Genomic DNA, 144179 nt, shown 5'->3' on the forward strand with positions numbered 1-144179 from the left:
TAATTCAGTAATAAGGGTAGTCTAGATCTCTACAATTGCAGGCGGATTGCCTAGGACATCTTTCTCAGTACTCGGGGCTTCTTTTTCCTTTATCTTGGGGATAGGGTTGTCTTCTTCATCAAACTCTATGAGGTCCCCATCAGGATCCCATTCCACTTCTCTTAGAGTAGCAAGGGGTTATCCCGAACAGTCTTGGCTCACCTTCAGACCTAAGTTGAAAGCATTAGCCATTCTTCTACTAGTTTCCCCTTTCAAATGCTAGAACAAATTATAGGACTTTAAGTAGTCATAGACAGCTTTATCAGTCGCCCTCTGTAATGAAACCTCTACCTCTAAAGAGCGCTGAAGCAAATGGCCTTCTCAGCATAAAGTCTTTAACATTCTTGTTGGGATTTCTCTATAAGAGTCTAATAATTTTGATGACCTTTATTAAGTAGTCCCTGTGTCCTCTGCATTTCTTCCTCCATCCACACTTGCTTACTCATCATTTCCCCCCACCCAGCCTCTAGCTCGATAATGTATTTTCGATGACTTTCGGCCGTCTCCTCTAAGACCTGGATATGTGTCTATAGACTTTCAGCCCTATGAATTGCCTCCTCCATTCTTCTCTTTCCTTCAACTAGGGTAGGAAGGTACCTAGTGTTCTTTTCCATTTCCTTCTTATTCACGGCCCTAAGTAGATCGCCATCTATCCTCTATGCTTCCTAGGTAATCTTGTCCCGAGCACTCATCATAGCTAACAAAGCCTATGCACTATCCTTATGAAAAGAAGAAGAAGAAGAAGAAGAAGACGAAGAAGAAGAAGAATAGAGAAGAAAAGGAATGAAAAGAGAAGGTGACAACCAATGCAAGGGCCAAAAAGGGAGGAATAATAGCATCCTTTTATGGAGGTGAATAAATTCCAGCGAATCACCTTGGAGAAGCCTCATCTGTTCCAATCGATTTATAAACTCTAAAATGGTGGCTTCCACCTCTCAATTAGTGATGTCAATTTTGCAACTAAAACTTCCTTAATCAAGGAATCCAGCATGGAAGGAGGAAGGAGGGCGAGCAGTATTTGGATCGAGAGCACCCACCATTAGCTTTTTTTTGGTCTGTGGTTTGCTTTACACCAAAAGTTTCTTGCTCCACTCCTCTAAGAACTCTCGCTTTCTTCAGAGGGGTTCACGACTTAGCACTCAAAGGGGACATTTATTTCCCTTTGTGGCCACCACCATCTAGCATTCCCACTGAAGCCCTTGGCCCCAGTTGTGCAGTTGGATGACCTAGTGTTATAAGTTATGCAGCCATGATATCCTTAACCAGTGACTTAGAGATAACATCGATAGCTTCCACCTCTAGATTCTAAGTTGCCTGAGGATAATCCTCACCTAGAAGAAGTTACGATACCTCCTTTAATTACTTCGCTGTATCAAAGGCAGAAGACAAAAATGCCTTGGAAGGTTTCCGCTTGAAGACCACACCCATTATCCCTTTTCAACTAAATATGGTGGTAAAATAATTCCTAATCCTTCACTGAGCAATATAGCAATTCTTTGTAAGAAGTGATGCACATATGATAACCTAAATTACCAAAATGCCATTAAAAATGTATTACAACACTTAATTACAACCACGCGTCGATTCGTAATTGACACTTGTACTTGATTAAGGAATTTATTACATTACATCAAATGTTTACTTCCAAAAATGAGCAACCTAATTATAGCAAAAGCCTAAAGGCCATGTGAAGTTCAAAGGTTTCCAAACAGTTATTATCCCAAATTACAGCCATAAATAGCTTTTATCCGGGGTAAGTGGCCAAATAATGATTATTACTATTAAAATAAAAGCACATAAAGTAAAACCTAAAAGCTAAAATTCTGATAGTAGTTATGTAGTAAAGGAAGTCAAAAAATAGTTCTCCTAAGCAGTCATATAGATGAAATAATGGCAAGACAGCTTAATAAAAGGGAAAATAAGAAGCATTATGCTTTAAAAACATACACAAAATATTATAAAATAAAATATAATCTTTACAAAATAATTAAGAAAACAAGAATAAAGAAACAATTCAAGAGCCAGAAGCATTGTTCAAGTGGTCTAGAGTTGCGAGTGGTGGCTGGGGAGTGTCATTCAAAGGCTGGGTAACCATCGCCTTCGAGATGGGAAGATCATCATCACCATAGATGGTCCTTACCATCTGAATCTTCCTTATAGACCCTCAACTTAGGCAGAGGACTGCTCAATCTCTAACGAGACGCAAAAAGCCTGGTATTAAATCCGCAAGCACCAAATCGTATAGCTTTTGAGTGCAAGATCTCCTTAAACTCCTCAGACTGTTGGTAGCTTGCCAACTTCTGTTTCGTTTGTAGCAACTCACCCTTCAGTTTTTGGATAAAACACTCGAACTCTCTTGAGTCCGCAACAATTCCTCTTTTGTCTAATGGTGGTCTACATTGAGTTTCCCAAAGGCATTTTCCCATTGAGCAATGGTTGTATAGCCTATGAGTGACACTCCTCCACCTCTTTTAATTTTTGCTCATACTCTAGCCTCTCATCGTTGAGCTCCCTCCATAGCTGCATATTTTAGGACCCCAAAAGAACATTTTGTAACTCCAATGACTTGTTTTGGGAGTCCAGGTTCCTTAGCTTCTCGAAGTCGACCACATAGTTCTGGTACATCTCGTCCCAGAGCGTCTCCTTAGCTTCCTCACAGGCTTTGGCAATAGCCATTCAATGGTTAAGAGCAAACTCTTCATTGTAGTGCCTTATTTGCAGAACGCCTGTTTTATATATATATATATATATATAACAAAATAAGAGAAGAAAAGAGAAGAGGAAAATGAATAATGGACAAATGGATAGTACGATAGTAAAGGATAAACAACACACACAAAGATTTGTAAGACAAAATTATAAGTACTTAAGAAGCTGCCTTTTCACGTCCCCAAATAGAGAAGGTAGGGAGGAATAACAAAGAAGCCCTGAGCTAGAGTCATGAACTTCAAGAAATGGCTTATTAAAGATACAAACTTGGGATCCTTCAACTCCACATATTCGCCAAAAACTTGGTTCATTATCGACTTGGCGATCAGGGATGGAGGAGTGTCTACAGTAAAGGTCAACTACAACAAATTGATTGACTGGTCCACCTTCGAATTTAGGGCTTTTTACACAAAAAGACCCTTCAATGTGGCCCTTTTACGTTTGGTAGGTGCTTGTTTAAGGAGAATAACCTGAGGGACCTTCTCCTTTTGGGAAAGGAGAGCTCAGATAGGAGGCTAGTCTTCCTCTATGTCAGGTTTGAACTGCCTCATCTTAAGTCGAGTCACATTTGGCTCCTCAGAAACTCCCTCCCTTGCCTTAACAGACTTCGAGGCTAGAGGCTTGATGTTGGGAGCCCTATAGGCCCAGTGACCTATAGAGATAATGTCTTCGACACCCTTGACATCTTTATTTTCACATCCCCTTTCATCATAGTCTTTTTCTAAGGGGGATTATCAATAGTAGCTAGAGGAGTAGGATAAGGAACAATGGATGGAGGGAGAACTGCTAAAGGATGGTATGAATTCGAACCTTCATGTAACGCCTCTATTTGTATAGCCTGGTATATTTTACTATTCCAGTGACTGGTGTCGGTCCGGACAATTAAGGCGATTAGAACTATACTTAAGACAACTAGCTAAGCCCTAAACATAAATAATTAGTAATTGTCAATTAGTTAAGTATAAATAAGAAAAACAGAACATAAGAAGTTAAACGAGCCGAGAGTCACAGCGATGGGTGACCTTCTCGAGAAGGACTGCGAAGTCGATTTAAACTCAAATTTTGAACTGTAAAATGTGACGCTGCGGTCCTTAGGATCATTAAGAACACAGTGGAAAAGAGAAAATCACAAAAAAAAAAATTGTTAAGTCAGTCAAATAATTAGGTCAGGGAGCCAGAAGAAATATTGAATTATTTACAAACCGGGTTGAACTAGCGAGGGGCAATTTAGTCAATTGATCCCGAGAGCTGACTCCTGACCTAACTGTCAAATAAAATCAAAGAAAAGAAAATTTCAGAATCGGGAATTAAATTAAAGAACTAACAGAAAAATAAATGAAAAAGAAAAAGAAAAAGGAAAAGTTTATTACATCACCCTTATGACATCATCATGATGTCAAAATTCATTTTAATTTAATTACTTCAATTGACTAAGTCAAATAATGGATAAATATACACAAATGAAAAAAAAAAAAAGAAAGAAAATCATTTTGGGTCTTCATCTTTATCATTGCCGTCTCTCATCCCTCCCTTGTCTCTCTCTCAAAATTTTCTCCATGAAAGCTTATTCTTAAGCTTTCTAAACACTAAATTTCACCATAAATCCTTTAATTTTCTTGAAGAAAAAGTTGAGGGAATTAAAGATTGAAAAGCTTCATTCAAGGTTGATAGCTAAACTTGAAATTTATAGTTTAATTATTGTAATTATAGCTTAACTAACTTAGAATTATGCTTAAAATGAAATGAAAATAATTGTTGGAGGACTAGAAGTAATTTTTGCCAACTAGGGTTTGATATGAATACACATGTATTTTGATGGAATTAAAATTGTATCTAAGCTTGATTGAGTTGAGGAAGTATGTTATAGGTGTTGAATTGGTTTGATGCAACAAATGGCATGAACTAGGGTTTTGGCATCTAGGGTTTTGGAGACAAAAAAGTGAGAATGTGTTAAATGGTGTGTTGGACTTGGTTTGAGGTGAGAAATGGTCATTTGTGACCAATTGGAGTATGTTAGAAGTGTTGGAACCAAATGCAAATTCGGGTTGCCTAGGGTCATGCTGCAGGTAGCAGGACCAAGGTCCCTTTAAGGGACCAAAACTGAAAATTTATAAGTCTAATTAGTGTGAAGCCAATTGGAAATGAAAATAGACACAAAATGGAACGTTTTTTATTCAGGAATCATGCCCAAAAAGTGACCATAGCCTAGTGAACAAATTGAACAAATTCGGATTATTGCAGTCTGACCTGTACAAAAATGACCAAATGAACAGTACTTGTTCATTTGGCCATAACTTAGGCTAGGCAGGTCTAAATGACTTGAAATTTTATCAGTAGACAGCTGAGATATAGACCAACAACTTTCATGAAGAACACAAACCCAAATTATGCTCTTAACCAAGTCATTTGGCCACCCAAAATTGGTGACCTAAAACTGCCAGAACCAGTTTGGTGCCCAGAAATCTGAGTTAAGTCTAATCCGGAAGCCATGATTCAAATGGCTATAACTTGAGCTACAAAACTCTAATTGGAGTGATTCAAAAAGGAGAATAAATTTAAGACAATAGGGAACATTTTCTATGAAGAAAATTTTGCCAAATTTTAACAGCAAAATGATCAATGGAACAGTGCAACCTAAGACACCAAAACTAAAAATTTGCAATTTTGCCTAAAAGACCTAAGTTTTGAGAAAATGACCAAAACCAACAAATTTAGTGACCAAAATGTGGTATGTGGGTGAAGTTGGAATTCCCATACCTATTAAGCCTTAGAAAGTCAACAAATTGACTTGAATAGTATAGTGAATAGTAGTCCCGAAACACAAATTTTAAAGAACGTCAAGTTTCGCATATATAAGCTAAATAAAAGTGAATTTGAATTTATTTTTAGATTTATGCTAAGTTATAGTACTGAAACACTGTCAAACTGTGTATTTCAGCTGAAAAAGGCTCGAAAAGTCTAAGAGACTGAGTCAAGGCCTAGAGGTGACTCACGTCAGGTTTGTGCACAATAAACCCTATTTAAGCATTTTATCCTTAAAAAATTGATTTAGTACGCATTATGAGTTTAAGAACTTTTGTGTTGCCACTTTGTGATGAAATTGTAACTTTGGAAATTGATTTGATTTTTGTATGCAATATTTGAATAAAATGTTTGAAATGGATTTCTGATTCACACTTAGCATGACATTATTTCTTCTCCATTTATGGGGTTAAGATCGATTATTTTCCTCTCTCTCTGGTTTACCAGTTGAGGTTGTAGATCAGATGAGTACTCATTAGCTAGCTAGCCACCTCCCTCATTGATTTCGATTAGTGGGGTTGTAGATTGCTTTGTCGTGGTGTACAACGCAGCATTGATCGAAAATTTTGTGTCATGGCTTAAGTTGTATATGAATTGGCAACACTGTGTTTATTAAATTATTTGATCAAAAAATTTTGCTATAATGAGCTTTGATAATTTGTGAAATTTAATTGTGCAACATTTAAATTGTGTTTTGTCAATGAATGATTTATGTATTGTATTTTAAATTTTTATTGTGCATCACTGAGTATTTTTATACTCAGCGATAGCTTATTTTGCTATCGCAGATAAAAGCAAGGAGAAAGCAGCAGAGTGAGCTGCTATTGATATTGAGGACTACACTAATCTTTTTGTATAGGTATTGTTTTATACCCTTGTAGTTATTTTGATGTAAATATTATAATGTCATATGTGTTAATGTAAAGTTGAGCAGTTGTATAATAAATTGTAATGATATTAGTTTGGATTTTTTTTTTGTAAATTAAGACCTGTATATGTAAATTAAATGTTGAATACAATGTGAATGAAATATTTTGAGATGATAAACTTTGATTGGATTGTGGAATTGTATTGTATTGACTTGAGATTATTTGGAGGTTGGGAGTTGTGGAAAATTTATTGGAAGTGTTTTTCACGAGTTTTTGAAGAACTATTTTCTCAAAATAAATACGGCACTCTGCCGAAATTTTTATAAAATTTGCGAAAAATTAAAATGAACAAAAGTTTTAACTAGTTTTGAAACTTCAATTAAATGATTTTAATTCCTACCAAAAAGCTCACCACTTCCAAAATGTAAGAAAATGGTTTCAAAATCCCTTGTAGTGTATTTAATGAATTATCGGCTAGTGAAGTTTGGTAGTTCATTAGGTATTCTATGGGATCATGTTGTCCCTTACAGAGGGGTAAGGTGTGACACTTCAAATCATGACAGTTTAGTAGGCCTCATTAACGATAAAAGGCTCCTAAAAATTTTGACCACGTCCAAGCCTATTTGGGCGACTGTCCGCCCCTTGGCCAAGGACTTTAAGATGAAAGCCCTCTTTTCATCCATTAGGACAAAATGGTTAGGCCAGGTGGCCCACTTCATGTTGTTAGCCACTAAAAACAAATGCAAAGTGCCATGAGTAAAATAAAGGGGGGAAGGAAGAGAAATGATAGGGAAAATAAAACGAAAACAAAATTTCCAGAAAGACACTTATGCATAACCTTGATGACAGTACCAAGCGAAAGCCACTTGCACTTATTCACATCATTCCTCAATTGCACTAAGGTCAAGCATACAAAAAATAACTCTTCCAGAGGCGAGATGTAGGGTGTTTCATTCAAGCCAGAAGAAACCTTCAACCACCTCATCTTGAAATTGAAACTCGTCCAGTTGGGCCTCTTCTTTAAGTTAACAACCATAAACTGTTTGTTCTTTCCATGAATGGAATCCATGTAACCGATAAAAAGAGACATGTTTTGGTGGCTGCTGAACCCGTAGAAGCTGTTCGCTAGCCTTACGAATCGAAAGAATGTTCAAAAGAGAGGGATGGTATGACAAAAGCCCCATAAATTGCTGACATTCTCGAAACAGCTCAAGAACTTAATCGAGTTTGGCACCAGCATCCTGAGACAGAACCCAAAGTAATTAAAAATATCCACAAAGAATTATGTCCAGGGGAGAGACAAGCCGTATTATAACTATTTCAAGAACACCACCATCACCCCTTCTTCTGACTGAGCATCCTTCAATGATGGGGGAACCCTAAATAAGGCTATCCCCTCATTCTCATGAGGGATCTGAATGTGGTACAAATCAAGTTCTACGATAAACCACCGATCTAGCTCCTCTAAGGATATTTTGGTGAAGGAGGGCCTAATATCCTCTAAATTGGGGAATGAAAAGGGAGCCATGGCAACGAAGACAGAGCGCAAACACTGAAAGCACAGAGCATTTGGATTTAAATGTTTAATCAAAAGAATAACTCAATATTGAAACCTGTAAAGACACTTAACTACGTAATCCAAGATTTTGACATTTTGAATTAATGAACCCTAACAGTTAAAGCGACGAATGTTAACATGGCAATAAGTGTCTTATTTCCTTGAGATAATGGCCATAAATAACCATCGTCCGGGATAAGGAGCATCTGATACACTATAAAAGGAATGGGCCTCTAGATGAAGGACACGTGTACTGAATATGGGAGGTCATGAGTAATAAGACTTTACCCCTTGCCAAGAGGGTGCCTACTCTAAATACCAATAGGGAGGTCGTACTACAATCATAGGAAAGGGAAGAAGTCGGATATCTCTTTGCCTTAAGGCCCGACCTGTTGTACCACTGCCCAAATCGAGCATCATCCTCATCCTCAAGTTATGCCTCCACTTAGAATTAATGACGGTTAGATAAAACAAGGAGTGGAGTAGATGCATGATTTGATCGTAAGGAATATAACAAAGTTTTGCACACTATAATAAGTTGTTATTGATGCAAAGTACCTGGAACAATGGATAACTTAATTGGTCCTAATGCAATAACCCATAAAAGTCTAAAAATCCTGTGAACTCGGTCCAAAGGAGTGTAATTTGGTAATAAACGCAGTATCCAAGCTAAGTTCTGCCCCTGCAGACTGGTTTAGTTACAACCTTTCTAGCCTATAGGTCAGTATACTCGATTGTCTTAAGTAAACCGATCAGGCAAACAATTCATTACGATAAATTGATCAGAAGTTGACAGCTGTTTACACGACACATCAGCTTTATCACTATTCCAGGAGCAGCTTGATTAGACTTTGAAATAGACGTTTGAGATAGAGACAACCTACTTGTAGGTGCTTTACACGTGATGAGCAAATATTGGCTATCTAGCGCTATAAATAAAATCCTCCTTCAATTAGGAGGATCAAGATTTTGTTGTGCCTTCATTATGTTCCAATAGGATTCTTCCTAAAAATAGGCTACTATAGAATCATGTAGAAGTAAAGTGGTCATGTCAACCCAGAGAATACTCGTCCATTTCTATTGCTTCTAATTTCCTAGCAGAGTGTCAACACCTTATATAACCATCAATCTTTGAATCATCAACACCAATCCGCTTCATCTAGCAGTAAGCTCATCTATGACTATGAGATGATACTAACAGAAAACGATAAATTTCCTTTCTGTCCAATAAAGATTGCAAAACAAATCACCATCAATGCGAAATTCGTCTACTTCGTAGCTCTTAATCCCTTGATTTGACCACTTGGGTTGGCATTTCTTGCAAGTATCTCCACCAAATTTTGAGATTAACCCAAGCTTTGTCCACTTGCAAGCAATCTAACTGTTCAGATGGTGAAATCAAGAAAAACAACAGCTCTATTTTGAATGTAAAGTGTGTGCTTGTAATTGCTAACAAACTTTTCTCCGTTATTTGCACCTATCTTACGCATTACCCAGACATCTTAGATGGAGATTCTTGCTTAGCAATTGAAAAAACAGGAAACCAGCAAAGATCCACTTCAGAATTAGTACAAAAGCCCAGAAGGCATGAAGAAGAATCTAATTTCGTCCCACAGTTTAAGTACATTTCCTAGCCCTGGAGGAGGGAACTATCAGGAGATGGGATGGAGATCAAAGCGAGTACCGCATCCATCAGAGAACAGCAGGAGGCATATCAGTGCCTTGACCCCTTTTTACAGTGACAGGACAATGCCTTCCAAATGGGAAGATGCTGAGAGGTGGATTTGCAGCCCAGTTCTTGTTACCAATGACTCCCAGTGTCAGCCTCAAAGGCTTCCCAAGTCCAAGAGTGGGCCTATTGTGCCTCCAGGGATTGCATACTACTCTCATTATTTGCCTTCAATGCAGGTTCTTGATAGTGCCTCTGTAAGAAATTTCATAGCGAATTCTCCATTTTCGACTCGAGTTTTGATGCCTACGGGAGTTGGTGTTCATTATAACGAAGGTGGGATTGGGGGGCAAGCTATTGTGGCACGTTCAGATTTGACGAGCGAGTGTTCATCACCCAGCTGTCACGGTAAAATAAAATTGTCCATTCTGCTTATTCACATCAGGATATCATTTTTACAGGTTCTTGATCAATTGACTGAGAACTAAAACTTGGAGATGCTTTTCATGGATCTCTGGGTTGCTATGTCTAACTAACATGTTAGGAGAAAACCTAGCTAACTAAGCTTGTGTTTAATGACCTCTTTGAGCTTAAAATGATTTTGGATAACAAGGGCTCTTTAATAAATAAAAAATGCCCATATTTGTCTCCATGATCTGAGCTACAATCTGATAACAAGATAACCTAATTTCAGAATTCAATGGCTTATGGGTTACAACAACAATGTTGTTTTTGTCGCCTAATTGCCCTGAAATTGAATTGTTATAGGGCCGGCTATGACTTGCCATCCTTGTAAAACAAGGAGAGAGCCGTTACAATCAGTTACATTTGCTACTCAGCTCCTCTGGATGAGATTTACAGAAAAATTTGCCTTTTCAAGTATCATATGTTTTATTTCATTTCCATGCTAACTCTGATATTAGCTGATCAATGTTAAATGAAATGTACAGATAAGAAGCTTGATAACATCAATGATGCAGAAGACGCAATTACTCGTGTCATTTCAAAGAGGGATATGGCAACACAGATGAGCCCTGAGGGTAGCACATGCTCATCTCCCAGAGGGAGGTCCTCCTCTCCTCCCTCTGTCCCTTTAGAACAAAGTGAGAGTGACCATCCTGCTAAATTGGAAATCAGGGAAGCGCAAGAAGACAAAAGAGCCACCCTGATTAGTAGGACCACAAGGCATGGTCCTTGCATAACTAGGAAAGGAAGGCCAGGTGTTCAGGAAGTTAATAAAAATGCTACAGATGCTCACATTTCATCTTGGGATGTTGCAGAGGCTTCATCAGACTTTTCCAAGTAAGTTTTGCTGTGCCTCTTCGATTTTTTTTTCTTCCAAATCTTTTCATGCAAATGCACCCGAAAAAATTAGAGCATGAAGCCAACATTCTTTCGTCTTGCCAAAGGAACTTCACCAAATATTATCAATTGTTAATGCAGGTTGCAAAGGGAGGAAGCCAAGATCACAGCATGGGAGAACTTGCAGAATGCTAAAGCAGAGGAAGCAATAAGAAAACTTGAGGTTATATACATCCTATGGCTATGTGGTTATGTCTCTTTTGGTTCTTATAGTTAGTGAAGAAAAGAACAAGAAAATTTGTTTGGAACGTTTCTAAGAATTAAATAACATATTGTATCAAACTAATGACTCGCAAAATACAAACCCTTTCTGTTGTGGACTATAAAAATAAAATTTATGAAAATAGTTATAATTTAATTAATACTAGTAAAATTAAGAGTTATAGTTATAAATTATATAAATTAAAGCCACATTTTTATTGTCCACTATAATTATAAAATCATGTACGTAATTTCTTATAATAAAAAAATTATGGCAATAGTTACATTTTAATTAATATTAGGAAAATTAAGAGTTATAGTTATAAATTATATAAATTAAAGCTACATTTTTATTGTCCGCTACAATTATAAAATCATGTACGTAATTCCTTATAATAAAAAAATTATGGCAATAGTTACATTTTAATTAATATTAGAAAAATTAAGAGTTATAGTTATAAATTATATAAACTAATATCATACATCATAAATCAAATTAGTCACCTCCTAATGCAAATAAAAAATATAACGTTCAATTAATATTTTCTCTTAAACATACCAAATTATACTTTAGTTATCAAGGCATCAGATGAAGATGAACAATTGACACAAATATTACTAAGATAATCATCATCATATAAGAATTTATCTACATGCATTTCATTGGTATGGTATTATTTATTCTTTATGTTCATTTAATTTTTATTTATTCTTTACATTTATTTTATTTATATTTTCATAGTTGTTTAAATCTTTCTTAAAATATTTTAAATAAATTAAGTGTAGATATATAGAAAATGCTATAGAATTTTATTTTTATTTAATTAAGTAATATATTAACAATGATTATACCAATATAATGCGCGGGTAAAAGCCTAGTTACAAGAACTTACAGAAGTATTGTTGCTGATTCACAGATTTAGGGAAGAAACTGTGGTTTGTCAATTTAGAGGTTTTGTTTTCCTTGCCAGTGTTTTTCAATTTTCTTTTCCTATTTTTCCACTTTCATACAAGTTTTTCTCAATCCTGAAATGCTATCATAGGATATCCCTTTACAGCTGCTTATGCAGAAGTAAATTTCCAATGCTATGGCCTTAACTAACCACGACTACTTGTTTCACAGATGAAACTGGAAAAGAAGAGATCATCATCAATGGACAAGATCTTAAATAAGCTGAGAATGGCTCAGATTAAAGCTCAGGAAATGAGAAGCTCAATATCAGACACACAGGGCCATCAAATTCCAAAGATACCGAGCAAGATTTCTTTCTTTCATAGGCATGCACGGTTGAATTTCTTGAGCAGTTGCTTCACCAGTCATAAGTCCTAATTTTTCCCAACATTCCCAATGGTTTATCCTTTGTGCAAGACAGCTCTTATCCATGGAGATTCTGAGTTCAAATTTTGCACTAGCCTGCTGTTTCTAGTCTACAATTTTTTTATGCAGACATTTGTAGCATCATAAGATATTTTACGGAGTGGATCCCCTTGTAAATCATGAGATTAAACAATTTGCTCTAGTATATAAAGCATTCCCGCTGTTCCTATCCTCCTAAGTGAATTGTTCTGTGAGACAAACTGCACTCTATACAGCATTATTAAGAACATGCGTGGTAACAGGGCAGCATAAGCATAAGCCCAATCTTAAATAATTACTTATTTGCCTGAATACTGATGTATTGATGTTAATTTTACCTCAAAGCTTGATACCTTTCTAAGAACTGAATTTTCTTATATGCCTTTCCTTTGTTTAATACCATGAACTGATTCGAAGAGCAATTGCTGAACCAAACTCAAACAGGAAGATCCGAGCCGGAAGTCAATGCTTGGACCTTTTCATTTTGCTATGTATAATTGCAACCTAAATAATTAATTTAGACATTATAAAAGTCACCTATGGGTTAATCCGGACCTTATGTTTTAGCCGAACAGACACTTGCTCTGACAGCATGAAAATTGACGACTCTTTTTTTTAAATTTAGCTAAATCACCGATTTCAAACACTGCTTTTTTTTTTCTTTTTTTTTTTTTTGGGAAATGCATTTAACAATGCAAAAGAGCCCACTGGGGCAAAATACAGAGATTGATCACTGGCCTGATTTACATAAAGACCCAAACTCAAATATAGGCCTAGCAAAACAGCCCATGTCTCTTCCCCCACCAAACCCTAGCTCCCAAATCTGGACGAAGAAATCTCAACGTTACTGAATCTGAATCTACCAAACCAGGGTAACCCAAAGGAGAATACAAAAGGAGCTGCTACCATAACTATGCAAGGCTTGAAATCCAACCATGGCCAAGAAGAAAACCCCAACAAAAAACAAAAAACAAATCTCCAGAAGGAAACTTTGGACTTCTAATGCTGTCGATTTAAGGAGAGGAAAACAGAGGCAATGGTCTTCAAAATCATGGAGCACCAACTAGCAAACTTTAGAAATGCCGGCTCTTAATTCTCAAATCGTCTTCCTTGATTCTACCACAAAAACGAGAAACCTACATTTTGCCTTCCAAGAAACCAAAGCCATATCGATCATAGAAGAACAACCCTCCCTTTAAGCACAAGATCTGTACCACAAACCAAAACCAAAAGATATCTACACCCGACTAAACGGTGAGGAGGGAGACAAGCCCACTCTCCAGCCAGAGAAGGGTTCCCTCTACCCAAAAGGCAGGGGAATCCACCGGAGATCTAGCTTCGACTTTTTCAAAGACAAGAAAATAACGATGTTGAGAGAAAACTTCCACTCCTAAAAAAAACCTTTGTTACTTACTACAATAATGATACTAATTTCAAACACAGCTTGTGATTTAAAAAGAAAAATCGAGTAATAAATATTTAACTTACAACATAGCGAAAGTCTCATTCTTCGTCAAAACTTAGTCCAGCCCAAAGCCACAGGTTAAATCATAATCCCTGGCTGTATTCCTACACGGCTAATTTCCACCAGCACTAACATTCTGAACAGCTAGACATTGAAAATGAAAGTACAAGATCATGTATTCAGCATCCACCATGACTAAAAGAAAAAATATATTTATATTGACAAAGTCCAATGATTATTCTGCTTATTTAAGAAACTTCAGTTCACAAAGCCTTCGCATCTTGTTGACAGCACTGAAAGACTCAAGGGACAACCCCAGTTCTCCATGGCCACAATCCTTGACTTAGTATGGCCTATACCTCCAATCTGCCCTTGAAGGTCTTGCACTACCCAGTCCATAACCCCACTGCAAAGCAAAGAATGAATCATTTAACAGCTGAGACCATAAAAATGTTGTTAACTAGTCATTTTTTTCAAGTAGACAACATAAAATGAAGTACATAACTATTTCCCAGTTTTCAGCTTTAGTGAAACTGTATATACTCACATCATCAAAATCCAGGCTTCCATACATCCTACCAAAGTTGCGCAAAGGACCACCATAACCCCCAAAAGGTGGAGCAGTATTCATCATGAAATTTCCACTTGGGCCAGCATCATCAATAGGTGTTGCTGAATCTATTGCAACCTGCACAGCAAGACAAATTCATAATTAAAGCTACTGCTTCTCCAGGCAGGAAAAAGCACCATGGTTGGTTAAGCCATACACTATGTTCACACATAGGCAAGCATACCACATAAAATAAGCACTGCTACTACGTGTACTTGCTTAATATCCCTATCACACAACACAAATATAAAATTCACGTAATTCAAAGAACATAGAATGCTGTTTTTGTTTTTTTTTTTTTTTTTCGTGGGGGTGGTGGGGAGGGGAAGGGGAAGGGAAGGGGGCGGACAGTGGACATAGACAGAGACAGAGGGCTACAAAGAAACATTATAAATCTGAATGATATATTAAAATAAAAAAAAAACCTTTGGAATAAGGAGTGCATTCTGCATGCATCTTTCTTATGGTACACAGCGAACAAGAACCTCCAAAGAACAATTAACTATCAATATCTGAGATAGATAAAGTTCTATGTAATACCTGATGTCCACAAATCTCATGAGACCTTCGAGAAACACGATCTGCCACACCGTCTTCAGCAAAGGTTACAAATCCAAAACCTCTGTGGCCAGATCTCTTTGGATCCTACTCACATTAACAAGTTTATCAAGTCATCTTTTGGATTGTCTATCATATGGACAATAGTAATACTACCATCTTACCTTGGGAACGTAAACATCTAATATATGACCAAATCTACCAAAATACTGGCGCAGATCTTCAGCAGTCGCTTCCTCAGGAAGCCTGCCAACAAAAATCTTTTTGCCCATTCCTCTAGCAGGTTCCCCTGTTAATGCAACAAAACTCAATAATCATTTGTTTCTTAATTAATTGCACATATACCTACCTAAAGCGGTACTTACTTCCATACATTGGACCTGGATGATCGTATAAGGTAGGAGCACCAAGTGCAGCATATCTAGTAGCCGCAGAAATATAGGCATTGTATGCACCATATCCACCATGTGCCATTCTTCCAACTGGCCTGAAATCATCTTCCTGGCAATAAAATATTACACAGTGAAATCATCTTCATGGCAATAAGATATTAGACAGTTGATATTAACTCACAAGTATTAATTAACTTCAAATCTAAACTTTAATAGATAAATTAAAATATGTTTCAAATTAGATGTGCCCCATAACATAGTGCATAACTTAAAAAAGAGGCTTTCATCAAGAAGAAAAAAATAAGAGCAGTTGACAGAAGAAAAAAAAAAAAAAAGTAGCTCTTCCACAACTTGCCTTAGGTGTTGCTCGATCTACAACTACATTAGAACCTCCCAATTCATGAGTATCAGCCATCAAACTGTCCACAGAATCTGTAGCAAGGAAGTTTCAATCATTTTTACTCTACTTTGACACTTAGTTTAGATTAATAATATTTATCATTTGTTGAAGAAAATGCTAGCAAATTGCTATGACTTGCAAACAATAGATGAATCTTAACAAAGCACTTGTCAATATCAGCTTACAAAGAGAAGTCATTTAATGACCACAAACTGACAGTCAAGAGGACTATAAAACAAAGCATTTAATAAATAAGCAGGACAACAAATGAAAAAATTCCATACATTTTTAAATAAATGAAGTGTGTAGATAAAAATCCAATGGCCCAAAGAAGAAAAGATGCAAGGAACATAAATAAGCTGAACTCCCGCATACATTCATAAATGCATCCATAAAACATAGCAACAGCATATAGACATTGAAGCACAGATAACCAGAAAGGACTTGGCCACCTAGGTGGTCTCACCTGCACTAGAAAATGTGATAAATCCAATTCCACGATGTGCTTTTGAGCTATGATCCTGCATAACATAGTTGTAAAGATTTCAATAGTCCCAAATAGTGAACAACCAGAGTCATTAATTTATTAGTGTCACAAATGAAAGGATGGCCATTTATACATTCCTTTAATAATTTCAGAGATATATTGCTGACACACAAAACAACTGAACACATACAAGATGAGCTCACCTTTGGCATGTACAGATCTATTATATCGCCATATTTCTCAAAATGACTGCAAAACCAAGTTCAAAGTGAATGTGTTATTTCTCAGAAGTCCATGAATATTGTCTAGAGAGTGCAAAAGGAAAATGACTAAAGAGATTTTTTGCGGGCCATCATCATATTCAATTACCTTCGAAAGGTTGTTTCAGTCACAGATGGTGGAATCCTTGCCACAAATATCCTTGTCACTTTCTTTGCAGGTGCTCTCATCTCCTCCTGCTAAAAGAAAATAGAAAATAAAGCATACATGCGTACAAACCTAACTTCTTGGATGCACCTATAATTCAAAGTCATATGCACTATGGAGAACAGAGCGCAGCCTTGAAATCATAGATTGATAAGTAGAACCAAATATATATTGAGATTTTTAAGGCACAACCTTTGGCGTGGCCACTTTAACTTCCAGCATTCTATTGCCAAGAAAATGTTCACTTGATAATGCATTCTGCAGCCAACAGAAAGTCAAGCATGATAGGTAATGCTAAAGAATAGAGAATTACAGATTTCAAAAGAGTCCCAATTTCTGCAAAATAACACACTTTGGAAAGTGAAGACAAGCATAAATAGAGTTCAATGCCAATGATCTCAGTGGTTGCTGTTACCTTTGCATTTTCAGCTGATGCAAACGTTACATACCCAAAACCCCGAGAGCGACCTGATGACCGCTCCTAAAACATGGAAAATGTAAAGCAACAGAAAAATCAAGAACATGTCAATAGACAGAGGACAAAGTGAAAAGTTAAACATTGAGGATTCCACACTAATGACGGAAATGCAACCACAAAGCTGTGCAAATCTCACACTTTAATCCCAAGTAAGTTTATATAAGAAAACAATATTGCATAATGTAGCAGAAAATTAAAAAGTGCTGCCCAAATTAACACAGTTCAAGCAGACAATAATATCTCAAATTAAACTCTCTCTCACACAAGCTATTTCTAACCAGGTTTTTAAATATTGAGCGTTATGTAACATATTATATTTACATAATGGGTCTTTATGGGGTCAATCAGGATTTTAGATAATGGAATAGGAATGAATTGGACAGATATAACAGCCAGTATTGTGAATTGTTTCACAAATTTAGCAAAATGACTCAAATTAACATTTAATGAAGAATCTTACTAAATTCCACCATAAACTAGCATATTTAATAATTTCTAATGAAATAAAAGAGTCAGAAATAATGTTATAAAAATTTATTTAAGAAAATTATATATTTTATATGAACAACTCCACCTAAGTAGTTTGCGCTTGGCCGGTCCCAAGCCCGGATAAAGGAGAAGGGTTGCGGTAGGTAACAACCAGCGTAAAAATTTCGTCACACCTTATGATATGAATTCAAATGATATAAACGTTGGGGCGTCCTCTACTAACGACGCGCTACGTCGGAGCCCAGGTATAGTGAGAAACAGTGTTATCAAAGGCGAGGGAAGCGCCCAAGCGAGGCACCAGGCGAGGCGAGGAGCCCCTCTATCGCCTCTATTGGAACGCCTGGCTCGACTTGGAGGAGGCGACGCCTCCGGCCGGAGAGGCAAGAGGCGACGCAAGTGACGCCTCTTCACAGCAACTGTAAGTGTTTTTTTTTTTTTTTAAATTAAAAAATCAATAAACCTACTATCTACTTACCTGATGCAGCCATTCCACCAGCAGAGACGCTTTTCTCCTCAACCTCGACTTCATGACGACAACAGGTAAGCTCTCTCTCTCTCTCTCTCTCTCTCTCTCTCTCTCTCTCTTATCTTCTTCTTCTTCTTCTTCTTCTCTTCCCGCTTCGATCTCTCTCTCTTACGTCCCTTTCTTTTTTTTTTTCTCCCTCTCCACCTCTGTTCGATCTCTCTCTCACGTCCTTTTTTTTTCTTTCCTGCTGCTTGCCGCTGCTCTATTCGATCTCTCACGTCCCTTTTTTTTTTTTCTCTCCCTCTCCACTTTTCTTCTACTGCTGCTCTGCTCACATCCCTTTCCTGCTACTCTTTTTTTTATTTTTTTTTTTTTTTTTTTTTTCAGCAGTCCCTTTTTATTTTTTCTTTTTTTTTTCCTTCTCCTTTTAATTAATTAGTTATTATTAATTATTTATTTATTTGTTAATTTAATTATTTTATTTTTATTAATTAATTATTTAAATTTTATGGATATTGGTAAATTGATTATTTTACTTTGTATTCTTGTTTAATTAGTTGATTAATTAATATGGGTATTGTTGATTTGTTGGTATTTAGTTTAATTTTTATTTGTTATTCTTGTTAATTTGATTAGTTTTACTTTTTACCTTGTTAATTAGACATTATTTGTTAATTAACTATTTATTTTATATAGGTATTATTAATTTATTGTTAATTTAATTTTTTATCTTCTTATTATTGTTAATTAATTGTTTAATTTATATGGGTATTGTTAATTTATTATTAATTAGTTTACCTTTTACTTGTTATTATTGTTAATTAGTTTTAATTTGATTAATTTTACTTTTTTCTTGTTAATTAGATATTAGCATAGTTATCAAAGGCTCAAGGCGCACCAAGGCGCTAAGGTGTCTTGGAGCCTAGGCGCAAGGCGCAAGGCGCAGGCGCGTGCCCGAGAGAGCTAAGGCGCAAAAATAAAAAATATATATTAAAAATAAAAAAAAAATTATAATTATGCTATCACACCTCAAATAACATAAAACTATATAATAATAACTAACAAATATGTAAGTAATAATTAGTTTATAATCCAAAAGAGATAAAAATAAACTACTAAAAGTTAAAAATACTAATAAACTACTAAAAATTAAAGTTTAATAAACTAGTAAACTACTAAATGTTCAATCCACATCAATAGAAATATCAAAATCCTCTTCATTTTCTTCATCTTCTTCATCATCTTCATTATCCTCCTCAAACTCATCTTCCAAATCAACATCTTCATCATAATCATTTTCTTCCTCGTCTTCAAGAAGTGAAGAAGTGAAGAAAGAGAGAGCATGAAAAGAAAAAAATGAAAAATTGCAGCATGTGATCAGAAACTGTAACAGAGAGTATGGCATTGGCAGCAAAAAAAAAAGATGCAGAAGAAAAAAGTGTAGTGCAGGCAGCCAAAAAAATGCAGAAAAAGAAAGTGCAGTGCGAAACAGTGCAGGAACACTGCAGGAGAGAAAGAGAGAGAGAGAGAGAGAGAGAAAGAGAGCATGGCAGTCAAAAAAAAAAAAGAGAAGCAGAAAAAGAATACCCAGCACAGGAGAGAGAGAGAGAGGGAGAGAGAGAGAGAGAGAGCATGGCATTGGCAGCAAAAAAAAAAAAAAAAAAAAAGGAAACACTGAAACAGAAAGAAAAAAATGCAGCACAGGGGAAGAGAACAGAGGAGAGCGAGAAGAAGAAGAAGAAGAAGAAGAAGAATAATAAGAAAATAATAAGAAAAAATACATGCCAGGTTTGTTCCTTCACTCCTCCTCCTCTTCTTCTTCTTCTTCTCTTCTTTTTTTTCCTTTTTGCTAGCTGTTGGTTGCTGGACAAACTTAAAAAAAAAAAAAATCCTAGCAGCCTAGCGCCTTGCCTCATTGAGGCGCGCCTCACTGCGCCTCGCGCCTCGGTGCGCCTCGGTGCGCCTCAGTGAGGTGGTGCGCCTTGGCTGTCCCGAAGCGCCTTGGCCTGCGCCTGAGGCGCGCCCTGCGCCTGAGGCGCGCCTTTGATAACAGTGGATATTAGATGTTTATTTTATATGGGTACTCAACTCAACTCAACTAAGCCTTTATCCCAAAAATTTGGGGTCGGCTATATGGATTCGCTTTTTCCACTCTGAACGATTTTGGGTTAAATCTTCAGAAATGTGTAATGCTTCTAAGTCATGCTGTACTACTCTCCTCCAAGTCAATTTAGGTCTACCCCTTTTTTTCTTTCTATCCTCTAGCCTAATGTGCTCTACTTGTCTAACTGGAGCCTCCGCATGTCTACGCTTCACATGACCAAACCACCTCAATCTCCCTTCTCTCAACTTATCTTCAATTGGCACCACTCCTACCTTTTCTCTAATACTTTCATTACGGACTTTATCTAGTCTAGTATGACCACTCATCCACCTTAACATTCTCATCTCTGCAACTCTTATCTTAGATGCATACGACTCTTTCAGTGCCCAACACTCACTACCATATAGCATAGCCGATCGTATGGCTGTACGGTAAAATTTTCCTTTTAATTTTTTGGGAATCTTACGATCACATAAAACTCCCGTGGCACGTCTCCACTTCAACCATCCGGCTTTAATCCTATGACTAACATCCTCCTCACATCCCCCATCTACATGACGGACTGTGCCTAGATCTTTCAAGTGATTACTTTGGGACAGTGCCACTCCATTCAAACTAACTCCTTCCCTATCACCGCTTTGGCCTTCACCGAACTTGCAATGCATGTATTCTGCTTTTCGTTCTACTTAACTTAAAACCCTTTGACTCTAGAGTACTTCTCCAAAGTTCTAGCTTCCTATTGACTCATTCTCGTGTCTCATCTATCAGAACAATATAATCCTCAAACATCAAGCACAAAGGAATACTCTATTGTATATGTTTCAGTCAGTTCATCTAAAACTAATGTAAAAGGTAAGGGCTTATGGTCGATCCTTGGTGTAATCCAATTGAGATCGGAAAATCTCTTGTGTCCCCTCCCACTGTGCGCACAGTAGTAGTTGCTCCTTCATACATATCTTTCAATACTTGTATATACCTAATAGATACCCTCTTTTGTTCTAACGCATTCCATAAGACCTCTCTTGAAACACTATCATAAGCCTTCTCCAAATCAATAAAAACCATGTGTAGATCTTTCTTCCCATCTCTATATTTCTCCATCAAGCTTCTAATGAGAAAGATCGCTTCCATAGTTGAACGACCAGGCATGAAACCAAATTGATTGAGAGAGATAGAAGTATCATGACGTAGTCGATGCTCCACAACTCTCTCCCACAACTTCATAGTATGGCTCATGAGTTTAATTCCCCTATAGTTTGAGCAACTCAGATGTCTCCTTATTTTTAAAAATAGGTACTAAAATACTCTTCCTCCATTCATCAGGCATTTTCTTTGAGTTTAGAATCTTATTAAATAACTTAGTTAACCATGCCACTCCCATATCTCCCAAATACTTCCACACTTCAATTGGTATTTCATCGGGTCCACAGGCTTTACCTACTTTCATTCTCTTAAGTGCTTCCTTTACTTCTAAATATCTAATCCTTCTATTATAATTTACATTCTTTTCTATTGTTCTATAATCTATATTCACGCTATTTCCATTTTGACTATTATTAAAGAGATCATTAAAATAATTTCTCCATCTTTCTTTAATGTCCTCATCTTTCACCAACACTTTTCCTTCTTTATCCTTGATGCACCTAACTTGATTGAGATCTTGACATTTCCTTTCTCTACTCCTTGCTAATCTATAAATATCTTTCTCCCCTTCTTTAGTTCCAAGTTTCTCATATAACTTTGCAAAGGCCTGTGCTCTTGCTTGGCTAACTGCCTTTTTTGCCTCTTTCTTTGCTATCTTGTACTGTTCATATGCCTCATTATTATCACATTTAGGTAATTTCTTATACCATTCCCTTTTTCTCTTCACCGCCTTTTGTACTTCCTCATTCCACCACCATCTCTCTTTTGAGGGTGGTCCATGTCCTTTATTTTATATGGGTATTATTAATTTATTGTTAATTTGATTATTTTTCTTTTTGTTCTTAGTAAGTAATTGTGTAATTTATATGGACATTATTACTTTGTTGTTAATTAATTTACTTTTACTTCTTATTATTGTTAATTAGTTGTTAGATTAATTAGTTTTACTTTTGTCTTGTTAATTAGACATTAGTTGTTTATTTTATATGGTACTATTAATTTATTATTAATTTGATGATTTTACTTTTTGTTCTTATTAATTAATTGTTTAATTTATATAGGCATTGTTAATTTATAATTTTACTTTTTGTTCTTATTAATTGTTTAATTTATATGGGCATTGTTAATTTGTTTACTGTTTTACTTTTTACTTATTATTCTTGTTAATTACTTATTTAATTTATATTGGATATTGTTAATTTGTTGTTAATTAATTTATTTTTTATTCTTGTTAATTTTTTTGTTAGATTATAAATGGGTGATAAGAATAATACATCTGGATCTTCTTCTAGTAGTAGAAGAACGGACCCAGGATGAGCACATGTAATTCAAGTTAGTGAAAACAATACCAATGATCTTCAATGCATGTACTGTATGAAAGTTTATAAAGGAGGAATTAATAGAATCAAGCAACATCTTGCTGGAGGTTACAAAAATATAATTCGGTGTCCAAAATGTCCAGAAGATATAAGGAATCAAATGCAGGAATTCATTACTAAAAAAAGAGAGCAAAAATCAATTATGAATATGAAAAGACCACCTGAATTTGATGATGTTGAAGTACTGGGATTAGATGAAAATGAGGAAGAGGAAGAGTTGATGCAAGAAGTTGGCAGTGAAAGAAGAAGGCAAGTACTGGAGGTTACATGTACTAGTGCTTTTAAAAAACCAAAAGTTTTACCACCACAAAGTAGTAGAGGGCCTATTGACTGTTATTTTTCCCCAAGACCTGCTGTTTTGGGAAAAAATATGAAGCAAACTACCATTGACGAAAATAGTCCAGCTAAAAAAGAGTTAAGGGAGCGTGCTTGTGTTGCCATAGCACGATGGATGTATGATGTGGAAATAGCTTTTAATGCTGTGAATTATGATAGCTTTGGGGAAATGATTCGAGCAATTGGAAATTATGGGAAAGAAATGAAACCTCCAAGTTTTCATGAGGTTAGAGTTCGGTTACTTAACAAAGAAGTGCAAATCATAAATGATCTTCTCGAGTCTCATAAAGAAGAATGGGAAAATTATGGATGTACATTGATGTGTGATGGATGGACGGATAGAAAAGGGAGAACCTTGATTAATTTCTTGGCTAATAGTCCAAAGGGAAGTGTATTTATTAAATCAGTTGATGCAAGTGATGAAAAGACAGCGGCATTGTTGGCTAGTTTGATTGAGAAAGAATTGATGGAAATTATTCCTGAAAAAGTAGTTCAAGTTGTTACAGATAATGCATCAAATAATGTTGCAGCAGGTAAAATTTTTATTTAATTTTTTATATTACTAAAAAAAATATCATTTTATTTTTATTATTAATGGAATGAATTTTTCTACTTGTTTATGACAGGGAGAATATTGGAAGAAAATTTTTCTCATCTATACTGGACTCCATGTGCAGCTCATTGTATAGATTTGATGTTGGAGGATATCTTTAAGATCCGTGTTTTCAAACAAACATTCCGCAAAGCTGTTGAGCTTACTGGTTTCACATATGGCTCTTCAGGAGTTCTAAATATGTTGCGGAAGTTTACTAATAAAGTAGAATTGCTAAGGCCAGGGCAAACTAGATTTGCTACTGCTTTTATTACACTGGGAAGGATTCATCTTCAGAAAGCCAACATTAGAAAAATGTTTACTTCGGAAAGTTGGACAACTAGTAAATGGGCTAAAGAGGTGAAAGGCAAAAAGTGTGAAAGGATGATTTTGAGTCCTGCCTTCTGGAATCATGTTGTTTATGCTCTTAAGGTTTCCGGTCCTCTTGTTCGTGTGCTTCGACTTGTTGATAATGAAAAAAAATCAGCTATGGGATATATTTATGAATCCATGGATAGGGCTAAAGAAGCCATTGCCAACTCACTCAATGGCAATGAAGAGAAATACAAGAGCATTTTTTAGATTATTGATGCGAGATGGTCACTTCAATTGCATCGTCCTTTGCATGCTGCTGGATACTTTTTGAATCCTGAATTTTTTTATCCAAATAAGATGAGAATTGAATCTGATGAAGAGGTCAATACAGGATTGCTTTCGTGCATTCATAAAATGAAAAAAAAATTTAGCAAAAGTTGATATGATTCTTGATGAAATTGAGAAATACAAGGCAGCTCCAGGGACCTTTGGTTTTCCTTCAGCTATTAGAGGAAGAACAACCAAATCTCCAGGTTATTAATTTAATTCTTATTAATTTTTCATTTTGCTCATTTATTAATTTATATCATGAATTTAACAATCATTGGTTCTATATTTTAATAGTTGCTTGATGGAAAACATATGGTTCTTCAACTCCAAACCTACAAAAGTTTGCTGTAAAGGTTCTGATTCTCACATGTAGTGCAAGTGGTTGCGAAAGAAATTGGAGTGTATTTGAGCATGTAAGTAATATATATATATATATATATATATATATATATATATATATATATATATATTTCTTAATTTGTTATTTTATCTTGAGCCTTTTGAGTTTGAAGTTTAACTTATTTGTTACTGTAAAATAAATGACAGCTTCATAGTAAGAAAAGAAATCGGCTATTTCAAGAACGCTTGGACAATTTGGTATATGTGAAGTACAATAGAGCGTTGCTACGCCGACACACTTTTGGGGATATCACAACACCTATTGATTTGGCAAATATTAATGAGAGCAATGAATGATTGCTTGGTGAATTAGAAAAAGGTGATGGGGATGATGATGATGATGATTCTCTTGTTTTCATGAATGACGTATTGACCTGGGGTGATGTTGGTAGAACAGATGGAGTTTCTGAATCTCGTTATGAATAGAGATCGGCTGCAAGATCAACACCACCACTTGAAAATCCATCATTTCGAAGGCCTCGTGCAATGAGAGGTGCATCCTCTTCGCAAGTTGATGATGATGAAGAGGAGGAAGAATTTGTGATGGCCGTTGTTGAAAATGAAGATAATTTTGGAAATCTTGATGATGAGTAGTTTTAGTTATAAGTTTTTTATGTACTTATTGCATCTTGTTTATTATGACTTACAACTTATTTTTATGTATTAAAGTCTGAACTTCTATAATTTATATTTTCTATTATGTGACTTATGACTTATTTCTAATTTTTTATTTATTATGTATAATTTTATAGCGTCACTTTTATCATATACATCTGCTAAAAATTCAGGTATGAACTATTTCTTTTTTTAACACCTCTTATTATTATGTGTGTTTTTACTTATGCTATATATTTTAATTTTACAGTTTCATACTTTCACTTGTATCTTATACTTAAACTGGAAATACAGGTATGCACTATTTTCAATTTCTCTTATTTTAGATATAAACATAACGTAAATAATATTTTTTTTCTTTTTAATATGTTTTTTTACTTATCAACTATTTAAAAGTGTATATATATATATATATATATATATATATATATATATAATTTAAACAATTAAGGTTATGGCGCCTTGCTTCAAAAAGACTCTCGCCTCGCCTCTCGCCATAGAATACTCTGTCACCTTTCGCCTTGATAACACTGGTGAGAAATATGCAAGGGTGTAAGGCGTTCACCGAAAGCGACGCGCCATGCCGGCGCCCGGGTGTGGTGTTAAGTGAGCAAGGGTTCCCACATCATGGACGGATGTGGGTAAAGAAGTTAGTCCATAGGACAGATGGTAGAACAGATAGTGGAACAGAACACAAGATAGACATAGAAAACAATAGAAGATATCATAGAAAGAGACCAATTAGGAAGGAGCAGGTTATGAGGAGGATCAGGGTTGGTACTTGGAATGTTGGATCACTTACAGGAAAATTAAAGGAGCTTGTGGATACCTTGGAAAGGAGAAGGGTGAATATTGCTTGCATTCAGGAGACTAAATGGGTAGGAGAAAAAAGTAAAGAAGTGGGTAATTCAAGGTACAAACTGTGGTTTACCGGAAATGAGAGAAATAAGAACGGAGTGGGCATAATCATAGACAAGACATTGAAAGACGCAGTAATAACTGTGAAAAGAGTAGGAGATAGAATTATACTAGTAAAGCTAGTACTAGAAGGAGAAACAATAAATATAGTTAGTGCTTATGCCCCACAAATAGGACTAGACAGTGAGAGTAAACAAAGGTTTTGGGAAGATATAGATGATTTAATGCAAAACATACCGAATGAAGAGAATGTTTTCATTGGTGGAGATTTGAATAGACATGTAGGAAGTGATAGACAAGGTTATGAGAATGTTCATGGAGGTTTTGGTTTTGGAAGTCGAAATGAAGAGGGAAAAAGCTTCCGGGATTTTGCTATGGCATACGACCTAATGCTAGCAAATACCTACTTTATAAAAAGAGAGTCACATTTACTGACTTTCAAAAGTGGGCAACATAGAAGCCAAATCGACTTCCTCTTAACCAAGAAGACAAATAGAGCTCTATGCAAGGATTGCAAGGTCATTCCAGGAGAGGCTTTAACAAGTCAACATCGGTTGGTGGTCTTGGATGTCAAGTTTAGGAACAACTCAAGTAATATCAGAAGAAATAGTGTAGCTCGAACAAAGTGGTGGGAATTCAAAGGAGTCAAGCAAGTGAAGTTCAAAAATAAGCTTCTCGAGTCCGAAGTATGGAAGCTGGATATGAAGGCCAATGATATGTGGATACAGATGGCATCAAAGATTAGAGAAGTAGCTAGAAAAGTACTTGGAGAGTCTAAAGGACATGGACCACCCTCAAAAGAGAGATGGTGGTAGAATGAGGAAGTACAAAAGGCAGTGAAGAGAAAAAGGGAATGGTATAAGAAATTACCTAAATGTGATAATAATGAGGCATATGAACAGTACAAGATAGCAAAGAAAGAGGCAAAAAAGACAGTTAGTCAAGCAAGAGCACATGCCTTTGAAAAGTTATATGAGGAACTTGAAACTAAAGAAGGGGAGAAAGATATTTATAGATTAGCAAGGAGGAGAGAAAAGAAATGTCAAGATCTCAATCAAGTTAGGTGCATTAAGGATAAAGAAGGAAAAGTGTTGGTGAAAGATGAGGACATTAAAGAAAGATGGAGAAATTATTTTAATGATCTCTTTAATAATAGTCAAAATGGTAATAGCGTGAATATAGATTATAGAACAATAGAAAAGAATATGAATTATACTAGATTGATTAAATCTTTAGAAGTAAAGGAAGCACTTAAGAGAATGAAAATGGGTAAATCCTGTGGACCCGATGAAATACCAATTGAAGTGTGAAAGTGTTTGGGAGATATGGGAGTGGCATGGTTAACTAAATTATTTAATAAAATTCTAAACTCAAAGAAAATGCCTGATGAATGGAGGAGGAGTATCTTAGTACTTATTTTTAAAAATAAGGGAGACATACAGAGTTGCTCAAACTATAGGGAAATTAAACTCATGAGCCATACTATGAAGTTGTGGGAGAGAGTTGTGGAGCATCGACTACGTCATGATACTTCTATCTCTCTCAATCAATTTGGTTTCATGCCAGATCGTTCAACTATGGAAGCGATTTTTCTCATTAGAAGCTTGATGGAGAAATATAGAGATGTGAAGAAAGATCTACACATGATTTTTATTGATTTGGAGAAGGCTTATGATAGTGTTCCAAGAGATATCTTATGGAATGTGTTAGAACAAAAGAGGGTATCTATTAGGTACATACAAGTGTTGAAAGATATGTATGAAGGTGCAACTACTATTGTGCGCACGGTGGGAGGGAACATAAAAGATTTTCCAATCTCAATTGAATTACACCAAGGATCAACCATAAGCCCTTACCTTTTTACATTAGTTTTAGATGAATCAACGAAACATATACAAAAGAGTATTCCTTGGTGCATGATGTTTGCGGATGATATTGTTTTGATAGATGAGACACGAGAATGAGTCAATAGAAAGCTAGAACTTTGGAGAAGTGCTCTAGAGTTAAAGGGTTTTAAGTTAAGTAGAATGAAGACAGAATACATGCATTGCAAGTTCAATGAAGACCAAACTGGTGATAGGGAAGGAGTTAGTTTGAATGGAGTGGTACTGTCCCAAAGTAATCACTTTAAATATCTAGGCTCAGTCCTTCAAGTAGATAGGAGATGTGAAGAAGATGTTAGTCATAGGATTAAAGCCGGATGGTTGAAGTGGAGACGTGCCACGGGAGTTTTATGTGATCGTAAGATTCCCAATAAGTTGAAAGGAAAATTGTACCGTACAGCCATACGACCGACTATGTTATATGGTAGTGAGTGTTGGGCACTGAAAGAGTCGTATGCGTCTAAGATAAAAGTTGCAGAGATGAGAATGTTAAGGTGGATGAGTGGCCATACTAGACTAGATAAAGTCCGTAATGAGAGTATTAGAGAAAAGGTAGGAGTGGTGCCAATTGAAGATAAGTTAAGAGAAGGGAGATTGAGGTGGTTTGGTCATGTGAAGCGTAGAAATACGGAGGCTCCATTTAGACAAGTAGAGCACATTAGGTTAGAGGATAGAAAGAAAAAAAGGGGTAGACCTAAATTGACTTGGAGGAGAGTAGTACAACATGACCTAGAAGTATTAAGACTTAATCCAAAATCGTTTAGAGTGGAGAAAGCGAATACATATAGCCGACCCCAAATTTTTTGGATAAAGGCTTAGTTGAGTTGAGTATATATTTTATATGAACGGACAATAACATTAAATTATAATATCTTCTGCAAAAACTTTCTTTAGCTTAAGTTTAAGCTTAAGCTTAAGCTTAAGCTTTCAAAAGGATAATTTAGCCATTTCAACATAGCAAATATCTTAGCCTAAAATGCTAGCGCCAAATTCTGTCACAATGCGATTTCAGTTTATGAATCTTTAAACCCATTATGAAAATGAGTAAAAAGTAGGAAATGAGCATTTGCAATTTATTAAGAGAAGTTTCAAAACGTAACATTTAACAGCAGAGCATTCAAAACAAACCCAGGAATTCAGGCAAAAAATAATAACTTCTAACAAAATCTAAGCGGAAAAGCTCAAAAAAAGCACAACAAAACATCCAAAAGTAAACGTCAAAGCTTGAATATTAGGACAGAAGCGCCAACCTTCATGACAATACAATCCTCCAATTCTCCAAATTTGCTCATATATTCCCTCAAACCTTCTGTATCCACCTCCCATGGTATACCCAAAACCTGTAATTCAATTGCACAAAATATAGTTCATCACATATGGAAAATCAAACAAAATGATGGGGGAGGGGAGACTTTGGGCAGATATCTATCTAAAATAGGAATATGCGTGTAAAATAGAGAGAAAATAACTAACCACAAGCTTTCGTTCCATGAAAAACTTCAAGAACTTTTGCTATAAGCGAATAGGGGATGGAGATGGCGAAACCCTAACACTCAAATTGGTTCGAAATCGCTCTCTTAGCTCAAGCAGACTCACAAAACTCTCTCTATCTCTCTCACACTCCTGGTCGCCCCCTGCACACAACAAGTACACCTCTTTCTCACAAACAAACATCATCAAATTCCAAATGAAACTCACCATTTCCTCTACGAAATTAAAATTTTCTCAAATGACCCAAAAAGAAACACACAAAAATTAAAAAAGTTAGCGTCAACTATGAATTTGATAATCGTGGGGATTTTGCACGCTCACTGACCTTTCGATCTCTGGGAATGTCAAAAACCCTAATTCAGATATCCCCCTCTCTCCCACACCCTTGCACGTTGGTTCGCTCGCTCGCTCGCTTCCTTCCCTACCTATATCTACGAAGCTCTCTCTAGCTCGCAAGCGCCAAACCGTCTGGCCTCGCCGAATTCTATTTGCGGTTTTATGCAGCTCCAATGTGAGAAAAATCCGGACGGGCCTAATCTTGGGCCCAAAAGCCCAATAGTCAGTGGGTTTTTTTAGAAACTTCCCTACGTAAAAAACATTTTATTTTATAATATCATTTATAATTTTATTAATAATATATTATTTAAAATAATTTATTGATAATGTCAACTTTATAATTTTAATTATATTTTTACTAATAATTTATATAAATTATTTTTTTAGGTGAATTCAATTTAATTGAATATTAATCGCCTCTCGTTAAAAATGAAGAAAAATATAAAAACATACATAAAAGATATGACTTGTCTAAGTGTATAAGTATATTTTTTAACTTAATAATAATGCGATACAAAAATTAAATTTGTGAAATTTAAGTGCGTCAGAGTGAAAAATATTATATAATTGGACCGACAGCTTACAATAAGAGAGAATAACCAAATGATAATTTTTATCACCTGAACTAAATTTATAATTAATTAGAAATTTTATCATTAACATAATTTTATAATATAATTATAAAAATATAAAATATAAAAACATATTAATTTATATTATTAAAATTAAATAATAAATAATCTGCGTAATATGCTGGTAAAATAATTAGTTAATATTTAATTTTAGATAAATTGTAATTAATTGGTTTTATTTTAATAAAATTTTATACACATAATAATACCATATATGTTTTTAAAAGAAAAATGCTAAAATTCTCATAAGATTGAAAGATATTCATTCTCAACTTTGAGCATTGATTTTATGTCTATTTTTTGTTTTAATATATTAAAATAAGTAAATTATAAATAATATAATATATTTTAAAAATTAAATTAATATATTATTTATTTAATGCAAGTACAAAATAAAATATTTTATTAATTAGCATTTGAAGAGTTAAATTTTGGGTCGGCATGGGTGTATAGCCTAGTGACCATGGCAACCATGGCAGCCTCGTAACAATCCAAAGTCCAAATTTCGAATCTCTGTATCATAAAAATAATTAAATAAATAAATTTTGGCCTCTCAAATTTCATCCAACGTCTACCTGCTTATATGTAATACATTAATTGAAGTTTTATAGTTATATATAAGAAAAGAAAGTCGGAATGCCAATTTTCTTTGCCATGATAATTAGCCTTTTCTTTTTTAATAATTTGATAATTAGCTAAACATAGTTGCTTGAATGTATGATACACCTGTCATGGTCTCAAGGATTATAAGAGCTTCTGCTAACTCAAGAACAAGTGATGAATCTAATGACTACTGGGTCTAAATGTGGCACTAGATTAATCATAGAGTGGACTCGATCAAGTTATCAAAAGAAGGGGCTGCTAGCGCAATGTCATTACTACACGTGTGTCGTTTACTTCCTTAATCAACTTTTGTTAAACAGATGTTGCTGTTGAAGTTGGAGGTATAAGGAGTCAGATCCCAAACGAGTGAGGTTAACATAATCTTGAGGATTGTGAGCTGATATACCAGGAAGTACGAGTCCATACCATCTAATGATTTTAAGCAACCAGCCTTCTGAGTAATCTGGTCCCTTCACGTATGGCAAAATGAAGCTTCTTAGTAGCTCCCACACAGCGTTTAGAAACCTGGGTATCGGTGCAAATGATGATAAATAATTCTTGTGTGGTTCTTCTACTAATATCTGCATCGAAGGGATAAATAACATTCTTCTTAATTAATTCAAATTTAGACAAGGTTAATTTCAAGTTGGCGAAAACCAAAAAGAAATATGTAATCCTGTTGTATTATACCTGCCCTTTGTAGATGCTATTATAGTAGATGCATGTCCCAAAGTGCTTGAACAAAAATCTTGAATCATCTGTGGGCATCCTGGGAACCACATCATTGCAATACACAAACCTCAAATATTTGATATTATAAGTTTTCAATGTACTTTCCATGAACTTCTTGAAGTGCTCATCTCCAACCCTAGGTTGTCCAAACGTGTATACACCCTCCAATCTCTCTAACAATTCTGTCTCCTCGTGCATTGCCAGAACAGCTACGAAAAGAATTGCAAGCGCTCCGCCCAAACTGTGGCCAGCCAATATGTACTTTGTTCTATCATTTTGTTTCAGAATTTGTAACAGCTTCTTCCTTATTGTGTAGTAAGCTAATGGTGGATCATCTTGTTCACATTCTTGCGGCCGCGGCCAGCCTTCGTTCCTTAACAACCCTAATGCTTTCATGAAGCCGCCATGAATTTTCACCATGTACTTATCAAGCTCATACCAGGAGATATCAAAGTCAGTACACCATGCATCTGCATCAAAGGGTTCAGTACCTCTAAAGGCCACAACAATTATATCAGGATTTGCACTTTTGTCATGAAACATGATAGCCTGTGTTGTAAGTTTTTCTTGAAAATCTGCTCAGTTGTAGTATTGTTGTTATAATGTCATGAAAAAATTAGAGCCACTTTGAAGTTTGCAGAAAAAAGATAAGAGAAGATGTCATTTAATTAAGAGTTAGGATTAAATTGTTTCTTACCGTTCCAAAAATTGTATTGTCCACGTCCAATTATTTCCATCTATACCAAATTACCGATATTAATTAGATTCTTGAGAGAGAAAACAATGAAACTTGTAAACCATTATTACTGATGACTAAATATGAAGCAGATGAAGATGTATATAATTCAAATCTACCTTCCAGTGATTTCTGACAACTTTTTCGACAAAGGCCTGATTCTCGTATGATATCTTAGCAGCCATTGCAGCCAGTGCACTGTAGTATCTGCAATTATCAGGTTTTATGTTCTTGTCTAAATGCACACGCTGGTCTATATATCCAATGGTTGACAAGAACGTTTCTGATTCTTTAACAGGCATCACCACCTTACCTGTAGATATTATTATTTACTTGAGCAATGTGATTTTTAATTAATTGTTACATATTGAACGAGCCTAACTTTAAAATTCACGTGCTTAAGTTAGAAGTGCTAATTGGTTACAAAGAGATTCCAAGACCTATATGCCGAGAGATAACAGGCTAAGAAGAATTTTCATTAACCTCCCACCTCTATACAAGACTATGAAAAATGACCCAAAAGAAAGGGATTAAGCTCTCGTATCATATTAGAAATCCAAGCTCAACCTTTAAATTCAAGCAATCTAATAGGTTATAAAAAGATCTTAAAGTTTATAAATAGGCGATTTAAAATAAGAGGAAAAAAAAATGTTGCTAAAAAATTTATTGTAATATTTGAAAGTTAAATAAAAGATATGAGAGAAGTAGACCAACCAATATATAATACCTCGTAAAGCATTTGCCAAGAGCACAAAAATGTTGCGATTACATGATACAAGGTTCAGCCACATCTCAAACTTTGATCCAAGCTTTGACATTGGCATGGCCACAGATTGCAGAAGCTTCTGCGCAAAGAGGGAAAAAAAGATGCGCCATTTGGGAGGAATATTTCCCTCCCTTCCAGTGGGGTAATCCACGAATGCTCTCTTCTCCATGCCATTGTTGAATAAGATGCAAAAAATATTGAAAAAACTCACATCCTCTGGTCTCAGTATCATATAATTCTCAGAGAACTTGTGATGACTCTGATGGCACTCCATTTGGGTCTTGATTTTTCTATCTGCAGTGCCATTCTTAAGCTTTAAATACACACATATTAGACGCGTTGGAGTGTCCAATGCGTAAAGCAAGATTCCAGTTCTTGTGAAAAATGCATAGTTATGATACGTTCCTAGCCTTTCGAACTTCAATGATCAATTATAAGATTATAAAAAAAAAAAAGTAAAATTATAAGATTTTTTTTTTTTTACTCTTTAAACTTTTTCATAATTTATTTATATTAAAACTTAAATTCGAAATTTTACTGCTCTAAAATCTACTTAATATTATTGAATTAAAGCTGATGGAGTTAAGCTTTATTAACATGGGCACATGAGCCAGTATAATCATCGAATAATAAAAGGGAAAGAGAAGAGTGGGAAAAAGGAGTTTTTTTAAAAGAAAAAAAAAATCAATGAAAATGAAGAAAGGACAGTTGCCATTTGCCAATTGCTTGGGATCGTCGGTTTAGAGATTCCAATAATTCTAATTCCAATTAATCGGTTTCTCATTATGTTTTCTTGCCAAAACAATGATGGAATAGGATCCCATGAGTAACATTGAGGGAAAGCAAGCGGCTTCCCCGCTACATGCTTTTCATGATTCATGTGTTCTCCGTCCAATCAATCAACTTTACTCCGATCCTTCAGATCCCATATCAATTACGAACTGAATGTGTGAGTAATTTATATAAGAAAACGAATTATATTAAAATTATCATAATTTTAACAGTGATCCATTTTCATCTTTGAACTTTGTCTACGTAATAAAAATAATGATAAATTTTACTAATCATTTGAAAATTTTTTTATATATTTGTATTTATGATGATATCATCTGATATACAAGTACAATTATATGTGTGTGAAATTGGAGCATGATACATTTTAAAACTTATTTTGAATTTTAGAGCTTATGTTGAGTAAGTCCTAGCATTGGTCCATCCCATAAGTTAAAAATGTTTGATAAATGTATTAGATATGAAATTTGAAAAGAGTTTTGAGACTTGAATTCCTCAGAGCTTTTAAGAGCTTTGTTTATTTGTGGAAAACAGTTTCTGTTTTCTATTTTTTAAGAAAATTTTTATTTTTAATTTCTATATAAAATAAAGAAAAATATAGAAAATATGTTTACCTGCTAATAATAAAAAATTGTTTCTTAATTCAAAATAATAAAAAAATTATTCATTTATTCCATAATTAAAAAAAATATTATAAAATATATTTTAAAACCTATTTTATTTTTAAAATTTTAATGCGTGTAATTTATTTATTTTATAACAATATGATAAATTTTTTAAGTAAATTTTTTTGTCATTGTAAATAAATATTTTTTAAATATTAGTTTAATTTTAAATATAAAAAGTTATGGTGTAATTTTTATTATAAAAAGTCATTGTTTCCATTTGAAAAAAAATGAATTTTTATTAAAAAAACTGTAAAAAACAATTTAAAACTTTTTTTAAAATCTTAATTTAATTTAAAAAACAAAAAATGATTTTTCAATTTTTATTTTTTAATTTAAAAAATTAATATGTGTGAATAAAAACTCTATCTATTAATTTCTTTAAAAAAACATTTAATTTCTTTAAAAAAATTTTAATTTGAAAAATTAATATATGCCCTAAACTTTTGCCAATATGACTCATGGAATAGGCCATCTTTTGACTCAGCCTCGGCTAGTTGTTGTTATCATCAATGGAGGGCTCGTGTTGCATTACTGCCCAGCCCAAAATTTAGAATAACTTCCTACAGAATATCTGTGATAATAGGTTTTAGCCCAATCGGCCCCAATTGTCGGATATGTTTAGCCTAAGTTACTCGAAAATGAGGCCCAAAAGAATATCCTAAATCATGTTCGTTGAAAATTACGAACAATCTCATATATTCTGTTATAATAATTTTATATTTTAAAATTTTCATCACTAAATTTTATTAAGAAAAAATCTCAAAATTTCAATTATTTATTTATTTACTACTGCAGAGTTATAGGTATAATAGTGAGATTAATTAAAAGAAAAGCTTATCTAAATCTGATTTATCATTAATTTATTGTTTGAATATATGAGTTTTATTATATATAATATATTTTTAAACCTTTTTTAATAATTTTTTTTTTTTCGGATATCAAAATTTTAATTCATCTCACCTCGCATAAGGGACATGGACAAGAAGTTCAAATAAGAATTTACCTAATGCTTATATAAAGAGTTTAAATCTACACAATAAAATATGATGATCTCTCTCTAATTTTTGGGTAAATGATTGAAATTTCATTTTTAAATTTTAAATTTTTAAATTTAATCGTTGATTTAAAATATTCAATATATATAAAAGTGATTTTTAAAACCCAATAGCCATTATCAAGAATATATATATATATATTTTTTTATTTTTTTGTATTGATGGTTGATCGTTAATAATTAATAATCGGCTGCCATCACTAATTAAAGAGATCCTAATTTTGAAAACAAACTAAAAAAAAAGTGAAGAAAATTCAAACCCAAGTTATCATCCGATTTTAAAAATATATCTACCACAATGAGACAAAACTAAATTTACATGTGTGTAAATAAGTTTCTATTGAATGAATAATACATGTGATTTCAATTTTAAATATGTTTTTTTTTTGTTTAAATTATAATTTTATTTGAAAAGTTTGTGGTGTAATTTAAGTAAAATATTTTATGAGATTAATGCGATAATGGTTATAACTTATTATTTTTATTGTAGTAATCTTTTCTCTTTTATTTTATTTTGTGAATGTAGACTTTTACAGTTAAATCATGTCAAATTTATTTTATTTTTTAAATTATGTAAGCACAATTGTGTGTATACTTTATGATCTTATCGTGAATTCTTGGATTACCGCCTGAAAACTGCACACAAGAGAATGGTAAGGTCGGCGGCCTATAATAACAGCCATTTCAATACTCAAGTTATAGAGTAAAAAAAAAAATTTGATTCAAGTAATGAAATACATATATATTGATAAATGTAAAAGCATATATTGTTTGTTTGTCCTTGTGTTTTATATATAGCTGTTGGCACTATTTTAAGAAATTTGATGATAAATCTCAAGCGTTTTGTGTTCCTTGAGAATGTAGCTTTGTGATTTAAGCCGAAAATCTCTCTTTTTGAGTTTAGTCATATATTGCCGAACTCAAGCTAGCAAGTCATGTTGATCCTAAGCTTGAGGGGTGATTTCTTTGTGAGGCCTCACAGTTGCCTTGTCTTCGTTAGAGATTTGCCAATCATAACCTAAGTTGCTTGCATTCGAATTGAGTTATTATTATATCGAACCCATACTCATTTAATTTTTGGAGTGATCTATATCACTTTACATTCATATCCCTATTATAACATAATTGAATTTGTAATGAAAAGAGCAAAATAGGTGAGGATAATAGAAGATTTTGATAACAAGGGAAAAAAAAGAAAGGTAAAATTATAAGAATGTTCATAGAGGCTTTTTTTTATCCTGTCACAAAGAACATGGGAACTTATCCTAAGAAAAGAGGTAGATGGGTATATGAAAAAATGATAAAAAGAATGATAGAATGTGTCAGAAAGCAATACAATACAATGCACTTGAAGGATGGGATAGAGAAAAAAAATGTTGTAAATTCATGAAAAGGGGTCTCCCCCTCACTAATAATGAAGCCCCACTGTGCGGATGTTGGGAGGTTAGTGGGAATATGTCACACATGGGTCTATATTGCTTAGATGCGATTTGACCATTTTCATCATTTTGCTACTTGTTCTTTTTTAAAATACCCACTTTGGTTTTATTTGGACATAGGCGAGAGGAATTGGCTTTTAGCGAGGCATGATCCTTGAGACATCAACACTGCCATAATTCGACCCTGCCTTGGGAGGCAGCCTGCCTGCCCATTCTCCTTCTTCACTTGCTTATTAATTATTTTAACAATTGTAAACTAGCAACGAAAATTATAAAAATTATAATTTGATTGCAAATTTTGAAAGTACTTGATTAAGCAATGATTTTTAATGTACATTACTATTTGTAAACCGATTAAGAAAGGGAATTTCATTGCTAAGTGCAATTATTTTTTTAAAATATAAATTATTAATAAAAATTACAAATAAAAATTCACATAAATAAACTGAATAAAATTTACTAAAATAATATATTATTAATACTAAAATTAATATAAAAAATGTTATAAAAAAATTACTAATAAAAATTAAATGACCAAAACAATATCATAAATATATTATAATAAAATTACTAATAAAATTATTAGTAATAAAATATTAGCAAAAAATACATTTGTAAATTATTATTATTAATAAAAATTAATAATAAAAATAAATTACTAACAAAAATACATTTGCACAAAAAATTTTATTTTATGACTAAAAAAATATCATAAATACATTATTAATAAATAAATTACAACTTTATTAATAAATAGTAAAATAAAAGAAAATAGACAAGAAAAGAAAAAATGATGAAGAAGAAAATAGATAAAAAAAAACATAAGAAGAAAATGATAGAGAAGAGAAGAAAGAGTATAATGAGAAAAAAAAATATTTATTAATGGAAAACAAAATAGATGAAGAAAATGACGAAAAAATGAGAGAAAAAAGAAGGTAGATAGGAATGAGAGAAAAAAAAAAAATGAAAGGGAAGTGAGGAAAGAAAGTGAACAAGAGATTATAAACAATTTACAACTGAGTTTATAAACGTGAATTTACAACTGATTTTGCAACGTTGCTAATTAAAAAAAAAGGCTTTGAAAAAATTGACGGACATTTTCCCTTTACAATCTAGCAATGGAATTAATAATTTGTTGCTAATTTGGCAATGGATTAAAAGATTCATTGTTAATTTAAAAAAAAAAAGAGTTTTTGAAAAAATTAGCGGACATTTTCCCTCCACAATTTAGAAATGAAATTAGCAATACATGGCTAAATATAGCAATGGATATCAATTCCGTTGCCAAATGTGATGCTAATTAAAAGAAAGGCTATACAATTTAGCAATGGATTTTCATTTGTTGCTAAATTGTAGTGCCTTAGAACAAAGGAACTATAATTTAGTAGCCGATTTTATTGGTCCAATGCAAAATTAGCAATGGATTTCATTTTCCCATTGCTAATAGTAACAAATTTTTATATCTATTGTGAATTGTATATTCAAATATTTTTATAATATCAATTAACAATGAATTTTAGCAATGAATAAAATTTTCATTACTAATAGCAATAAAATTTTTATTCCATTACTAAAATATTGCTCCATATAATTTCATTTTGAAGTTATAACAAAATCACATATTGGTTACAAAATTCATTGCTATAAAAATCAGTTGCAAATCCTCATTTGTTTTGTAGTGTAAAAAGAAAAAAACAATTTAAATACGGTAAAAGAAAACATTGGGAAACAAGACTTGATTGGTTGTTGTAAAAATTTATTTTGGAGTAATTTGATTTGAGAGCAAGACTTTAGATAATATTTGATTTGACTTATACGTTAAAAAATTATTTAAAATAAGTTATAAGTAAAATATCTATATTTTAAAGCAAAAAATACTATTTAGTCATTACATTTTAATAAAATTAACTATTTTATTTTTGTATTTTAAAAATACACTGTTTGATCAATGTAATTTACTTTCATTAAACTATTAAGTCTATTTGTCAAAATTTTTGTTAGTAAAAGGAATAATGATAGTTATACTACCATTTAGTCCATCTATTTTAGTGAAACTAATTAATTGGTCTCTATATTTTGAAAATCACATTAATTAGTTATTGTAATTTGATTTCATTAATTTTTTTAGTCCCTCATTTTTTTAATATCCAAATTATTCTGACCCTTTCTCCATTTTTTTTTTCTCTCTTACCTTCCGTTAATTATTTATCTCCTCATATTTCTTCTCCTTTGCACCCAAGCCCTTCTCTCCCTTATTCTCTCTCTATTTTTCATATTTAGATAGAAATTGATGCAAGCTAGCTATATGCACAAAAATGGTAATCATTTCTTCTAAATATCCAAATAATCAAAACAATAATCTAAGAAAATTATTTTTAAATAGAAAAAATACAAAAATGATGCGAAGATGATTGAATGAAAATACTTAAATAATTTTAAAAAAATATAAATTCAAATTTAGTCTGTACATAATAAAATCTTCATTTTTATCTAGGAATATGTTTTCTAAAATATAATATTTTTAAAATATATGGATTAACTAATTATTTCACTAAAATATAAAATATATGGATTAACTAATTATTTCACTAAAATAGAGGGATTAAATAGTAATTTGACAAGCATTGACTAATGAAAAATTTAATATATGGATTAAATAATTTAACAGAAGTAAAATACATATATTAAATAGTGTATTTTTCAAATTATAAGGATCAAATAGTTAATTTTATTAAAATACAGAGACTAAATAATATTTTTTTTCTATTTTAAAAACAACTCTTTAACCAATTAAAAATAATATTTAAAAATATCTACGTCATCTTTCTTTTAACAACACTCAATTACATAGCCTTTTTTATCATCTTAATAAATAAAATTATTTTTAAGCACATTTTAACCAAATACTTATATTATTTAAAAGTTAGTTTTACCAAATAATTAATTACTTATTTTTAAATTAACTTATAAATTAAAAAATAATACATTTTAATTTAAAAAAAAAATTGAAGGTAAGATGTTAAACCAAACACTCTTTTAATTTTGGGACTTATAATTTCTCCCTATGCTTTTCTTCTCACTCCCACCAGTAGAGATCGGGAGAAGGAATGCTATGAATTGTGAAGATCTATTTTCTTAATACATATATGTTAATATTATATTTCACTCTTCTATTTTTTAAAATAATTAACTTTAGCTGTAAATATATTAAATAATTTTATAATTCATAATTATAAGTGTATTAATATATTATATAATATGCTTAATTCTTAATTCATATATATACCTTAGAATTAAAGATATATAATTAAAATTTATATTATATGATATTTTATGATAATAATTATACAAAATTATTTAAGAACTTGAAATCCAAATATAAACCGAATTAAATTAGACTGAAAATAAAATATTGAAACCAATTTAAATCATCATCGTACCAAAAATTCGATTTAAAACTAATTTGTAAACAAACCGAAATCACACACCTCTACAAGTTAGGTAGGCTGCAACGGATCCAGCCATTTCCTTCCATTATTTATACTTGAAAACCCTGAAAATTTTAAGGAATTAATCTGTATTGGCCTAACTATAATGAAGTTTAATTATAATATGTTCAACATTCTAAGATAATTTTGTCTAATTTAGTAAATCAACAAAAAAAATAATGTTATGTATTTATTTCACATATATATATATATGTGTGTGTGTGTGTTCATATGTTAATAAGATTATCAAAATTTATAAAACGGAAAATGACTTTTTACTTTTAAAAATGAAAGTCATTTTCCTTAAAATTAACTTAATTTTTCTTTGACCAATAAAATATTTTTCGTTGACTAATTTTTCTGAATACCCTAAATACCAAAAAATACAGAAAATATTTTTTAAAAAAATAGTTTTCGTGAAATAAACAGAGCCTTAGTTTAATATTTGAGTAATTGAGTGTCTAATTCATAAATAATTGACTAATTCTTATGTTGTGTGTAATAAATACATCATTCAAAGACAATGGTAAAGTAATAAATAATGTTAATCAGAGTTTTAATTTAGTGCTCAAAATTGTAGAATTTAATTAAATTTAAATACTAATCGAAGTTAAAAATAAATAAATAATTAAGAATATAAATTTAAATAATAAAAATAAAGTTCTTATTACTGAAATGAAAGGATAGAGGTGAATTAATAGACTAACGCAAGAGTTCATAAAGCATGAAAGTTTTCAACTAATTAGTTATTTAGCCCCTAGACCTTATAAACCTCTTAGAATTCATTACTTTTTTAGATGTGGGACTCTTGACACTTCTCATTAAGTGGCAGCCAGGAAATTTAGTTGAAATTTGAAATCCTCTTCTGAAAGAGAAATTATTAGGTGCACCCAGTATATATATGTACTATCTTTCATAATTATGTGAGACCCACTCTCTATGTTACAGGGAGGACCCACTTTTTTGTGAGAGAGAGAGCACTATTTTTTAGTGCTTCCGGTATATCTAATAATTAACCATTCTGAAATCTAAATTTCGATATGTAGCAGCAATACCATGAAGTATGAAGATTGGGCTTACTTATACTTAAACCAACTATTACTAAAAGATTAGAATTAAACAATTAGTTATTCTTGGCCCTTATAAACCCCTTGGATTCCTTCCTCTTTTAAAGTGGGACTCTTGACAACATTTCAAGATTTGGTAAATATTTTTATTTCTTATATATTTTATGAGCTTTTATCATAAAATATGTCCAATTAATAATAAATAAAATAAATAAATAATGAGTTAAGAAGAAGCAGCTCCAAGCCAGAGAACTATCTATATTTTCTTTTCCCCATTATTGATCTAGTGATATTATCGATGAGTGATGTTATGATTCAACTTGTAAATATAACTTGATATTTTATGATATGTTTGAATTTGTATATCTCCGGCGTTTTATTTTAATTTATTTAATATTCTGTAAGAGAAATCAAAGACTAAATTCCACCCTCAAAGTCTTAAAATTAAGGTTCATTTGGCCCAAAGACCACATATTTTAACAACTAATTCCGGCATTTATTTACATTGTTCACAAGAGTTACATATATATGTATAGCATCATTGACGATGTGGTCTGATAGGGCTGACTCCTTAGAGTCTAAGCCATTAATTTCTAGGGTATTTTACACTTTAATCTATGAGTTATGATAAAGTTATAGTTTAGTCTTTATGTATTTTTATGAGAAATAAGTTTTTGTTTTTGATGTATGTTTCTATTAACAAAATAGTTATTCTATTAAAATTCACAGTTAGTTAATCGTAATTAAAGCGGTTAACCTAAATTTAAGAACTAAATTATTATTTAGAGGACTAAATTGTTATAAAACATAAAATGTGATGGACTAAATTATTATAATTTTCAACTAACTAACGGTTAATTTTAATAAAAATACTATTTTGTTAGCATAAACATATATAGACTTTATGGAGTAACTTGTTTCTTATAAAGATAGAGAGATTAAACTGTAATTTTGTCATATGTTGAGGACTTAATTATAAATTATCCTAATTTCTAAGTTTCTTGGAGTTTAGAAATTAACAAATGCAGTGAATTAAGAGAACTTCTAAAGAGGAGTAAGAGTTTGAATTATGAGATAAAAAAAAAAAAAGAAAGAAAGAAAGAAAATGAGGCTAATTATTAGATACACCGGGAGCACTAAAAAATACTGCTCTCTCTCATATAGAAAACTGAATTATTTCTATAATATATAGAGTAGATTACATATGATTGTAAGTAAGAAATAGTGCATGTGTATTGGATGCATCTAATAATTTCTTGAAAAAGGAAAACTTAGAGGAAAAAAAAAGTGAAAGGAAAGAAAGATTGCAGGGATAGGATCTTGTGAAAGTTTTAATGAGAAGGAGATGAGATTCAATAAAATGTTCTTGAACATTACAATTACACAGCAAAATTAAACAAGATAACAACTCAATCTTGATTAATAAATTTACAAGATTCAAAACCACCACTAGTACACAATTAACTCATATGTACCCAATTTTTCTCTCTCATCTGAGCATTGAGCCCACCGTGTTTGGAGCTGGCTGGCAATTCTTCACCAAAGAAGAGTAACCTATGTTAGGCACTGTCAATCCTGAGAATGGGAAACCAGCTGTTGGTCTATTAGCCCCAGCTTGTTCTAAAGATTGCACTTGTTTCTTCAAGAACTTCACATAATGTATAGCCTCATCTAACATAGAAGCAGTGTCCATTTTGGTTCCTCCTGGCACTAGTCTCTGCAGAATCCTTATCCTCTCGCTTATTCTTTCCCTTCTATGCCTGGCTGCCACACTCTGTGGATCCTTGGATATCTTCACGTTCCTTCTCTTTGGAGGCTTTATCGATTCTGGGTCAATATGGATGGGCTGCATTGCAGCTATGCGAAAGATCATCTCTCTAATTGCTGAAGTAGAGTTCTTCTTCTCCATTGAAGATAAGAAAGAGTTTACATTTGTGAATGGAGGGAGAAACTTGAATTTGCTAGTGACCATATTGGGTTGGAGAGATCCTGTCAATGGTTCTTGCATTGAAGTGGTCATAAATGGCATGGAAGGAGGTGGGCTGATGATTGGCGGTGAAGTGGCATGTGGGTTATGATGAGTAGGTGGTGAGGTTACAATGCTAGTGGGATTTCCATTGGAGAATTGGGTTTCCTGCAGTGTAGAAGTAGAGGTACTGTGGAAAGGCTCACAGAAATCAGGAAGCTTTTCCATCTGCATCATCATTGTCATCATGTCCATGTGTTCCTCTCCTGATGATGATGATGATTTCATCATGTCAACATCCATGATTCTCAGTCTCCCTTATTTTGAAAAGTTCCCCCAAGATTTCAGGAAAAGAACAGAAAGTCTCTGCAAGTGAGAAATAGAAAGAGAGGGAAGGAGAGCGGAATGGGCTGAAAACTGGGGGAGTGATGAGCTGAGCAACAGAGGTATGGAGAAGCTGATGAAAGAAGACAGATAGAAATGTTATAGAGAATTAGGTGTTATGCAGAGATAAAAGGAGATGGAAAAGTGGTAGAAAAGTGTGGCGAAGAGATGGAAAGTGCAGGATTATCTCAGAAAACCCATCGCCCATTCGGCAGGGTTACAGAAGTGGGAGGCTTTATATAGCAACTTGTTTGCAATATTTAATTCATGCAAAATTGACAGAGAGGAGTCTCAGCTCATTTATGATGAATTTATGATTTTTGATAGTGACCGCCCATTATGTGGGGCTAACCCTAAAGATATCTATTAACAGCCATCCGATCTTTGCTAGTGATAAAAAATCTCAACTACAAGTAGAAAAGATCAACGGTAATTAGACCTTTCATGGATTTAGGCCCACATAGTAGAGGGCTCAGATTAAAGGGCATTGGTGCATGAACCACTTTGAGACTTTCTTTTATGACCCTTCAATAAGTGCTTTTGATCTTTGATTGCAACTGTGCAAGTGTTATTGATTTGCTTTGCCTAGTAACGTTTTTTTACAATTTTTTTTGCACTAAAAAAGAACATTCAAACCCCACACTCACATGACATTTGTCAGAAGAGCAACCCACCTAAACCCATGATTTATCAATCTCAAGGTAAACGACCCACCCACCACCGTCTGCCTTGCCTTGCATTGCCGGTGGAGGATTCCGCTGTGCCAGTAGCTGCTGGACTGCTGCAGAGATGCTAAACACTGATTTGGGTCGGGGATTATTAGGGACCTACTTCTATATATGCTACAGAAAACTGACGCTGGGGTCTCACTCTGCTTCCTTTGGCACACTTTTCAAAGCAGATTAGGGGTTGATGGTGACTCTCTCTGGCCCTTGTGCAAGTACACAACCCGATCATTTGTTGTACTGGTAAATTTCTTAGCTGGTAATTTGACTTTAGCTTCGTAAGGTGCCTTTCGGCTCTCATGGAATTTTAATTAATCAATACGTATGACATAATTTTAATTTATAAAATCAGAAGGATTTATTAATTTGCAGAGATAACAGAAGTTATAAAAATTAATAAATTATGCTCTGGCAAGAAGATGATTCAAATAAGGGAACATGTTCCCTCTTAAAAGCTTCCAACTTATGAATAAGAAAGAATAATCCAAAATCTAAAGAATGGCTATTTGTGTAACTGTGAGTGTTGGTTGTTCAATTCTTTCCTTTCCCATTGAATTATTATTATCAACTTCATCCTCCATAGGACCCCCCCTTATCTTCACAGCATAAAGATTTAAGTCATGCACGTGGTGGAAGGGCTCTCTTCAAATGGAAAATAGAACTCACTAGAGATTTATCATCAGAACCCTGAGTATACTCATAGTAAGCAACTAAGCTAGTATTCATTCTGTTTCAGAAACCCCAATATGCATAATACAGAGAATATAATAATATATTTAAAAAAATTACACAAAACTATTTATGATATTATATTTTATTGCTATTCTGAGCAGATAACTGAACCTTCTCAGAAAGTGGTCCCTTTCATTCTCTCTCCCTTCAACATGATAATCTTCACCATCCCCATAAGTTACCTCAAATGGACAAACCAGTACCCACAATGGAACTGTTTCTTTTCATGTTGTCTAGCTTTTATTCTCATTACCACCATTAAAACTAAAGAACCCATTTTTTTTAACTGCCCAAAGAACAATGAAAGCTACTGTTATCAAGTGAAGGAAGAGCTGTAGTAGGGGAGGCCTGGCCCTATCTTGATTCTAAAGCCGTGTGTTTCAATTAAATAGGTGCACACGGGCTCCATATAGTCAACTCTATATAAAGAGATAAACAGTTGCTTTCATGAATGCAGTCTTGTGTCAAACCCTGCAAATTGTAAAGCTAGCAAGACACGGACGGGCTCCCTAATCAAAAGTATAGGTCATGAAATTAATACTTACACGCACCCAGTTCTGTTCAGTCCAATTGAAAGGATAAGTTTTTCTTTTTTTTTTTTTTAAAAAAAAAGAAAAATTTCTCTGAGTCTGAGAGAGAGTTTTGATTCATCCATTTAGAATTGGACTAATATATATGACAGTTTGGTTCTCTGCCAATTTCTTTTTGGCAATAAAAACAATGATTAAAAAGCTGAGACTGCCACACTAAGTAATGATTGAGTTTATCTTATTAGTTGTCAATGCTTATGATCAAGTATATATATAAATGCACACATTGCATCAATACATGTCATAGTTTTTGTCCAATTTCCTGTAAGCATAAGAGAATCCAAGAACATAATATATTTGTACAACGTCTGAAATTTGTAAGAGCATTTAAATCACTCAAATTCATTTGCATTTGTATTTTCTAGAATTATTTAATTTGTAGTGAAAGGGATTAATATATAATGTTAAATAGTACAATATCCCATTATTACTATCCTCGTATTGGAATCAAATGTTTGTTTCTTTGTGTTAAGATGAGTTTTGCTTCGTTAGCCATTAACCACAGTTTAATAAGTTTGTTCTTCATTTTTTAAACTCTAAACCTTGTATTACATAAGAGTTAAATACAAACTACTAGTTGAATTACACATTAGAAATTATGCAAAAAAGATAAAACACTTCTCACTTTTTTTTGTTAAAAAAAAAAGTTTGATTTATCAAAAATTATTTTATGCAACTGTTGTATGTATAAGATATTAATTTTAACCGTTAATTATGATAAAATCATTTATTAATATTTATGAAAATATATAGATAAAAAAAAATTATTAATGGGACGTGATTAGAGGTGCGTGAAATCTATGCATTTATTAAGTGGATTCTACCATATATATTTATATGTTGGGTTTATTATGAACCGAGTCTTGATAAGAAAAATCTCTAATGAGATTTTCCATGATTTTGGCTGTAATTCCTTACAATTTTTAATTCTTCACATTTTCATTTTCATTTTCAATTATGGTTATATTTGGGGTGAATGGATTCAAAGATTGAAATCATTTTTAATTAAAAAAAGTTTATGGTTCAAATCAGACAGGATTAATTTGGTTGAAATACCAATTTCCTGGAAAATTTTGAGGCAATCTTATAGTCTATTTGAAAGCCTAACGCCTTCACTCAACTAACACAAAGATTTTAAAGCCAAATCTATTGATAGAGTTAGTTGAGTGAAGGTTTTAGACTTTTAGCTACAAGGACTGGGCTTGGCAGACCATAAGAGTACAAGTAGCTAGTCTATTGACTTTACATTCTGAGCGACATGGAACAGATCGAAGCAGCCCCATTTAATGTTCAAACCCCATTCCCAACCAGCCTTTTAAGGACCAACTCCGACAACGCCTCTGAATTTGCCCCATCTACCTCTTTGCTTTGGGCCAACTCTATGGAAGCCCCTCGCTACATTGGGTTTGAACTGTCAACCCATCTTCAAAAATCCAGACAGTAAGAGAAGACTGCACTTTTGGAGATTCATTTGCTTAATTACAAAGAAAATGAACGTTCCCATTTTTAAGATTGATTGAAATATTTCATTTTTCAAGGATTGGAATCAATCACGAGATTTAAAAATGAAATAATATTAACTAGACAGCGTCAGATGGGACCAAGCATGTCCGACCAGCCGCGGCTTTTTATACAATCCGCCGAATGTGCCTCTGTCTTTTTCGTCACCACTGCACAATATTACGACATCTCCACCGTTCACCTCACACAAGAGCCATTCAGATCTCCTAACTTTGCAATACAACTACGGAGAAGCCATCCCAAAGGCAGTCCTAAAACTTAATCCATTGAGACCGATAGCACGGAATCATTGCTCCCTCCCCTGCCCTAACAAAGCTCGTACTGTAAGCAGAGATGCCTAGAACACGCGTTAATTGATGCATTGATGAAGCACAGCTGTAATCCAATCACTGCTCACTTCTCTCACGCTATCTCAATGTGACATGTTGTCCCTACTCTTCCTCTTCCCCTCTCTAAACTTAAGCTTCTCTCTTGCTTCGTTTACCTCCCACTCCTGTGTTCTCCATGGCAGCTCCAGCTCCTGCTCTATATCTCTTCTTCTTCATCATCTTTCTCGCTCTCAGTTCAATTACCCATGCCCAAGTCGAAGAAACAGGCTTGAAGATAACGGTGGACGCTCTAGAATGGCCAATGGCGATGTCCATGTACAGTAATTTGGAGGAGAAAGGTGAGTTTGGTGATGGGTTTATAGATTTAGATGGTGAGGAGGATGGTGATGAGAAGATGGGTGAGCGCAGATCTTTGTTTTGGAGAAGAGTACGTTACTATATCTCATATGGAGCTCTAGCAGCTAATAGGATTCCTTGCCCTCCACGTTCTGGGAGATCATACTACACCCACAATTGTTTTAAGGCTAGAACCCCTGTTAACCCCTACACTAGAGGATGTTCCAGGATTACTCGTTGCAGGAGATGAGTCTGCACTTTTTATACTCTGTTGATTGCATGTGTCAGTCTTGGTTATTAGTGGGGTTGGTATGTGTTTGTGAGTGGATTTGTTCAAGAACATAATTGGTTCATGGGTTTTTAATGAGGATTTGTAATGCTATTTTCATGTATGGATTGATGAAGGATGAACAATGTGATTGTAGTATAATTATTGTTTGTTCTGTAATTTAAAGCTGGTTCTTGATAATTCATACGCCATTTTTAATTCATTATTATGCTTTCTTCACATCTCTAGCTCTTGGCACTTGGCGGGAGAGGGAGTGTGTGTTACGGTGAGATTCATGTGAGACCTATTAGGATTAACAATTTACTCAGAACTTTCAATATATGAGAGCGTTGGTTAAAGTTTTATAAATTCTCATGAAGTTGGCCAACCACCCTTCAGCAACTAACGCAGCTCCATAAGTGTGGTGGTTGAGTATATTAAAAAGGGGATCCAATGCCATGTATTTGCTATTTTTGTTTCAAATTTTTTCACAGAAAATTCAATTTAGATAGATCTTGTGATGAAGAGATGGAGAGAGATCATTAGAAAATTGGTAACACATGGCCCAACTCAGTTGCTGTGCTCGCAGATTGAGTAGTGTAGATAATTAGATATAGTACACAATTCCACCTTTGAAAAATTCAGAAGTTAATCCCATATAAATCTATAAACTTTGTTTTCTATAACCAAATTTGATTCCATCTAATAATGCCAAACTTAAATTAAAATTGATTCTTAAAAAAAAAATTAGATTAGATTAATGTCTTTGAGTTCCTTTTCTTCTCAAAAAGAAAATTGGTGTAGTAATAATTGGAGAGAAGAAATTATTTTGGGTGATATAGTCCAGCCCACTTACACACCCTTTACTTGGGTATTGGGTTAGGCCTGCATCTAGAATTAATTGGTCCACTATTGCTCATTGCTTGCGAGGCTAGATTACTTTTGCTCCGTGTTAATATTTCAGGACATGGGCTCCGATGATCCAAAAGGTCTTATTGCATTGGCCCCTCCCTAATGGACCCATCGGTTTGCCAGTTGCAATACCGACCATACTAAATTAATGATTTTTTGGCTGCAAAATGTAGAGAAAATAAATCAAGTTTAACTCTATCTCAAAAAAAAGAGATTTATCTAAGTTATATATATAGGTCAAATACCTCATCCAAAATCAATGTGAGACAACACACCCCTCTCACACGTCTAAGCATGAATATCTGGAGCGTGAATCTGATACTTTCTAGAGAAAATAGATCAAGCCTAACTTCACTCAAAGAATAGATTAAGAATAGAAAGTTTGCTTAAGACATATATATAGTTCAAATACTTAATCGCAAATCAATGTGGTACAATGCAAAATACCCACAGGCCAAATCACAATTTAATCCAACCCAATTTTAAGGGTTTTCTTTTTTTTTCTCAGTTATGTTTATAATCTTTTAAAATGGGTGAAGGTTAAAAATTAAGTGAAATTAGTGATAGAGCTGGATTTGAACAAACAATCTACATATCTTACCCAAATATGAATAAAATATAATATGTATATAAATTCGTAACAGGCAAGTCTCAACCAAATGAAAGGATGTAAGCCAATATGCCTTCTTTTCAGCAAAATGGATAGACATGAGGCTGAGGCAGGCTACTCGGCCAGTTGACTACAGCCTCTAAATCAAATAGGCCCCAAGTCCACAGGAGAAGCCAAGGCAGATATATGAATTTAAAATCCAAATATGTTGACGCCAAAGATAAGATGAAGGTCAAGAATGGTACAAATATTGGTTTCTATCCAAAAAATGAAAAGACAAAGCAAATAGAAGAACACAAGTGGTTGAAATGGTCACGTAAACACCCACACTTTTATCAATTGGTCCAACAAATGCTAAACAATGCCACATGCTAATAAAATATCAACTCCAAATGTTATCCAGCTACTCACCCCTGCTTCCTGGAACCTCACTAGAGACCATGTCCTTTGAATCTTCTCTAGTGTCAACCTCTTTTAAACGTAACAAATTTGTGTGCTGTTGTTGTTTCACTAGTTTGAATGGTTCTTTCTTCCTTCTTACCTTTCCAATTCAATCCTAATCCCTAATTTAGTCAAAATCAAAATGATTAAGATTAAAAAAGTAATTATAATAATAAAATCTTTAGGTAAAGATAAGTTCCATTCCATATTCCATGATTGGTGGTTCAAATCCAGCTGTGTGAATCTGAGGACCCATCCTGACAGTCTGCTCCGATGTGCAAAACCCACCAATAATTTGTAATCCAGCCACCACCCAACAGCCAAAAGGCAGAGAATGGGATTCTTATCCCGGGCTCACTCCATGTAAATTTTTATTAATATATATTATTAATTTTTATTTCACATAAATATAAAAAATTAAGCAACCCCTTAAATTAACTTTTTAAAATTGAATTGAATTTAATTTAATTTATTTTCTTTATATAATATTAGAGCTTAACTTCCATTGTGTTGATTGTGCTAATCTGGGCAAACGAAGGGAAGAAAAATCAGTAGGAGGATTGGGGGAAGGTCAAATCAAAGATGGGGGGGAGAGCAAGTCAGAGGAGGAGAATAGAAAATCAATAGAGGCCATCAGGGGGAAACCCACAAACATTGCACCAAAACAAGGCTGCAGATTTTGAAATGGACAGTTATAAAGCCAGGGACCGTGTTTGGTGCATTGAAATTTGCATGATTTTAGTGATGAGTGAGCGGCTGCTGCTGGCTGCTCTTTTTTTTTTTTTTGGACCTAATTTGACTAAAACGCGGTCGCACCGTCAGTTTCATCCGTGGTGCTATGAATCTGGAGCTCTCCTGGCCTCATCCATTAACCGACAAAACTATGTACACCTCACCTCGGCGATTCTGATTACCCTTTCAAAACCTATTAAGCCATTTTTACGAGAACAAGTGTCTTGAGCTAACATCACACACAGTTACATAATTTTATGATTAATTAAAAATTATTAAATTTTCATTTTTTATAAAATTTATTTAATTTTAATTTAATTTTATAAAAATTGTTATAAAAAAAATTAAAAATTTTTAAATTAATCTGTTAATTTATTAAGAAAAATATCTCCATGATGTTAGGAAAAAACAAACGTCATTAAATAAGAGACGCCAAGCTAGAAAATGTTGACAACGTGTGTAAATATTATTAGTCAATACTGTTGTGAACTTGTGACGAAAAAAATGTGTTCAAAGCTGTCATGTCAACTATTTAAACGCATCCTATAAATTATAAATTCCAAATAAAAGGCACGTGACCCATGAAAGCCGCTACAGTCACCCACGTAAGTACACCTGTCCATAGCCTGGTTTTGCTCTAATTAAATTAAAAAAAAGATTAAATTAAATCATTCAATTTTAGTTCCAAATTACTAATTCGAATCGGTCGATTTCAATTTTGGAAATTGGACTGTAACCACAGTACAAGTACATGTATCCAATCAGGAAACCATTACGTAATCAATTGGTTTCCTTACTTTTCTTTAAAATATGAAAAATATTTTCTCTATTTTTTGATATTTAATTAAAAAAGTTATTTTTTTTAATAAATGAGATTTCATAAATATGTAAAAAATAATTTGTTAATCACTATCCCTCGTATACACCTAATGTAATATTCTCACTCATAAATAAAGAGGTTAATTATTAAAAAATTTTAAAATTTGATAATTTTTATAATTAAATTTTAAAATTTATATAGTTATTAATTAAATCTTCACATTTAATTAATTTCTCAAATTAACTTCATAATTAAGGCCATGTTTAGATAGAAGAAAAAGGGAGAGGAAAGAAAATAAATAAGGGAAAATAAATTGAGATTGACCCTTTCCCTTATTTGGAAATGAAGGGAAAATAAAGAGAGGAGAGAAAATAACTCTTATTTTCCCCTTGTTATTTTCTCTCCAATTTAGAGAGAAAATAACAAAAGTGTAGAATTATAAATTGAAATTACAAAATTATCTTTTTCTAAAGTTTTTTTTTTTAAATACATTAGATAAAATTGTAAATTTATCATACTTTTCTTTCCTCTCTTTATTTTCCTCTCTTTATATCCAAACAAGAGAAAAGAAAATAACAAAAGAAAAATATTCTTTATTTTTCACTCTTTATTTTTTTTCTCCCCTAAAAGATTTCCCAAATAAAGTGTAAAAAATTATTAATATATTTAATTAAAATTATACGTTAATTATCATATCATTAAGTAAAAATTATATCAAAAATTTTAAATTAAAATTAATTATTAAAAAAATATAAAATTTATTAATTTTTATAATTAAATTTTAAAATTTGTGTAATCATTTATTAAACATTCACATTTAAATAATGTCTTAAATTGATCTTATCGCTAATAAATTATTAATAAAAATATAAAAATAATTTTATATATTATATAAAAAAGTTACTTTTTTTTTTAATTTTTAAGCAGCTCTATTTTTTTTTCTCATGTTATTTAAATTTTTTTTTCCTTTTATTCTTAGAGTAGCTAACGTCTTAGCCATAGTTTAGCTATGTTTTTTCATTTTTTTTTTAATTATTGGAGTGGAAATTGTCTTTCAAAATCTAATTCATCTTATTTTTTTAATACGTGTTATATTGCCAAGGGAGGCACGCGGTGAAGGATAGGAAGTATCCCAAATGAAGGACCCACTGGAAACGTGGAAATCTGAGTCAATAAATGGCTCATCATCGTCACAGGCAGTGTAATTGGAAGCATCCTCTCTCGACTCATCAATAATGTAATCTTAATAATGAAGTAAATAAATAAAAGAAATAAAAAGTAGAAAAATGGAAATTTCCATGGCGTGGTTATCCTTTTGCCACTGCGCTGTGAACAACTGTGGAGGAATCGCACGTGAGTAGAAATTTCTTTCCCAATACATAAGGTTTCTTAAAAAAAGTCTGTGCTAAGATTTTGTGAGCTGTTCTTGCCAAATCACTGTGAGCCCGCGTTGTGATTTAGTGGGAAGAAGTGGCTTCAGACCAGCGATAGCCTATAATTGAATCTATTAATTATGAACTAAATAAAATTTATTTTTTTATTTTAATAATATTATTATTTTTATATAAATATAAAATATATTATTTTACAGTATATTGAATGTATACTGTATTCTACTCTTAATAATTGGCTGAGTATGTGAATTAGGTAGAAAAGTAAAATAAATTAATTGAAAGTGTGTGTGAAATGGAAGTGGCATCGCAAAGTTGACAATTAGACACGTATGTCTTGAGGAGGGTTTGCGTCCAAAGACAGCTGCAGATTTGGGCATATGCTTTAATACAAGAGACAACGCACTTAGGGAAGTTAGGATTCTTTGAGTTTGGCAAGAAGAGTTAAATTAAATGACTTTTCCTTCAAGTTACAAATAAAAGATGCTTACCATCTTTAGAAGAGAAAGAGAGAGAGAGAGAGAGGGATGTCCACAATTGCACGTTTTGGGATTTATTAGTTAACTATTTAATTAAACAATTGCTTTTTGTTGGGGTAGAGGGATTAGTTTTGATTAAATTCATCATTTTACTTGTTTTCCACATTCTTCAATTAAACAATTAAACAAACACCTTTATTAAAGTTGTTCAATTATTTAATTAAAAAATTAATGTCCGCTCTGGACCGAAGCCCTCACGGTTTTAAAACGCGTCACTAGGGGTTACGAACCACCAACTTATAAACCCAGCATTTCTCCCGTGTTTTGTCGATGTGGGATTTGCCTAGGGTGTTACAATCCACCCCCCTTATGGGACTCAGCGTCCTCGCTGAGATTTGCCCCACCATCGTTCAAGGTTGCGCAGCGAGCGCTCTATACCACAAATGTAATGGCGCCACTAGTGATATTATGCGCTGCGGGCAAGCCTCACGGTTTTAAAACGCGTCACTAGGGGTTACGAACCACCAACTTATAAACCCAGCATCTCTCCCGTGTTTTGCCGATGTGGAATTTATCTAGGGTGTTACAATATAATACTTATATGAAATAAAGGGTTTTAATAAAATTATCATAATTTTATTAAAATGTCAAATCCTATCTTTCAGCACTGAATGTGCTAGTAAGCCGGGGAAGACGAATCGAGCAAAGTGATATTTAGCTAACTGACTAGGCTGCTGACCAATGGAATTATATGAGCAAAAGTAAAAATAAAATTCTACATAATATGTTTTAATTGAAATATATGAATAAAGTTGATGATCTTGATCTTGATCTTATCATGGATAACTATCCTAAAAAATAAAATCATATTTAAATAAATAAAATTCCCATTATTTTATGAAAAATAAATAACAAAATTCTATCCTAATTTGGAAAACAAGTAATCCAATTCAACTACTAATTAACATATTATTATTGTTAAGCGCGTGTAAATCCAATCCGCGTGCTTGTGTAGGGTAAAAAATCAGTTGAAGAATCCACCGAATCGGGAGGATCTACCACATCCCTTTTAATTAATTAATAAAAAATAAATAAATATTTTCCACGTCCGAATATCCTTGCATATCACGTGCATTAATTAGGCCGACAATTAATATTCAAAGACACTTTCCCCTCAGCAACCCAGCCTTCTCTCTGTATAAAACTCGCCTCCGCCACTCGTTCCTTGTGAACTCTGTCCTCTCTTTCTTTCCTTCGAAGAAACAAACCCAAGCCCAACAACAAGAAGAAGAACTCTCAACTCCTCTGTTTCTAAGCTGTCTTTTGATCATCTGATAGATATTCCTTTCTATTCTAATCTTTTTGGCTTGTGATTCTTGTTCCCATGGATTGGTTTCGCGGGGATTTCATTGGTTGTGGTAGCTTTTCTACTGTTAATTTGGCAATTCCCACGAAAGTTTCTGCTCCTTTAATGGCTGTGAAATCTTGTGATCTTTTTGACTCTTCTTTGCTTGAGAATGAGAAGGATGTCTTGACTCAACTAGGGAATTGCGAGAATATCATCAAGTGTTTTGGCGGCGATCAGAGTATTGAAAACGGGCAGAGGTTGTATAACTTGCTGTTGGAGTATGCCCCTCGTGGTAGTTTATATCATTGGGTAAAGAAGTCCGGTGGTTTCTTGCCGGAATCGGATGCCAGACGCTACACGAGATCGATACTAAAGGGTCTTCGTTATATTCACGCTAAAGGGTTTGCTCACTGCGACATAAAGCTTCAGAATATTTTGTTGTTTGAGAATGGGGAAGCGAAGATTGCAGACTTTGGATTGGCCAAGAAAACAGGGCAAAAGCTGAGTGGGGAGCAAGGGAGAATGGAATTTCGAGGAACTCCTCTATACCTGTCGCCGGAATCAGTCAACGAAAACGTGTACGATTCACCGTGTGATATTTGGGCTCTTGGGTGTGCGTTGGTTGAGATGGTGACTGGAAAACCGGCATGGAATTGCAAACCAGAAACCAACGTAGCAGCCTTGTTGATTCGAATTGGTGTAAGCGATGAATTGCCAGAAATCCCTCAAGAATTGTCTAAAGAAGGGAAGGATTTTCTATCCAAGTGCTTCGTTAAGGATCCTAGAACGAGATGGACTGCTGATATGCTATTGGATCATCCTTTTGTTGCTAATGAAAGCACTGTTACATTGAAGGAACAATTATCTCCACCATCATCATCACCAAGATGTCCTTTTGAGTTCCCAGAGTGGGTTTCCGTTCCATCTTCATCGCCAAAATCCGAATTATGGTCTAATAAGGAAGTGGAGTCAAGATTTGATTGGTCCTCTTTGTCATATTCACCTTCACCAGCAGAGAGACTCCGGCAGCTGGTGAGTAATCAGAGTTGCAATTGGTCCTTGTCTGAGAGTTGGGTCACTGTAAGGTGAGAAGGCAGAGCTGGAGAAAGAGCACAGAATTGAATTCAAAACCAGCAAGCAATTTAGAAGATATATATATTTTTTTAAATTCATTTTTTGGTCACAATGAGATTCCATTAATCTTTTTAGTAATGGGTGATAATTTTTGGTGATTGTAAATGAGTAGGAAACAGTCAGAGGAACTGTATATAGCAGTCTGAGTTTAGGCGATTCAATAGTCCTGATTGGTGGCTCTGAGTGGCCGAAGTGTACAGAACAATTTTATAAGCCCCATTTGATTGAAATCCAGATTCAATTACTTTTCCAAGAAAAGAATTTGTTAATTTATCAAACTTTCCGAAGCCTATCAGGCTTAGAACAGAGTGTATGGTTATGGTGGATTTCATCTCATGGGTTTATGACTAAATTAAGGTATTTATTAAACCCTGCAAAAAGTCCCTGTCCTGCTTTTTACTATAACCCGGAGGAAGCCTTTTCTTGGAACGATTGAGGGTGTACCTGAAGCAATGTTTTCTTATTCCAAGTAGGAATTTTTATCTCTTTTTTTTTGTTTTTTTTGAAATTATGTTCTTCAAGGGATCTGAAAATCAGGAAAGCATCCTGGAAAATATTCGCTGGATCCCTTCGCATTTCTCCTTCATCTACCATTCTTCAGGACTTGTGGGGTAGTAATTTGTTGATAGGTCCTTGAAAGGTTTGGCTATTGCAAGTAAATTTTTTGGCCCACCGAAACTTGGGTTAAATTGTAATTAACGATTTTTTTATTCAATATTTATTAAGTAAGATAATAATTTATTAATTATATCGTGAATCACAATAAAAATGAATAACTTTAAAATTGATAGATAAAAAAAAATATTTAAACTTAGATTCTTGTGCTTTCGAATTAAAAAAAAAAACTAATTAAATTATTTCTGATTGATTGGTTTGTAATTTTTATTTTATATAAATAAAATCATTGAAATTTGATTTTATATTAAAAAAAATCATTTTTGCTATAATTTTGTAGAATTTTAGTCAAATTTTTTGTGTGATGATATATTATAATAGTTCTATAGCATATATAAAATAAAAATAATAACAAATAAATCTAAAAATAAAAATTAATACCAAATTATTTTACTAATATAAATTGAAATTAATTATTATTGAACTAGTAGTTCAATAATTGAGTATTTATCCCGTAATATATAAAGTTTATAGTTGAAGAAAGTAGAATATTTTATTATATTCATAATAAAAAGAAGGATATCTCATATCATAATTTTACTAATTATTACTCGATTCATTATTTTTTTTTAAATATGATTCATTAATTTTTTATTAAATAAAAAAAAATATGAATCACGCCATAATTATGATTCAATAGAAAAAAGGAAGTTACGCAAAAAAGATATATTAAAATTAGGTTAAGAAAAGGGTATAAAAACGTATGGACATGAATTGTATATAAATATTAAGGAAAGAGACAAGCAATTTGTCATGTGATGCATATAAAATGTCACTGTTACTGTTACTTCAAGAAGAACGTGAGTCAATGATATTTTTTTTTATCGAATCTATTATAAATTTAATATATAAAATATATGGTAAAATTTATCTATTAAATATATAAATTACATATATTTATATCTTAAATTTATAATAAATTAAATTTAAGTAAAAATTTCTCGAATCGATGTAGGTGTTGCCAAAAAGGTTTATAACACAATACTATAAATGTAGCCTTAACGCACGTTGAAATTTTTTACACCTTTCATTTTGTTAGTTGGATTGTCTCTTTGCTTAGAGTTGGTTAGCACGCTTTTCTCATTCATATCATTTATTTGAGAAAAAAAAAATTCCATTTAATACTCAAGTAAATAAAAATGTGATTTAGTTTAGTCGTTTTCTAAATGAGTCGAGTTTAACCTGAACCTAATTATTATGTTCATTTAATAAACAAGATGAATCGGAGCTTATTGATATTTGGCTCACTAAAGTTTACAAGTAGGCTCGCTAATAGGTTGACAAATGGATTGTTTAACTAAAATTAGTTAGTTTTAAATTTGTCATTTTGAACCTAATCAATATTGAATAATTTGGAACTTTATTACTTAATCTAAATCTCATTGAGGTTGCAAATGAGTCGAACTGTTTGTATTGGCTTGTTTAGAATGAGTCAAACTTGAATTTATTGATATTTAAATCGTGCTTGACTCGAGCTTGAACAATTTTTGATAAACTAATATTGAGCTCTTTAAAGCTCGGCCTAGCTTCCCTTGATTCATTTGTACTCGTACTTGCATATTTGTTGTTTTGTGGCTCATAGTTATTAGATGATTAATAATTGTTTGGAGATCTACAAGTTTAAAAGATGCAATCATGAATAGAAGTGAGTAGAATTTGATTTAAATAAAAAAATTGATTAAATCGACAATTTTATATTTTTAGTAATTGGATTTAATTTTGTATTCTTACATATTTTATTTATTAAGTTTGATTTATTTTTTGGGAAAATAGATAAAAATAAACTAATTTGAATAAAATTTTTAATTTATTATTATTAAATCTCAAATTAGAATTAAAAATTAAGTATATGACTGAGATTTAATTTGAAATGAGTCCAACATAAATAAAAAATTAATGTAAAATAAAACCTAAATCAATTAAATTAAATTAAATTAAATTGAATCAAATTGTTTTAAATAAATTTGATATAATTAGCTTAATTTGATACGATTTGATTTATTAAAAACTTTAATTTATTTATTAATTTTTTAAATTGAATCGAATTAAAACAACCAATGCTCATTCCTAACCAGGAAATGTATATTCTTCTCCCCTAATTTAATTTAATTCATACAATAATTTCACTAAAAATACTAATTAATACAGAAAAATCTCACACTCACCATTCAAAAATTAACAATCATGATAGAATTTAATTAGATATGTTATTATCCTCAGGTTACAAAATGAGAGAACAACATGTTGGTAATTAATATCAGGTTTTCACCAAACACCTTAATAATTAAAATATTAGGAGCAAGTCGAGAGGATTAATATAATAATTCAAGTATCAGTCTTGCAAGAAAAATTTCAAGATTACACACATATATATATGTATATATAAAGCCACCGACGAATCCTCATTGTAGATAGGGTGATTTTTATGGGTCCAGGCAACAACTCCTGACCATAACCCAGTTATGGTTTCTCAGGAGGCTTCCTTCTTCCCCACAAGATCTTCTGTCTCCTGTGATTATAACTAATAATTGATTATACATATTGCCAAAAGATAAAATATTAAATAACATTATTATTAATAATGTATATATACCTAGCTCCTTTTGGTTTCCTTTCTAATTCATGCATGAAGTTTTACTCGTAATTGCACTTGTTCTTGAGCGAAATTGCCACATTCATTTCTTTTGGGTCCATGACCACCAAGCATTCCACCTTCTTGTAGAACTTGGGCTTCACTAGCTTCCCTAAAACATAAGCTCTTGATCGAACCTTAAAATTAAGTGTCAATGGCACTGGTTGAGTTGGTGCACCATTCAAGCTGCCCAAGTTAGCTCCTCCTCCATACAATGGGATATTGCTCCCCTTTAACATTACTGTTAATGATCTTTGACTCTTTCTTGATTGATAGAACTTTCTTATCTGCAAAACCCATTATCCAATAAATTAAAACTTCCACATATAATTTCTGATAAAAATAATACTAAATTAGCATGATATGTAAATATAGAATCAAAATTCACCTCACATTATTTTTTTATTCAGTGGACTCTAGCTTTAATCAAGATTTGAACTTGAAGAACTTGAGACCTCGTGATTTTGAAGATTATTAGAGTTATTTCGAGCAACGAATTACACATATCAATATATATGAATATATTAGTTTTGTATTTTTTATTATCCTTGTTTGAAAATTAAAATTTTATAAAAATTTCAGTCAATTAATTTTTTTAATCTATTTTTATATTTAAACATAATAGATAAAAAAAATGAATTCTTTTTAATTAAAAAAATCATTTAAAGAAAATAGAAAGAAATCTAAAATTTTATGAGAATTTAATTTAATTGATTTCTTTTATATTAATTTTTACGTTTAAAATGAAAGAATTCCATTCGTTTCTATTAATTTTTTTTTTCATTTTAAAAAAAATAGAAATCATGAAAATTTAATTAAATTTTTTGTCCTTATAAACGATTTTTTTAACCCAATAATCATAAAAAAAATAATGCAGATTAATGATAGAGCGAAAATTAGAGAAATGCTTACGGTTCCAGTAGCCACAGTGAGTTGAGAGTAGGTTAGATCCAAAGGTGTTGATGTTACATGAACCCCAAAGAACGTAGCAGTGTTGCGAAATGTGAGCTTCACGGAGCAGTTCATTGACACCATTTCTGTGGCTACTCCTGAGAAATCCGAACCAGCTTGTACTGCAAATTGATCAAACACTATACTCTACAACGAAACAAACAATCAACATCCCATTGCAATGGTCAACCTCTTAATTGTGCAATATTTTCATTCTTGCATGCTTGGTGTAGTTAATTACCTTCATGGTGATTGTAGGTTTCTGAGGCCGACTTGCACCCCAAAGAATCAACGAAAACACAGAGAAAAGTATAAAGAAGCCTACAATGAAAGCAACAAAATAGCAACGACGAGGCAAGCCATGTGGGGAAATATCTCCATCCAGAAGACCCTCTTCTTCAATGGCGTCAAACTCCTTCAATGGCTTCCGGCTGACTTTTTGGTTGGATCCATCAGTCTTGCGGTGGGGCTTGAGGGAACCAGAGAAGCGAGTAGAGGAGGACTCCCGGGAATGAGGCCCTAAGGAAGAGTTGGAGTGGGAGTGAGGAGGCGACCCCACGGGGCTAAGAACTGGAGTGGAGTGGAAGGAGTTTGTGGTTTTCTCGCCATCATGAGAGTCCCTTGATGGGCTCTGCACGTAGTATACAGGGAGGCCAGGCGGGGATGATCTTGTAGGAGATGACTGAGTTAGGCTGCTTACCTCTGAGTCTGTCTTCGATAGCTGAGCTGACATTGCTAATTAGTTTGATAAATTAAGAAAATGCTGTTGATTGGAACTGATGGGTATTACAGATTTTTGCAGAGGAGATGAGCAAGTGAAGAGGGAGAAGAGTAGTGTGTTTGATTTTTTTCTTTTCTTTTGTTTAGGATCTCTAGAACGTACGTCATGGAGGAGCACGTTGCTATGGATTTGTTTAATGATATCGAAGCGTTGATTTTGAAGGTAATTAATAGGAGAAGGTGGGCTTGGCAGTAATTATCTGGGATTTGCCTATTTGATGATGCTTTTTATTGTCAACTTTCATCATTCTTTTAGGTTCCAAACCATTTGCAAGCCGGAAAAGTACAAGGCAATATTTTTGGGCCATCTGTGCGGGCATTGGCCCAAGTTCACCTGCTGGCTGCTACCCTACCATGTGTTAGAGTAAGGTCTCTGGAATATTTTATGTGGACTTAGTTAACCATGTGAACTGTGATTATATACATTATAATTATTGATATAAAAATATCTAGAAAGTTTTTCTAATACACTTATCTAAATATACAACCTATTGAAGTCTTAGAAACACATTCATCAAAGAAAAGTTATAATTAATCAATAAATTTTAATTTAGTGATGCTGAAGTTAGATGAAATTTCATGTTTGAATATCAATTAATTTGTGAAATCAAAGATGATGACAGAAAAAGAAAATTCATCTCAAGATTTCCAGGATCCAACTCATTTGACACAAAAAAAAAAAAAAAAAAAAGAAGAAATAGGCAAGATCTAACTGGAGAATCAATTTGTGGGCAGTGGATGCGTCCTTGAGGACCCTTCTCGTCACATGGCAGACTACCTAAAATTGAGTTGACCCTTGGCACTCATGAATCTTAGAATCCACGAGTCTATGATACTAATGAAACTTGCAAGTAGATAAAAGTAAAACATTCTCTTGCAGTTTACTTAATTACATTCAAATGAACGATCAAGAAATTAAGTCACAATCACTTGTTTCAGTGAAGTCGGCACACTTTCAGTATCTTCTTTACTTAATTCTTTATAATTTTTCCTTGCGTTGTGATCTTCAAAGGGCCACCTTATTTCTTGCGGAAAATGGCCTTACAAGTGGACTGTAAGCACCGAAAATATTAAGATGAGATGCGGTGTCGAGAAATTATCAAATAAAGGTGAATATGCAGAAGATGTTATTCAAAACAGCATCTCGTGACCGAACGTCAATCAAAATAGTATATTAAGGCCAGACGCTAATTAAAATAATATCTAACATTTAAATAAAATTTTTTTATTTATTAAAATTTTAAATTAGAAGTTGTACGCTAATTATAGTAGCGTCCAACTTATATCAAAATTTTTAATTAATTTATTTTAAAATTTTTATAAAATAAAATATAAATATTATTTTAATAAATAATATTATAATAATTAATAATATATATTATAATATTTTTATTTATAAAAGTTATTTTTTATTTAAAATTAAATTAAATTATTTTAATAAATTAAAATTAAAATTTTAAATTAAAAGCTGAGTATAATTTTTACTAAATTTTTTAACTAATTTATTTTAAATTTTTTATAAAATAAAATGTAAATATTATTTTAATAAATAATATTATAATAATTAATAATATATATTATAATTTTTTTTTATAATTTTTTTTTATGTAAAATTAAAGTACTCTTGTCTCTGTTTCTTGGACGATCATTTTCCCTGTTTCTTGCGGGTCTTGGCATGGGGTTTGCAGGTCATAGGCCGTGGAAACATGGAGAAAGCTAGCTACGCAATTTTAAATTACTCTTGTCTCTACTATCGACACCTACCTCTACTTTCAGTTTCAGACAGCCTGTGATTACGCTAGGTTCCAAATTCTGCATTCAAATATATGACATTTATGGTTGTTGGCTGGACGATAGGCTTCAAGATTGGACATGATGTGAACTAAAAAGTTTGTTTTCCACGTATCAAAAAATGTGCAAGTCTTGATGAAATTCTTTTCTATGATTTGATTAATAATTTTGTCATGATTTAGCATGCTCGTGGGTGCACATGCCACTGATGGATGAGAATGAGAGTGATGCGTCTTGTGTGCAATATCTTGAGCCCAAATTGGTCCATGGGACTAATTTAAGCAGGCTTCAGGATGCTTGAGTATCTTTATGATGGTCCTCTTGAGCTATGCAAGTAAAGGAGTGTTATGAATTTCCATAAGCCATGCTTCCTCTTAATTGATAATCGATGAGAAAAGGCTTTCGAGACAGAGCACAATGGATACCTGCAACAAAACCAAAAACTGAGAGAAGATTCTCGACTTTGGGCAGAGAGTTTTACTCTAATTCTCAAGTCAAAAACCTCGTTTATAACAGGATGTTTATAAAAATATGTTAAGTTTTCATACTTCAGGAATGTATATTTATAGTTGAAGAGCTATAATTTTTGTTGTAGTTTATTATGAATCGGAAATCAGTTCCATCTTGATCCCTTAATTTCATGATAATCTTGTTATACTGTTTCCATTAGGAGTTGAAGTCGTTTCCTATTAGGGGATGACTCAGACGATAGTTGATTTAGTCTTGAATTCGTTATTTGGTATTATCAATTGGTAAGTCCTCTTAGATATGAACCTTTCGATTATGTCACAGCTTACACCTTACTAGTTCATATCTAAGAGGACTTACCAATTGATAATACCAAACAACTAATAATTAGCGAATATATATAAATACCATAATCGAAAATAAAATAGGATGTACAATAGCAAATACACCTTACCAAAATAGGATGTACAATAATTAGTAAATAAAAATACCATATATTATATAAAATATAAAGTTAACCGTACAAGTAACAAGTTCAATTAGCAAATATATATAAACAGTATCATGTTACAGATTTGGTGTGCTTTGATAATGAGATCAATAGAATCACTGGATGGGCCGGATGATGATACCATCTGCCTCGTCATACTCTTCATCTCCTCTTGCAAAGAGTGAAACTGCTCATCACTCTGCTGCTTGAGGTGCAATATCTCCTCCTCAACACGTTGCTGGATAATTCGCTCTTGATCTTCCCTCATGCGCATGATCTCCTCCTCAAGCACTCTGATGCGGTCATCAGCAACATGATTTGTCACCGCAACTGTCCTGCATGAAGTGGCAGAGCTGCTGAATGAGTCTGGGTACAAAGTTGAAACATGAGAGCCCAAACTATACACACGCCGCTTCTTCTCTCCACCCACAATAGCCAAGTATAGGCGATTCACATTTGCTAAGATCTCCTGTGAATCGTCATCCTGTGACTTCGAAGTAGCATCAGCAGTAGCAGCTACCATAGCCTCTATTTGATCATGTGTATAATTATTAGAGTTAATAATTAATTATAAGTAACAATGAAACTAGGAAAATAAAATTTAAAAATTCCAGTATACAAAATTAATAATTAAGAAAATTTTGACAGAATCTCATCTGTAACAGGACATATCATACCTGCGAATAAGGTAAAATAATGTTCCTGCGTATAAAATAACACTTCCAATATCCTCTTTATACCATCCACTACTACAATATTTATACACAAACACAAGAACTTCTAACATTAATTATATAGCTCAATTTATAATAGTCAATCAACAATATTATATTGAATCATATCACTGTTATATTAACTTTGATAATGAAATATAAATATTAATACAAATAACAATAAATGTGAAAATTAAATATATACAATAAATGATGAGTGTGGTCTAAATGCCATGAGACCCATAATAAGCACAAGATCCAAAAAGCAAGAAACCCAGCTAGTTTCACAACAGCAGTAGCGACCCCGATAATTATTCATTCCTACACTTTTCATTAAACTCAGACACCATTATTTGATGTTATGAATCCAGACACCATTATTTGATGTTATGAATCCATATTATGGCACTTGGATGCCATTGTGAATCCATATAGTTCAAGCTTATTATCATGCTAGATGACAAATTAAATCAGAGAATGATGCCCAATTATAAAATATGATAATAGAGTTTAATAATATAATATAATATCCAAAACACCTAACTTTTACGATGCCAATTAAAGGATGTTTAGGAAAAGAGGATATCATACCTCAACTGCATTCTTCGAAAATGGTCAGGTTCCTTGACTAGATCATTGATAGCCTGGTTACATGGTTGCATTGGTGAAGACTGGCTAGTCATTTGAATCTATACAACCACATGAAATAGATTAAAACCCCAAAATCACTAGAGAGAAACTTCCATATACTTTCCAAATTCCTAGTTTGCCAAGTTTTAAACCATAGTTGATAAGAACTTCTCATACGTTATACAAGCTACTCATCTCCATGAAGTTGCAATATTGGACAACATATTGACCATCTATCTAATGGATGCTCATTTATATGCCAAATACAAGAGATTTTTTTTAATAAACCATCGGGCAAAAGTAGACGCAAAAAAATGATGGAATTCAACAGTTACGGCCAGCTTCTAAACAAATTTTTAATTAACTTAACCAAAGAGATCCTAATTAAAAAATTAAATCAGTTGTGAGGTACATATTCATTTTCCATTAGAATGTAATGGCACAGTCATATCAGAATCGAGTGGTGGTGATGGTATGAAGATCAATTGTACCCATCACAACAATCCTAGCATTAATTTCAAGCGGAATCACATTTTTAATAAAGGAAAATAAAAGGCATTGAACTAATTTCTAAGAAACAGCTTTCTAGGTATAATTTTGAACCATTAATCAACAATTATTGCTCAAAAACAACTATAAAATTATGGATTACCAACTAGTAGAAAAAAAATTCTTAGATGAAATGAAAATCTAATATATGTTGAATACCCAAGTGAGGTCCTGTGAGAATGGTAGGGTTGTGCATTCAATTTTTTTTTTTTAAAAGGAAAAACTATATCCTCATAATCTCAAATGATCAAAATATTGTCTCTTAATGTTGAAAGATCTCATACTCCAACTATGCACAGTTTCATATATATTCCAATTGCCCAGTTAATTTTGACAAAATAGACTTTAGATAAAGAATGGCATACCTAGTAAAGAAAAAGAAAAATGTAAAAATAATCATCCAACCATATTGATACTAGATTTACTCACAATTAGGCACAAAGTGAACACCAAGAAAAGAACAACTAGATACCATTTTTAACGGTTAGAATGAAGTGAGCACATGGGTTTTTGGGTATAGATGAGAAAGTGAGAATAAGAAGGTTACCTTCTTCTCGCTATTTTCAGTAGCCTTGCCAATTTTGATGCGGTTGAGGCTTTTTGGCAGACCTATCATCTTCCGAAAGGAAGTCGCATGGTGTTGGTCTCGCGGATAATGAGGCTGCGTTAAGCATCTACTCGTTCCTAAATAGTAATTGGAAAGCATTCGATTTTAGAGTTTCTTACTTGAAAAATTGCAGGAATCACTAAATTAGGCTTTTACCAAACTAAGGCTTCCAAAAAATACTATTTTGTCAAATGGGTTTTCTAGTCTGTGTATTTGAGAGGGCAGAGATGAGAGATAGTGGCATTGTGATTTTGGATTTGAGAGAAAAAGGGTAGCGAATGGCGCTAAGGGGAAAATAAAAAAGGAGGAAATTTTACTTTTGTCAAAAGGAAAAAGCGATATTTTTTTTTAAATGAGAATTTTATTTAATTTTATTAATATTATTTAAAATAAATTATTTTTTCCTTTAATTTTACATCATTCCGTATTTACTAATTATAAAAAGTAGATGGTATATTTATTCAGCATTTTAAAATTTCAATTTTTTTAATTTTACCTACTAAAATCAAAATAGTCTGTAATTTAGTATTTAAAAATGTCATTTATTATTTTTATTTAATTTTAATTGCCAACCAAATATAGTAGTCGATATATTTGTTTAGTATTTTAAAATTTTACCTTTTTAATTTTTTATTTAATTTTACCTACTAAAATAAAAATAGTTGGTAATTTGACATTTTAAAATTTCATTTTTAATTTTTTATTGAATTCTACCTACTAAACATAATATTCAGTAATTACCAACCATGAAAATTATCGGTATACTTGTTTAGCATTTTAAAATTTTATTTTTCTATTTTTTTAATTTTACCTATTAAAATTAAGATAATCAGTAATTTATCATTTTTAAATTAATTTTTTAATTTTTATTTAATTTTACCTACTAAACTAATAATAGTCAGTAATCGCCAACTATAAAAAGTCATCCGTATTTTTTTTTTTTACATTTTACAATTTTGTTTTTTTATTTTTAGTTTACTTTTACCTACTAAATGCATCATAGTCAGTAATTACTATTAAAATATTTAGTCGATGTATTTTATCATTAGTCACTACATTTGCCGCTAATTTTTTGTGCCACTTTTACCTATATTATCATATTTTATTAATTTTATATTATTAATTTAATTTAATAATCACAACTTTAATTTAATTTAAGTATGATTAATAATCACAATTTAATTTAATTTAATTATTAATCATAATTATAATTTATTATTATATTTTATTAATTTTATATTATTAATTAAATTATAATATAAGAGCATATCACAATATTATGTATAAAATTCAGTGACATTTACAGTTTAATTTATATATTTTTAAAATTTATTAATTTATTAATTAAAACTTTCAGATTGGGTCACAATTTAGATCTATAAAAATATATCCAAAATTCAAGTTATATAAAAATAACAATTTAGTTAGAAAATTCTAAAAATAAGCGTTTGTGATGGATTAAATTATCTGTCATAAATTTTAGACGAAAAATACAGTTTCGTCACAAATTTGTGACAAAATATATTTTGTCCACAAAAATTTGTGATGGATACTTCAATTCGTCACAAATTTGTGACGGATAACACAATTCGTCACAAATGTGTGACAAATATATTAATTCGTCACTAATTTATGACGAAATAATATATTTGTCACAAAATATTTGACATTTTTATGTTTTTTGTCAAAGATTTGTGACGGATAAATATTCCGTCCCAAATTTTTTGACTGCAAGATTTTTCCATCACAAATTTTTGACGAAAAAAGTCATTTGTCATAAATTTTTGACAGATTAAAGATGAAATATATCATCCGTCAATAATTAAAATATAAAAAAATAACTAAAAAAATTTGTGATGGATATTCCGTCACAAATCTGTCAAATTATGTAATCTGTCAAAAATCTGTCTCTAATTTGTGACGAAATAATTCCGTCACAAAAAATCCTTCACAAAATTCACTTTTTCTTGTAGTTCCTTCTCCTTCTGTTTGCCCTTATTGTTCGCTTTTCGTTCCTTCTGCCCTCCTGTCCTCCTTGCTATTGTTCCCTGAAGCCTAGTTAGACGAAGCCTTAACAAATTCCTAAAATGCTCAACTCCTCACAACCTTGCCTTTGCCTTGCCATGATGTTGTTGTCGTCCGTCATCAGCCATGCAGTCGCAGCCCTTGCAAGTTGCAAGACCTTGCCTCCTCTCTCCAGTCAACATTGTCCTCTCCTTAGTGTCTTCACTGTCTGTGGTGATGGCGATTGTGAGTTTTTTTTGGGTGTTCTTAGTACTCCAATTAGTTAAATTTTATTTCTGTTGGGTGATTTGAAAAATAGGTTGAGATTATTTGAGATTTGGATTTGAGAATTTGTTAATTGATTTTGTTTGAGATTTGGATTTGAGAATTTGTTAATTGATTTTATTTGAGATTTGGATTTGGGAATTTGTTAATTGATATTTTTTTGAGATTTGGATTTCTATTGATATGTAAGATAGCTTGATTTCAATTTGATGTTTGATGGTGTTAATAGCTTGATTTCAATTGATATTTGATGGTGTTCGAAAAGGGATGCATCTGTGTATTTGACTTTTTTTTGCTAACGGAACTGATTAACTAATTCGAACCAAATCAAATTAGTGCAGTTCGGTTCCGTTTAGTCTCTTGCCTATTCGATTCGGTGCGATTTCTCAAAAACATAAAATTTCAGTTTTCAATTTATTTAGTTCGATTTAGTTTGGTTCAGTTTCAACCAAATTCTCACCCCTAGTTCTTGGAGGTTTTTACCTCTAAAACCCCTAGTTTCTCAACCGGAGTGTTGGGAAAGTTTTTATAAGTTACATATCATTTGTTATCAATATTTGCAACTTTGGATTTATGCAAAGGGTCGGTATCTCGGGAACATTATAACGCCACCTTGGTGGCTACTTGATCCCTCAAAGCCTAAAGACGATGATAAAAAATCTGCCATTTCCTCTATTTGCTCAAGTTCCATGGTCAAGTGTTTCTTAGTCTCTTTCGACTCTTAATTGCTTCCTCGTCTTCTTGGGTTGCTATATGGTTTGAGGCCTTTCTCATTTAGGCATTTTTGTTGTGTCAACTTTTTTTCACTCTCTCGAACTTATATCCATAATGTTTGCCAGCTTTAGAAATTATCATTTTTAAATAAATGTAATTCTGCCTTATATATACTTTATGCTTGACTATTGTTTCAGACGTCGTTTCTCTTTCACTTTTTTTTTTTTTTAAGTTTTCGTCCATGTCATTTGACTTTGTGCAGTTTGTACTCGACCTTAGTATAATTTGAACTGAATAATTTGAGCTTGGCCCTTACCTCTTGTTTGGATTGAGTGCAACGTGGTTTATTAATGTATCGTAACGTATTGTATGGCTTTTATTATTAACATATTTGGAAAGATGGTATGGTACAAGATGATTTAATAACCTTTTCTTCTTTGGTTATGGTATGGTATGGTATAAAAAATATGATAATTACTAAAATACCTTTATTATTGTTCTAAATATATAAAGGGTTATTGATTCCCTTGATTGCATACTGGTGCTGGGCAGGTTCCCTTGGCAATGTGACGCTTGAGATGGTTGGTACCATATGCAAAACTTTGCTTCCACTGCATCACATACAATTTCCATTGTAAAGTATTCAAATTATTGAAAATGCATGTACAAGGATTTTTAAGATGAATTTTTCCGTAAACATCTGCTCAAGTATTTTTCACCATCAACTTAAAGAGCATCCATAAAAGCACATGTTGTTTACAAAAATTCAACTTCAAAAATACCAAAATAACATAGGATTCTTTTGAGTTCACTGTAATGTTTCCAATTTGCACTTGAGTAGAATATGTCTAACCATAATTCATAACATATAGAAATACTATTAATATTATTGTTGTCTTCATTTGTCAATAGAAAGCATCAACAAACAACTTTTGTGTTGCTCCCATGGACAACCAATCACCGTTCTCAACATTTGGATTTTGAGATAGAGTGATATAAGCTTTGAGCATCGTATCTTGTTCGAAACCCAAGTCCGATACTAATTGCCAAATCTCACTCTAACGAATTGAAGGTTTATTTGAGAGGTTGTTGATAGCACTAGCAACATTATCAAGCCCCTCTTTCAATATTGCCAAATCATCATTGTCAGATTTTTTAGACTTCTTTGACTTAGAATTTGAAGCTTCAGATTTTACGTTGGATATAAGTGTATTACGAGTGGGTGCATCTTGATATTCATCCTCACATTCATTTAAATTTTCTAAAGTAAAAGCATTCTGAGAAACAATATAATCTACTTCATCAATGGTCATTGAGCTGGGATCACCTGTCTTTTTCTAGCATTTTGAGTAATTCTTTTTCTTATCTCTGATGCAGTTTCAGCTTTCTTTCCAATAGCCTTATCTTTTCCAAATACCTTAACCAATTTCTCATAATTACGAACAGGTTTATTCCTCCATTCGGTAGCTTCAGGTTTGGCCTATATATGTAAAACCACAAATGACAACTTGTTATTACCTTGACATATTAAAATAACTAATGCCCATAAACACAATAAAAGAAAAGAAAAATCGAAGAAATTATGTGAAATTACCTCAATTAAAGGAGCTTAAACTTTAGGTTCAGCATTCCACATTTCTGTAATTGGATCCCAAGCAAAACCACTCATGCCATTGTAGAAAATATCATAGCATCTGGAAAATAGTCTTTTTATGTTTTTCATATGATTGTGAACTCTTTCCTTGTCTATTGGCTCATCAAGAATTTCTGCTTCAACTCATTCACAATATTATCTAATGAATGTGTTGTAAAAGTTCCACCAACCTTATTTCCAAGCATGTGTTGATTTAAGTATGTATCAATTAAAGCATCATCCATTTTATTTGACCAAAGACATGTGACATGTCCATTCGAAGCATTTGCATTACTTGAGTAGGGATTTGTCCTTTTTGGCATAGTTGGATCTCCATAATAATGATAGTAAATATACATAACAACTTTAAGAACAAATAAAACTTTTAACATTCTTCAATATTAATACTAAACCACACCCAGATAAATTAAAAAATATAAAATTTAACGTAATTCGGTGTAAACTTACTCAATCAACAAATTCACTATTAAGAAAAAATAATAATACAGTCACTAATTATTTTTCTCAATCTTAAAATCACTCAAACAAAACACGTTGAAATTGGCGCACCTCTTCACTTCACGAGCTCCTAATATAATAGCTAACCATATATTTATATATATAAATCACTAAAATTTAGTCCTTTTGAGACTCTAATTATTAAACTTCATAATTTAAATTTTACCAAACTTTCAATTTTATCTAATTTCTTAATTCTAATCTAACTTGAATTCTAACAAATATCATGAAACAGTAATCAACAATACAATCTATTCAATAAAACACATGTCCAAGATAACAAAATAAAAGGTTGCATATATAAGAATAGGCATCAGAATCCGCGACAAGGATAGGTTAAGTCGTAGAGAGATGCATTGATGCCCAGACTAAATCATTCATTGTAATTAGCTCGCATATGAGTTGCTATAGAATCCCCATGCAACTCCCTTCTCCTAGTTTCTTCATTATTTTCCTTAAAAAAAGGTTACTTCCTTGGCTCATCATAATGATTTGTAAGTTTAGCATCAACTTCTGCAAGTAAATTGTCGGGTTTTTTATCAAAGGGGTGCAATGAAAATAAAAAAAAATATCAGAAAATGGTGGGTTTAAAGCTAATTATTAAAATGGAGTAAATTATGCTGAAGAAAAGAGAGTGGAACGCTAATTATAATAATATTTTAAACTCCGATGCTAACGTTTAAATTTTAAAAATAAAAAGAAAGTTGGATGCTATTTATAATAGCGTCCAGCTTTTATTTTAATTTTTTTAATATTTTATTTTATATTTTAAATAAAATATAAATATAATTTTAATAAATAATATTATAATAATTAATATTGTATATTATAATATTTTTATTATAAAAAATTATTTTTTAATTTAAAATTAAATTAAAATTTTAATTAAATATAAAATTAAAGTAAAAAATATTATTATAATAAAATAATTAAAAAAATTAAATGAAAAGTTGGACGCTAGTGTCCAGCTTTTTATTTAATTTTTTAATTATTTTATTTTTATATTTTAAATAAAATATAAATATTATTTTAATAAATAATATTATAATAATTAATATTATATATTATAATATTTTTATTATAAAAAATTATTTTTTAATTTAAAATTAAATTAAATTTTAATTAAATAAAAAATTAACATTTTAAAATATTATTATAATAAAATAATTAAAAATTAAAACGAAAAAAATTCGAGGCTACTCTTTTCATTTAATTTTTTTAATTATTCTATTTTATATTTTAAATAAAAAAATTTAATTTTTTATTTAATAATAAAAATAATAAAATTTTTTTTATTTAATTAAAATTTAATTTAATTTTAAATTAAAAAATAATTTTTTATAATAAAAAATTATAAAATATAATTTTAATTATCATACTATTATTTATTAAAATAATATTTATATTTTATTTAAAATATAAAATAAAATAATTAAAAAATTAAAAATAAAATCTGAACGTTATTATAGCGTTCAGATTTTTTGTTTTAATTTTTAATTGTTTTATTATAATAATATTTTATATTTTAATTTTTTTTATTTAATTAAAATTTAATTTTAAATTGAAAAATAATTTTTTATAATAAAAATATTATAATATACAATATTAATTATTATAATATTATTTATTAAAATAATATTTATATTTTATTTAAAATATAAAAATAAAATAATTAAATAAAAAATTGGACGGTCTAGCTTTTCATTTAATTTTTTTAATTATTTTATTATAATAACATTTTATATTTTAATTTTTATTTAATTAAAATTTAATTTAATTTTAAATTAAAAAATAAATTTTTATAATAAAAATATTAAATATACAATATTAATTATTATAATATTATTTATTAAAATGATATTTATATTTTATTTAAAATATAAAATAAAATATTAAAAAAAATTAAAATAAAAGCTAAGTAACGTCCAACTTTATTTTTATTTTTAAAATTTGAACAATATTTATGATAGCGTCCGAATCTCAAAATGTTATTATAATTAGCGTCCCGCCTTCTTTTTTTCCACTTCAATATAATTCACTCTATTTAGGTCCACGCTTTCTGGTATATTTTTATTTTCATTGCACCCTTTTAGTAAAAAACCCTAAATTGTCATATTCATTTGCACCCCTTAAATAATTATGTGAAATAAACATGCAAAAATATGAGCTTTTGAGTTTCAACACCATAGCTTTTGAATTATAATTTCCAGCATCTTAATTTAATGAGGCCTTAAGTGTTGCAAACAAAATAATGTACCAGCGGCATAACGAAAATAAGATGCTCCTTTCACATAGTTCCCTGCAGCAATTGATCCAGTGTGTGTTCCATGTCCATCGTTATCTCTGGAAGAATTCATTGAAATGTTCAACTCAGGATGGTTTGCAAGTAGACCCTTGTTGTAAAAGTGAGCACCGAGGAGTTTCTTGTTACACGAAGAGGATTTAAATTGAGTATCTGATGGACATTTTCCTTTCCATCTAGAGAGAATTGGAGTCAGTCCTTCATCACTAAAGCTCTCACTTTCTGGCCAAATTCCAGTGTCAACCTAACCAATAATAACATCTTCACCATAATTTGTAGCTGGCCAAGCACCTGCAGAAACAGAACTTAGCCAAGAAACTGGGAAGTGTGAGTAATTATGTGGACTTTTAGAGACTATCTTGGGTAGAAGAAATGTAGCCAGGGAATTTCTTGAGGGCTTCAAGTTCAGAACTGGTGAGACTATAACTAAATTCATAGACAGAACTTGTGTAAGTATAGATATGCTTAGAGGTTGGGTTGAAGGTTGCTTTGGAAGTGTCTGATATAGTGGCTAGATACCAGTTATGGTGATCAGAGAATGCTTTGGGCATGGATAACAAATCCATGTGAATGATATATTACTTATTCGGTGTAGCTTGCTGATTTTTGTTCTTATTTGGTGTGGATTGTACAGCTGCCAATGCCCTTGCTCATATATCATCATCGTCATCATCGAGTTGCGTATGATACATCAGCCCGCGAGACACAGGCACTCACAGTGAGCAAATTATTAAAAGTTGAAAAGAAAAGGTCCAATAAGGAACCCTTACAACCTCCCCCAAGCCCACAAGGCAAGCAAAGAAACTCAAGGCCATGTATACTGAATTTATAAAAAGAAATTGTGAAAAAGATATATATATATATATATATATATATATATATATATATATATATATATATATATATATATATATATATATATTGTTGGGATGTCTGCTTTTGAAGTTTCTATGGACCCGTAAATCTTTCTAGAGTCTCAAGTCCTAAACTCCTAATTTGACAAATCCAGAGGGAATAAAAAAAAAAAAGAAAGAAAGTTTCCAAGTATTGAATGCTTCAAATATACACAACTATATAGAATATTATAACAAACATCAGGACTTCTCTGGTGCTCTATGATATCTCAGCTAATATTTGTTTAGTATTTTAATTTTTTATTATTAATAATAATTATTTAATCCTTCATTTAAATATATTACTAATAAAAAAATTATTTTAAATTAAATTTGAAAAATTAAAGAATAAATAAAATAAAAATATAGAAATTAATTAATTAATATATTTTTAAATTAAGATGATTAAATAGTTAATTTAATTAAAATAAAAGAGTAATTTTTCTAATAATAAAAATAAAAGTAAGCCGAAATCGCTAGATGACAAAGAAATAACATCTAACAAACCAAGGCGTAGATGTCCATGTCGCTATCGCCGCCTAGCTTCAAATCAAACCCACCCCTTTGTTTTAAGCCTTGGACTTTTGAAAACTTCCTAGTCTCTGCTATTTCTCTCTGTTTCTCTCTTTCTCTGCCTCCCTCTTCCTCTTCCAATGTATGGAATTCCGGAAATGAAGGTTTTCACTTTCTTCTTCTTCTTCTTCTTCTTCTTCTTCTTCTTCGCATTTTCTACTTTTTATTTATTTATTTTTTCCTATGGAAACCAGAATCCCATCAACACGTATGCTGTTTTCTTCTGTTTGCAGGGATCACAAGCTTTCTGTATTTTCTATATCCAACTTCTCTTCATTGGCCTTTGTCTCTTCGTCGCCAGTTGTTCCAGTCTCAAGGTTCTCTCTCTCTCTTTGTTTTTTTTTTGGTGGGTTGTCAAATTAATTACCATTACAATCAGATTTTCATATCCTCTTCTTTCGTGTTCCTTGGAATCGTATAGCTGGGGGAGACCTGCTCATCAGGAAGTGTTTGCGACCCTGGATTGCGATGCGAAACTTGCCCTGCAAATGGAAATACCCGCCCCAGATGTACCCGGATCCAGCCTTTGAGCCCGACATCAAAAGTCAGTCACTGATTTTTTTTTTTTTAAGTATTTTTGGTTATTAGTTTATTTGGTGTTTGATGATAAACCCAACAGCAATAATAGGAAGTAATGATTGATATTGGTTGCAAGTGGTTGATTAGGTAAAAGGTCTGGCATTCAACAAATATTCATGGCTAACAACCCACAACTCCTACGCTCTTATGGGCGCTAAATCGGCGACGGGTACTGCTCTACTATCGCCTACGAATCAAGAGGACTCCGTTACCAGTCAACTCAACGTAAGATAAAACTAATTCTCTTCTGCACTTCGTTGTTGACTGCTTCAATTCCTGGAATGGAAAGGGCGGGAGGAGGAACCTTCTTTTTTCTTTGCACGACTTTTTTCTGTTTGGTTGCGGGCATTTGTGCCTCATTTTATTATATATTAAACAATCTTAGGTTTATTCTTGTTGAATGGGCAATGGGTTGCAAAAGTGGCATATTAGGGGAAAAATCAGAGTTAGAAAGTTGGCTAAGAAATCAGAGTTAGAAAGTTAGCTAAGAAAGGGAAAGGGAATAAATATTTGTGTGTTGGTGATTGTTGCACTAATTTTTTCGCCTATTTGTCTTATGATTAGTTAGTTCTTTTATTAAAAGGTGCATCTAATATAAACTCAGTGAAAATGAGTTTTATAATTTATTAAATTAAATATTTATTTCGAGTGAGTGCACAAATGTGTATGATTGTTAAGTCCATTCTTGCATAAGCTCGAGCTTTTTATATCACACCCTTATTAAAAAAATAACCATTTTGAGATTTGATCATCTTTGGGCCTACAAAGATAAATAGCTTTCCAGCCAATGCCACCTGCATTTAGCTTTTGTTTCTTTAGTTAAAGAACCCCAGCTAAAGGTGTTGCTAATTGTATACTTTAGTTGTTCCAATTCTAAGTATTAGGCAAGTACAATGATTCAAAACAAGATCGCAATGTGAGGAACGCATGCATCTATGCTAGATCAAACTAGGTTGCTAAAAGTTTTCTTTGCCAATTTAACAGATTTCTTCCATTAGTTGTAGGACATTTCACTTGTATGAATGTCTTAAAGCCCCTACCACTTTTTAACCACGAGAACGGCAAAAGTTTATAAAGTTATTGCCCGTTTGGAAAATGAAAAGGGCTGACCCAATATTTTCTTTTAGGTTTTCAAGCAAAACTTTATTTTCAATTCTTTATTTTCTTTCTTTTTTCCTTTTCTTTAAATTAAATTAGCTTAGCTAAATTGCCTGCTAACTGAAATTTGTTTGCTGATTAAAATTGTATTCTCTTGTAGAATGGGGTCAGAGGTCTTATGCTAGATATGTATGACTTTCAAAATGACATCTGGCTATGTCACTCTTTTGGTGGTCAATGCTATAACTACACAGCATTCGTAAGTTCATCTCTTAAACTTGCTTAGTTTTACTATTCAATGATTTTGGTTTTTTTTTTTAATTTTTTTATTTGACTTCAATTGGAATTTGAACTCGAGATCTCACATTTGAGACAACTTGAGTCCCTCATTAATTTAAACTACTTTTCCTCTTTTAAATTTACAATGCACCAAATCTCGATCTTTTCCAGCAACCTGCCATCAACGTGCTAAAAGAGATTGAGGCCTTCTTGTCTGCAAACCCATCAGAGATTGTCACAATTTTCATTGAGGATTATGTAACGTCCCCACTAGGCTTGACCAAGGTTTTCAATGCATCTGGTCTTAATAAATACTGGTTCCCTGTATCAAAGATGCCAAAGAGTGGTGAAGATTGGCCAACGGTGGATGATATGGTCCAGCAGAATGAGCGCTTGGTGGTCTTTACTTCCAAATCAGCTAAAGAGGCTTCTGAGGGCATTGCTTATAATTGGAAATATGTGGCAGAAAGTCAATGTGAGTTTCTTTCTTTCTTTCTTTCTTTCTTTTTTTTTTTTTTCAGTATTTACTATTTAGGTAAATAGTTTTAGTTGAATTGTGTATGAGCAAGTTTTGATCTTCACTATCGAATTGCAGATGGGGATGATGGGATGAAAGCTGGTTCATGTCCAAATAGGGCTGAATCACCTCCCATGAACACAACAACAGTATCACTGATTCTCCAAAACTATTTTCCAACTAATCCCAATATAACAGAAGCTTGTTTGGACAATTCAGCTCCACTAATTAGCATGACCAACAGTTGCTATGAAGCGGCTGGCAAACGGTGGCCAAACTTCATTGCTGTTGACTTTTATCAGGTATTTGCTTTGTATGAATTTACTATATATTTCAAATTCTTAATTGGTGAGAAAATTTTGGAAAATAGTTTTGTTATTGATTTTTTTCTTTTATTTTATTTGTAGAGGAGTGATGGTGGGGGCGCCCCAGAAGCTGTGGACGAAGTGAATGGTCACCTTACGTGTGGATGTGACAATATTGCCTACTGCAGGGTATATGCTACTACATGGTTCAGCTTATTGCCTTGTTCAGTGATAATTCATATTTCTTTTCATTTTCTCATCATTTCATGCTTTTGCATCTAAATTTTCAAGATTAGGTTCATTAAGGTCTTGCATTTCGTGAGTTTAAGATTAACATGCAAACTGCATACTTTATTATGTAACTGGCACTTCTCAAGTTCTCATAATTTTGAATCATAAACTCACCCAACTGGGATTATTTGCTAGATGTATCAACTGAGTTAATCACACCTGGATTTTAGCTATAATCATTCTTTCATTTGTGTTTGGGCAGGCAAATGCAACACGTGGCACGTGTGATGTCCCACCAATTGCCCCCCCTCCCCCTGCTGCTGCTACTGGAAACTCACAAACTCCCTCTCCTTCTTCTACTCCGTCCAACATTGCTTATTTGGACACTAGACCAGTCCAATCACGGTGGTTGTTGGGAACGATTTTGACCACGTTGCTGTTATTATGGCTGTAAATGTTTATTCAGACTCGCATCAGAATATTTTATACAGATGAATTGTTGCTTATTTGTGTCCTCGCATTGAGGGTTTTAGTCATTGGGAGAATTATTTATGTTAGATATGCTTTGATTTGTGTCATCCTGTATGCTATATATATATATATATATTGGAATAGGAAGAGTATTTGGACAGAAAAGACTTTGTTTATTCATTTCCCTGAAGAGAAAAATGCTTACAAAGAAAATGTTTTCCTTTTTCTTGTTCCTTATTCTGGCCCTTCATTCACATATCAAAGCACCCAACAAGTGCTTATTTATCCGCATTAGTTTTTGGTATCCTGATATATAATCCAGGTGGAAAGATAAAGAGTTGATTACTTTTGTTAAGCACTTTCAGAAAAAGTGAAAGTTAAAAAGATGATTTTATTATGTAACAGCAAGAACAATGTTTGATTCTGTAACAGCAACAGCAAAAAATGTGAAAGATCATGTATTCTTCCTACCATCCTCTGTCATCTAGAAGATATATTCTATGGTCTCCAAAAGCACGGGCAGTCAGGCGCCACCAATAACAACCTAAGTCTGGTTTGGTCTAGTAGTTAAAGATAAATTACTCGGTTATCAAATAATTTATAATATTTTATTATATATTGATAATTTTTTAAATTAAATTATTATATTTTAAGTTTATATTTTATATAAAGAGTTATATATAATAAAATGATGGAAGAATTTTAATTTTAATAGAATTAAAATAAAAATAAAAAAGAATCAAACATTACATGAATAAATTACTACCTGTCGCAACAAATTCATCCTGTGGCATGTCCTCTACGTTCTTCAATTCAGGGTACAAGCCCAGAGCTTTCGGCTGAATGTTTGGGCCTTGATTTATCCTAGGTAAATTCGCACTTCTTGGCTAACTTTGGGGGGTTGTGATACTCCATCCAGTAAGCATGACCCTAGACCGTTTCAATAATTGGTTCAGTTCCAAAGTAAATCTGGACTTGGTGAAGCCATCAGCAATGATCCTGCAGTCTAACTTTTGTTTGCCGTCAATGACAAGGAGAGATAATTATTTCCTTCGTCTAATAGTGGTACGATTGTCTTGAATTTAATGTCAACAGTGCAGGTTCTGTTCTGTTATTGTTTCAAGGGCACCTTTTAAAGATCTTGTTAAAAATTTTGAAAAGCAAGGTATACTATGTATGGTATACATCTGAAACTGTAACACAAGAATACATCCTCAATTTTCACTTTCATTTTCTTGAACTGGATTGCAGATATCGAAGTTGTGAGGCATTGATCTTGCCATGTCCCAGTTGCTCTGGTACTTTTGATTGTCCTGCCTTCTTCAGTTCCATTTGCTTGTCAATCAGCGAAAAGGCAATAAGATAGGCGTTCAATTTCTTGCATCCTCTAACTTAACTTGCGGCTGACTGGTGATTCAGAAAGAGGAACTGTGTCCAAACTCTCTCTCGCCCGTGAATATTTTTCATTACTTAGCTGTGATGTTAAATTAATAGTATGTGTTTATTTTATACATGTATAATATTTTCACATTTTAATAATATTATTAAAATCTAGTAAATGAAAAATAACTTTTGAAAAATGAAGTTACTTTAAAAAAAAATTGACTTAGTTTTCCCTTTCACTAATTTTTCATTGACTCATTTTTTTGAGTATTCCAAACACTAGAAAATACAAAAAATATTTTTTAAAAAATTAAGCCTTAGGCTCCTTTATTTTCTAAAAATATTTTTCACATTTTCTCTAACGTTTGAAGTACTCAGGAAAAATGGGTCAATAAAACCTGATAAAAAAGGAAAACTAAGTCATTTTTCTCTTTTCAAAAGAAGAAATTCGACAATTTTATTAAAATGCAAAAACACTTATACATATAATAATATAAATACATAGTATTAGTTTAATGCTATGAAAAATATTTTCATAAAAAACATCTTTTTAGAAAATAATTTCCATGGAAAACATTTTCTATATAAAGTTATTTTCTTTGAAACAAAAAAAGCCTTAATAAGAAATTTTTTTTGTTATGCTTCATGCTTAGTATTTACACAATTTTAATATATACAAGTCAAAATAATACTAAATAAATGAAATCTCATAATGCTAAAATAATGCAAATCCCACCGTCCCTCAAGTATGAAATTGCTAAATCAAATGAACTTTATCCCAAGTTTTTTGTTATAAATGTGTTAACCTGTAGTACATACACACAATCAGATCCGTACAAGCAGCTTTCATATTTCTGCCAGTGTAATTTGGTGTACGTTGCATGGAAAAGGTAATTTGGCCTTGCTTCATCTGAAAATGATAATGAATTGGCAATCTAATGCAATTGTAAGCCTTCACATCATGAATCTAAGTTTACCATTATTGTGTGCAGATGGATGCCAGCAGAAGAATACTACTGGAGAAAGAGCTAACCAAAATATAGTTTTTTGAAAAAGCAGTTTTGAAACAAACCCAAATATGCTCTGAGCATTATTTGTTGATTTATTGTGTTGTGTATTAAAATTTAATTGTAAAGGATACTTTGGAAGGACATCCACTTAGCAAAGGAAAAATATTAGCCTCCCATTAAGATGATAGTTGGGTTGCCGCTTGTGCATGACTTGTTGAATTCCTAGGATTTGGATAGCACCTATCAAGTTTGTAGCATCAATATACACATCCATGATTCATCTTGTAAAAGAAAGCAAAGGCATCAAACTGAATATTGGGACCTAAGCCAAACCAATCAATTATTTTATTAATTATCAAGGAAACAAATGATTTCTCCAACCCAAAAAAGAGGTACATGCTGAAGTAAAGAGACTTATCTATGTACTGAGTAGTGAGTACTGACTATTCGAAGAAGCTATTCTTCTGGAATCATTACTTGACCTGCATTTTGTACACCGATCCTTGCAATGTGTTTCCCCATCCTTTTAGTGTAACTCCCCAACAGGCGCCTCATTGAGCCATAGAAAATGGATGAAATCATACAATTTCGCACTTACACTCACCTGCTTGGCATCAAAGAAAACATATTAATAGTTGCATTCATCAAAATTTAGAGATGAAAACTGCTTTGGGCAAGAGAGATTAGCAGTACCTTGTAGGGTGTTGGGTTCAGCCTCCTCATATGATCAGGCCGCATTTGCTCAAGCTGATTGATGCAACGTTTTCTAATTTCCTTAAGAGGAGGCAAATCTTATCTTGCTTTGCCTTCAAGAAACACAAACATTATATCAGACAATCTAAACTAAGTGTAGCCTGTGACAAACTGTTACCAGAAAAAGCGCTGGTGACGCTTCCTATAATAGGCTAATGTTGATGAACTCTACCCTAATTGCTACTAGATCTAGAAAATAATAATTTCAACTTATGCACGTGTTGTTTGAAGATGCAACTGGTCAAAACAATTGGTTCAACAATGGTCATCTCCAAATGCATTGCTTCATATCATAAAAACCCCACCTGAGCTCCCAGGCCAATAACACTTTAGAAGCTCCTCAACCTTCTGTGGAACCACATATGCTCTCTTGGATTCATTAAAAGGATAACGACAAAATATCCGTTCTCCCACCTGAAAGTTCAGATGACAATGAAAATGAGGCCCTTTTCATAATTTCAATCTGGTTACAAGAACAATGGAGCAATCAATGAAAGATGCTCCGCTTTCAGCATTCTCTGAGAAAATCAAAATTTTCTAGAAAGCTTAACCAGTGAACAGAAAGACTTGCCTGACAATTTATTGATTGATGAAATTACCTTTGGAGAAGGTTCATTTTCCCCAGTCTAATAGCCCACCAAAGGGTAGCCTTCCTTGCCATACAATCTGTAACACCTTTTTTTACATGGCATAGAAACCTAGTACAGATAACAAGGAAAAACATGAGAATTTAAAAAAAAAAAATTAAGAAAAAGAGTTGCTCCAGGTTTCTTAGAACTATGATAAACCTTAGAAACATCTTCAGAAAGTTTGATGCGAGGTTGATTATGTATCTCAACAAGCTTAAAGAAACAGCCCAAAGCAGCTTGAGTAAAAGAAGTGACAAGATAGGTGCCTATTCCAAATGCATCTACTTCACGACCCTGCAAAATAAATAAAATTAATCCAGTTAAGACATTTAGGCTCAACAACTGCATGCTTTCCTCTTCTTTCTTCTTCTTTCTTTTTGTTGCAAATGAAGTTCTAACATCAATAACAACAGACGATTTCATGTATATTATGATGGAAAACAATGATATTCACTAGAAAAGCACAATTTGTCCACCACCTGTGTTGCTGCACACTGAAAATTCTTATAAATGCTGCAATAAATTAGCAAAGCCAACGAAAGTGGTTCCCAACTAAATGAAAATAGGCAAGATTTCTAATACTTTTGACACAAGTTCAGCAATTTGACATTTTATATGTTAAGTACCACAACACTTCTCAAATACAAAAGAGTGTAAACAGGATGAGGGTGAAAAAAAAATTGCAATTTCCAGGCATGAAGAATTTCATTAAAAAAAAGAAAAAAAAGGAGACTTGGATGATTTTGGTTTCAAAGGGATGATTGCAAGACACATTAAGGTGATCGACCCATCAGTGCCTACAGTAGTCAATAACAACTAGCTTTCGCTAATAGCAGGACACATTAAGGTATCCAACATGTTTTTATGTAATTCTATATTCAATTTATTGATAAAGGTCAAATATGATAAACCTGTTATCTTCAATCATGAAGTATCAACTGAACACAAGTTTATTTTCATTTTTTTCTAGAATATTATCTCTGTCAAATATTTCTATTATCTCATTTTCTTTAGTTCAACAAAGTGAGAGTGGAATACTGAGAGATGAGCATCTCCATATAGAAAGCAACCGAGTTGTCAGAAACTTGTGGTCAGAAGAGATATTGTTATTGCTTAGCGCCACATACTATATATCAGTAAACACAATCACAAATTTCAAGACTGAAACCATTGTTATATCAACAAACACATGCAATGCTTAAAGCACCTTTGGGTTAGAATAGTTACCTGTTTGTTTAAAGCATCTAAAGTTTCCTCGTTGAGATCATTACTAGCAATAATACTCATCTTTCCAAAACCAGGCACTCCAAATTCCTACTCAATGGCACAAAAGAACTTCCGGGCCTCGCATGACAAATATGCTAGGTCACCAGAGTCCAGCCTAATGCCCACTGCTTTGTAGCTGCACAGAACACCATCTAACTCTCTAATGAAAACTGAGTGCAATTAAATGCTTAATCATATGGACAAGATTACAGATGTTACAAGTCATTGGAATGCTATGAAGATAAAATAAAGAAATCTGAATTTAAAACTAATGTCACAATGGGCAAAGATTAATGATTTGTGAAATATGTAATGTGTATAAAGGGATGTTTTCAAAACAAAACATTAGCAATAGCAGATTAAGTATCACATTATCAAATTATGCAAAGTTGATGTGTCACAATCATGGTTTTAAATAACAGTCATTACATTACATAACGGCAATTATTTAAAGGTTTTTTGGCTTACCGTTATCGTTACCACCATTATTTCACGGATTTTTAACTTTATAACTATAAAGGCCATGACGGTCTTTATTTAAAGGAAATGGCCGTTACCGACCGTTATGCAACAGTCGTAACAACCGTTACTTTTCCAACTAAGAATTCTTGATTTTTTGTTACCTCTTTCATGTCAAATGCAATAGAGGGAACCATTTTTTTTTCCCAAAAAAAACTATTTTAGCTCATATATTTCAGTACCTTTTCATTATCTCTAGGCAACAACTAATTTATTTTCTCTTAACTTTCTCTCAATTTTCTCCACAACCAACTCAAGTAAAATCATTCATTTCTCTACAAATTTTTTAGCTCAAGAGCATGGATCATCAAATAGACAAGGTAGTTTTGAAGTAAAGGAGATTGAAGGGTGTGTTATTATTTTTTTATGTTATTAATTTTTGGCTATTTTTGAATTATTTTTAGGTAAATACATAAATAATTAGAAAATAATATAAAAAAGTTTTAACCTTTAATAATATTTGCTAAGTATAAATTTAGGTTTTGGCAAGATAAAACTTAAGGAAAATAAATAATCATGTAATTAACTCTTGAAATTGATTTTCTAAATTAAATAGTAAGTAAGTTTACAACCTAATTACATAGTAAGTAAATTTACAACCTGAGCTAATGATGTCCTAGGATCAAAGCCAAGATAATCAAGAATCTCCTAAACACTCATTTTGGTGATAATAACGTTAGTTATTTACTTAGTTATTTTGGTTTAAATTGATTAATACTAATGCTCTATAAGAATGGTGGATCTAATATCTTTATTTGATATATTTGTGCTTATTATTCAGTTGTATAATTCGGTTATATATTTTAGTTTTAATTATATTTTTGAATATTTATTCATTTCATGAACTTTGTAAATTTTTAAAAAAAATTTGGATAGCGACAAGCTGTTACATTTGTTACAACCGTTACAAGCTTGTTTCTGTTACTCGCAACTGTGACTACGAATGTGGCCACGACCGTAATTTAAAACCATGATCACAATCTTCACACATAAAAATAATTTGAACACTTGAAAGGGTATAAAATTATGCATAGTGGGTTCTTGTCTTAGTAATGGATCTCCTCTTAATGTCTTGTTCACAATGAAGAACTAAACAATGCTTCATATCTATCACTTATGTAAATAATTTTGATTATCATTATCTTCATCACAGTGCTGATGAGCATCAATTGAGAGATAGTCACCAAGGTGAAAGTAAGGATTAAGAAAATGTTCAACCCTGTGATCATCTAAACAAAAGATACCATTACATTGTAAAAATGCAAATAAAGTACAGATTTACCCCAGATCACTGAGTGCTAGAGCCACAGCATAAAAATTGGGAATTCTACTCCTCATACCCTGGTAAAATAGATGTTGACAGAGTGGAGCAAATGCCATGGTTAACAGCAACAAAACTGTCCTTAATTAGGAATACCACCTGGACTAAATAACAAACAGCATACACACAAACAGAGGGGTAGAGAAATGACAATATATATCCATATGCACTATATACAGTTTCAACTACATTTATGGCAGTCACATTACTGCTGCAGGGATGTTAATGCCTAACAAAACAAGGTTTTGAAGTAGCATACAAGCATTTTGATCATATAAATTTCATAAGAAATTTCAGTTTTACAATTGAGCTTCTCTTTCCTCATGACTTCTGTCTTTTCAGCATTTGAAGTTACATGTATCAAAATTAATTTTTTCAGCTACAAAATAGGAATCTAAGAGTGAAATATGCTTTTTTGTGCATGTGTGATTGCAAGAGAACAAAAAGTTAAGGCAAGCAGGTCCCATCCGCAATGAAGAAGAATAAGCCAATATGAAAAATGTTCACTCACATCATATGTGTCTACAAGAGCTAGAAAATTATTAGGGAATGCCATGGCATATGAGGTGAAAGCTGCAAGCTCGCTTTGATTGGTCTCACCAAAAGTGCCACATAATGAATTTGACCACTGCATAACATGAAAAATATTAAAAAACTGAAAAATAAGGCAAATCAAAGGATTAAAAAAGAAAGAAAAATGATAAACAAGTGAAATATGACATTTGAACTTTCAGGATCAAGCCATTATTCACATAATTAGCAGCAAATAAAAATATGAAAACATCTGTATTGATGGTCTATAAGAAAAGTGGATTAAGGTGGTTTAACACAAATATCTTGAAATGTGCACATATAATTTCTAGCAAAAAAGAATGACAAGACATCTCTTTTTTGAACTTCAATCAAAATTGAACCACATTCTTGTCTTTCTTTACAAGAAGATCCTTACATGTTCTACTCCCTGAAATTGTCTTGAAATTAATGCAAGAGCCCCATTGCCATCACAATTTCTTACTATCTAAGAAAACTTGCTAAACCATGTTCAGAGAATTCCAGACCATATATGTCCTTACTTGCATATGGCATGTCATGCATTATATCAAGAGTTCTATGGTGTGCATTTGTAAGGACTAAGGCAAAGTTAAATTAAGACCATTAGTATGAGAACTTGACATTGTTTGCTACACATTCTAACCATAGTGAAGTACTTGATTTCCCAACATTATTCATGAGAGAGCATGCATGCATCATATGGTGGTGTTGGTGTGCATTCTGCAAACGTTTTTAAGTAGAAATTGCGAGCTAAATTAGTCATCTCGAGACAAACAAAGGTAATGTGGACTGTCTCAACTAATAATATTAATCTAATGGGCCAATGTATGACACCTGAATTTTGTTCAGCCATGTCTGAACCAAACTGACAAAATCCTCACAGCTGCCTGAGCCATCAGAGCTCTGGAGTGATTTTTCTACGATCTCATCTAGGCTCTGCAATAAGGTGATAAATTCGGAATAAATGAGCAACTTAACATCGTGAACTGTTATATACAGTGATGTAAAATTTACATGGTCACACATGATGGCACTTCTTAGATGGCCAAAAGCAATTGTACAAAGATAGATGTCACGAGTTGCTTGTGACGATTAACAACCATATATGAGCTAACAAAAGCGTGGGAAAGTGTTCCACGAAGAGGCATTCCAAAGAACTTCCCAGCTGCAACATTGCTGTCAAAGAATGAAAAGTTGCAGAATTAAACATAGAAAATTAGTCCTGATCAAGAACTTAAAGAATTAGTATATGGCAGTTATCCCCTGGGCAACCTAAAACAATGACAAAAAAACAATGCTTCTTTGCTTTTTTGATTTCTTTTCTTTTTATATTTTCTTTATAGAAGTAAATTAAACAAAAGACCAACCAGAGATTGACAACCCACGCACAAAAGAAATTCTTAAGGATAAAAGATAACTCCTATATGAAAGAACAATTCCAAATTTTACCAATCAAAAAAGAAAAGGAATTCCATATCTGGTGACTTTACATTAGGAAAATCAATGGGATGTGAAACTTCGATGAATCCTCAGATTTTACATTTTCAATATGAAACGAATTGTTAGTTCACATCACCACCACTAAAGATTCATAACATAATTCCAGTTAAGGGTGGCAATTCGGGTTGATAAATCGTGTTCGTGTCATGTCAACACGCGACACGAATACGATTAAGGTCGACAAGAACTCAACACGATTAATAAATCGTGTCAAAAATTTAAACACAAACACGACCCTTCTATTATACGGGTTACACGACACGACACGATTAATATTAAATTATATTAGGTGTATTCAACACGACACGACTCATTTAACATGATTTGACACGACTTAACCCATTTAATACACTACATAAGTGAGTTCATAAGTCATAGTGGGTCAAATGGGTTAGTAGCTCACGGGTCAACACGTGACACGAATATTAAATCGTGTCATAAACATGTCAAGTCGGGTTAGCGGATTAATCCGTGATACGACACGATTATAACCGTGTCATAAATGGATCGATACGAATTCGACACAAACACGAATAAGCCTAACCTAAACCCTATATTTTCGTGTCGTGTTCGTGTCGTGTTCGCGGGTCGTGTCCAAAATTGCCACCCCTAATTCCGGTGTAGGTTATCCTTACCCTTTCCATTTTGTAATAAACCAAGGTATGTTCCTTGCCTTTGAAAGAAGAAATATTTATTTTTAACATTTTTCCTAATCCAACCTCATATTACCTGAGCCAAGAGCTAGGTCAAATAGTTTTCATTATATTCAAATGTACAATTTTCACTAAAAAACTTTATCGTACTAGACAATCATATTTCAAACAGAACTATTCCCTTGGCATTTTATGATTGGCTTTGATTCAAGAAAGGTCATATGGCTGTTAGTCTTGAAAAATATATAGCTAAGAGTCATTCATCATCATATGAATTAGAACAAACATTAGAAAAACAACACACTACTAAAAGAATCTATCAGAAGGAAGTAAAGATGAATGCATAATGCAACATAATTTCACCAGAAATTACCTTGTTGCATCAAATCCTCCAATATAGCAGTATTTTGATGCCCCTATTCCACCATCAGGTCCCTACAAGTAATAAAAAGGTCCTTTTCATAAACAGAACTTAGTGCAGCACTTATGAATAATTGAATAAAAAAAAATGAAATAACGATTGGCAACCTGAGCCCGTCGAAGCCCAAACTCTAGTAGCATTTTTTATTTTCCAGCAACAAACCAATGCCTTGCTGCATTTGTTGCCGCTAGTGATGCATAATTAAGAAGATTCTGTTATGAGTAAGGAGTAGAGCAGTTAAGGGGTTAGTCCAGTAGTTAATAGAAAGATTCTATGGTACTAGTCTATTGTAATTACTCTCCAGTCAATTGTAATTGTAGGGAGCAGTTATAGGATCCAAAGAAGTATAAATAGAAACTTAATTGTAAAGAGAAGACTATTCAAGATCATTAATAATCAAAGATATCTCTCATCTCTTGAATATTCTCTTTCTCTTCTCATCTACTCTCTTCTTTTTCCTCATTTACTTCTATTCTTTTCTCATCTATTTCTATCTCTCTCTCCCTATTCTTCTGTTTTAGTAAGTGTGCAGGCTGATATGTAACAAATTGGTATCAAAGCCGTTAGATTGGTGGGCGACTACTGAAAATATTTTCATGGGAGTTGCATCTATGGCAGATTATTCTTCTCAAAATACTAGGTTTCTTCTATTCTTCTCTCTTCTTCTCTTCTTCCCTCTAATTCTTCTTCTTCTCTGAAATTCCTTCGTTCTTTCCCTCTATTCTTCTTCCTCTTCTTCTTCTGTTCTTACTTTTCTGATCTATCCTCTTCCTCTCTTCTTCTCCTTTCTTCTATTTCTCTTTCCTTTCCTCTATTCAGATTTCTTTTCTATTCTTCTTTCTTTCTTGAATTCTTGAATCAAATTTCTTTCTTCTGTCAATTTTTGTTTTTTTCTTTAATTTTACACTACTTTCATTTCAAGAAACCTGTTTCTTGAAATTCTTGGAATTTCTAGAGACCTGTTTCTTCCTCCATCTTTTCCCTAATTTCTTCTCTTTATTTTTTCTTGAAATTCTTGAAATCCTTCTTTTTGCATCAACCTTTCTTCCCTAGTTCCAATATCCTACTCAGCCTTCTACAAGATGATCATGGAAGACCATCATTGGGAATAGAAATTACATGATAGGATTATGGAAGTTGTTGAAAGAGGATTAAAAAGGTAGGAAGAATTGTTATTACAAAAATTAGAGAAATATGAGAAGTCATTTCAAGAGAAAATTGACAAAGTGGTAAAAGCAATTCAAGTAGTAAAGGAGAATGTTGCCATCTTTAATAATGAGGATGCAGTCTTTAATAATGAGGATCCACTTTTTGAAAATTCAAGTGAAGAACAAGATGTTTTTGATGAAACTTCCCATAAGAAAGATAAGTGTATTGAGATGGAGCAAGATCAGGATTTTGTTTCTGATTTGTCTAGTGCAATAGAGGAATATGAGGAGGAGAATGATAAAGATGGTGACGACAGGAAACTAGAGTTGACAATGGGGAATGCAGAAGCTAAGCCTAAAATTCTTGCTGCACAAACTTTTGGGGATGTTCCTGAAAACAAGAACGATGAGGAAGCTACAGGAAATGTGGTTACTGGAAGCAAGTGGCAGAATTTTAGGAGCCAAGATGGTGAGTTCAACTGTTGTAATCCTATAAGTCTCATAGAAGATGAATGGGAAATATCAAGAAGGGAAAGGAAGAAAGTTCAGCCATCAAATGGTATTACGACCTTCAAGGAACAAGCATGGAAAATTTTGAGAAGATAAAGAAAAAAAATAATTCTTTGTTCATTAACATTTCATGCTATCACCTGTAACTTTTAGCCAATTCTATGGAACATTTCAACTGAAACATATGATGGAAGTTAACATTTGCTATTCCAAAATTCAAGGAATTAGCTGGCCAGCAAAATATATGGGATTTTCACATTCTGTCAGCTGATGAGAAGGCAGCATCTAAAATTCATATCAATTTCTAGCATTTTCTTCATTCTTGAGGACAAGAATGATGTCAAGTAGTGGGGAATGTTATGAGTAAGGAGTAGAGCAGGTAGGGGGTTAGTCCAGTAGTTAAATAGAAAGATTCTATTGTACTAGTCTTTCATAATTACTCTCCAGTCAATTGTAATTGTGGAGAGCAGTTATAGGATCCAAAGAAGTATAAATAGGAACTTAATTGTAAAGAGAAGACTATCCAAGATCATTATAATCAAAGATATCTCTCATCTCTTAAATATTCTCTCTCTTCTCATCTACTCTCTGCTCTTTTCTCATCTACTTCTATTCTTTTCTCATCTATTTCTATCTCTCTCTCCCTATTCTTCTGTTTTAGTAAGTGTGCAGGCTGATATGTAACAGATTCAGTAATGAAGTTTCCAGCAATTGAACAACCTAAAACAATAAATATAATCATTAAGATCAGTGCAAACTGTTTTACCATACAAGATACAAACAAACCAGAACTAAGACTCCAGTTGTTTGTTTCATGGAAATTATTTTTCCAAAAAAGTTCTTATATTCTCTAATATTTGGAATGCTTGGGAAAATTGGCCTATAGAAAAATAATTTTCTTGGTAAAAGGAAAAAAGAAAGTCATTTCAAAAAAATGAGGAATTCTTGTTTTCAAAACCACGAGTCATTTTCAAGAATTTCACAAACATGAAGAAAGGGAAGAAACCTATGTATGGTACCACGTACTCATTAGTCTATTGACCACTATTGATCCACTTTGGCTATCATCAACCAATGTTGGCAGCCAACAATAAGAACCACGATTATCATTTTTTGCATAATTTTCTCTCATATTCAATTATAAATATAAAAACATTTAAGTCCTTATAGGTTCAAACGTTTTTACAGACTTGTTGAAAGAATATTAATATTTTTAATGTACCCTAACATCAAAAAACAATTTCTAACCAATTTTCAGTATTGCCACTGAATAGCAGAAAAAAGAGTATTTTTCTCAAATGAAAAATTAAATTAAAACACTGAAGCATGACAAACTGCCCAAAAAATTGAGAGAAAAAGCAAGATTGTTATTACTCACGGCAATTAGCCCTTCAATTCGCAGCAGGGGAACCTTTGGGAAGACAACTGACCCCTCTGGCATTGCATACAATTCAACTTCAGAACAGTCAAGTCCTCTAAGATAAACACAGAAGCCATCCTATAATTAACAGTAAAAACTACTTAGCTATTTATCTTTCAGTAGAACTCAAATGAAAGTTCCATTCAAAACAAATATTCCATTAAACAAGGGAGTCTAGAGATGAACTACAATCGGAATAAACTGGTCTCAATTTTATTTACCTCACATGAACCAGGCAAACTTTCATGGATGAAAGAGATCTCATCCTCAGTGAAATTGAAATTAGCAATGAACCTTATGCATTCTTCTAATCCAGCAAAGATTGTATACTCACCACCAAATGGATTCTTCCGAAAATACAAATCAAACCTGCAGAAAACAATACAACAAGCGAAAACTCTCTTTCAAGAAAGCTACTGAACTGAGACTGAGTCTTCATCCTTCCATTTCTAAATTATCCTTATCTACTTTCTTGGAAAACAGAGGTAAACACTTACGCAGCTCGCTCTTGATGCTTGCCGACTTTCCAGTAAGCATAGGCCATGGTGAACTGATAGAGATCCGTTAACAGAGGCGTGACCATGGGGTTCGTTGTGCCGTCCGGCATCCGACCCGAGTCTCCATTCGGACCATTGGCCTTCACCTCCATATTCTCCTCCTAGGCTTGAGTATTCACTAATCGTTTGTGACTTCTGCCCCTTAATTCCCTTTGCTTGCTCAGAGCGCGACAAAGAAGACAGAGCAGGCATAACATAACCTTCCGATTTAGAAAAAACCGTTAAAAACGATATATATATATATATATATATATATATATATATATATATATATATATATATATATTCTATTTTTTCTATGTAAATGGTTAGAGAGACGGAACGGAAATTGGAATCTGAAGATTTTGCGCTTTCCTGTCTCTGACGAGACTCCGGCCTCTCAACGACCATATATTAGTAATGCAAATTTAATTTTTACTTTTATTTAACTTATTAATTATTTTAATTATTGTTTATATATTTTTAAAAATAAGCAAAAAAAATATAAATACTTGAAAAATTATTAGAATAATTTTCATTTGAGAGAAACGATGAAAATGAACAAAAAAGTAAAGAAAAATGGTTTCAATATTTTTATTATATTAATATGTGTGTGATAAATGAATAAAGGCGTCATTTATATATTCTTTTTTTTATATATAATATTAGGATAAATTTTTTAATTTTAGTATTATTTTACCCTTATATTTAAAAAAATAATAATAATAATCTCATATTTTGAATTTTTCTCCGACGAGGTTATTAATCAGAGGTATCATACGGCAAGGACAAATCATGAAGCCCACAATCCAAGAACAAGTTTCTGCCATATTTTCTCATTAACACCATGCACATCAGTAGCAGTTTTCTCTATTTTTTTTTATTATTTGATTTGAATTGAGACATTAAATTGATAATATATAGCATATATTGCTTTAAATGGTCAAATTTTTTTACCAATATTTTAGTATTAGACAGAATTTTAAATATTCTTTTGCAATTAGTTGACGTTCTTTATTTTTCAAATAAATAATGATTAATGATAAATTTTATATTTTATATTTTGATTTAAATAACTTTATTTTTTTCCTATAAATAACTTATACCTTTGATATTTGGGACATATCAATAAAAAAAATAATTAGAAAACGATTTTATTCTTATATTTGGCTCTCAAATTCTTTCTTTAATTTACTATATTTTTATTATTTTTATTCATAATATATCGGTTTCTATTATTAAATTTTTTTTATATTTTTATTGATTCCTGATTTCTTATAATATAAGAAAATTTTTATTGAATCCTCAAAAAATAGTGGCTTATAATAGAATTATGTCATCATGCTTCATACTAATATTTTGATTATCTATAATTTTATTATCATTAGTTTTCTAAAGAATTATTTTTTAATTTTAGTTAAATATCTATATTTTTATGTAAAAATTATTTTTCAGAAGAATCTTGAAGATGGATGGCAAATATGATTACATCAAAAGTTTAATTACAAGTAAAGTTGATTGAAAAAAATAAAGTTATAATATCAAAATTATGAGAACTATTTTTTAAAAAATAGTGTATTTTTAAAATTTATTAGATTATTAGAAAATATGATATTTTATTATATATGCATATATTGTATATTTATTTAAACTTTAAATATATATATTTGTATCTTACATCATACAAATTTATGTAAGGCGTTGATATTTTTATAAAAGAATTATTTTATAAATAATGCATCAAATTAATAAATAAAAAGTTACACTTTATAATAATTTAAAGATGTAATATTTTTAAAAATAATATAATAAAATATTATTTTGAATTATTAATAATAATATAAATTTTATTATTATTAAAATAAAATAATTCAATTCGTTATTAGTAATCTAATATTTTTTTTATTATATTAATTGCAAAAAATACTATATTTATATATTATTTGAAATAAATTATTTTTTCATTAATTTAATATATTTTCTGTAATAAACAAAAGTAAATATCGATTTACATATAGCATGATATAAAATATAAAATTTTTATTTTTTTGTGAATAAAGTAATTTTATTACATTTTAAATAAAATAATTATAAAAACTATTATTAATATATGTATAAAAAGAATTAAATAAAGTATTTTAATTAATTATATCATAAATTAATTAAAAATTACTAGTATAATAGGCAAATTTTTATTCAAATTAAATTAAGGGAGAAATTTGGATGGAAATTAATTTAATAATAATTTATCTTTATTTATGATATAATTAAAAATTAAATTTTAAAAATAAAAATTAACCTGCACATAACATGGCTTTATGCTAGTTTTCATATATAAAACACCAACAAAAATGCCATTGAAAACAACATCTAGTGTTTGAAATTTGCCAAGGGTCCACAATTAAGCTATTCATCTCGTAGAGAAAATTAAAGGATCTAACTCAACTCCAAAAGTTAGGTTAAAGTGAAGAGATTTATCTAAATCTTATATGTAGCATAAAGTCTCAAACCAATATGGGACAACACGCTCTTTTATGCCCAAGCATGAACATCATCTGGAGCATGAAGTTTGCAAGAAACACATCTGCGGGTTTTTCTTTGGTATTCAACAAGGACCAAAGAAGACAAATATAAGAGGTAGAATATGTTAGAAAAAAAATAGAGTACTATGGGAAGGTCATAGGCAATTTCGAAGGAGACAATCAATTGATTTCTTTTCATGTTCTGCTCAGTAAGAATTCGAGTTTGCTTTGCCAAGAATTGGTAGACCAATGTGTAATTAGTTACTAGTTTAACAAGAGAATATAACTGGATTGTTTAAACATAGGAGGAAAGGAAACTAGTTTACCTAGCCTTTGTTAGAATTCACATTTATTGAGTTTATTTATATGAACAACTATAACACCCCTATTTGCATAGCCTGGTATATTTCACTGTTCCGGTGACCGGTGTCGTTTCGGATAATTAAGGGGATTAGAATCACACTTAAGATAACTAGATAAGCCATAAACACAAATAATTAATAATTGCCAATTAGTTAAGTATAAATAAGAAAAACAGAACATAAGAAGTTAAACGAGCCGAGAGTCACAGCGATGGGTGACTTTCTCGGGAAGGAATGCGAAGTCATTTTAAACTCAAATTTCGAACCGTAAAATGTGACACTGTGGTCCTTAGGACCCTTATGAATACAGTGGAAAAGAGAAAATCACGAAAAAAAACTATTAAGTCAGTCAAATAATTAGGTTAGGGAGCTAGAAGAAATATTGAATTATTTACAAATCGGGATAAACCAGTAAGGGGCAATTTGGTCAATTGACCCCAAGAGCTGACTCCTGACCTAACTGTTAAATAAAATAGGAGAAAAGAAAATTTTGGAATCGAGAATTAAATTAAAGAACTAATAAAAAAATAAATAGAAAAAAAAAGGAAAATAAAAAAGTTAAAAAGGTGATGACATCATGCATGATGCCATAAAAATAATAATTAATATATTTAATTAAATTGATTTTTGGTCTTTCATAAGACATAAAAGAAGCATAAAAAAAAAAAAGAAAAAAAAAAGGAGAAAACTTATCTCTCAACCCATCACTCACCCCTCTCTTTCCCTCACCTCTCTCTTTCCCTCACCCTCACTTTCCTCCATTAACAAGCTTTTAAAGCTTGAAAATTTTAGTTCTTCCCCCACAAATTTCAACCCTAAATCTTAAAAAACTTCTAAGTTACCCTAGAAAAGAAGATTGAAGAAGAATAGGAAGGAAGAAAGTGAAGAGTGGGTTAGCTTGGAAATCTTACAAGAGAGGTAAGTTAATTTAATCTTTTTCTTTAGTTTAATTAAGTGAAGTTGAGTTGAAATTTCATATGAAATGGAAGAATTCCATGGAAGTTTATGGAATTGATGTATTTTGATTTAATCAAACATGCCTTCTAGCTTGATTAGTGATGCTTATATGATGTATAGGTTGAGGTTGCCTTGAATTGCTTAGAATTGAGAAGTTGAAAATTTAGGGTTCTTGGCACCTAGGCTTTGGGGAGAAAAATTTGTGAATGAGCCATATGATGTAGTTAACCTTATTTGAGTTGAATAATGGTCATTTGTGACCAATTGAGGTGTGTTAGAAGTGTTTGAACCCAAACCAAATTCAGGTTGAGTGTGGTCATGCTGCTTGCAGCATGACCAAGGTCCCTTTGAGGGACCAAAAATGAAATTTTACAAGTCCAATTGGTATGAGACCAATTGGGAATGAAAATAGACACTAAATGACACAATTTTCATTCAGGAAGCATGCCCAAAAAGTGACCAAAACTTAGTGAACAAATTGACCAAAGTTGGAAAATTGCAGGCTGCCCTGTATAAATTGACCAAATGAACAATGTTTGTTCATTTAGTTATTACTTGATCTAGACTGGTCAAAATGACCTGAAATTTTACCAATGGTTAGATGGTATATATACCTAAAACTTTCATGAAGAACACCAACCCAAATTTTGCCATTAACCCAATCAAATTACTGAGCAAAGTTGAATCACTGAATCTGCAGGACTGCAGATTTACCATATGAACAGTAAAGTTTCAATGGCTATAACTCTCTCTAGAAAACTCCGATTTAAGTGATTCTTGAACCGATGGAAACCTAAGACATAGTAGAACATTTCATATGAAGAAAATTAGACCAAATTATGGACTTAACTTGATCAAATTGCTGAACGAAGTTGGATCAATAAATCTGTCAGAACTAAAATCTACAGCATGAATAGTAACCGTATTTTGGACATAACTTGAGCTAAAAAACTCCAATTAGAGTGATTCAAAAAGGAGAATAAACTTAAGACAATAGGGAACATTTTCTATGAAGAAAGTTTTGTCAAATTCTAACAGTAAAATGATCAATGGAATAGTGAAACCTAAAGCACTAAAACTGAAAATTTTCAATTTTGCTTAAAAGACCTAGAATTTGAATAAACAACCAAAACCAACAAATTTAGTGACCAAAATGTGGTATGTGGGTGAAGTTTGAATTCCCATACCTATTAAGCCTTAGAAAGTCAACAATTTGACTTGAATAGTATAGTGAATAGTAACCCCGAAACACAAAATTTCAAGAACGTCGAGTTTAGCACGTTAGAGCTAAGTAAAAGTAAAGTTAAATTTATTTTTGGATTTATGCTAAGTTATGGTACTGAAATACTGTAAAATTGTGTGTTTCAATTGAAAAGAATACCGGGAAAGAACTCGAGGAACCGAGTCAAGGCCAAGAGGCGACTCGCTTGAGGTTTGTGCACAACATCACTATGCTTTAAAATTCATTGATTAAGTGAATGAAATATGCATTTTACCTTTGCTTTGAATTATTGAAAGTATTGTGACCTTATTTATGATGTTTTGATTTAAATTGTAAAAGTTACTGTGTATATTTGAAATGACAATGTTTAGCAAATTGTTAAGATAAGTTTTGAAACCACAGTGTCATGACCATATATTTGAACACCTCACTAGCACGACTAGTGGGGGTAATTAGTTTTGAATTTTGATTCCTTCTCTGGAGAAGTGTTGAGGTGTGCCAGTAGAAGAGAATGTGAATGGATATCCATATATTTGAGCTAGCTAGCCTTGTGATGTGATTTCTCTTTAGCCTCTGGCTATTGAGATTCTATTTGTTTTGAATGGCATGATCTAACTGTGGGTTTTATGAAATGTGATTTGATACTTCAAAATGAAAGTGTTGGGATTAAAATCTCATTATGCATGAATTGTATTTAATTTTCATGTTCAGTCCAATTTTTGAATAAATGTGATTTAAGTTTTGCATAAAGATTATTTTAGTATGTTGTGCACCACTGAATCCTAGTACTCAGCGATGGCTTTTATTGCTGTCGCAGATATAGAGACTAGAGGAGCAGCAGACTGAGCTGCTGAAGATTGAGAATTTATCAGCTTGGGAGTTATCGGGTATAATTTATACCTTGTCTGTAAATATTTATTTTGATATATGTATTGCACATAAATGTATGGACACGTAAAATGGGTCTTGAGCAGCTTGTACAAAGTTTGTATGAAGTTTGTAATAAAAATTTAGTTTAAATTTCCTTTGATGTAAATTTTGTAATGATGTATATATATAAATTGTTTTGTCTCTAATGAAATATGAATGGAACTATTTTATTTAATTTGAATGAGATGAATTGCTAGTATTTGAGGATTATTGAATTTTGGAAATTGAGAAATGTTGATTGTGGAATCTTGAGATTTGAGATTGATTGAGAATTTGAAGTAGTGGTTGAGAAAAATTTTTAGAAGTGCTTTTATAGATATTTGAAGAACTGTTTTCTCAAAATACAAACAGAACTCTGCCAAAATTTTTATAAAATTTGCGATAAAATAAAATGGACCAAAAATATTAACTAGTTTTAATTTTAACTAAATGTTTTAAATACTTATTAGAAAATGCTCACCACCTATCAAAAATAAGAAAATTGTTTTAAAATCCCTTGTAGGGTACTTAATGAGTTATCGGTAGGTGAAGTTCAGTAGTTCATTAGGTATTCTACGGGATCATGTTATGCCTTACAGAGGGGTAAAGTGTGACAACAACAACAACTTGGGCTTATCTCACAAATATGGCAATTAGTTTTCTTCCCTGCATCCCAGTGTTGTCAAAGGCGGGAGAGGTGCCCAGGCGAGGTGCTAGGGGAGGTGAGGCACCCTCTATCGCCTTGACTGGAACACCTAGCTGGGCTTTCGAGAGGTGACTCCTCAGGCCGACAAGGTGAGAGGAGACGCCTCATCAATGCAACGGTAACTTTTTTTTATTTTTTTTTATTTTTTAAAAGAAAAACTAATAAAACCCTACCACTTACCTCACGCAAAAAAGCAACAGCACCACTCTTCCTCACGACAGAACAAGTATCTCTCTTTCTCTCTCTCTTTTCTTCTTCTTCTTCTTTCATCCTCTCTTTGACTTTATTTTCTTGGCTCTCTCCCTCTCCTCTTCTTCTTCTTTCCTTGGTAGAGTAGCAGTTGTTTTCCCCTCTCCTCCACCTTCTCTCTTCCTGGGTATTATTAATTAGTTATTTATTTATTGTTAATTTAATTATTTTACTTTTTATTCTTGTTAATTAATTGTTTAAATTTTATGGGTATTGTTAAATTGATTATTTTACTTTGTATTCTTATTTAATTAGTTGATTAATTAACATGGGTATTTTTATTGTTGGTAATTAGTTTAATTTTTACTTGTTATTCTTGTTAATTTGATTGGTATTGCTTTTTGTCTTGTTAATTAGATATTAGTTGCTAATTAGTTGTTTATTTTATATGGGTATCATTAATTTATTGTTAATTTGGTTATTTTACTTTTTGTTCTTGTTAATTAATTGTTTAATTTATATGGGCATTGTTAATTTATTATTAATTAGTTTACTACATTACTTTTCACTTGTCATTCTTGTTAATTAATTGTTTAATTTATATTGGGTATTGTTAATTTGTTGTTAGTTTATATATTTTTTATTCTTGTTAATTTTTTTGTTAGATTATAGATGAGTGATAAGGGTAATACATTTGGATCTTCTATTAACAGTAGAAGAACGGACCCAGGATGGGCACATGTAATTCAAGTTAGTGAAAATAATACCAATGATCTTCAACGCATGAACTGTATGAAAGTTTATAAAGAGAGAGTTAATAGAATCAAGTAATACCTTGCTAGAGGTTACAAAAATGTAGCTCGGTATCCAAAATATCTAGAAGATGTAAGGAATCAAATGCAGAAATTCATTGCTAAAAAAAGAGAGCAGAAATCAATTGTGAATATGGAAAGACACCTGAATTTGATGATGTTGAAATACTGGGATTAGAAGAAAATGAGGAAGAGGGAGAGCTGACGAAAGAAATTGATAGTGAAAAACGAAGGCAAATAATTAATATTGGTGGCACTGATACTAGTGCTTTAAAAAAACTAAAAGTTCTACCACTACAAAGCAGTAGAGGGCATATTGACGGTTATTTTTCCCCTAAATCAGCTGTTATGTGAAAAAATATTAGGTAAACTATTATTGATGAAAATAATCCAGCTAAGAAGGAGTTAAGGGAGCGTGCTTGTATTGCCATAGCACGATGAATGTATGATATGGGAATAAACGGGGAAATGATTTGAGCAATTGAAAATTATGGGAGGGAAATAAAAACGCTAAGTTTTCATGAGGTTAGAGTTCGGTTACTTAACAAGAAAGTGCATACCATAAATGCTCTTCTTGAGTCTCATAAAGAAGAATGGGAGAATTATGGATGTTCATTGATGTGCGATGGATTGATAGATATAAAAGGAAGAACCTTGATTAATTTCTTGGTTAATAGTCCAAAGGGAAGCATATTTATTAAATTAGTTGATGCAAGTAATGAATGAAAGACAGCGACATTGTTGGCTAGTTTGATTGAAAAAGAATTGATGAAAATTGATCCTGAAAAAGTGGTTCAAGTGGTTACAGATATTTTCTATTAATGAAAAAAAATATCATTTTATTTTTATTATCAATGAAATGAATTATCTACTTGTTTATGATAGGGAGAATGTTGAAAGCAAATTTTTCTCATCTATACTGGACTCCATGTGCAGTCCATTGTATAGATTTAATGTTGGAGTATATTTTTAAGATCTGTGTTTTCAAAGAAATATTCCGCAAAATTATTGAGTTTACTGGTTTCATATATGACTTTTCAGAAGTTCTAAATATGTTGCAAAAGTTTACTAATGGAGTAGAATTGGTAAGCCAGGGCAAACTAGATTTGCTACTGCTTTTATTACACTGGGAAGGATTCATCTTTAGAGGGGCAACACTCGAAAAACGTTTACTTCAGAAAGCTGGACAACTAGTAAATGGGCTAAAGAGGTGAAAGGCAAAAAGTGTGAAAGGACGGTTTTGAGTCCTGCCTTCTATAATCATGTTGTTTATGCTCTTAAAGTTTCTGGTCCTCTTATTCGTGTGCTTCAACTAGTTGATAATGAAAAAAACTAGCCATGAGATATATTTATGAAGCCATGGATAGGGCTAAAGAAGTCATTGCCAACTCACTTAATGACAATGAAGAGAAATACAGGAATATTTTTGAAATTAATAATGCGAGATGGTCACTTCAATTTCATCATCTTTTGCATACTGCCAGATACTTTATGAATCATGAATTTTTTTTATCCAAATAATATGAGAATTGAGTCTGATAAAGAGGTGAATACAGGATTACTTTCGTGGATTCATAAAATGAAAAAAGATTCAATAAAAATTGACATGATTCTTGATGAAATTGAGAGAGACAAGGCAACTATGGGGACTTTTGGTTTTCCTTTTGCTGAGGAAGAACAACTAAATCTCAAGATTATTAATTTAAATTCTTATTAATTTTTCATCTTGCTTATTTATTAAATTATATTATGAATTTAACAATCATTGGTTCTATATTTTAATAGCTGTTTGGTAGAAAACATATGGTTCTTCAATTCCAAACCTATAAAAGTTTGCTGTAAAAGTTCTGAGTCTTACATGTAATGCAAGTGGTTGTGAGAGAAATTAGAGTGTATTTGAGTATATATATATATTCTTACTTTGTTATTTTATTTTGAACCTTTTGAATTTGAAGTTTAACTTATTTGTTATTGTAAAATTAATGACAGCTTTATAATAAGAAAAGAAATCGGCTATTTTAAGAACGTTTGGACAATTTGGTATATGTTAAGTACAATAGAGCATTGCTATGCTGACACATTTTTTGGGATATTACAACACTTGTTGATTTGAGAAATATTGATGAAAGTAATGAATGGTTGCTTCGTAAATTAGAAAAAGGCGATGGGGATAATGATGATGATGATTCTCTTGTTTTCATGGATTGCGTGCTGCCCTGTGATGATGTTGGTAGGGCAGCTAGAGTTTCTAAATCTCGTTATGAATCGAGATCGGTTGTAAGATCAACACCAGTTGAAACTCTATCATTTCGAAGGCCTCGTCCAATGACAGGTGCATCCTATTCGCAAGTTGATGATGATGAAGAGAATGAAGAATTTGTGATAGCTATTATTAAAAATGAAGATGATTTTGAAAGTCTTGATGATGAGTAGTTTTAGTTGCAAGTTTTTTATATACTTCTTATATTTTGTTTATTATGACTTATAACTTATTTCTATTTATCAAAGTCTGAACTTTTATACTTCATATTTTCTATTCTATGGACTTATAACTTATTTCCAATTTTCTATTTATTATGTATAATTTTATAGCATTACTTTATTTTATATATAAGCTGAAAATGCAAATATGAACTATTCCTTTTTTCAAATCTCTTATTATTATTTGTATTATTACTTTTGCTATAAATTTCCATTTTACAGTTTCACTTGTATCTTATACTTCAATTAGAAATGCAGGTACGCACTATTTTTAATTTTTCTTATATTACATATAGACATAATGCAAATAATGTTTTTTTTTTTCTTTTTAATATGCTTTTTTACTTATAAAACTAGTTAAAAGTATGAATTTTTATATTACAATTACACACACATATATAATTTAGGCAATTAAGGCTAGGGCGACTTGCTTCAAAAAGACCCTCACTGTTGCATCTTTCATCTGAAGCCTTCAACCACAGCTGGATGCATTTCATTTCGAATATCCTGTTTTTCCTTCTTAATTTCATCGCTTAAAGCACTTCTTCCTGTTTGTATCCTGGTAGAAGGCACTTGCCAAGTTAAATTAAGACATGAATATATCAAGTTCCGTAATGAAGAAAAATGTGAAACTAAACTCACCTTTGCAAGTATGGGGATGCTATAAGATTATGTTCCATATTCTTTAGAATAAAACTTTCGTTCTGGTCTCTTCTCATCACACATGCACCTAAAGAGCTGCTTTCCTTCAAATTCGATGATTGTGTGTCAAAGGGAAGTGATGCGGCAGCTGTGGCTCCCATTTCATATTCTTGAAACAAACAAAGACAAGTCAGAATTGCTCTACCATAATAAGATCAACTGTAAAAGATGTAAAATATGCTATAGAGCAGAAATCAGTCTAACACTGATCCATAAGCACACTGTTATACTGAGGATAATGCTGCATAGCATACTGCACATATACCTGAAGGAATCCTTTCTGAATGATCTGCATTAAGTTGCTGGTGTGGCAAAATACCTTCCCTGCAAATTTCCTTCAATTGCATGCATATAAGATAGCTAATCCACATGCATATTGTCATTCAAAGGGATCATATTCAAACTTACCTCAGAAGATCTGCGAAGTGGAAAAGGCCCAAAGTGAGCTCGGATTGATGATTCCATGCCAAAAGAGGTTTCTGAATTTATTATATTGGGTACTGATAGCTGGCTTGAGATGGCACATTGGTTTGGAAGATCAAAGATAATTTGTTCTGTGTTTTCCTGGTTTAGAGCAAGACTACCACTTATATTCAGATGCTGAGAGCCATTTTCCTCGCTAAATCCCCTGCTGTATTGAGAAAGTTGGACTGGTTGCAGCATTCCAGGTAAGCACATTGGATGGAAACTTATTCCATTTCTCATTGATAACATCTGGAATGTCAATCAGCATGTCAGTAACTCAGAAACAATCCTGGTTTCATCACTATCTCTTAGCTTAAATTTTATGTTCTTTTTACAGCATTTTTATTGAGAGATGGAAGACCAGAATTCCTTGGCTGAAGCTCAAAATTTTAATGAATAAATTGATCATGTTAAATGAAAAATATTGAAATCCAAAGGGCAAAATACTTGCCCCAACAATCAAGTATTAAATTAAGATTCTCAATGCACATTCCAGAGCACCGGTTTGGTCAGGTAGTTGCTCTGGAGTATTGTGACACACAAAATAGCTTGTTTTGAAGGATGAGAATGCATGATTCCTTAATTACACCATAAATCCATCACTCGTTAATTCACCCGAGCTAACTCCAGTGGTCCCTTCTGTTGCATTGTCTTTAGTCTTTACATAGGCAGATTTAAGCAATACCTTCAGCTACAACATAGCAAGTCATCAAGAATGAGAATAATATAGACGACCTCTGATTACACTATTGTTTATTGGTTAATCAGTGATTGCTCCTGTTGATCCATTTTAACAATTAGACCAACTGAAACATAAACAACCAGTTATCAGAAAACCTCATCAAACAAATTTCTTGTGACTTTATTGTCTACACTATAAGTAAAGCTCTTTTTCTTCCATTAATTTCACCCGTTTCTTCTCTTTCCATTTCTTTTTTTTTTTAGTGGGGAGATCAAACCATTTATGCAAATTTTCCAACCATTTATTTTGAGCAACAATAAACATGTAAATTGGCAGTTTAACTGGGTCTGTATTCTTAACATGTCCACGACTTTCAGTGAGCTTTAGCCGTACTAGAGTCTGTATCTAGGATGTGATCTCTCTAGTTCATGTGCTAGAAATCATAAAATAGCCAATGAGCATTGATGAAACCTTTAATGCAACATGAATGGGTTGAGGTTGATTAAAGGTGGGGCAAACTAAAAAACATAATCACATAAAAGATGACACAAACCTGTACTTGGAGCTGAAGTTGCTTGAGGTATTCAATAGCTTCATCAAGCATTGATGCCTTATCAGTCTGCCATGAAAGAAGAATTAAATCATTCAATTTAAAACAAAAACTCTTTAATATATAAAATTAATCAAAGCACACAGAAATTGCATACATACCTTGTTAGAATTTGGAATTAGGTTTTGCAGCGCTTTCATTTTCTCATTTATCCTGCTTCTCCTCCTCTGTCAAGAAAAAGAAAACCATTGAAACTTTGAAAAGAAGGGGAGGAAGAAGAAAGGTGCATACAATAAAAAGGCCTACCTTTTCAGACAAATTGTGAACTTCTGCAGCTCTGCTTCTCTTCGATGAACTACGTGGAGGAGCTGGCTTTGCTGGCGCCTCCTCTGCCAAAGCTTCAAGACCCTCCTGCAGTCAAGAATCCTTGAAACCTCTAAAACTCTCTGTTTCATTTCACATTTTCTATGCATCGAAACTGAGCTAAAAGCCCCAAATACCTCCCCCATATAAAAAAAATGCAGAGCAAACAAAAACCACAAGTACCTCGCTTTCGCAGTCGTAGTCATCAGCCTCGTTCTCACTAGCTCCTCCAATTGACAAAGACGACGCATTCGCCGCGCCTCCTTTCACATTACCCGGGAAAAAACCAACGTTCACTCCTTCACAAGAATCCAAGCCGGAGATCCCGTCTTTCACGAGAGTTGATCCGCATGGACGGTGACAATGACCCTCCCGCGGAATAGAAATGGGACCATCAAATGACTGCAACTGTGGGCCGGTGTGGTCCACAAATGACGAGGCAGACGAAGATATCGAAGAAGCTGAAGTAGAATGGAGAAGAATCTGATGGAGGAAACGCGAGATATCGTCCGACGAACGGCGATCACCTCCCGTCGGAGGAGAGGAACACGTATTGTACATGTCACCCATTATTCTCCTCTCTCGTCAAGTTACCTCAGGCCTTGGGGTACTTTGATGGCGGGTTTAAATGGAAGCTTGAATTAACGTGGAAGAACAGGGAGAGTAGTATACGCGGCAGTGGAGCGAGTGGAGAAAGGATGGGAGCATCCGGATCTTGAGTTGGAGATTTGTATGCAGAATCGTCAAGGGCTTTAATGATTGGTCTGTCAAATGAGAAATTTGACTGATCTGGGTAATTGTAAAGCAATGGCCTTATGTGCAACTGTGTCAGGTGATCTCCACTATCATTCACACGTGTGGCGCAACAAAATTTTAATTTTAAATAAATATTAAGCATTAATTTTTTTTAATAATATTAATTATTAATTTGTGCTAATTGATATCATCAGTCCCTAATTTTTTTAATGGGATCCGTATACTTAGCAGATCTTTGTCTTTAGTTTCTTGTATAGGAAATGCTCTTTTGTCTTGGAGAAATTATACAAGACGTATTCGGTATTTTTATTAAAATTATTATTGAAAAATTATTAAGAGTATTAAAATAATAAATTAATTATTTTAATTATTTTTTTAATAATATTTAAAATAATATTTTTATTTAAAAAAATAATTTAAATCATATAAACTTAATGTTAAATAGACACATAATAAATTCGTTATACAAATAAGAATTGATGAGAGAAATGTGCGTTGAGATCACACAGAGAGGAAGCCGTGGACATTAGACACACGTATATATTATTAAAATTTGTAGTAGCCTCTGTGGCATAACGCTATCCGTAGATAATTTCAGAGAATTAGACCATACCGCACATGCGTGTGAATGCAAGTTGTCATTTCTTTGCATGGACTTTCTTTTAATGCATTGCATCACAAGCTTACATCTTTCTAACAATTTGGTCGGTTGTTGAGCCTTTACTCAAACCCCCATATAAAACAAATAAAACCCATATTTTAATTAAATAAATACCAAAAAAAAATAATAAAAATAATAAAAATCTTTAAGTTTGAACGTCCAGAAATCTAAGATAATATCTGGAAATTAATTTATATTATCTGATATAAAATATACCAAATATACTTTGTGTACGCATCTGCATAAAGAAAAGGACAACAGTGTCAATAAAAAAAAAAAGAGAGAATTTTCTTTAGCGATAATGCCAAACGTTTGCGCATTAGATACTATGAATGACAACAGGCCTGCTAAATGACTTCGTTTTGTGACTCAATGAATAATAATTTTTTTTTTAATTTATAATTTAATTTTTAAATTTTATTTTATATTATACTTTAGTATCTAAATTTTAAAAAATTAATTTTTTAATTTTTAAATTTTATATTATATTACACTATAATCTCTAAATTTTTAAAAATTATTTATTTAATTTCTAAATTTTATATTATATTATATTTTAATATTTATAATTTTAATATATAGAACAATTTAGTTTATTTAGTAATTAATGAAATTATTATAATTATTAAAATTATAAAGATTAAATTATTTTATATATTAAAATTAAAGGAATTAAATAATTTATTTTTTAAAATTTAGAGACTAAAATATAATATAATGTAAAATTTAATGATTAAATAATTAATTTTATAAAATTTAAAAATTAAAATATAATATAGAGTAAAATTTAAAAATTAAATAATAAATTTTCTAACTTTTTATTCATTCTTAGTCTTATATAATTTATTATATACGATATATGCTCATAAATCTTTTTATTAATATAAATATATTCTACGATAAATAAAATTTTTTTCATTTAAATTTAATTTATTATATATTTAAAATATAAAATATATAATAAAATTTACTTATAAATTATATAAATTTTATATATTTATTATTACACGTATCATCAATTTTTTTTTTATATATATATATATAATAAAAGAGGCCAACCCAAGTGCAAGGTTGTTAAACATGATTACATTTCTCTGCACAAGTGATGATAAAGAATTGAAATCTGTGCAGAGAAGTAAGTAAGGGAGTACTTGTATATACAGCCAACGAGGCATAAGATATGTGGGGAGAATCAAGAATCCTACCCAGCAAGCCACCCACTCGCTCACTTCATTCCTTAAAGGGCTACTTCTGATTTAATTCCATTATTTGTCTGCTATACCTTTGAATTGCCAGAAAGCCCAGAAAAGCCTGCTTGAATAGTCATTTGACTAGCTGTGCGTGTGTGTGTGTGTGCTGAATTTGTACAATTTTATTGCTTCAGTTTTCAGCTTGATTTAGTCTGACTCAGTTCTCAGGACAACTCATTGGCTAGTCCAGCTGACACACAAAATAGAATAATAAGGGAGATTAACCAGTGCAGGTTAATCTGAAAAAACAGAAATGAAATCTCAGTATCCTGCCCACTTCCCACACTACCACAATGGTGTCAGGTTTTAAGCTTCTTTTCACCTTAACCATCCACTAATATACATTGGCTTTCACCTGTTAGGTTATGTTCAGCATTTTGGAAAAATGAATTTGGAAAAATGAATTTTACTTGCTTTGCTTAATGCATTCAAAAGGAAAGAGGGAGAGTAAATCAATGAAACTCTTATATTTAATAAATGAATTTTATTATTCATCTTGTATTTTGAATACATAATTTATCGATTTAAACAAGAATTTTTCTTCCTTTTGCAACATAATTCATTTTACCAAAATGTTAAATAATTTTTATTTCAATTTTTATTTTATTTAGTGATTAATAAGAATAATGTTTAGATTAAATTTTTAAAATTTTAATACTCACTCTGCTCATTTTTATTTGCCATTTTTTAAAATTTATTTTATCTAAAATTAACTGTCATTTTAAGAAAATTTTTAAAATTTATCTTTTGACATCACTCTTTGAGTTTGTTTAGTATTATTGTTGAAATTGCTGTTGAGAAAGTTATTATTTTAAATATATCAATTGGAGAGTTTTAAAAAAATTTTTAAATTAAATTTGATAAGTTTTAGTCATAAGAATATTAAAATAACAAAATAGTTTTTTTCAAATTATTTTTTTAATAGCATTTAAAATGAAGTAATTTTAGATCTCCAAATACAATGTCAAACAAGTAATTTTTATCTTAATTAAGTGAGATAAAAAATAATTTAAAAATATTTTATTATAATTTATGTGATTTAATTAATTTTTAATTAATATATAAATACCTTAACACTATGTATGAATAAATTTGGAGAGAGAAAGAAAAATAAAAGGAGGAAAATATTTTTTATTTTTCATTATTTATTTTTTCTCTTTTGTGTTTGGATGAGTAGAAAATAAAGGAAGAAAATTAAAAGTTAACATTAAAGATTAATTCTTTTGATTTCTTATTTTCTCTCTTAGCTAAAAAAAAAAAAAAAACTTATTTTCCTTTCTTTCTATATTTTTCTTCTTTTATTCAAATAAAAAAAATCTTTTTACTTATTTTTTTTTCTCCCCCTTTTCTACCTATCCAATTAGGGGTGGCCACGGTCCGATTTTGAATCGGAACCAAACTGAAACTGGTTTGGTCAAAACCGGACCAAAATCAGAACCGGTTTCAAATCAGATCGAAACTGTCATTCTGCGGTTTGATTCAGATTCATATTTTTTAAGAACTGTGAACCGACGGTTCCGAATCAGACTGAATCGACGATTTCAAACCAGATTAAATCGGCGATTTAAATATAAAAAAATTCAATAAATATGTTACCTCACTCTTAATTAATTTATATATATCATTAATTTTCTTCATAATTATTCTCTGCATTTTTTTCAATTCTTAATATTTTTTTAATTTTTCTCAAATTCTCTAAATAATTATTTTCTACACTCATTTTAATTTTTAATACTCTCTCAATTTTCCTACTTTATTATTTTATATACTTACTAAAATTTTCAATACTATCTTAATTACTTTATTATTACTTTAAATCCTCAATAAAATTTCCAATACTTTCTATTTTAATTTTTTTCTCTTTTATATTTTTTAATTATCAATTATTATATAATTTTTTAAAAAAAGGCAAGTAATAGAACTAGAAATTTTTATTCCTCTAAATCCTAAAGGGATATTTAGGCAAAATTAAGTTCATACACTTTTTGTTAATTTCTTTAAAAAAAATTAATTTATATATATCATTAATTTTCTTCATAATTATTCTCTGCATTTTTTTCAATTCTTAATATTTTTTTAATTTTTCTCAAATTCTCTAAATAATTATTTTCTACACTCATTTTAATTTTTAATACTCTCTCAATTTTCCTACTTTATTATTTTATATACTTACTAAAATTTTCAATACTATCTTAATTACTTTATTATTACTTTAAATCCTCAATAAAATTTTCAATACCTTCTATTTTAATTTTTTTCTCTTTTATATTTTTTAATTATCAATTATTATATAATTTAAAAAAAAAAGGCAAGTAATAGAGCTATAAATTTTTATTCCTCTAAATCCTAAAGGGATATTTAGGCAAAATTAAGTTCATACACTTTTTGTTAATTTCTTTAAAAAAAATTAATTTTATCTCTAGTTTTTTAATCAAGTTCAAGTCTTTATTTATTAAATTTTTCTTAAAGATAAATTATTTTTTTTTCTTTTTTTATTTTGATTGAAAGATTTTTAAGAAAAATTAAAATACTTTTACAAATATAACTTAAATTTTGAATCAATAAAATTTGTTTCTAATTTTTTTTATCTAAACTATCCTTAAATCATCACTAAATTACTTCCAAATCGTTCTTTAAATTGTCTTGAACCATTCTTTTTTGAACCGTCCTTCAAACCGTTTTAAATCGGGACTCAAATCGAAACTGATAATTTAATACAAATTTATAATTTTATTAAATCTAAACAGACGATTCAAGAACCATATCTAATGATTTCTGAACTGTGACCCATCCTATATCCAATCATGATATAAATTAGTGATGAAAGCGGGACTATGAGAAGTTGAAAGCGATTGGAGTACTCAACCTTGAAAATTTGGAAAGCTAGTCGAGATGTAACCGAAGTCATTGGGTTTAAAATGCAGCGTTTAGTGATTAAAGTGAGTGATGATTGGTTCGGGTCAGAGAATCAGACATCTCTCTATCTATCCCTATCACTGTCTTGTCTGACCCAACGCTACCTTAACCAGACACGAAAATTATGTAATTCCCATCAAAATTTTTATCAACGTCTCCAGCCTGCCAAATTTTTCCCTTCAGTCATCGTACGTGTCAACAACTAATTGGTTCAATAGATCTCGAATCCAAGCCATTCACTGTCTACCCTACGGTCGGGACCACCACAGTATCGATGTCACTATCAACAAAAGTACCATCATCCATCCATCCATCCGTCATTATCTTCAGCACAAGGCCCCAGTTGCCTTGGATGTTGACGTGTCGAATTGATATCGTGATCAAGTTGTCTTGGGATGTGGGATTGGAAGATCGGTCGGTGGAGAGTCAATGGGTGGTCATTTTAGTTTTGTGATTAGTTGAAATGTGGGGGAAATGGTATGTTCCCGATGTATATTGAAGGCACGTGTCGTGTTGTAGTCCGCGTAGCAGTTTTTTGTTGATGGTTGTGCACTACGAGGGCATAATCGGACGGTTAGCAAATAGTAATCATGGAATTGAAATAGTTACATATAATTCTCACACATATTTATTCATAACCAATGTAAAATTTTCGAAAGATCAACTCATAATATATTCACTCTATTTGAATTTAAATTTTATTATTATTTTTGATATTTATAATAAATTTAAATTTAATTAATATTTATTCTAAATTATTCTTCATCTTAAATTCAATTATTATTATTTAAATAATATTTAAATTTATTTAATTTTAAATATTTTAATTAATAATTTATATTTAAAATTTTAATTATTTTATAAAATATTTAAATTTTATTTATTTAAATATAATAGATGTCATGCTGAAAATATAATATATGTAAAAAGTTATAAATATTATTATAAAAATATATTTTATATTTAATTAATTATTTATATAAATTAGTTCGAACAATAATATTCGACATGATTTGAACCTAATATAAATATTATTTCACAAATTTAAATCAAATCATTCCAAATTTGGTTATAGTATACCTGAATTAATCTCAATAGGATTTGATTATTTATTTTTAGAATTGAGTTTTCCTCCTGAATTTTGATTATGAGTTGAAATAATTAAGCCTATTAAAGCTTTGGACTTTATATCAGCTTAAATTCTAGCCCCGATTATGGCTCATGGGTCAAGTGGTAACATAGCAACCTCCATTGCCACTTCTGCTCTGTTGCTCAAAAACCGAAATGATTGTTATTTCCTTCCATTTCTACGCAAGTAGATTTGTGGCTTGCAATTTGAAGAAAGCTGATCCAAATGGGATCTTGTTTGAAATTCAAAAATTATGAGAGATCAATTTCACTCTGCCAAGAGTTTGTTGATTGATAATTTTAAATGGGTATTTTGTTGATTGAAATTATGAGTATTTTCAGAAATTATGAGCTCAATTTTTATATGGTTGGATTTGTTGATTGGAATTTCCATTAAAAAAAAAAAAGAAAAAAACCTCTCTTCTCCTTTTTGGTCTTTTCTTAGTAATAACTCATGATATTGAGAGTATCTAGATAAATGACAAGTGAATAGGGTATAAATGTGAAAATAGAGAAATACGGGTGTTTACGATACTTATACAACTACTTTGGGATACTTTGATGAAGTAAGAGGAAGGCTATGACTACTTCTAGGCTAGAGAAAGATCTAACTTTTTTTTCTAGCAAAACAACATGAGTTAGAGGATTAAGAGGATAATATAACTTGACACTTTGATGCTTTAAGTTAGTATGCGATGAAGGTAGAGCACAATAAGAACAATGAGTAAAAGGGTTCATAAATGTTTTACTTGAGATAGTAAATACCTATATATATAATGAGATGTCTAATAATGTGTAAACACATCGAAATCTATGCTAAGTGAGGTTGTTTCATTCGACTAGATCTTTACTTTTAGTTAGGATATGTCATGTCAAAAAATAATAATGATTCTGACACACTTAAAATGACGGTGACAGGTAATCTATTAATATAGGAAGATCAAGGTAAACGTATGATTCAGTTGATCTATTAACAATGTGTAAATAATTTAAGATATGAGTTAGATGAGTGCTTGAATCATCTTGGTATACTCTTTATATAGGTGTTATTAAGTCGTGTATCTTGGTCCCTCGAGACAATGACAATTGAGTAAGTGGATCAAGTGGCCTAGAACTGTTATGAGAGGTTGTATTCGGCCTTTAATGTAGGATGCTTAGTATACAATCGGTCTGATTAGGAGACTATTCGGGATTTGTATCAGGGCTCTTTTCTGCAAATTATGGGCTCGTAACAGGTATTAATTGATTAAATGTTCATAGGGCATTAGTGCCTAAATTATATGCCATATCCCTATTGAATTATAATGTATTATTACTTTCCCGTGATATTGGAGCGACATGTTTGATATAATTCCTTTTTTGAAGACACGTGACATTTATTTAAGCAGTCGAATAATTTATATTATATCACTTAATTATAGAAACACCCATTACAGGGAGAAATCAAAAGTCAAGACTGCTTGCTAATTTCAACTTAAAAGAAGAACAAAAAATTAATTCGTAAATTCAATTTAAAGGCTAAAAAATAATTAAAAAGAAGAACAGAAAAGGTAAAAGAATGGATCTCAAGAGTGAGTCACTAAAGTAACGAGTGACATGTGCATGATGGCAGAAGTTTTGCTCAGCAGGTAAAAGATTTTTTTTTTTATTTATAAAATATTTTTTACTTTTATTTACAAAATTGCTCTTATTTTAAAAATAAATACACACAATTTTCAGTATAATATAACTATGTCAAAATTTTAATTAATTTTAATTTTATTAAACAAAAATGTCAAAATTTAATGATTAATGATCCATTACAATATATAAATAATGTATTCATACTAGATATAAACTTTCTATTAGATTAAATTTTGGTACAATTTTATAGACTAATAGAAAAAGAAAAAAAATTAAGTTTCGTAGAAAATATTTTTTATGTATAAATTATTTTTCACAAAACAAATATAATTTTTACAACAACATATATTCATCAAGAAAATTTTAGAAAATTCAATAAAATTTGAAAAAATTTCAAAATTTCCCCATTCATGGAGCTGTACAAGTAAAACAGTTGTTGAATTGCAATGATAAACTTGTTTAAATAGCTATTCATTCTCTAACTCAAATTTTTGGGATGCATATTTAAAAACTAATTGCAATAACAATGCCAAACATGCCCTAAGTGTTCTTAAAATAGCTTATGCAGAAGATGTGGTATAGCAAAACCAAATAAACTAGGCAAAAGACATAGCAAACCAAGGAAATAGTTTATAACAGTAAAGATAAATTTAGAAGGTCTAGCTGCCAAAGCCCCTTTTCACATGAAAGGGTGCCTTTCCAAGTTTTTGGTCCCCAAAACCTTTAGACTGAATGTCATTGCAGAATCTTAAACATTAGAAAATAAAAATAGAAGCAGCAAGTGCATGAGGCAGCTCATGGTCTTGTTGCCTACTGTAGTTATTGATGATCATCCCTTAAAACAAGAAAACATAATGTAAAAAGTTGCCAAGAAGGATGATCCATGGACAGGAGAGAATCTCCATAGCATGTCATGTGATCTTTATTGTAGAAAGAAGTCCTGAAATTAACAATCTCAAACTTCAAACCCTGTCTTTTTGCAGATAGGGCAGTTATTCTTCTGGACAAGCCACTGTTTAATGCAGTTAAAATGAAATTCATGCCCACAGTTCAGCTGTCCAAGATCTTCACCATCAGCATAATCCTCCTGCAAAAGTTTTGGGGGAAAGAATATCTTACAATATAACCTTACATAAAAATTTCTAAGGAATTGCAAATGAACAATAAAAAATAGAGCAGGATTTTATCCATGGAATACACATGCCAGTATATTTTTCTTTTCCACTCATAACCAGGAGGAAGAAGAACTGAACGTCTCTTACCTGACAGATGCAGCATGGTTCATCTTTCAGAGGCCCTACTGCAGTTGCTTCATACTTGCGAGGCTTCATATGTGCCTGAATAGCTTCTTCACTTAGTCCAGTGCAAACATTTCCAATTCGCTCCTCTAGGGCCAGTAGTTCCTAAAGAACAGAATCATTATTTAGGAAGCAGTGACCAATAATAAATAGCAATTTGATTAGTATGTCTGGCATTCAGAAGTCTTCTACTTGCTTTTAAAGGTTGAATTAATGCAAATTAGCATCTAAAAGCAAGAAAGCACCCAAAAAATGAGTCATGGCATAGATGTCCTATTTTCAAAGTGTTACCTCGTAAGACATGTTATCCACATCTAGACGCATATCTTCATGAAGATCATTCTCTTCAGGTACACCAAACAACACTGAACGGTTGATCAACAAATCCTGGTGTACCACCAAATATTTAAAATGATAAATTAACTCTAAATCAATTCAAAGAAGTTGAACAGCACTATCCTCACTTAATAATAATAATAATAATAAAAAAAAAAATCACTGATTTAACTATTTTAAAAATCATAGCTGCTCAGGCAATTGTAGCAAGATCCTCCAACTAAAATGAATGTGAGAATGTATGATGTGGACGAAATTAGTGAGGAATTCTTGGGTAAACGGGAAAAACAACAAGAGAAGAAGCAAAGGAAGAAGTAGGGCAAAAGCAGGGCATTCCAGCAGCGGCAGGCAATTTGTCAAAGAGAAGCACATGCCCCGGCTTGGTGTGTACCAGGTCCCAATCACAAACCTAGGGCGTGTGATATTCTGTCCCACTCACTTGAAGAGTGTCCAGCAGCACGAAATTGAAGGAATTCATGTTTTTTTGGGTCCAAAACTCCTCCAGAGGCAATCCTATTTCAGTTTCACTTCCTATTTCACCAAGATATTAATTTAGGTTTGGTTTTTTTTCGCGTTTCCTATTTTACTTAGAATATTTCTAATTTCCTATCTATCTAGATTTTCCCTAGGTATTTAGATTTATCTAAACTTCAAATTTTGTGGAGTTATTTTCCTATTAGGTTTAGGAGTCTAAGAACTGTATAAATACCCCTTATTTTCATGTATTTCAGTAAAGAATTTCAGCAATAAAATTCCAGCAGATCATTTTTCTCTCATAAGTCTCTCTGTGTTTTGAGTTTGAGTTTTCCTTAAAGTACGCTGTGTCAATGTAGTCTATTTACTTCATTCATTTACTGTCATGAATGATTTTATATTATTTAATATGAAAACTAAAATAATTAGATAACAACTTCGCCTTGATGGAATGATTTTTACAATAAAAGCATGCATAAATCTAGCTAGATCTTACCGCATACTGAAAGAGGCGCTCCCTACGCAGAAGTGACACAGCATTGTGAACCCGAAGCTGTCAAACATATGTAAACAAAAAACCAATAAGGCGATGGTTCACTTGTTAATGAAGAAGCCAAATAATGAAAAATGATCCACTGAGTTTACACATCTTGCATATTTGAGCTACAGATATTGGACTAATTATGAGGCAATAACTAAAAGTATATACAACTACAGCTAAACAAAACCAGTTAAATGACCAGATAAAGAAAATGTACCCCAGATCAGTGCAAAAGCTGATCCTAGGGTCAAGATTTTATCCCCTCGTCTTGTTTTTTAACTGAATTAAATTAAAAGCAAAAGCCATGTTTCTATTAATCTTATTCTAAAATTTCTCAGTCATCTGTGGTTTCGACCAGGTTTTCAAATAAGGCTGCAATGTTGAATAATGACCATTTCATAAAGGGAATTAGAACTCCTTTACATTATTTAGCAAAACAGTATTGGATTCAAAATACCAAATGTAACAGCCCAATATGGATGTTACCGAAAACTATGCACAGGTTGAATGGTTGTAATGTCTGTTTTACCATGACAGACATGTTGTTAACCTCTTTTTTGCTGCCTCCCACCCTGCTTCTTTTGGCTGCCTATTTCTCACCTCCAACTCACTTTGGAATACCCAAACACAAGGCTGCTTACCAAGCTAGGGTTTCCTGAATCTATAAAAATAATATTATCTAACATCAATTACTCGTGGCCAAGTTTTGGTCCGGAACCGGTCAATGGTTCTCATAATTGGTCTGATACCATGTTACCTTGGTAGAAAAGTTATGTGTATTTCATCAAGAGTTGATACAAAGTTATGTACAAAGATTCCTAAGATTAAGCTAACTAATTAGGAATATCTACATCTCTATCCCTACAATCATGCTAATCAAGAATCTAAATATTTGTTTCCTAATACAACAACTTCTCTGCTCTATAACACTACCTAACCTTTTGTCCATTATTTCCTAGCCTATCCCTCACGTACATTCATTCTCTGCACTCTTGGGATACTTTTAGCGAAACAAAGGCATTGTCCTTCCCTTTCTCGCAACAACCTAGTCACTGTCTCTTCTAAAACCACCATCACAGGTCACTAGACAAATACAAATCCACCGCCAAATGATTACTAGGCTCCAGGCGACTCCTCCTGAGCAAATCAGGCCGCCTAAGGTGGCCTACACACAGAGATCCGGTTGGGTCGGCTTTTGACCAAAATCGCAACCCGACAAGAACTCTAAAGATTCTGATATCTAGACATTTCTCACATGGTTTTAAGCAACGGCCGTTATTTAAGGGGATTTTAACTTCTTGTTATTGTTATGACCGCTATTTAATGGACATTTAAAATTTTAATTGTAAAGGCCGATACAGCAGTTATATAAAAGGTAACGGCCGTTACCAACATTAAGTAACGGTTGTGACGGTCGTTACTTTTTCAACTAAGAATCTTTGGCTTTTTTTTTACATTTTTCACATCAAATGCAGCAGAGGGCATAGTTATTAAAGGTGTACCTCAGGCACACCTCAAGCTCAAGGCTCACTAAGCTTCAACCCTAGTGCCTCTACAGGAGAAAGGCGAGCGACATTCACCAAGCCCTCACCTTATGCACCTTGTTCCAAGTGCAAGGCTCTAGAAAGATGTGCCTTCTTTATTTCCACCTTCAGTGAGCACTTTTATTAACAAAAAGCTCTATTACTCAACTCAAAATTTGTTAATTTACTAGAATCTGATATTAACGCACTAGGAAGTTTTTGAAATTAATATCGTTGATGATAACTAGTTGCCAAAATCTAGTTAAACCACCACACCAAGGATCACAAATCTCCCAAATTTCCATTTTCAACACTGCCACTCTCTTATTATATTTTCAAAAAAAAAATGTTGCATCTACACCTATTTAAGATCTACACCAAAAGAAAAAGGAAAAACATCATCTACTAACTTGAGAACTAAATAATACTCCTTTAGTTCTTAAAGATGAGAAAGATGATAAAGATATTGATTTTGAAAATGAATATCAAGAGGATGAAGGTGTTGAAAAAGATGATGAAGATTATGATGCTACTATTAATGAAGATTGAAGAGTAGTTATTTTATAATTGCTTGACTTTAGTTGTAAGACATCAAAAGACTATTCAAATTATCATATATTAGTACTTAAATGCTTATTAGCTATTATTATTTTTAGTTTTATGTTATTTGAAGTTGGATGAAATATTTACATTTATTTGACTTTTATGATTTTTTTCTCCTCACCTCGCTCAAGCACGTGCCTGTGCCTTGTGCCTAGGCTCCAAGACCCCTTGGCACCTTAGTACACCTTGAGCATTTAATAACTATGGTAGAAGGAACCCTTTTTTAGGCAAAAACTATCTTAGCTCATTCATTTTAGCACCTCATCATTCTCTCTCTAAGCAACTAAGCCATTTTCTCTCAATTTTCTCCCAACTAGACGTTCATTCTGATGGTAATAAGGCTAGTTATTTACTATCTACTTAGCTATTTTGGCTTTAAATTGATGAATATTAATAATGTATAAGAATGATGAGTTTAATGTCTCTCTCTGATATTTACGCTTATTATTTAATTATATATCTTAGTTTTAATTATATCTTTAAATATTTGTTCATTTTATGAACTTTATAAATTTTTCGAAAAAAATTGGCTTAGTGACAGGTTGTTATCATTACGTTACAGCCGTTCAAGCCTTTTTCCGTTGCCCAAGACAGTGATTTAAAACCATTTTTCTTGTCCTTTGCTTGCAATCAATCGATGCCTTTCCATTGCAATCGATCAATGCCTTTCCATTGTTGAAACTTCCTTTCGACATCCCTACTACTAGATTTGATCAAGTTGGGTCAAGATCCACCCAAATCTGATTAAGCTAACGCTCCTCCTATGCCTAAATGCACCTGATCCCACAATTATTCTCTTTGATATCAATTGCTACCTCACTGCCATGTCAATAATAGAGCTATGTTAACAAGGAAGCCACACAAGCACTGGCAATGTCGGCAAAATTTTGATCGTACCTAACCCTACTAATTTTGATGCACTGATTCTAATTTTGGTGTCTAGTTTGGCAAGAAACAAACATTTAAGGCTAGTAAAAGCTTTGAATTGTGTTTCTAATGAGACTTTACGTTATGAATTGACAATTAAAGACTACAAAATGAAGGTGATGGCTACAAAGCACAATTAGTTTATACATGTTATTGGATACATAAAAATATTGGTGGTAAATATTGTACTCGTGAATCATATTATCACTTACATTTTAAAAATTGAGATATCAAAGAAATTTTTTACAGTCAAGGATAGAGAATTTGAAGCATGGAAGGAGGAACACGCAATATCAAGAATTGTTAAACTAAGAGTAAAGCTTGATGAGATATTAAGAGTTGTTAAAGATGTAAGGCAACAACTTAAAGACGAACAAGAAAAGCAACTTGATAATGAAGTTGAAGAGCAAAAAGAACATCTTAAAGAACATGAGTTGAAGAATCCGAAGCTTTGATTGTCGAGTCTTCACAATGTTGAAGAACCTATTCGCAAAAAAGAAGTTGATGAGAATGAGAATGACAAGCTTGAGGAATCTATCCTAAAGATCGGAAAAGATCAAGCCATAGAGACTTCAATGGAAATTGGAAAAATCCAAGTCAAGGGAATGACAATGGAAATTGAAGATTTTTCAATTACCTAGTTCCTACTAAATTGAAGAGCATTTCAATTGTAGTTGTGTGTTACTAGGATCGAGTCATAGGTAGTTGAACATGAAAAGCTACTTCAGTGTTAGGTGGGTTTCCCTTGTAGGTGTTTCGGCCTTTCCTTGAACGACCTATGATGGATGGGAATGGAAGCTCATTTGAGGAAGGTCGGACCTATTGTAATTTGGAATGAAATTTTGCTTATTTTATTAATTAAACATGTTCTCTTTATAAAGAGATTACATGGTTACATAGTAGGAATAACTTCCTAATTACAGACAACATTCAAGGCTTTAATCAAGAGATTACAATCAGAATAATATATTAATTTGATAATGTCCATAAAATCTTGATATAAGTAGTCGTTTCTACCATTTTGGATGTCATTGCCTTCTTTATCCTACTGCCCACGTCTTGCATAAGCCTTGCCAATGAATGCTTCTCTAGCATAACTCCCCTCCTAGATAAAGAGCTTGTCCTCAAGCTCGAAACCTAGATAAGCAGCTTGTAAGCTAGGAACTGATTCCCAAATAGCATCGGTTTGAGGCATTACATTCTAATTGAAACTTCCCATAGGCCACAATTGAGACGTGAATGAAGGATGGCGTTAGACAAAAATTGCTCAACCTTCTTCAGTAGGTGGTAAGGACAGAATAGTTGTAGGAGGTGAAACTTTGAATGCTTTGAGCAGAGAGATGTGGAACACACTATGAATTTTACCATTTAGAGGCCATTCTAATTGATAAGCAGCCTTCCAACTTTACAAAGTACCTTGAAAGGCCCATAAAACCTATCCAACGTTGAAGTAGACTTCCTTGTTTAGCGACCCATGACTCAATCCTATTCCAGGGCACATAAAATCTTGATATAATTAGTTGTTGCTGCCATTTTGGATGTCATTGCCTTCTTTATCCTGCTACCCACCTCATGCATAAACCTTGACAAAGAATGCGTCTAAAACATTGTGATTGATTTCTATGTTCAAATATTTTCAAGAATGTCAAGGAAAAGATGGAGTTCTTTATTTCAAGCTTATAACTTTTTTTTTTGTTTTGTCGAAGATTTCAAGCTTATTACTACAATCCAAGAAGATGGTAGAATTTCTTGTTTTTCGAATTCGGTTCTTGATTTCTCAACTCTATAAACTCAAGTTGAGTTTTATCCAACCAGAAGAGAATGATGCGATCATGGAAATCAAGTAAGATTCAACTTATGAATTATGTTTATTTAATTTTTCATTGTAAAATTAGAAAATTTAGAGTTTTATTATTTAGAAATTCTATAATTAATATTATTGTTATTATTACTATTTAGGAGTATTAGATTTACTATTTTCCTAATTTGAGTTTGTTCAGTGTTAATGCGGGAGAATTTTTTTTTTTTTTTCATGAAGAATGAGTTCATATTTATAATACAAATCTACATAAACAATAATTAAAAAATAATTAGTAAGGCAAATACGTGACAGTAAAAAAGCATCTAAATAAATCACAAGCATATGCCAAGCTTAAATTGTTTTAATAGGATTTTAACAAACTACATAAATCAAGAGACAGAAATTCATTTTTGGCATTCCCACGTGAATCTGCAATATAGTGACCACCTGAGTATCAACATATTTTGAATCGGTGCCATGCACATATGGTAAAATAAAAGGCCATAGTTATTCCTAAGCATAATCCAAATGGAACGGAGCTACAAAATCACACACACAGTCTCTGAACCAAATAAAAGAAAATGACATGATCTTTTTTTTTTTTTCCTCAAATATTTAAAGGTATAATTAATTTCAGCAAAGGATTTGAAAAAAGAAAATACGGAAAGGAGAAGAAAGGAGGAGAAAAGAAGCATGATGGTTTCTCCAATTACTCAGACATTTAGGCGCTGTCCTCCCACTATTAGGACATGCTGAAAGAGCAATGGTTAGAACAGTGCAAACACCCAGAACAATTTCTCAATTAAAGGATAGAGCTGCTATACAAAGTTCATGAAAAGGACAATATTTGACAATCAAATCAATGTATGCAAACAACTCAACAATATGAAATTCAAGAGCGATGGTTACTTGCATGAGATAAAATATGGACCTTAACAGCAAGCAAAATGTGGCAGGTTCATTCAATAGACTTGAATAAGATCTACCCCATTAATCAACAGACAGGGAGAGAAAATATAAATAATAAGAAATTTGAATTTAGATGAGCCTAACACAATTGTGCATGATAACCAGAGTGAAACACATATGACACTGATTCCAAGTCTCTTTTAACCCATTAGCCACAACTATGAAGAAGTTAACGGCTACGCAATATCAGTAACATGACCTCACCTCAATTGGCGTCATCAATTAATTAGGAATACAAATCCTACCTATTTAGGAATGGTAGCTTTTAAAGCACACGCGTTGCACAAACATGCGTATCAAAAAGTTTATAACATGTAATTATTTTATTTACTTGTAATTAACTTTAATTACTTAAAAGAAAATAATAAATTTTTTAATAATTAGTATTAAGATTTAATTAATGCAATATAATAAAGATATTTAAGAAGTTTTCATACCTATTATTCTATTATCTAAATAATTCTACCACATCTTTAAAGACTATCATGCAAAAATTTCTTGAAATATGATAATTTCATCTTCTTAGACAATTATATATTGTGTAAGTATTAATTTAAAATTTGCAAATGTGTTAACATATTTAGTATTTAAGGTGAATGAGTGGCCATACTAGACTAGATAAAGTCTGTAATGAGAATGTTAGAGAAAAGGTATGAGTGATGCCAATTGAGGATAAGTTGAGAAAAAGGGAGATTGAGGTAGTTTAGTCATGTGAAGCGTAGACATACGGAGGCTCCAGTTAGACAAGTAGAGCACATTAAGTTAGGGGATAGAAAGAAAAGAAGGGGTAGACCTAAACTGACTTGGAGGAGAGTAGTACAACATGACCTAGAAGCATTACACATTTCCGAGGATTTAACCCAAAATCGTTTAGAATTAAGAAAGAGAATCCATATAGCCGACCCAAAATTCTTGGGATAATGGCTTAGTTGAGTTGAGTTGAGTTGACATATTTAGCATCATATAATTTAACTACACATGCCATTAGACAAACTGATAAGTAAAATAAAAGAACAAAATTCAAGTTGTACATACATTATATATATTAAATAATGCAAGAATGATTATCAAATACATAAATTATGCTATTTCACTTCTCAAGGCATTTAATGAATTTACAAGTTCTCCTACTAGTAACATTATTAATTTATTAGAATTAGATTTCAAAATTATACAAATTATCAAAAATGAAGTAATGTTGTCACGTTGGTGTTAATATAATAAAAATAATTTAAAAAATTATAAAAATAAAATTACACCTACTTTAATTTTTAAGCTACAAGTTTAATGACAAAATTTATTTTATACATAGAATATATATTACATGATATTAATAGAATTGAGATAAAAATGAACTTAACAATAATAACTAAATTCAAATTAAAATAAAATTTTATATAATTAATTCAAAAAATTTATGAAATAGGAATTCTTGTCTTTTTCATAATTCTTATGTCATCTATAATACAACAGGTGAGAAAATGTCTAGAAAGTTGTGATTTAATTTAAAATATTTTTAAAATAAGATTTATAGTGAGATTAAAATTTTAATTTATAATAATTAATTAGTATTTATAAGTTATGTAAAAGTTTAATAAACAAAAATTAAAAATGTTAGCCATTATATAAGCATAATTTTTTAACCATTATAATATAACTTGCGTAAGAAATAGAATGAGAATACTATAAATAGTTTTTTAAATATTCTCTTACACGTGAAATTATTAATTAGATTTTATTTCAATTCTGTATGTTATATAGAAAAGATAAAAAGCATTGATCTTCAAAATAAAATCAGATAAAAAAGCAAATATATTTATTTTAAGATGGTACTCTAAAAAAAATCTTTAATATTTGAATTTAATTTAAATAAAATCTTATTCTATATTGTAGATTTCATTATTTCCTAATACTCCAAACTTATATGGTCTCTATTAATCTTAATGCTTATAAATTAGTTAAAATGTAGATAAATCTTACACTAAATAGCAATGTATAAAATATACATACCGACTTCTATAACAGAACTCCTTAAGTTGGAGCATGGAATCTCATCAATTCCAACACTCCCCTGCTGTTTGAAGTTTGGGTTATTGGACCTGCTGCTAAGGGATGTATTTGGATCTGTTTGGGTCCTATTTTTTGCATAACTTGGCTTGGAAATCTGTTTTAAGATTGTTTGGGTTGAGCATTGACTGGAAGTTGAAACTCCTGTATTTTGGGTTCTGTTTTTGCTGTTTACTTCAGATCCTATTTCAATTTACCTTCTGTTGGTGTTGTTCTGTGGGTGTTTGGGTTTGTAGAACCACCATATAACGGCCTTATGAGCTATTGTAGGGAGTTAATTTGCTTCAATGAGAATCTCATCAATTCCAACATTTAGTATTAATAATTTCTTTTGGTTTAGTATTTCTAACAGTTAGTAACAGGATTAGTTGATAAACTACAAATACATACGTCTAGGTATTTTATTAGAGAGAGTTTATTAGGATATTATTATTGACAATTAATAAAATTTGAGAATTTATCTCTTCTTTTTTGAGAATTTATTTCTCTAATTTTTTGTGTTCCTCGTTCTACATCAGTGGTTTTATAAATTTTTTACTGGTGGGCAAATGCATCCAAAATCGGTGTGAATACCAAATAGACAATTATCCTTATGGAAGGCCCTGGTCATGGTAAAATTCCATGGCTAAACCTGTTGTAAATTTTCAGCTCCTGAATCTCAGTTATTGTTTCTCAAACTCCATGCATCATTTTGAGCTCTTCACTATCACTATGTGAAATCCTCACCCTCTTGTTGACTCTCTCAAAAAAGTGAGGCCCACATTTATGTGGATTCCACAATTTTGTGCAGGCACTAAAGGAAAATAGTGGTGCCAAGAACAAGTTCCCACAAATAAGTTTCTTTCATGTAATCTTATCTAGATAACATTGGAAGTAATGGAAAAAAATTATATATATATATATATATATATATATATATATATATATATATATACATACACACATATACTTGGTTGTTCTCTTTGAAATGCAAACTTTATAAGCCCTAACTCAAACAAAATTCATGATAAAAAATTAGCACTTTAGGAGGCAGTTTAGATTTATACCTCAGATAACAGTCTCATTCTCCTCTGAGTAGCAGTCAAAGAGCGCATTGGCACATCAGGATTGCCATCACTTTGTCTCTCAGCTTGTATTGTCAATCCTGATCTAAGAGGTACATGATAAGCCCTTGAATTACCACCTCTCATCGATAATTCCCACTCTCTTTCAGCAATACCCAAATGTCGTGGGTAGTAACTACCTTGCCTTTGAGCCTCAATGTCATTGACAATGTCTGAGGTTCTCTCCATATATTGCTGAGCCATGTTGCTTTCGGGGAACAAGATGGGCGCCGATGATTGGCGAACATGAAAAGTAGAACTATTTCTAGAATTGGATGCAATATTTCCAGGAGAGTTTGTGCCAAGGACAAAGTTCGGGTTTGTTAACAAATGTTCCAAATTTCCCCTTTGAAATTCAGGAGTAAGCATGTCATTTCTTTGATTGTTCCTTGAGTTGTCTTCTAAAAGTGTTGCATCTCCTCTGTTTACAGTAAAAACAGAAGTGGACGGCAGAACAGTTCTTGACCTGGTGATTGCATTCCCCTGCTGCAAAGTTTCTGAAGAATATGAATCATGGACAGGCTGCTGCATTGGAGGAGTAGGGTGAACTATTCTTGTCACTGAGCTTGTGTTTGGAACAAAATCAAGTGAGGAATGAACAGCTGGTTGACCACGTAATTGTGGAGGAGAATTCCTAGCGGTCCATGTTGCAAAGTTAGCTGGCACAAAATCTTGATGATTCACTCTTCTTCTCAGATGGATATTTCTTTGGGACTGCTCAGCTTCTCCTACCATCGCTAAGGCTTGATGAATGTAAGAGCTCGCAACTGCACGAGCTCCAAGTTCACCTCCTGCTGCGCTTGAAGTTTGATGCATGACAGGAGTTGCCTCTAAAGCAACCGCAACTCCAGCATCCAGCTGCTCCGAATACCTGACATTTGGATGATTATCTGTAGTTGATAAATTCAATCTTCTAGTATTATTTTCTTGAGTAGGAACAGCTTGTTGAGTGGATCTTGAGCTTCTACCCAAAGAAAGTTGTCCAGAAGCATCTTCGGCTGCTCTTCTCTTGCATGAAAGACGCCTACCATCCGGTGAACGACCTTCTCCATCCTCATTTTCTTCCACCACATATCCCGCAATTCCAGAAGAAATCACAAGGGGACTAGAATTAGAAGAATCACTGGCAGATAGATTTTTATCAACATCTGATCCACCTGGTTTAAATGTACTTGGACACAAATCTGTAACTGTATTCAGATTGGCATCTATGCTGTTGCTGCCAAATGCTGCATTTAAGTCTAAGTTCTGAGGGAAAGCACTAGAACTAGCCTGTTGCAAAGGCAATAACCTGTTAGTGAAACAGCCATTTCCTAGGCTCATGTCAACACTTTGTCGAAAGGGAGCAATTAGTGGCCCGGAATGCCTTTCTTCCAAACTCTGACCAGTTCCAGGACTAGCAACAGGGGAAGACATCAAACTATCTTCAGCTAATAAATCCTGAAATCGAACTGGAGTTTGGGTGTTCACACCAGAAGTAGATTGATCGATCCCATTAGACAGCAACCCATCTTCAGCTAATAAATCCAGAAATCGAACCGGAGATTGGGGGTTCTCCCTAGAAGTAGATTGATCCATCCCATTAGATGGCAACCCATCTTCAGCTAATAAATCCCGAAATCGAACAAGGGTTTGGTTGTTCATGCTAGAACTAGATTGACTCATCCAACCCATGACAGGATGGCCATGATAAACAGAAGCATCAGCTGGAACTACATTATTCTCATTTTGTCGAAGATTGATGCCATTGGACCCATTATCCAAATAAAAGGTTCCTGGAAAGGCATTGGAGGTGCTATCTTGACCTTGCATCGTGGCCAACAGACTTTCTCTTTAGGGACCAATCACCATAAAAGGCCCAGCTAGAACTAGGACTTCTCTCCAGACCTGAGAATACAGCAATCACATTAGAAGTAATAATGCAAATAATAAAAAGATTTGCATTTGAGATTATCATTATCAGCCCCAGCAAAAGCAAACTCACAAACACAATAAATAAATTTACAACATTGTATACCATTTACTTAACAACAGAATAAAGAGAATGATATATTGACAGAAAAGCATGTCAAACTGCTAGAAAGGTGTTGAATCAACAACACAACAAATTTTACAAATAGATCATAGCAAGTAGTTAAGATACTAAAGCCCAGTAGATTATTAAATCAATTGATTTTAAAACATTAAAACAATTTCATGCCATATGTAGCCCTACTGGAAATCAACCTTTATCTTCCCAAACTCTAACATCTGCATGTGGGAGAATTTTATGCACATTATGAAGCCATGTTTTAGTCCAAAAAATTAAAGCCGTTGAAAAATGTATAACCTGAACCCCAAAATCACCACAAAATTTTCTTTCAAACTTCAGGTTATACAAAAAAAATGCATTAAATCTCTAGAGCCAAAAATGCAAAAGGAAAAGGAATGAACAAAGGAGGTTGCAAAATTGTTTAGCAAGTATAAAAGAAGACAACAGATAAGGCAGAGAAATAAAATGAACCAAAAAGCACACAATATTATGAGAAAAATAAAAAGTCTGAACAGCTTCCCAAAAAAAGTAGTCTAGGTGACATGATAAGCGCAAAAATACATGCAATGGTAAGTGATTGATAAAACATAACACATCGTCTGCTGACATGCAACCTAAAATGCTTTCTACCCTATTTCAACTTTGTGTTCTGCAAACAGCATCAGTTGATTCACAACCAGACAGAGGTATCTATAAATAAAACTCAAATTACATTGCACACTTATAGATCATCAAAATGTACAGTAAAATAGAATATAATCAACATAAATATCCCTGCTGCAAATGATCCTGAAAGCATACAACTAACAGAATAAACGAGCTTTTGATAAAAAGGCCAAAAATAACATAAATGAAGCTAGATGGAATACAATAGCAAAAAAAGAAAAATAAGTATTTCTTTCATAGGTACTGATAAAGATCTCACCCTAAACCAGAGAAATAAGAAGTATTTCAACCAAAAAACTTCATATGAATAATGGAGCCATAAATTACCAAATTTTGAAATATAAGAAAAAATTTTGAACAAAGAATGTTATGCACAGGCCTGATTGAAAGGAAAATAAAAATCTTTTATGCACATTTCTCTGCAGATTAGTTATGAAATTTTAGTTCTAAAGAATAGAATAAATTATAATTTTTTTTTAAAGAAAAATGTTTGAGTCCTTCTAAAAGCTACAAATAAGATGACACATGCATGAATGATTCATCAACACCCCAACCCTAGGAAAAAAAAATGTAAGACATTAAAACCCAAAAAATGCCCTAAACCTACACCAAAGAAATTTGAGGATTATTCAACCAAAAGGTTTCACATGATTATTTATAAATGACTAGCCTTAAACCATTAAAATATCCATTCCTATTTCACAAGAAAATTAAAATCTTCAAACATGATGTTTATTGTGATCATGTGGCTGTAAATCATCAATGCATAAAAAGATCGAAGAACAATTATCAAGTTGCATACAAAATTAATAGGGCACCTATAATGATGTTCATGAATCATGATTCGCCCTTCATAACACAAATAAACACATATATACACACAAAACCCAAAAAAAAATCCCTAAAATCATAAAATTTAAGGATTTCTTAGCCAAAAGATATCATGTAATTGTTACAAAGGAACTCGCATTGCACAATCAAAGTTATATCTAAACCAAAAGGAAATTAAGAATGTCTCAACCAAAATGGTTCATGCAATTATGCTAGCTATACTTCACCAATGCATGTAAAATCAAAGAATAATTTTCAACTTAAATATAAAAAGGACAAGGCGTCTACACCTATTAACAAGTTTTTTTTTCTCTCTTTTTAGTTTATCAAAAATCATTTAAACCCCAAAAAATTGTCAAAGCTATCAAATTTTATGATTTTTTAACAAAAATACTTCATGTAATTAATTACAAAAGAACTAGCCTAAGTCAGAAAAAATAAAGATCATAAGCATACGAAAATTAAAAATTTTTCTAAAACAAAAATGATCATGTGGGCTATAAATCATCAAAATACATGACATTGATGAACTTTTAAATTTATTTAATTTTTATTTAAAAAAAACCCCGAAAAAACAAAAATCACTTCTTACATGGACGAGATAAAAGTAAGACAATATTTCATCATAGAAATTCAATTTGATATATTTAAAAAATTTAGTTCTTTGAGAAGTAATTAAAACAGCCCAAAAGAAATTATATTTAAAAAAAATGCCTATCAAAACTAGTATTGAAGCAATTTTAACAAATGGACTTAAATTATTCTTCCAAACAAGCGTATAGAAAAAAACCCAATTCAAATCACACCTGAAACTCACATAAACAAATAATCAACAAAAGAAAAGCACATAAGCCTAAGATTAATATGATCTATGATATCACACATAAACAGTAATTCAAAAAGAACAAAGGTAAAGAGATTATACGCAATGTCCAAGAACAGATATGGATTTGACAAAATTGGTGAAAACAAAAGGGCCTTCTAACGCTAAATAAATACACCCCAGCTCTTCTCTTACTCTAATTGTTTGCCGAGTGTATGTGTATGCGTGTGGGTTAATGGGTAGATTTCAAATTTAAAAGGATAGTAATCTGGAAAGAAAGAAATTTCCAATGATAGATATGAATCATAATTACAGATGAAGAAGAGACGAGTATGGTAGTAAGGTGTCATGTTTGGCTGCTGACCAATTGGATTTTCACTCCACCAGAACCCTTCACGCTGACGGCCTCGTGTCACCTTTCTCTGCATGTCTCTCTCTATCTCTGCAAAACTTTCAGTTTCTGCTCTGCCTCTCTCTCTATATCTGAAATTTTTGAGACGCCGTTATTTTTGAGACGTTATTCAGTGTATCGAGTTCACACACTCCTCCTCATCATCACCCATATATGGGTCTACTTACCTTATTTTATGAATTCCCTCCTCACCCATATATGAGTCTACTTACATTATTGTATGAATTCCTCATATAAGGGAAAAATTAAATTTACTGCGCACAGTAAAATTTTCCATTACTTTATTGGGAATTTTATATTATAATATCTTTATTTATATTTAGATAAATTATAATATACTTCCTAAAATTTAACAAAATTTATAAATTAATTTTTATATTTTTAAAATTATATAATTTAGTCTTTCATTTTCTATTATATATGCAAATGGGTCTCCTTAACAAATTTCAGTTAAATTATCATTAATTATATCTTTATTTCTAATTTAAATCAATAAATTCTTAAGATTTTTTATTTTATTAATAAAATAATTTATTAATTTAAATTTTTTATTTAAATATATATTATGTGAAATGATTATAGTTTATATATGTATTTTTAAATATATATTGTATAAAAATATTTTTTCAATATAATAAATATTTTATTTGGCCGAATCCGACTCGTGTATTTGACTAGAGCACAAAAGAGATCTTTTAATTGTAATGTTTCAATTTTAAAATACTGAATAGTTCATAATTAATACCATTAACTGAAAGAACTTGATTGGCAATTAAGAGAAGAATTAAAAAAAAAATGGTTGTTAAATCTTGAAAATTTAGAGTTCTTGACATATATAAATTCGTTTAAAAAATATATATAGAGAGAGAGTGTGTGGTAAAAGGATTTATCCTTGTGGGGAATTGCAATTTCAATCTCTATTTCTTTGTTCTTTTCATTTAAAAATTTGGATTAATTGTAAAAAAAATTTATAAAGTTTGTTAATTTTTATATTTAAACATTAGTTTTACATGATTGCTAATTAAACTCAAACGTTTAATTGATATTTCAAATTGACCGAACTATTAATAAATTATTAGTATATTACGACTAACAATAAATTATAAGTCAAATCATGTTATATTTTTTATTTTTATCAACACTTCAAATCATTAGTCAATGTATTATTTTAATCACACTATTTATTGAGCTATATTTTATTTCTTAGTGATTTTGTTGTTAATTTTCTCTAATTCTGTAACTTTTTCTTTAAGAGCATTTTTTTGAAATAAATGTGTCACTGTCAGTAGCTCCTTCTTTGAACCATTGTAAGGTGGATCGAACCATTGAAAGAAAGAATAATCATTTTCTTTAATCATTTGTCCATTAATATCAACTATCAACAAACTTATAAAGTATAGTTCCCGACCAAAATAGATAAAACAAAAGTCATTACAATTACCTTCCAAACATCACATGCTAATAGTTTATTGGCGGTCAATTCAATTTGAGAAATCAATCAAATGTGAGGATTTAATTGTAAAAATTGATAAATTTCATGGTTTTTTGTTAACCCGAATTTGGGGTTTCTAATGTGACTTCTATAATGATGATATGGTAACTGACGTAAAACTCCTGTTAAGCATACTAACTATTTTTTGACGGTCGGGTTAGAGATATCAATCAAACGTGAGTATTTAATTGACAATTATATAAATTTCAAGGTTTAATTGCAAAAATTACAAACTTTCAGATTTTTTATAATTAATACTAAAAATTTTTAAGCTATGAAATTTCATTTTTTAAATTGTGATTAAGCTTTTGATTATCATTGGTTTCTATATTGAGACTTTGCTTTTTTTTTTTTTAATTTTCTCTTTGAATGATAATTGATTAAATATTCTTCGATAGTTATTCTTAAATTGATTCTTTTATTATTTTTAATATTTTATTTCTAATAAACTCTTATATTTATATCTATTTAGAACAAATATATATTTATCTACTTAGATTTGTATCCGTTAAAAATAAATTTTTAAGGTTTTTCCCTCGATATTGGGGTCCTATTCTCCACATTGCTGAAATCATGTTTTCTCCCTTTAATAGGTTTTGTTTATCATTGACTCTTTTTGTTGTAGATTTTAAAATTTCAAGTACCAGTAACATTTTCTATAAGGTAATTTGTTTCTCTATTAACATTTATTGATTAAATTTTTTTTTAGACCACAGAGATAATAAGTTTCCAAAAAATATAGTATTGCAATAGATTTTTTTGACCGTACAAAATGAAAAAAAAAAGACCAATTACTATCTGAAAAATTTTTCTCCTTTATGTCATCTCCAAATAGAAGCTCTAATTGTCTATATTTATATTTTTTTCTTTTATAAAAAAATTATGTTGTATTCATATTGTCATGGTTATTAATAAATTACCAAAAAAAAAAAAGATAATCTAGCTATTTACTTTACATTTTTTCTTCACCATTCATCAAAAAATAATGATAATAATAATAAATGCAAAATAACTATAAAAAAATGGAAATCATCAAAGGAATTTTTTTTCTATATGAATAAAACCATTGAAGGATAATGTCATTCAACAATCATTAAATAGGTTAATAAGAGGAAAAACAAAGGTGGACCTTGACGGAGAAGAGTATAAATTAGATAATGTATATATTTTTAATTGGTTAATAATAAATTATTTTCTATTATTTATAAATGAGTAAATAAGGTTAATTGTTAGTATTCAAAATATATGATTAATCTCATGATAATTAAAATGGATATTTTTTAAATGAAATGTTTCATTCTTAAATACTTTGTTCATATTCATAGTATGATTAGGTCATGCTTATTTGTTCTATTGCTATATTATTCACAAAGAAAATTTAAAAGGCAATGCCAACTGAGGCCAGGTAAATATAAAATAATAATTCCTAATTTAAATATATATTTTGAAATAAGTGACTATTTCAAATATACACTTTTATCATATATATTATTAAAAAAAAATTACAATAAGGGATTTAATTTCCCCTTTGGACAAACAAAAATTATTATATAAATATATCTTTTTTTTTTCATATTACACAGGTATTTTTAATCAATTGGATATGATTAATTTTATTCATGATCGACTCATTCAAGAGTGAAGCGCTCTAATAAATATTGTTTCTATATATACAAAATCATTTTAAAATAAAAATAACAGTGCTCAAATTTCAATTTCAATAGTTTCAAATTTGTTCCCCAATCCTATTAAATTTTGACAATAGTAATATGCTATTTTATTATAATAATGGATTTACCATTCACTATATAATAATATCTAATATTAATTTGATTTTGAAGGGAGCTCAAATTTACAATTTTGAAAATAATTCTATTGTTATTATTGAATTAAATTTTATTAATTATTAAAATATAATTATATAAACATCAAAATTTTTAAATAAATTAATTATAAAATTTATAATTCATAAAAAGGAAAAAAAAAAAACAAAAGAAAATTTGGGCCTAAAGTTTAAATTTTGGGCCTACGGGTCTCCCTTTTCACCTATTTGTCTAGATTAATTCCACTCTACATTTTTGCCTCTGGCTCATCAATAAGATTAATTGGAAAAATAAAATTCTTTGCATACAGCTATGGAAAACTCGAGTTCATATGGAGATAGCTTAATAATTATTAAATTAAATATTTATATTTAAATTTTTACATTCATTATATACATTTTAATTAGTTTTACACAAATTTCAATACAAATATTTAATATAATAGTTATAAACTCTGATTGAATTACTCATTCAATAAGCATTCTCAATATTATACCTTGAAAAGGACTCGAACCTCCACACTCTTTATCACGTGATTGCCTCTCAATGATAAAGCTTATCCCCCATTGCCGATCTTCACTCCTGTTATTGTTATGCACATAAGGAAGGAGCCATATGAGATGAAAATCTCACATACGAAAGGGCTAATAAAATTATTTATCCCATATTGCATGGTGGATCTTGAAAGAACCCTCCAAGTGGTACATACAGCTCGATGGATAATTTGATAAGCTAATGATTTTTTTTTTTGTATTTCTAAATACGGTTAACCAACATATTAACGAATCGATTATGATAAATAAGGCTCTCGTGTCAATCACTTCCATTCCTTTCGTTAGACCATTTGTAACACTCATAGCTACAGCGTAAACTTGATTATTTCCTAATAATTCTTATACTTTATAAGTCATATTAATTTCTTGACTAGCAGTATCTCGATCCTTAACTACCAGAGCATTCATATAAGGTTGAAGTTATATTAAATGCACCCAAATCAATTTTTTTTTTTTTTATGGAGAGAAATTAATGGTATTTAGGATTTCGCTCAAGAGCAAAGATGAGCAACCGCGGTAAGGGATTAAAAAGCATAGTAAATCAATTATAGTAAAAATGATAAAAATGTATTTTAACTGTATTTTCAATCTAACTTGAGATTTTATTTTATTAATAAAATATTTCACTGATTTAAACTTATATTTAAATAGTAAATATATTTTATCTTTATTATATAAAATAAATATATTTTTATAAGATAATATATTTATATATTTTTAAAAATATATTGTACAATAAAAATTATATAATAAGTGTTTTCATTTAATAAATATTTTAAATACAATTATAAGTATTTCAATTAAATGTAATTGAAATTTTTATTAAAATATTATATTTGCAATAAATATATAATGTATATTTAAATATAATATATATAATTATTTAAACATCAAATATATATTTTAGTTATATCTATTCATATATTATATTTGAATAGTGTAATATAATATTTATTATATTATATAAATATTATAGAAAATACATTTAAAAGATAACATTTGTTTAGATAATAATTCATTTTTCAACTTTATTATATTGATCAAATTAAAAAATTCTTCATCTATGAAAATTGGATTATAAAACTACTTCGTGTCTTGTTTACTTTTTTGATTAAATGAATAAATTCTATTATATGTGATTTTATATTCAATTTGAGGTCATAAATTTTCTCCATGAAAATTATGCTAAAAATTCTCCACGTGAGAATTATGAATTCCCTACGGTTTCATTGGAAATAAATTATTTGCATAAAAAGAATTTAGTTAAATTCTCATACAACATGTTTAATTTCTATTTCTTTTAAATATTTTTTAAATGAAAAAAATTAATTTTTTCATTCAAAAAAATAGAACTGATAAGAAAGAAATTAATTCAATTTTTATAAAATTTTAATTTTCAAACAAATGGCAAATGAAGACATGATCATAAATTCTCCATGTGAGAAAACTAAGTTTTACACACACACATATATAATATGTAAGGCATCCATTCAACAGGTTTGTTCTAATAGGCACAAGATTGGCCCTATAACATGAGCAATCGCCTTAAACTTGTTGAAAAACATGCAAAGATGAGACTTCATTACTCGATATAATAAAAAAATTGCCTTAATTTTGTATCAGGATGAGGTCATAATAATAGAAAATTCTTATAGTAGAGGCAGATTCATTCATCATCCCTTTTAGCTTATTAGTCACTAGACATGAGTTCTCAATTGTAAGAGGTAGTTTTTTTTTTTCTTTTTTAATCAAAATATAAATGTATTAATGAGAGAAGAAACAGTACATGGCTTAAGGTTTATATAAAAGAGCTACAATCGCCTAACTAGCAAGCTTAACCCAGCCCAAAGAAGTTTAGCTCCTCTAAGAACACAAACCAACCCCATGGTTACAAAAAAGGCTCCAACCCCTCATACTATAAGCCCAAAGATAAACCCAACACATAAAACCTAACAAAATAAGCTTAGCCCACCTAAAACAAACCATAGTAAGGGTAAAAATAACAAGAGCACAACTACAGCACTATCAATTTCTCCATGGGCAATCACTGGAAGAAAACAATGCCAAAAGCACATTGAAGTCAAGGCCATAGCCTATTATGTCGGCTCAAGCTTAGTCTAGTAGCTAAGACATCGCTCACCTTAGGCAATGCCCTGGGTTCGAGGCCCCCCCCACCCCAAAAACAAAATGTACCTCTGATAAAAAAAAAAAAAAAGGCCATAGCCTATTCTCCTAAAAGAACAAAACACTAGTGATGTGGGTAAAAGCAAGTTAGAAACCAAAACACGTTAAGCACACCACCCCAGAAGGGTGCTAGGAAGCCTACACAAGGAGGTGATGTCACAAAGCTTAACACTGGCAACCACCATAGGGATGGGTAGAAGACAAATGTGCCTTCAAAGGAGTCCTATACCAAGGAGCCTTCCCATAGAAAACTAACACACACAACCCAGTATTTCTGAAGCTACTCCAGAGCATATAGGGCCAGGACAAAGAATCCCTCACAAATCACCATCATCCTGCAATAAACAAAAGGGTATGTACAACCTAGTGCCGAAGGTAGGGAAGGGAACCCACTCTCTAGGGCCAGGGGATAGTTATTCCTTGCTTGATGGGGCAAGGGAAAGCTGATTGAAACCAATAGAAGACGACGCCCTCAGCATAGGAAAAACCAAATAAAATAAGAGAACTTTCTCTTCCTATAATCTAAAGAGACACCCTCTTTTTTAATTATAGTTGATGTACACTATTATAAGAGGTAGCTGAAGAATCTAGGTTAGAAGCAAGGAGCCATCTGAACTCAAGTCTATATAGTGTTTTTACTTCTGAAAATGTTAATAGCATGTGCTTTTTATAAATAGAGAAAAAAACACTATAGCTTATGATTCATACCACATATCCATAAGTGACTGATAGGGAAATTGAGAGAATGGATCCCTACTTTCTCATTCTGTGAGACATTAGAAGTTTATATAACCAATAAGTACCTTGAGGAACTTTTGACTTCTTATTCAGGTCTTAATTACAAAGATCACTACTTTAGCATGCTACTTGCTACTATAAGTGATATGGCTTCATGGGGCATGTGTAGGAAAGCAACTGAATTAAAGTCAATATATTCGAGCTATGGAGAGGACTAAAATATCATATTTACATCTTACGATTTTATTGATTGACCGAACAATTGTGTTATCTTTGTGAGACATGATTGTGAATATATCATATGTATAGTCGAGTATGTTTTTTTCACTTTATTTATAGTAATGTAACGTTAATTTTAACAAGAATTATAGATGTTAAGACTCATGTAGTTAAACAAGCCTAGGGTACTACAAGACATGAATATGTCTTTTGAGGATTGAATGAATTAGTTATATGTTGTGGTTGTTGATCAACAACCTATTTGCCAAAGTATGAATTCATGAAGGAAGAATTTGTTTATATTGTCCTATCATGTATAAGTGGGAGATGTTGAAAATCCAACCTAATCCATGTAGGCTCATGATGAATTATCCGAATTCGACTCACACATTTAAGTATTGCATAAAAGAAACTTTTTAACTGACATATTTCAATTTTAAATACAGATAGTTCATAATTAATATCATTAATTGAAAGAACATGATTAGATATTAATTGGCAATCAAGAGAAGATTTAAAATAAATATAGTTATTCAATCTTGAAAATTTAGAGCTTTTGAGACATATAATTGGTTCAAAAAAATATAGAATAGTATTGTTATCATTAAATTAAATTTTATTAATTATTAAAATATAATTATATAAACATCAAAGTTTTTAAACAAATTAATTATAAAATTTATAATTCATAAAAGAAAAAAAAATTTGAGCCTAAAGTTTAAATTTTGGGCTTTCGGGCCTTCCCTTTCACTTGTTTGTCCAACTTTTTGCTTCTCTGCCCCTGCCTCGACAATAAGACCGATAGATTATTTCTAGAAAAATAAACCCTTTGGGTGCAGTTATGGAAAACTCGAGCTCATACATCATTAAATTAAATATTTGTATCTAGATCCGTGCATTCATTATATACACTTTAATTAATTTTGCACAAATTTTGATATAAGTATTTAATCTAAGAGTTATTAAACTCGTTTTCATATAAAATTGAGCTTATATTAGATGCATTCAATCCAATTTTTTTTTTTAGAGAGAAATTAATGGTGTCTACGATTTTACTCAATAGCAAAGACAAGAGCAGTGATTGAAATGTGTTTAACTCTATTTTTAATTTAAAACAATTAAGTTCCTTAAATTTTATTTTAATAATAAAATATTTCTCTGTTTTAAATTTTATATTTAAATAATAAATATATTTTATATTTATTATGTAAAATAAAAGTATTTTTTTAAGATAATATATTTATATATTTTTAAATATATATTATACAATAAAAATTATATAATAAGTATTTTCATTTAATAAATATTTCAATTATATTTAATTTAAATATTGTTATTTAAAATATTATATTCGAAATAAATATATAATATATATTTAAATACAATATATATATATATATATATATATATATATATATATATATATATATATATATATAATTATTTAAATATCAAATATATATTTTAGTTATACCTGTTCACATATTATATTTGAATATTATAATATAATATTTATTAAATTATATAAATATTATAGAAAATACATTTAAAATATTTTTTTTGAAATATTTAAAAGAATATTTGCTTAGATAATAATTCATTTTTTAACTTTATTATATTTATCAAATTAATAAATTTTTCATCTATGACAAATGGACTTCGTGTGTTGTTTACTTCAATTAAATGAATAAATTCTGTTATTTGTGGTTTTCTTATTCAATTTGTGGTCATAAATTTTCTCCATGAAAATTAAGCTCACAAATTCTCTAGGTGGGAGTTATGAATTCTCTAAGACTTCATTTGGAATAAATCATTTACATCTCTAAGACTTCATATGGAATAAATCATTTACATAAAAAGAATTCAATTAAATTCTTACATAATTATGCTTGATTTCTATTTTTTTTTTAAATAAATTTTTTAAGTTAAAAAGAATTGATGCTGTTCTTGGATTTTTCTTGCGGGTATGGACCTGCAATACAAGAGAGAACACCGAGTGAGTTGGCTTGGGTAACCTCTCCAATAGTTAAGTCAGTAATTGGAACTAAGATGGAGTATAAAAATAATTGACTAAATAGAACAACGTACCTGAATGTGGAGGCTTGAGCCCCTTATATAAGCATCGGGAAGGCTTCTATTTGGAATATGATTTAGTACTTGAGATAAAATTCCTATTTTGGAGTCAGTAATTGAAAATAAGATAGAGAATAATTGACTAAGGAGAATAACACACCTAAATATAAAGGCTTGAGCTCCTTATATAGGTATCAGGAATGCTCCTATTCGGAGAAAGTTTAATTAGAGTGGGATTCATAATCTCTAATAAGGTTGGATACTTATCTTTAACAGATAATATTTATATTGGATTGGAACTCGGGTATTTTGAGGTGGCACTACATCAAGAATTAAATTTTTTTATTCCAAATATGACAATAGATAAAAAAAAAATCAATTCAATTCTTATAAAATTTTAGTTTCCAAACAAAGGGTAAATGACGACATGCCCATAAATTCTCCATGTGAGAAAACTAAGTTTGACACACACATATGTAGGGCATTCATTTAATAGGTATGTTCTAATAGGCACAAGATTGGCTTTATCAGACGAGCAATCACCTTTAATGTGTTGAAAATGTGCAAAAATGAGACTTCAATGCTCGATATAATAAAAAATTGCCTTAATTTTGTATCAAGATGAGGTCATAATATTAGAAAATTCTTATGATCGAGGCAAATTCATTCACCATCCCTTTTAATTTATTAGTCACTAGACATGAGCTCTCAATTGTAAGAGGCAATTTTGTTTTTTTTTGTTGTTTTTTTTTATCAAAAGATAGATATATTAATAAGGGAAGAAATAGTACATGGCCTAAGACTCATATAAAGGAGTTATAATAGCCTAATCAGTAAAGCTAACCTAACCCAAAGAAGCTCAGCTCATTTATTTCGCTGGTTTTACAACCCCGCAAATGCACGGATCGCTAATAAGTAATAAAGTGATGAGTAGAGTTTCGTTCCCATGAGGAATATGATTATTAAGTACCAATCTACACAGTAATTTTGACTGTCTAGGCTATCAAATACTTAGGGAATAAAGTTTGTTAACCTTAAACACTAGAATGGTAAACTTAAAACGAAATGATTTATTTGAAACAATTTTAGAATTAAGATTTCACACCTGAATCTTACTATGGATGTTATCTTATTTATTTACTAGTTTTGAGAATCGTTTTCCTTGATGGAAATCAATCCTAAGGTATCCTAAGTCCTCTCTCAAGGTACCTAAGGTGTATTCTAATTAACTTAAACTCGACTTTCGTGGCAATCATTTTAATTAAAATCCCTTAAGGTCTTTGACTAATTTTTGAAGTTCCACAAAGGTATTAACATATGTCTAGGTCAGAATTCCTAGGTTCAAGATCTTAATTTTCTAATATTAATCTTCACATTTCAGTCTTTCAGTTAATATTTACAATCAATACTAAGTGAGTACCAGCACATAACATGCATTAAGATCACAAGAAATTAAATCAAGGAACAAGTCTCAAATCCAATAAGTAAAATTTAATGTTTATCCATAACAATGATTACAAGCATTACTCTCCCATTTCCAGAATAAGAAAACTACTCACTCATGGTGAGTTCAACAAATATCATGATAAAAGGTAAAAACAATAAAGAGAAAATCATGTAGAAGAAATAAAACAATAAAAATCTGTCTGGGGAGATGAAATGAAAGAACCGAAGAGAGTTTGCAGCTTTGATCTTGTGGAGCTTCAGTTGGAAAACTCTTTTTGGTATTGACGTTTCTCTCCTGGGAGACGGCTGCTGTTAAAAGATAAAAGAGAGAGCCCCCTGTTTCTGATGTTTCCTCTTCTATTTATAATGGTTGTTCTAGGGTTAGGTTATTTTGAGTCCAAAAGGCTTTAGGAGTCTCATTTGAATATGAAAACAAGAGAGGGAATTCGAGTTACAAAACTAGTTGCTGCATAGTACACAGCCCGTGTGTCACTACACGGGTCCCAACATGTAGGGCCGTGTAACTTGCTGGAGTGGAACTGCGGAGTCTTGCTTTGGCACAGAGAGTTACACGGGTCTACGCCAACTACACGGGCCTGGTTACACGGGCCGTGTACTATTGTTCCCATAAGGTTCTTCAAGCTTGTGCCCGACAGAGACTTACACGGGTCCCTGCAGATTACATGGGTCTAATTACACGATCCATGTACTTTTGTTTCTCCATTGGCTATCTGGCTTTCTTTTAACAGAAGGTTACACGGGTCTGGGGCTTGGTTTACATGACCCGTGTACTTTGTATCAGCAACAATACTCAATCTCTTGACCTCTCCAAGCTTCCTTTTGCACTCCTATACTGTGGGACTTCACCCAACCAACTGAAACGATGCAAAAAATATGGAACTAAGGGCTTGACAATAGAAATTACAAAAACTAATGAAATCAACTACTATGCATGAAAATACTTGCCTAAATGTTATGAGATAATATACAAACGTGCTTAAAAATATCTATATAATTCAGGTGTATCATCATCTCATAATACATACCCAACCCATGATTATAAAAAAAGCTCCAACCCATCATACTATAAGCCCAAAGATAAACCTAATACAGAAAACCTAACAAAAGAAGCTCCGCCCACTAAAACAAACCCTAGCAAGGGTAAAAATAACATGAACACAACTACAACACCATAGCCTTCTCCATAAGTAGTCACTAGAAGAAAACAACGCTATAAGCACATGGAAGTCAAAGCAATAATCGGTTCTCCTAAAAGAGCATAACGTTAATGACGTGGGTAGAAACAAGTCAAAAATCAAACAAAGTTAAGCGCACCACCCCATAGGGGTGCTAAGAAGCTCGCATAAGGAAGTGACACCATAGAGTTCAAACATACCCTATCGACCTTTAAGAGTTGACCACCACAGGTGTGGGTAGATGCACCAAAGTTATTAACACTAAGACGAACTTGTCGTCCAAGGAATCATGCATCAAGAAGCTTTCCCATAGAAAATAAGCAAATAACCTAGCATTTTTTATGCTACTATAGAGCATGTAGGGCTAGGATGAAGAATCCTTTACGAATCACCACCTTCTTATAACAAACAAAAGGGTATGTACGGCCCAGCCTTGAAGGAAGGGTGAGAAACCCACTTTCCAGGGCCAGCTTGGATGGGGTAGGGGAAAGTCGACTAAAATTGGCAAAAGTTAACTACCTTGATGTAGGAAAAACCAAAGAAAATGAGAGAACTTTCTCTTTCTATAACTTACAAAGAGACCCATTTTTTCAATTATAGTTGATGTACGTTATTATAAGAGATAGCTGAAGAATCCACATGTCCATAAGTGACCAATAAGGAAAGTGAGAGAATGGATCCCTATTTTCTCATTGTGTAAGACGTTAGAAGTTTATATAACTAATAAATACCCTAAGAAACTTTCGATTGCTTATTGAGGTCTTAATCTCAAAGATCACTACTTTAGCATGTTGCCTGCTTCTATACGACTTCATAGGGCATGTGTAGGAAGGTAGCTAAATTAAAATTAATATATTTGAGTTAGAGTGAGGACTAAAATATCATATTTACATCCTATAATTTTATTCATTAGCCAAATAATTGTGTTATCTTTGTGAGACATAATTGTAACTACATCATATATATAGTTAAGTATGCTCTTTGCACTTTACTTATAGTAATTTGTAGAGAGAGAGTTTTCTCTCTATTTTGGCCATTTTAGGTTTAGCCTTCCCTCAATCGCTCAGTTGGCCTTCCCCTGCCCCTCTGGGTAGAAGAGGCCTCTTTTCCTCTGACCCAACCGTGGGTTCCCTCCCTTCCTCCAATGTTGAGGGGTAGATATTTTGTTTTGCTTTGATTGTAGCAAATTGGTTAATCTTTAAGGTTTCTAGAGCTACTATTTTTGGGTTTTCCTTTCCTTGTGATGTCTAGCTATTGTAGGTTTTGGAAAGCTTCAAGCGTTCGCTTGTGATTCTATTATGGTTAGTTAGAAGATGTGCATCTATGGTCTTGGTGGAACCTTCCTGGGTTGAGATAGCCCGTAAGGAGTAAGTGGCTCGCTGGTGAGCTTTACCACTATTGTTCTTCATTGTTTCATTGACGCTTGGATGTTTCCTACTGTTCTTTGGCCTAGGGTTGCTTTCAACTTTTTGAAGTCTTGAAGATTTGGAACACAATGGCATTTTGAGGATTCTCCTTTGAGCTTTGCTAGGATATCAAGCCATGCCAGATGACTATTGGTTGTGGTGCTCGACACTGCCTTTCCTCCTATTCATTGGGTCAAGGTTTT

General features: G+C 31.8%; 10 protein-coding genes and 1 pseudogene across 15 annotated transcripts; 4 read left to right on the forward strand and 7 right to left on the reverse strand.

The window, feature by feature from the left end:
- Positions 1–9241: 9241 nt before the first annotated feature.
- LOC110673667 (uncharacterized) lies at positions 9242–12796 on the forward strand. The gene is made up of 4 exons (XM_021836805.2): positions 9242–10054; positions 10597–10948; positions 11090–11171; positions 12333–12796. Exons 1-4 carry the CDS (start codon positions 9565–9567, stop codon positions 12537–12539), a joined length of 1131 nt encoding a protein of 376 aa, XP_021692497.2. The 5' UTR covers positions 9242–9564; the 3' UTR covers positions 12540–12796.
- Positions 12797–13988: 1192 nt separating this feature from the next.
- LOC110673689 (uncharacterized) lies at positions 13989–30325 on the reverse strand. 2 transcript variants are annotated; one of them, XM_021836849.2, is made up of 14 exons: positions 30168–30325; positions 29825–29985; positions 29602–29691; positions 17320–17385; positions 17097–17162; positions 16848–16933; positions 16682–16727; positions 16458–16512; positions 15947–16023; positions 15565–15700; positions 15364–15488; positions 15182–15286; positions 14579–14719; positions 13989–14437 (listed from the first exon to the last, which is right to left on the reverse strand). In XM_021836849.2, exons 2-14 carry the CDS (start codon positions 29840–29842, stop codon positions 14375–14377), a joined length of 1074 nt encoding a protein of 357 aa, XP_021692541.2. In that variant the 5' UTR covers positions 29843–29985; positions 30168–30325; the 3' UTR covers positions 13989–14374. The 2 variants fall into 2 exon arrangements, with proteins under 2 accessions (XP_021692541.2, XP_021692540.2); XM_021836848.2 differs by having other exon boundaries at positions 16848–16936.
- A 1116-nt stretch (positions 30326–31441) lies between these two features.
- On the reverse strand, positions 31442–33941 carry LOC110673666 (triacylglycerol lipase OBL1). Of its 2 annotated transcripts, none has more exons than XM_021836803.2 (5): positions 33609–33941; positions 33001–33194; positions 32843–32882; positions 32104–32615; positions 31442–31994 (listed from the first exon to the last, which is right to left on the reverse strand). In XM_021836803.2, the coding sequence occupies exons 1-5, from the start codon at positions 33919–33921 to the stop codon at positions 31716–31718; spliced, it is 1338 nt and encodes a 445-aa protein (XP_021692495.2). In that variant the 5' UTR covers positions 33922–33941; the 3' UTR covers positions 31442–31715. The 2 variants fall into 2 exon arrangements, with proteins under 2 accessions (XP_021692495.2, XP_021692492.2); XM_021836800.2 differs by having other exon boundaries at positions 32104–32720.
- A 9565-nt stretch (positions 33942–43506) lies between these two features.
- Positions 43507–44699, reverse strand: LOC110673699 (transcription factor HEC1-like). Its single transcript, XM_021836859.2, has one exon. It carries the CDS (start codon positions 44422–44424, stop codon positions 43645–43647), a length of 780 nt encoding a protein of 259 aa, XP_021692551.2. The 5' UTR covers positions 44425–44699; the 3' UTR covers positions 43507–43644.
- Positions 44700–48418: 3719 nt separating this feature from the next.
- On the forward strand, positions 48419–49229 carry LOC110673646 (protein RALF-like 34). The gene has a single exon (XM_021836780.2). The coding sequence runs from the start codon at positions 48578–48580 to the stop codon at positions 48986–48988; it is 411 nt and encodes a 136-aa protein (XP_021692472.2). The 5' UTR covers positions 48419–48577; the 3' UTR covers positions 48989–49229.
- Positions 49230–55588: 6359 nt separating this feature from the next.
- On the forward strand, positions 55589–57135 carry LOC110673682 (mitogen-activated protein kinase kinase kinase 20-like). The gene has a single exon (XM_021836841.2). It carries the CDS (start codon positions 55776–55778, stop codon positions 56826–56828), a length of 1053 nt encoding a protein of 350 aa, XP_021692533.2. The 5' UTR covers positions 55589–55775; the 3' UTR covers positions 56829–57135.
- Positions 57136–59768: 2633 nt separating this feature from the next.
- On the reverse strand, positions 59769–62033 carry LOC110673663 (uncharacterized). 2 transcript variants are annotated; one of them, XM_058150186.1, is made up of 4 exons: positions 61373–62033; positions 61093–61278; positions 60142–60467; positions 59770–60057 (listed from the first exon to the last, which is right to left on the reverse strand). In XM_058150186.1, exons 1-3 carry the CDS (start codon positions 61862–61864, stop codon positions 60183–60185), a joined length of 963 nt encoding a protein of 320 aa, XP_058006169.1. In that variant the 5' UTR covers positions 61865–62033; the 3' UTR covers positions 59770–60057; positions 60142–60182. The 2 variants fall into 2 exon arrangements, with proteins under 2 accessions (XP_058006168.1, XP_058006169.1); XM_058150185.1 differs by having other exon boundaries at positions 59769–60467.
- Positions 62034–76029: 13996 nt separating this feature from the next.
- Positions 76030–79669, forward strand: LOC110673684 (PI-PLC X domain-containing protein At5g67130). Its single transcript, XM_021836842.2, has 9 exons — positions 76030–76186; positions 76316–76399; positions 76504–76626; positions 76749–76886; positions 77920–78018; positions 78210–78513; positions 78634–78857; positions 78963–79049; positions 79354–79669. Exons 1-9 carry the CDS (start codon positions 76163–76165, stop codon positions 79543–79545), a joined length of 1275 nt encoding a protein of 424 aa, XP_021692534.2. The 5' UTR covers positions 76030–76162; the 3' UTR covers positions 79546–79669.
- A 2537-nt stretch (positions 79670–82206) lies between these two features.
- LOC110673696 (nicotinate phosphoribosyltransferase 1-like) lies at positions 82207–93428 on the reverse strand (annotated as a pseudogene).
- A 10174-nt stretch (positions 93429–103602) lies between these two features.
- Positions 103603–106764, reverse strand: LOC110633386 (transcription factor SPATULA). The gene is made up of 8 exons (XM_021781965.2): positions 106289–106764; positions 106049–106153; positions 105904–105969; positions 105746–105811; positions 104454–104759; positions 104311–104380; positions 103986–104154; positions 103603–103902 (listed from the first exon to the last, which is right to left on the reverse strand). The coding sequence occupies exons 1-8, from the start codon at positions 106673–106675 to the stop codon at positions 103803–103805; spliced, it is 1269 nt and encodes a 422-aa protein (XP_021637657.2). The 5' UTR covers positions 106676–106764; the 3' UTR covers positions 103603–103802.
- Positions 106765–115049: 8285 nt separating this feature from the next.
- LOC110633398 (probable E3 ubiquitin-protein ligase RHG1A) lies at positions 115050–131010 on the reverse strand. 3 transcript variants are annotated; one of them, XM_021781981.2, is made up of 6 exons: positions 130798–131010; positions 126025–127968; positions 117044–117100; positions 116029–116124; positions 115702–115842; positions 115050–115526 (listed from the first exon to the last, which is right to left on the reverse strand). In XM_021781981.2, the coding sequence occupies exons 2-6, from the start codon at positions 127891–127893 to the stop codon at positions 115395–115397; spliced, it is 2295 nt and encodes a 764-aa protein (XP_021637673.2). In that variant the 5' UTR covers positions 127894–127968; positions 130798–131010; the 3' UTR covers positions 115050–115394. The 3 variants fall into 3 exon arrangements, with proteins under 3 accessions (XP_021637673.2, XP_021637674.2, XP_058006171.1); XM_021781982.2 differs by having other exon boundaries at positions 130747–131010; XM_058150188.1 differs by lacking the exon at positions 130798–131010 and adding an exon at positions 130536–130672.
- Between the last annotated feature and the right edge of the window lie 13169 nt (positions 131011–144179).

Source organism: Hevea brasiliensis, chromosome 7, assembly GCF_030052815.1.
Source record: "Hevea brasiliensis isolate MT/VB/25A 57/8 chromosome 7, ASM3005281v1, whole genome shotgun sequence".
NCBI classification, from domain to species: domain Eukaryota; kingdom Viridiplantae; phylum Streptophyta; class Magnoliopsida; order Malpighiales; family Euphorbiaceae; genus Hevea; species Hevea brasiliensis.

Bases quoted from the DNA above. Each gene is read 5' to 3' on its own strand.
- LOC110673667 (XM_021836805.2), top strand. From the start codon at position 9,565: ATGAAGAAGAATCTAATTTCGTCCCACAGTTTAAGTACATTTCCTAGC. The intron at 10,055-10,596 runs GTAAAATAAAAT...TGAAATGTACAG, and splicing joins TTCATCACCCAGCTGTCACG to ATAAGAAGCTTGATAACATC. The intron at 10,949-11,089 runs GTAAGTTTTGCT...TTGTTAATGCAG, and splicing joins GCTTCATCAGACTTTTCCAA to GTTGCAAAGGGAGGAAGCCA.
- LOC110673689 (XM_021836848.2), bottom strand. The intron at 17,386-29,601 runs GTTGGCGCTTCT...TCCATGTTTTAG, and splicing joins AGGATTGTATTGTCATGAAG to GAGCGGTCATCAGGTCGCTC. The intron at 15,489-15,564 runs GTAAGTACCGCT...TTGCATTAACAG, and splicing joins TCCAGGTCCAATGTATGGAA to GGGAACCTGCTAGAGGAATG.
- LOC110673666 (XM_021836800.2), bottom strand. From the start codon at position 33,921: ATGGAGTGCCATCAGAGTCATCACAAGTTCTCTGAGAATTATATGATA. The intron at 32,883-33,000 runs GTAGATTTGAAT...AATTTGGTATAG, and splicing joins TTGTCAGAAATCACTGGAAG to ATGGAAATAATTGGACGTGG. The intron at 32,721-32,842 runs GTAAGAAACAAT...ACAACTGAGCAG, and splicing joins ACAATACAATTTTTGGAACG to ATTTTCAAGAAAAACTTACA.
- LOC110673699 (XM_021836859.2), bottom strand. From the start codon at position 44,424: ATGGATGTTGACATGATGAAATCATCATCATCATCAGGAGAGGAACAC.
- LOC110673646 (XM_021836780.2), top strand. From the start codon at position 48,578: ATGGCAGCTCCAGCTCCTGCTCTATATCTCTTCTTCTTCATCATCTTT.
- LOC110673682 (XM_021836841.2), top strand. From the start codon at position 55,776: ATGGATTGGTTTCGCGGGGATTTCATTGGTTGTGGTAGCTTTTCTACT.
- LOC110673663 (XM_058150185.1), bottom strand. From the start codon at position 61,864: ATGTCAGCTCAGCTATCGAAGACAGACTCAGAGGTAAGCAGCCTAACT. The intron at 61,279-61,372 runs GTAATTAACTAC...GTTTCGTTGTAG, and splicing joins AACCTACAATCACCATGAAG to AGTATAGTGTTTGATCAATT. The intron at 60,468-61,092 runs GTAAGCATTTCT...TGGGTTTTGCAG, and splicing joins TCACTGTGGCTACTGGAACC to ATAAGAAAGTTCTATCAATC.
- LOC110673684 (XM_021836842.2), top strand. From the start codon at position 76,163: ATGTATGGAATTCCGGAAATGAAG. The intron at 78,019-78,209 runs GTAAGTTCATCT...GATCTTTTCCAG, and splicing joins GCTATAACTACACAGCATTC to CAACCTGCCATCAACGTGCT. The intron at 79,050-79,353 runs GTATATGCTACT...GTGTTTGGGCAG, and splicing joins ACAATATTGCCTACTGCAGG to GCAAATGCAACACGTGGCAC.
- LOC110633386 (XM_021781965.2), bottom strand. From the start codon at position 106,675: ATGGGTGACATGTACAATACGTGTTCCTCTCCTCCGACGGGAGGTGAT. The intron at 104,381-104,453 runs GTAAGTTTGAAT...ATGCAATTGAAG, and splicing joins CACTTCGCAGATCTTCTGAG to GAAATTTGCAGGGAAGGTAT. The intron at 104,155-104,310 runs GTATATGTGCAG...GTTTGTTTCAAG, and splicing joins TTCAGAAAGGATTCCTTCAG to AATATGAAATGGGAGCCACA.
- LOC110633398 (XM_021781981.2), bottom strand. From the start codon at position 127,893: ATGCAAGGTCAAGATAGCACCTCCAATGCCTTTCCAGGAACCTTTTAT. The intron at 117,101-126,024 runs GTATAAATCTAA...TATGTTTGACAG, and splicing joins GAATGAGACTGTTATCTGAG to CTTCGGGTTCACAATGCTGT. The intron at 115,843-116,028 runs GTAACACTTTGA...TCTGTTCTTTAG, and splicing joins TGGATAACATGTCTTACGAG to GAACTACTGGCCCTAGAGGA.